The 143,068-nt window shown below is 42.6% G+C and overlaps 1 protein-coding gene and 1 long non-coding RNA gene across 2 annotated transcripts; one reads left to right on the forward strand and one right to left on the reverse strand.

Annotated features, from left to right (window-relative positions):
* Positions 1 to 12,881: 12,881 nt before the first annotated feature.
* LOC143487657 (NLR family CARD domain-containing protein 3-like) lies at positions 12,882 to 80,295 on the reverse strand (the record flags this gene model as incomplete). The annotated part of the gene is made up of 4 exons (XM_076986711.1): positions 78,524 to 80,295; positions 71,874 to 72,050; positions 70,918 to 71,094; positions 12,882 to 12,969 (listed from the first exon to the last, which is right to left on the reverse strand). Coding segments are annotated over exons 1-4 (2,214 nt in total), but the record flags the coding sequence as incomplete, so codon positions are not given.
* On the forward strand, positions 35,356 to 37,515 carry LOC143487648 (uncharacterized). Its single transcript, XR_013124325.1, has 3 exons — positions 35,356 to 36,004; positions 36,853 to 37,040; positions 37,135 to 37,515. It is a non-coding gene; the product is annotated as an uncharacterized LOC143487648 (long non-coding RNA).
* Positions 80,296 to 143,068: the final 62,773 nt, after the last annotated feature.

Raw genomic sequence — 143,068 nt, forward strand, 5'->3', positions numbered from 1 at the left:
GGGGGGGGGATGGACACAAATTAAGTGTTATATCGCGATCGATCGATCATCAGTGGTTGGCGCCAGAGCGAACTAGTAACTCATTGAATCATAAATATGAATCAGCCTACAAGAACTCAACATCAAATTTGAGGAAACACGATGCGATAAGTTTGCTGTATGTATAATTTTGTGTAATGCTATATCTCTGAGGCATAACGTTTGTATGATGTAATTATTAAATGTAACGCAGTGCAATACTAAAAACCAGTGTATAGAGTGTATACACTAGCAATATATGATGATTAAGTCTGCTACAAATTGATTCAGTTGGTGTCAAGTTGTAGCTACACGTATTGGCTGACAGTCTCATCAGTTAGTGCCTTTGTGGAACACATTAAAGTTACACAGGCCTAATAATTAGGAACAAACAAAAATACATATTATTTATAATAAATAATTTATATATATATATATATATATAATATTTATTTATAATACATTATTTTTATCATTAAAAGTCATTGTTTCCCGTAATTCAATTTCCCATGATGTAATTTACTGACACGAGACAGTACTCATGCATTTACTCACTACTTGAGTAGCTTTTAATCAAAGTACTTTTTAACTTTTACTCAAGTAATTTTTTGGGATGCATACTTTTACTTTTACTTGAGTAACATTTGGTTCAAGTAACTGTACTTTTACTTGAGTAAAATTGTTGAATACTCTACCCACCTCTGATTAACATCCACCGCAAACGCAGCGAAGTGGCTTACGTGTAAAACAAGAAGAACATTGTGAAAAAAGAAAACACGAACATTGCGGTGTGACGGTTACTTGCAATTCCCTGCGGTTGGCAGGTCAATATCGCGGTATTACAATATTGTGGTTATTGCGACAGCCCTACTTGTGTGTGTGTGTGTGTGTACTTGTGTGTGTGTGTGTGTGTGTGTACTTGCGTGTACTTGTGTGTGAGTGTGTGTGTGTACGTGTGTGAGTGTACGTGTGTGTGTACGTGTGTGTGTACGTGTGTGTGTGTGTGTACTTGTGTGTGTACATGTATGTGTGTATTTGTGTGTGTGTGTGTGTACTTGTGTGTGTGTACGTGTGTGTACTTGTGTGAGTGTGTGTACTTGTGTGTGTATGTGTGTGTGTGTATAAAGAGTCAGTAAGTCAGTAACTCACTCTAGTTTCTCCAGTGTACAGTGTGGATCCTCCAGTAGAGCAGAGAGCTGCTTCACTCCTGAGTCTCCTTGTTTATTGTAGGTCAGATAGAGCTCTCTCAGGTGTGATGAGGGGTTTGACCTCAGAGCTGAACACAGAGCAGCACAGCCTTCCTCTCTAATACTGCACCTAGACAGACTGTAGAGAGAAGGAGAAAAACTCCTCACACTTACACATCAACACACACATGAACACAAACATCTCTCTCACTCCCACACACACACACCTTGCCTCACACACACAAGCTCACGTGCGCGTGCACACACACACACACACACAGTTACTGGTTCACTTTCATATTGTGATAATAATTCCACTTATTCCACCTCCACAGCTCCATAACATCACAATGAACTTGGAAAACATAAAACAAAACTATAAAAACATTCATTTTATTTTTTCTGAACCATTTCACTGAACTTAACAAGTGTGTGTGTGTGTGTGTGTATAAAGAGTCAGTAAGTCAGTAACTCACTCTAGTTTCTCCAGTGTACAGTGTGGATCCTCCAGTAGAGCAGAGAGCTGCTTCACTCCTGAGTCTCCTGGTTTATTGCGGTACAGATACAGCTCTCTCAGGTGTGATGAGGGGTTTGACCTCAGAGCTGAACACAGAGCAGCACAGCCTTCCTCTCTAATACTGCAGTAAGACAGACTGTAGAGAGAAGGAGAAAAACTCCTCAAACTCACACTTACACATCAACACACATGGGAACACAAACATCTCTCTCACTCCCACACACACACGTTGCCTCACACACACAAGCTCACGTGCGCGCGCACACACACACACACACACACACAGACACACAGAGTTACTGGTTCACTTTCATATTGTGATAATAATTCCACTTATTCCACCTCCACAGCTCCATAACATCACAATGAACTTGGAGAACATAAAATAAAAGTATAAAAACATTCATTTTATTTTTTCTGAAACATTTTACTGAACTTAACAATCATATTGCAGCGGTTACAGGACAAGTGTGTGTGTGTGTGTGTGTGTACTTGTGTGTGTGTGTGTGTGTACTCGTGTGTGTGTGTGTGTGTGTACGTGTGTGTGTGTGTACTTGTGTGTGTGTGTGTGTACGCGCACGTGCGTGTGTGTGTACCAGGGCCGGCGCCAGAACATATACATTGAGGGGGCGTCAGAAAATTTCGGGGGGGGGGCGAACGTAAGTTGTTGAGCGGGGGGGGGGGGGGGGGGGGGGGGGGGGGGGTGTGGCGAACGTAAGTTGTTGAGCGGGAGGGGGGGTGCGTGTAACGATTGTCGAGCGGCCAAGGGGGAACCATGTAGCGATTGTTGTAAAATAAATGGGTCTTATTTTTTACATTGAGGGGGCGGGACACCTCGCCTGAGGGGGCGACGCCCCCATTCGCCCCCCCGTGGCGCCGGCCCTGGTGTGTACGTATGTGTGTGTACGTGCGTGGGTGTGTGTGTACGTGTGTGTGTGTGTGTGTGTGTGTATAAAGAGTCAGTAAGTCAGTAATTCACTCTAGTGTCTCCAGTGTACAGTGTGGATCCTTCAGTAGAGCAGAGAGCTGCTTCACTCCTGAGTCTCCTGGTTTATTGTAGTTCAGTTTCAGCTCTCTCAGGTGTGATGAGGGGTTTGACCTCAGAGCTGAACACAGAGCAGCACAGCCTTCATCTCTAATACTGCACCTAGACAGACTGTAGAGAGAGAGAGAAAAACTCCTCACACTTACACATCAACACATGTGAACACAAACATCTCTCTCACTCCCACACACACACACGTTGCCTCACACGCACAAGCTCACGTGCGCGTGCGCGCACACACACACACACACACACACACACACACACACACACACACACACACACACACACACACACACACAGAGTTACTGGTTCACTTTCATATTGTGATAATAATTCCACTTATTCCACCTCCACAGCTCCATAACATCACAATGAACTTGGAGAACATAAAACAAAAGTATAAAAATATTCATTTTATTTTTTCTGAACCATTTTACTGAACTTAACAATTATATGGTAGCAGTTACAGGACAAGTCTGTGTGTGCGTGTGTGTGTGCGTGTGTGTGCGCGTGCGTGCACGTGTGTGCGCGCATGTGTGTGTACTAGGCTTGGGCCATAATGCATATTTAGACAAACGATTATTATCTCCAGAATTATCTCGATAAACGATTTTATCGCGTCGTAAATTAATTGATGCAGTACCCCACGTGACCATTAGAGGGCCTTTCATGCATCAGTGACATTATCGTATTTCTGCCTGTGTAAGTGATCTTCTGCATATCAGTGGAACAGTTAGGGAGAATGATAACAGCGAATCTTAATTCTGGAATAGTTGTGTTAAAGTAGACGAAATAATATTAGTAACACCTTTTCCTGATACATGTATATTACTCTAAGCCAGTAGTGTTTGCACAGGAATGAATGCAAACGTGAGAAGGAATTGTTAATCATGTGAACGAATTACTAAATTGTGACCGCAAGTTTAATAAAAACACGCGCACGATTAAAACAATACGTGCGCACAAATTGTTAATCGTGTGAATGAATTAATAAATCGTGAGCACGAATTACAGAAAACGTGTGCTCAAATGGTAAAACGTTCCCTTGTTTAATTTTTTTTTTTTACCCATGTCCCCTCCCGGGCTCCGTAGGATTCAAGCTTCCACTGCAGTGAGATCATGGTTGTATCTCAATTCAGGGACTGCATCCTACGTAGACCGCGTAGACTGCAGCCCACGGAGGCCAAACACTTCAAAGGCCGGGTAGGCTGCATCTCACGGCTGTTAAATGAGACAGTCTAGTCTTCGCAAGACGTATGTTTGCGTGACCACGCTCTGCCCCGTTAAATACGTTACATACGTGTTAGCGAGCTGTCCGATAAATATCACATCACCCACAAATGCCTAAAAGAAAATGTGTTGAACATGTATTCACATGTTTGGCGGGAAGTATAACTTCATAACAAAATTCAATGTATTTTTTAAAACATTACACATTAGTAAATACTCAAAGCACAGGTTTACCTGCAATATCATTAATAACTGGCATGTTATTTAGCATCTCATTGCAGGATAAATGTCCATATTTAAAAAAATACCGACATTTAAAAACGAATTCTTCGGCCCATACACTAGTGTAGGGGTTTCACCTACTAATCCTTTAAAGTAGATATAATTTGTTTTACCTTAATTATTAATCAGTCTCATTAATTTTAGAATCAGTCTCATATTCTAATTATACCAGAACCACAAGTTTAGTTATCAACTAAAGGTAATGAATGGTTTGGTATCTGAAGGATTTAACAATGAATTCTTTGGAGGTTTTGGCAACAACCACGTTTGAATGACATCAACACAGACAATTTGGTGAAAATAAATGATACATTTATTTAAAACCAACTATTCTAAAACACAAAGAGCATCAACATGGATCAGTATATTTACAGTGAAGACTCAGCATCTAGTGTGTGTGTGTGTGTGTGTGTGTATAAAAAAAAGGGGAGGAGTAAGTGTGCGCGCTTGTGCGCGTGTGAGGAGGCGGAGTTGTAATCTCAGTTCTCCTATGGAGAACAAAGCAACTAAAATGGCGCCGACTTTAAACAGTAGAGCAGCGCGACTATGTTAATGAGCTCAGCTGGTTTATTCCAACGTGGTCAGAACAAAGAGTAATGGCGCTGGCTTACTAACTAAAAATTAATGTAGTGTGTCTGAGAATGGGAACTACAAGTTGTCAAATATTCAGAAGATAAAACATGGAGATTGCATACCAGGTGGAGAACTTGTGTGTACAAATCTTAACGAAGTTTATGAAAATAAAGTTAAACATTCAGAATGTATTAACAGAAAACTTGGTTAACTCTGCAGTTCAAGTAACTTTGCCCTTCTATAAACTATGCCCAGCGGTAAGAGTCTCACGTGTTGAGTGTTTTGGGTGGTTTCCTCGTCCTCCCTGAATTCTCCTGGAATTAGGAGGGAATTTCCACCGCCAACTCCTCGTTGATTAAAAGCGACGTCGTCCAGGTGTGCTGGGGAATCGTCCAGGAATGAGAGTCTCGTTCACGGTTTAACAACAGGGAATTGATCGCCTTTGTTTCAGTCCGTGTGGCCGCGTTAGCAAGCTTGATTGAAGTAGTTAGGTGAATCTGTTGTCGCGGTACCGTTGATCGGTTACTGGTTAGATTGCACCGTAACTCGGGCTCGTTAATTAAGTAGTACGACTTTCAGCTGTTTGCTGTTAGTCGTTGCAAAGTTCGCGTGTTCTCAAAGAAAACCGGAGAGAGAGAAGTGGCGGAGCCTCTCTTTAATAGGTCTAACCTCGTGTCAGTCAAACCAGAGAGAGAAGGAGATATTACGGAGCCTCTCTTTAATAGGTCTAACGTATGTGTCGGTCAAACCAGAGAGAGAAGGAGATATTACGGAGCCTCTCTTTAATAGGTCTAACCTATGTGTCGGTCAAACCAGAGAGAGAAGGAGATATTACGGAGCCTCTCTTTAATAGGTCTAACCTATGTGTCGGTCAAACCAGAGAGAGAAGGAGATATTACGGAGCCTCTCTTTAATAGGTCTAACCTATGTGTCGGTCAAACCAGAGAGAGAGAGATGAATGGCTGTTCAGGGTATTTAAACACCTGAACTGTAGACACACCCTTACTTCCGTCAAAGCAAGCTTGTTCAATGTGTTGCCAGTGGTACTGCCACCTGCTGGTTTAGCATGGTACCTACATTCCCCCCTTGGTCTTCAGACTGGGGCTGATGTCATAGTCCTGAAGAGCACAAAAGGTTATCCATGCAGTCCATGTTCCCTGTAGCATCCACTGGGAGGTGATCAATTCCATGAGTCAGTTGTCCATCCCGCTCATAGCATGATCCATTAGATGGCTGGGAGATGCTGTAGACACACATCTGGGCAACAAGTTCACTACTGGGCAGTTCTTGAACAGTAACTAAGGTTAACCAAATCAAGAAAAACAATGAAAGGATACTAATGCATGGCTTAGATTTCACTTGGCTTTATACAAAGAAATCAAGGTCACATGCAGGGTTAAATGCCTTTGATGGAGGAGAGGAAGTACATCAGGCATGGAGAAAGGTGTGTTCGCACAAGTTGGTGTTTGTCTGTTGGCTGGAACAAACCTAACAATGTTTTAAAGTGAAGGATCTCGTTGGACCACGACGGACATTTGGGTTAATGTCTAGTTAGAGTGTGGTTCCTTGTGGGATCTAAAGGTAATTGTAAAATGTAAATGGGGGTTTAACTGAGGTGTAATGCCTCATCCTATCTTGTGACAGTGAAGTATTTAAACAACCAAAATACATTTCTAATGCTGCTATTGCCAAGTGTAGACTTGAGCATCAGGAGCTGTCATCATGCAAAAACAACTAACATTTCTACTGGTTCTGAGGAATAGTGTTATGCAACTTATGCCAGACTTATTTGCCAAGTCTGCACCACAGTGGTAGCAGATGTGCTTACCTATATTCTGTACGCATTTGGGAAAACATTAATATGGCAAACGGTTTCACAAGTCTTGTTAAGACAAAGCTGGGCTGCCAAACAGTGTTCCTAAAGTATCTCACACTTGCTATACTGGTAGAGGGGAGAATAAGATCTGTGTGAGGGGTAAAATGTAGAAGTTAGGAGGTAACGCTGGGTACACCCCCTTAGTAAAGAACCTACTGCATTGAAAATGCAGACATGTGAGCGGAGATGATGCCAGGAACATCTCCCTTTAAAGGGTTAGAGATCTAGAAAAATAGCTACATGCTTACAGGCTGAATGTTTACATGTAACTTCGTATAAAGTCAGTTCTACCTCCTCCTGGCTCAGGCTGGAGGTCCACTAACTGATCCTTATCTATGGCTGTCCCCCCTTCCACTGGTTCTGCCTCTCTTTCCACCTCTTGGCTCTGTCCCTGTGACGAGAGTAGTGAGAGGGGCCTGCAGAAAAAACAGTGTCTGAATCTACAGGGAAAGCATAGGGAGGATCTTGGACCTCTTGGGAGTCTCCTTCAAGCATACTGGGCTGCACAACAGTCTCCCAAACTGTCTGCGTGGTCTTTCTGATCTCACGCATCGACAGGTCACCTTGGCGTGCTAAAAGTGAGACATGGGTTCTCACACAAGGGTGGAGATTGTGCAAAAATAGGGATTTGAAGGTTCGGTCTTCTGTGAGACCGGGTCCATTTCTTCCCTGGAAAAATGTTTGTTTCAAGCGATTAAAGTAATCCCTGGGATGCTCTGAACGCTTGTGCTTAATTTTAATGGCTGACATGAATGCTGACGCTTCGTCAAAATAAGGGGAATACTCCTCAGCGAGGGCTTTGCATAGCTGAGTGTAACTGTCCCTAATGGAAAACGGCTGTGATTCTATGAATGTGCGAACTGATCTAGAGGTGGTTTTCCAAATTAGCTTCACTTTCTCTCGTTCTGTTGCATAAGGCAAGTCAGAGAGGCTACACTCAATTTCTTTGAGGTAGTCTTCAACATGGTAGTTTGACCTTGCTGGGTCGAATGGCTCCATGTCCTTGGCTAGTGAATCTAGTAACTTTAACCGAGGGAAATGTTCAAGGACATGTCTATTAGAATAGGAAGGTGGACCTTCACTATCCAAGTGGTGTAACTCTTGGTCAATAGGATGCCTACTGCCTCCTGTCTCTCTGTGCCTAGGTGGCAGTAATGAGCCTTTATGCATCTCAAGTTGAGAAATATCTGTATTTCTCCTTGAGGAAAAAGCTGTAGCATGTACGTCACTGTGCCAGCCTGTGCGTGGGTCAGTGGAATGATGCTCAGCGTTTAAGTAAGGCCTGTTATCTGCTCTACCTGGCGAGACGTCCCTTGTCTGTACGTTCTGCCAGTGGTGTACATCAGCATGCCTTCTGCCGTCCTGCTCTGTGTCTATAGGGGGCAACAGTGAGCCTTTGTGCATCTCAAGTTGGGAAATTTCTGCATTTCCTCTTGAGGAAATAGCTGGAGCATGTACGTCACTGTGCCAGCCTGTGCGTGGGTCAGTGGAATGATGCTCAGCATTCATACAAGGCTTCTTAACTGTGGTACCTAACGAGATGTCCCTGGTCTGGACATCATGCGGAGGATAATGGTCACCAGCATGCTTTCTACCTTCCTGGTCTCTGTCCATAGGGGGCAACAGTGAGCCTTTGCGCATCTCAAGTTGAGAAATACCTGCATTTCTCCTTGAGGAAGAAGCTGTAACATGTACGTCACTGTGCCAGCCTGTGCGTGGGTCAGTGGAATGATGCTCAGCATTTAAGTAAGGCTTCCTAGCTGTTGTACCTGACGGGATGTCCCTGGTCTGGACATCATGCAGAGAATAAGGAGGGCCAAAAGACATAGCAGGATTAGTATTACTCTCTTTGTTACTCAAGAGTAAGGGGGCAGAAGCTAGGGACGAGTAAGAGGGCTCTGCTGACTCGTAGCAAGAGGACGCAGACGGGGCATCTGCTCTAGGAGGGTGATTCTCCACAGAGGCTTCACTTTGAGCTTCAGAAGCTGAACCGTCAGTAGTATCATATGGATACTCTGAGGAAGAACTAGTTGCATCTAATCTAAGACTCATGGGGACTGGAGCCGGGGCCTTAGGATGTATGACAGGTGCATCATCACCTGTGGAGTGCTGACTATATGGGCTTTCTACTGTAACTAATAAAGAAGGTCTAGAGGTGCCAGATCTAGTTGCAAGGAAATCTTGCGCACTCGCACGAGCAAGCTCACTCTCCCTTTGGAGGCGGGCAGTTTCTGTTAAGCCCGTGTGACGTTCACTTACGGTGAGCACGTCATTCAGCGCATGAGTGGTCAGTTGGAGGTTGTGGCGAAGGCTCTCAACCTCAGAACTGAGCTTAGCAGTGTCCTGTTTGAGGAGTCTATTTTCCTTGCGTAGTGCCTCTACTTCTAAGCGAGCCTGCTGCTGACATAGAAGGAACATTTTAAAAACTACATCTGGAACGGTAGGGGTCTCCTCAAAGGAGTCCTTTAGAGGTTTGTCAACATCCTTCCTACCTGGTTCAAGCATCTGAAGGAGCTGAAGCAAAGATTGACAAGTATTCTGTTTTAGAAAAGCCATGGTTAGTCTAAATGTACTTATAGACTAGCTCAAAAAAAAGGGACAAAATCAAGTCAGCTTCAGTACAATCTGGCTTAGCTATTGTGCCAGGACCTTGTGTCTGGGCAGGTAAAAAGGGTAATTACCTAGGTGGACAAGCCAAATTGAAACTGGGGTAAAAAGAATTGTGCCAAAGGTGATTATGGTCTCTGAAACTAAACACTAGCACACTGGACCAAAGACTGCAACAGTGAAGTTATACAAAGACAGTGAAGTCTGATAACTGTGCTAAATAATTATCCTAATACTTCTGCAGTACAGGGGAAATCAGTGGGATGCCACACAAATTAAAGCAACTGAATTACTATTGAAGTAATCAGAAATTAAATGAGTAAAATAAATATACTGATCTTCAGTTGATTGCTCAATGAATGTAAATAGTAACCAAATGGTAATCAAATTAGAACACCATCACCAAACTGTAGTTACCAAGTACTAGCTTTCCTCTATAGGAAGACTTGGGAAGCGCTCTGGCGCCCTCTTCTGGCGAATTTGGAGATGGTCCTATTCTAATGGCTTGAAAGCCTGTGATATGAAAAATATGGTTGATATCAAACAAATATGGTTGAGCCAGAAATCTCCCTCACGCAGGGGCACCAATTAATGTAGGGGTTTCACCTACTAATCCTTTAAAGTAGATATAATTTGTTTTACCTTAATTATTAATCAGTCTCATTAATTTTAGAATCAGTCTCATATTCTAATTATACCAGAACCACAAGTTTAGTTATCAACTAAAGGTAATGAATGGTTTGGTATCTGAAGGATTTAACAATGAATTCTTTGGAGGTTTTGGCAACAACCACGTTTGAATGACATCAACACAGACAATTTGGTGAAAATAAATGATACATTTATTTAAAACCAACTATTCTAAAACACAAAGAGCATCAACATGGATCAGTATATTTACAGTGAAGACTCAGCATCTAGTGTGTGTGTGTGTGTGTGTGTGTATAAAAAAAAGGGGAGGAGTAAGTGTGCGCGCTTGTGCGCGTGTGAGGAGGCGGAGTTGTAATCTCAGTTCTCCTATGGAGAACAAAGCAACTAAAATGGCGCCGACTTTAAACAGTAGAGCAGCGCGACTATGTTAATGAGCTCAGCTGGTTTATTCCAACGTGGTCAGAACAAAGAGTAATGGCGCTGGCTTACTAACTAAAAATTAATGTAGTGTGTCTGAGAATGGGAACTACAAGTTGTCAAATATTCAGAAGATAAAACATGGAGATTGCATACCAGGTGGAGAACTTGTGTGTACAAATCTTAACGAAGTTTATGAAAATAAAGTTAAACATTCAGAATGTATTAACAGAAAACTTGGTTAACTCTGCAGTTCAAGTAACTTTGCCCTTCTATAAACTATGCCCAGCGGTAAGAGTCTCACGTGTTGAGTGTTTTGGGTGGTTTCCTCGTCCTCCCTGAATTCTCCTGGAATTAGGAGGGAATTTCCACCGCCAACTCCTCGTTGATTAAAAGCGACGTCGTCCAGGTGTGCTGGGGAATCGTCCAGGAATGAGAGTCTCGTTCACGGTTTAACAACAGGGAATTGATCGCCTTTGTTTCAGTCCGTGTGGCCGCGTTAGCAAGCTTGATTGAAGTAGTTAGGTGAATCTGTTGTCGCGGTACCGTTGATCGGTTACTGGTTAGATTGCACCGTAACTCGGGCTCGTTAATTAAGTAGTACGACTTTCAGCTGTTTGCTGTTAGTCGTTGCAAAGTTCGCGTGTTCTCAAAGAAAACCGGAGAGAGAGAAGTGGCGGAGCCTCTCTTTAATAGGTCTAACCTCGTGTCAGTCAAACCAGAGAGAGAAGGAGATATTACGGAGCCTCTCTTTAATAGGTCTAACGTATGTGTCGGTCAAACCAGAGAGAGAAGGAGATATTACGGAGCCTCTCTTTAATAGGTCTAACCTATGTGTCGGTCAAACCAGAGAGAGAAGGAGATATTACGGAGCCTCTCTTTAATAGGTCTAACCTATGTGTCGGTCAAACCAGAGAGAGAAGGAGATATTACGGAGCCTCTCTTTAATAGGTCTAACCTATGTGTCGGTCAAACCAGAGAGAGAGAGATGAATGGCTGTTCAGGGTATTTAAACACCTGAACTGTAGACACACCCTTACTTCCGTCAAAGCAAGCTTGTTCAATGTGTTGCCAGTGGTACTGCCACCTGCTGGTTTAGCATGGTACCTACACTAGACTCCGCCTGTTTATTGTTCATAGAGCAATGAATCCTGGGATATGGTGGGACGCAAAGGGTACTCACATGCATCATTTGTTTTCGGGGTTTTGAAGGCTACATTCGTCGGCCACATAAGAAGGAGCCCACGAATTGGGACAGCCTCGGCGCGGCGCAGTGACGTAACCGGCCTACAAATGCGCACTTCGTGGGCTGCAGCCCCTGAGTTGAGATACACCCAATGTGTGCCGTCACTGACATGTACGGAGTCATATTAGTACTTGACTACATGTCAGTTGTCAATGAATAAAACTCCGCTGTCTTCAGCAAACACTCAACGTCAGCTCGAACATTAATGTACATTTCAGGCACCGCTGTCTTGCTAAAGTACTTACGGCTTGGTAGCTCGTACTGTGAATTAAAGGTTTTTAACATTTCTTTGAATGTTGACTTTTCGACTGTGTTGAATGGCAGCATACCCTTCACTAAATAACGAGTGACACTCGTGATGCACTTTCGCCACTTAACGCTGTCACGTTTGTATTTGGTACATTTTGCAAAAGTACTTGTGATTGTTGACTGACTCGATGAACTTTGTTCTCCTCTGTGGGTAGAACCCAGTTTAACATGCTGATCTGGATGATGAATCCTCAGATGTGCTTGCAAATTGGTGGTGTTACCACCTTTTGTGGTGATCCTTTTTCTGCATAGACGACATGTAACATTGTTAATATCTAACGGCTTTCCATGTTCATCGGGTTAGAAACCAAAATATTGCCAAACTGCTGCGGTAGCACCTTTTTTCTGTACAAGCTCATCCATTTCTTTCACCATCTACCGGGAAATAAGTCACGTAGAGGAGTTCGTTTCATTTGAATGTACCCAGAATTCCTTGCAATCTTTTCAAATGCCATTTTAAAAGCGCAGATTTTAGCTGGTCATTTTATGTTGTATATATACATAAACACCACCCTTTCTGTTCTATAGAGCTAAAATTTTCTTAAACCATAGATTGTATAAAGATTGTATAAAGTCATTCGGTAAATAGAGATGCTACAAAATGCGCGTTGCTGGTAAACAACAATGGTACTTGATAAAAACAAATAGAACGATAATTTGCATGATATCGGCAAAGGTTTAAATTATTGCGATATTCGATCAAATTGTTTATAGGCCCAAGGCTAGTGTGTCCGTGTGTACGTGGGTGTGTGTTTATGTGTTTACGTGGGTGTGTACGTGTGTGTGTGTGTGTGTGTGTGTGTATAAAGAGTCAGTAAGTCAGTAACTCACTGTAGTTTCTCCAGTGTACAGTGTGGATCCTCCAGTAGAGCAGAGAGCTGCTTCACTCCTGCATCTCTTGGTTTATTGCGGTACAGATACAGCTCTCTCAGGTGTGATGAGGGGTTTGACCTCAGAGCTGAACACAGAGCAGCACAGCCTTCCTCTGTAATACTGCAGTAAGACAGACTGTAGAGAGAAGGAGAAAAACTCACACTTACACATCAACACACATGTGAACACAAACATCTCTCTCACTCCCACACACACACACGTTGCCTCACACGCACAAGCTCACGTGTGCACACACACACACACACACACACACACACACAAACACACACACACACACACACACACACACGCCTCGCTGTCTCTCCCCTCTCTCCTTCACTCTCCCCCTCTCCCGTGTAGGAGTTACATATTTAATTCATGTATATTTATTACCTTCAGAATACATTTTATGGTAGATTTGAGTAAAATACACAACATTATATTCACACACACACACACACACACACACACACAGTTACTGGTTCACTTTCATATTGTGATAATAATTCCACTTATTCCACCTCCACAGCTCCATAACATCACAATGAACTTGGAGAACATAAAACAAAAGTATAAAAATATTCATTTTATTTTTTCTGAACCATTTTACTGAACTTAATAATAATATGGCAGCAATTACAAGACAAGTGTGTGTGTGTGTGTGTGTACTTGTGTGTGTATGTGTACGTGGGTGTGTGTGTGTATGTGTACTTGTGTGTGTGTGTACGTGGGTGTACGTGTGTGTGTACGTATGTGTGTGCGTGTGGGTGTGTACGTGTGTGTGTGCGTGTGGGTGTGTACGTGTGGGTGTACGTATGTGTGTGTGTGTGTGTGTACGTATGTGTACGTGGGTGTGTGTGTACGTGTGGGTGTGTACGTGTGTGTGTACGTATGTGTGTGTGTGTGGGTGTGTACGCGGGTGTGTGTGTGAGAGAAGGTAGAGGGCGGCACCCATCAAAGTGACAGGTTGACCTCTAGTTGACCTCTAGACTTTAGAGTTATTATGAATGTATTAAATTATTATAGTATTATTATGAAAGCAATAAAACGTTGCTAAACCTTAAATGTAATCATTTTAATATTTAAACATTTATACTATATTTCACAACTGATGTATAATAAGTTAACATCGTTATAAACCGTAAAAAATTGCATATTGAATGAACCGCTTGACTAAATCATTTTGTATATATTTTGGTATATACATATCAATTTGTATAGCGCTTTTCACAACACATGTTGTCACAAAGCACTTTACAGGATTTACAAGGTTAACAATACTATGGGTCCAGAACCCTAATGAGCAAGCCAAAGGCGACAGTGGCAAGGAAAAACTCCCTAGATGGTGGGGAATAGGAAGAAACCTTGGGAGGACCAAGACTCAAAAGGGAACCCATCCTCCATTGGGTGGCCCGTTAACACACAAATTACACAAAAACAAATTATACAGACTAATACACAAGTTACAAATAAATCACACAATCAGGCTAAGTATAAGGTAACTAGAATGAAAGTTCTGGGTGTTGATATTGTCAATGTAAATGTCTTATGATGAACGCCAGGTTACATTTAAAACTGTATTCCATTCATTATAAAAGGTCAAACACTGCATATTGAATGAACGTTACATTTAACGGAGTCTTCTATGCATTATAAGACAGCATATTGAATGAACCGCTTGACTGAATGAATGTTACATTTAAAACTGTATTCCATTCATTATAAAATGAATGGAACAGCCAGCAGCAGGGCGGCTACGTCTGCTCCGTCTGCCAGAAGAGCAGGTTTCTGAGAACCCAGTCTTTGGAGTGGTATTACAACAACGTCAAGAGTCGCTTTAAGAGGTTTGGCAGTGCAAAGGTCCTCAAGACCCTCTACAAGAAACATATAATCGAGAGGGTGGCTCTGTCGGAGTTACCAGACTCTCGCCTTTGCTAAGAACAACCGAAGATTTAAACGGTGAAGCGGTGAGGTGCAGCGATCCCCCGTGGTGGAGTAAGAACGGCCCGCGGTGAGGTGCAGTGATCCCCTGTGGCGGAGTGAGAACGGCCCGCGGTGAGGTGCAGTGATCCCCCGTGGCGGAGTGAGAACGGCCCGCGGTGAGGTGCAGCAATCCTCGTGGCGGAGTGAGAACGGCCCGCGGTGAGGTGCAGCGATCCCCGTGGTGGAGTGAGAACGGCCCGCGGTGAGGTGCAGCGATCCCCGTGGTGGAGTGCGAACGGCCCGCGGTGAGGTGCAGCAATCCTCGTGGCGGAGTGAGAACGGCCCGCGGTGAGGTGCAGCGATCCCCGTGGTGGAGTGAGAACGGCCCGCGGTGAGGTGCAGCGATCCTCGTGGCGGAGTGAGAACGGCCCGCGGTGAGGTGCAGTGATCCCCGTGGTGGAGTGAGAACGGCCCGCGGTGAGGTGCAGCGATCCTCGTGGTGGAGTGAGAACGGCCCGCGGTAGAGGGGAGAGAGCATGGCTATGAAAGTAATACAAAAAGATATAGAGGAACTAAAAAACTCCATGAACATGATGTCCGGTGAGTTGGCCACACTGAATAAACAACAGACAATCATAACTGAACTATTAAATGAAATCAAGCAGCTTAAAATGCTAAACATGGAGCAATCGAAAATAATAGAGTCTTTGGGAAACAGAGTAGCTGATTTGGAGCAGTATTCCTGATTGAATGATGTCATGATAACAGGACTAGTAATAAAACCACGGAACTATTCACAGGCTGTGAGAAGGAGCAGGACTGACAACATCTCAGAACATGAAAGTACAACAGAGGAGCAGGTAGTCACATTCCTGAAGAGTAAAGATATTGACATTGAAATTGAGAATATTGAAGCCTGTCATACTCTATCAATCAAAAGTCAGAGAGGAAAGTCTGCTGTATCACCAATAATCATTCGATTCAATAACAGAAAATATAAGATTGATTTACTGAAGCAGGGAAGAAATCTGAAAGGCACAAATGTATATATTAATGAACATCTCACCAAAAAGAATGCAGACATTGCTAAGAAAGCCAGATTACTAAAGAAACAGAATAAAATCCAGGCAACATGGACAACAAACTGTAAAGTTTTTATAAAAACCAAAAATGCCCCTGAGAATGCTAAGGGTCTATGGATTAGATCCTTAGTGCAACTAAATAGGTTAGAAGATGATAAGTAGTTGGATACACAACCATTCATTTTTTTCCCCTCATTCTTCTTTTTTAAAATTAAATATGGTACTGTGTTATTGGACTTAGATAAATATAGAAATGAAATAAAATATGAATATTCATCGAGAATCAGAGTATAAAATATATGATGCTGATATTATGGGTGAATCAGATTTTTTTCCAGTGATTGAAGATTGTCAATATTATAATGAGGAGCAATTCAATGACAAGGAAATGGTAAATGGAGGTTTCTCAATCATTCATTTTAACAGTAGAAGTATGAATTCAAAATTTTAAAAAAAATAACAGACTATTTAAAACATTTAAATAGACACTTCAGTATAATAGCAATATCACAGACCTGGTTCAATGAAGAAAATATAAATAACTATGAAATAGAAGGATATAAAATAAAAGAGGTGGGGGGGTTGCGTTATATATTGATATTGAATTGAAGTGTAAAATTAGAAAAAAAAATGTCGATAAGTGTTGATGGTATAATGGAAATGATTACAGTTGAAATAATAAATGATAATTCTAAAAATATAATAATTAGTTGTGTGTACAAGTCACCCGGTTCTAATATTGACGTATTTACAGACAAAATCACTGAGCTCCTGGAAAGTAGTTGTAATAAAACACTTTTTCTGTGTGGGGATTTTAACATTGATCTAAGAAGTCAAAACGATTCAAATAATATTAGTATATTTTTCAATACAATGTATAGCCTAGGACTCTATCCTTTAATAACCAAATCAACAAGAATTACAACCCACAGTGATAGTGATTGACAATATCTTTACAAATATAAGAAATGAAGAGGTGCTAAGTGGGATCTTGATAGCTGACATAAGTGATCATTTGCCAGTGTTTACAATTTGTAAAAATAATCAGCACAGCAAAGAGACAGTTTTAATTAAAAAACAAATGATAAATAGATCAAAAAAAGCTATGGATAAACTAAAAGATGATTAAAAAAAACTAAATTGGAAAGATGTGTATGTTAATGATGTAAATAGAGCATATGATGTGTTTATGAATATCTTGGAAACACTATGAAAAAAATTGTATGCAAAAAATTTGTGTTAAGAGAAATGTTGTTGATAAGCCATGGATGACGAATGGATTAAGAAACGCCTGTAGGAAAAAGAATTACTTGTATTCATGTTTCTTGAAATTGAGAACAAAAGAAGCAGAAGAGAGATACAAGAAGTATAAAAACAAGTTGTCATGGATTATAAGAAAACATAAGAAGGAACATTATAGTGCCTTACTAAATAAAAGTAAGGGTAACATGAAAGCAGTATGGGGAGTAATGAATAGTGTTTTGAAAAATCATAAAACAACTTCTGGTGTTTCACAGTATTTTGTAAAAGATGATAAAGAAATATTTGATCAAAGGGAAATTGTGAATGAATTTAATCAATACTATGTGAATGTTGGCCCAAGTCTTGCAGATAAAATATCAAAAGATGATAATAATACAAGCCATACAGTCATGGGTTGTGTCAACAGCATCTTTCTGGGTGAAACTGATAAAGAAGAAATACTAAGCATTGTTAAAAAATTTACAGATAAAATCCAATCCAATCCATTTTATTTATATAGCACTTTAAAACAACAAATGTATACCAAAGTGCTGTACACATACTGAAAGAATAAGAAACATAAAACAGCACAAATATAAAATTTAAATTTTGTGTTTAAATAAAAACACCAAATTTAGGAAGAAAACACACAACACAACCCAAAGCTATAGAAACAAATAAAGCACTAAGAAAATCAAATTAAATCAAAAGCCAATGAAAAAAGATGTGTTTTTAAATGAGATTTAAAAACGGTGAGTGACTCAATCTGCCTAATGTGCAAAGGAAGGTCATTCCACAATTTTGGACCCGCAGCTGAAAAAGAGCGATCACCTCTGCACTTTCGCAGTGTCCTCGGAACAGTAAGGAGGCACTGATCTGTTGACCTAAGCGAGCGTGCTGGGCTATAGTGTTGTAATAGGTCGGACAGATACTGGGGGGCGAGACCATGAAGAGATTTAAAAACAAATAAAAGAATTTTAAACTGAATTCGAAAAAGGACCGGAAGCCAATGCAATGATTTTAAAATTGGGGTGATGTGCTCTCGTTTTTTTGTATTTGTTAACAGCCGTGCAGCAGCATTTTGCACAAGCTGGAGTCTGGCAATGGACTTCTGGTCAAGACCAAAGTAAAGCACATTACAGTAGTCCAAGCGATTAGTAATAAAAGCATGAATTAAAATCTCAAAATGGTGACGAGGGAGGACTGATTTAATTTTGGCCAACTGTCTAATTTGAAAAAAGCTTGCTTTAACAACAGTACTAATCTGCGAGTCAAACCTCAGATTACTGTCGAACTTCACACCAAGGTTTGTCACAGTAGGTTTAACATATTGTGTCAAGGCACCTAGATCACAGTCATTAACTCCAGTGTCATTTGGGCCAAACACTATTACCTCAGTCTTCTTTTCATTAAAATGTAAAAAATTATTAGTCATCCACGCCCTAATTTCCTAAACACATTGTAAAAGTACTTCCAAAGAGTGGGTATCCTGTCGCTTTAGTGGCATATAAATTTGTGAATCATCTGCATAAAAATGAAAAGAGACACCATGCCTTCTTAATATGGAGCCAAGAGGGAGCAGATACAATGAGAAAAGAAGATGCCCAAGAATAGAACCCTGGGCCACTCCACATGTGAGAGGGGCTATGGAAGACTCAGTGGCCCCCAGACGAACACAAAAGCTTCTACGTGTCAGGTAGGACTTAAACCACTCTAGGGCAAGGCCCTGGATACCCACACAGTTATAAAGACGAGATAATAGAATTTTATGGTCCACTGTATCGAAAGCTGCGGTTAAATCCAGCAAAATAACTATGACCCCTTGACCCTTATCAATGGCTAAAAGGACATCATTAAAAACTCTCAGTAGTGCCGTTTCCGTGCTATGCAGAGATTTAAAACCAGACTGGAATTGTTCAAGAATTTTGTGGTCATCTAAGAACACGGTTAGCTGCTGATGAACAACCTTTTCTAAAATCTTAGAAATGAACGGAAGTTTAGAAATAGGCCTGAAATTAGAGAGGACAGAGGTGTCCAGTCCAGACTTCTTGATAAGTGGTTGTACCACAGCATGTTTAAAACTATCAGGTACAACACCATTTGCCAAGCTGCTGTTTATAATATTAAGGACATCAGGGGCTAAAATTGGAAAAAGTTCTTTAAACAAACGAGGTGGAAGTGGGTCATTAGGTGAACCAGAGGGCTTCATGTGACCAATAATTTGTTCCAATAACTTTAAACTGACAGGCTCAAAGTTATCAAGAACAGCAGAGAATGTGGCAGCTACAGGTAGGTCAGACAAAGGTGGACCAATAAGGGCCCTAATGCTCTCGATCTTACCAACAAAGACATGCAGGAACCTCTCACACAATTCAACAGAAGCTTCCGGACAGGCTGCATATGGGGCATTAAGAACCTTATTCAGTGTTTCAAACAATACACGAGGTTTGTTTTTATTTGCCAGAATAATATCAGAGAAATACTTAGATTTTGCAGCTTTCACTGTCTTCTGATAAAGACGCCATTTGCCTTTTAATATCTGAAGGGAAACTACAAGTTTGTCATTTTTCCACTTTCGCTCAGCTTTTCTACACTCCCGTCTAGCAGCACGAGTGCCATCATTCAGCCATGGTTCAGTACTTGGTTTGGAGTGTCTTATTTTAACAGGAGCCACGGTATCCAATACAGACTGACACTTAAAATTAAAGCTAGTCATCAGAGCCTCTACATCAGTAGCACCACAAGGAGTATCTGATGTAAAGGTAGAGAAGACAGCGGAGAAATTTGCAACAGTGGACGAATTTATAACGCGACATTGTTGCACAGTAACACACTGTTTATCCATATGACAAGGCAATAAAACGTCAAAAATAACAGGCATGTGGTCTGAAAACGTAGCAGTACAAATCTCTAGATTGGAAACAGAAAACCCATATGTTAAAACCAAGTCAAGTGTGTGCCCCCGTTCCTGAGTGGGACCAGTTACACACTGCACAAGGTTAAAAGGGTCAATGAGGGTTAAGAAGTCTTTAGACATAGGCTTATCCGGGCAGCAAACATGGATATTAAAATCACCAAGAATTAAAAGGTAATCATACTTCGGCAGTATCTCCGTCAAAAAGTCGCTCAGTTGTCCAATAAAGTCTTTGTTATATTTCGGCGGTCTGTAGATAACAGCGCATAGCATTTGACAAGTGGTGCCAAGCTCAAACATGTTCAGTTCAAAGCTGGAATAAAGCGGCACTGGAGTAAGCTGTTTACAATTAAACTTATTTTTGTAAATCGTTGCTATGCCACCCCCGCGACCAGTTGTACGAGGAGAGTTAAAAAACACACACTCTGGTGGTACCAGTTCACACATGACACTGGACTCACCTACGGACATCCAGGTTTCTGTAATGCAAAGAAAGTCCAGCTCATGCGTCGTGAAGAAATCCTTTAGAATAAACGTCTTGTTAGCTAGCGATCTAGCATTTACCAGGGCTACTCTGCCACTGGTGATCACCGGGGCTTTATCCGTCACTATAGCGCGGCCAAGGGGCTGCAGATTGTGCAGGTTAACTCTTCGCCTAACAAGTCGACAGTATGGGGAACGAGTCTGTAGCACTTCAGCCGAACCAGCCACCGAAATAAGGCTGGAATTCATGGGATCCCAGGTGCGCCACGAGACGGAGCGGCGCTCCAACGGTGAGATCGCCTCAGTCCAGTCCGTCATGCCCATCAAGCCCGCAGAGGAACGGTACAAACCGGCCTTGAGTTTCACCAGCTTTCCGCTACGTCTCCCACGACAGCGTCTCCGGCGTACAGGTAGAACCGGCATGCGGCACAGGTAAGCCGGTATAGCAGAGAGAGGCGGAGGGTCATGTTTCTGATCACGCAGGTTTAGTAAAGTTTGACGATCGTACCTATATAGCGAGTTAGCTATTTGTACAACCATAGACATACAAAACATACAAACAATCACAACACGGAACGATAGATAGCCGGCCACACACACTGGCGCCATCTTGCATCCTCAAAAGATCAAAAGATTGGGCTAACATGGATATGATGTTAGTGAAGGATATAACTGATTGTGTTGTAGAGCCATTTACATATATATGTAATTTATCATTTGCAACTGGAATATTTCCCGATAATATGAAGTTAGCTAAGATAGTTCCTCTCTATAAGAATGATGACAAATCTCTCTTTAAAAACTATAGACCAATATCATTGTTGTCACAGTTTTCAAAAATTTTAGAGAAATTATTTGTGAAAATATTAGATCAATTAATTGATAAACAAAATATTTTAAGTAGCAGTCAGTATGGGTTTAGAACAAATAATTCAACATTAATGGCCCTCATTGAGCTGATGGAACAGTTAACAATGGCTGTTGATCAAAAACAGTACTGTATTAGTATATTTGTTGACTTAAAGAAAGCATTTGACACCATTGACCATAATATTCTTCTTGGAAAACTGAATAAATATGGGATTAGAGGAACAGCACTACAGTGGGTATCTAGCTATCTGGAAAATAGAAAACAATTTGTACAATTAAATGATATACGTTCTGAACTTTGTAATATTACGTGTGGAGTACCTTAGGGTTCTGTACTTGGTCCAAAGCTATTTATTTTATATGTAAATGATTTGGTGAATGTATCAAGACTGTTTACATGTATATTATTTGCAGATGATACCACATTTTTTTGTTCGGGGAATGATATAGAACGCATGCTGGATATGACACAGAAAGAATTTGTAAAAATACAAACTTGGTTTCAACTTAATAAATTATCATTGAATCTGGATAAAACAAATTATATGATTTTCAGTAATAGTGTTGAGGTACGTAGAGCCAGTGAGATAAAGTTTTTGGATGTCATTATTGATGAAAAGCTGACATGGAGACCACACATAAATCATATAAGAACAAAAATTGCCAAATCTATTTCACTGATGTACAAAGTAAGGGATTTATTTAATGATAAAGCTCTGTATATGCTGTATAATGCAATAATTGCTCCACACCTGAACTATTGTATTGAAGTCTGGGGTAAAGCATGCAAAACAATTATCAATCCTATTATAACTTTACAGAAAAGGGCTGTACGAATAATCACCAGAAAACATTACAGTCACCCATCAAATACACTGTTTCATCAATTAAAATTATTGAAGTTAAATGATTTGGTTGATCTGAATATTTTATTGTTAATGTATAAAGCACATAAAACCATATTACCATCAAACATTCAATTAAACTTTGTAAAGAGAAAGAGCTGTTATAACCTAAAAGGGATAGAAATGTTTGAAAAACCTAAATTTGGAGATAGCTTAAAGGAGCGGTGTACTGTAATACAAGGAATAAGATTATGGAATAACTTGAATAGTGATGTTAAAAATGCTAGATCCATATGTATGTTTAAAAGAATGGTAAAAGTGTGTTTGTTTAAAAAATATGAAATACTGTAAAGAGCTGTTGTTAGAGAAGGATTTGATTTTTTGGTTTGTTTTTGTTCAGTTTTGTTAGTTTTGTTTTGTTATGTTTAGTTTTTTCGTTTTTTACAAAATATTATTGGGAAATAAGGGGCAGATATTTCTTCTTTCTGCTGCCTTTCATTTTATTTGTGAATTGTATACTTTCTTCTTTTGTACATAATTTTTAATTTGTTTATAATTAAATGAATAAATCTAAAAAATAAAATAATAAAAGGTCAAACATTGCATATTGAATTAACGTTACATTCCGTCTTCCATTAGTTATCCTACACTGCCATCTAGCGGTTACATTTACATTACATTTAATGTAATGATTTCATTAAAAGATTTCTGAGAACGGTTTTCACAGAAAACTTCCAATAGTTATCCTATACTGCCATCTAGCGGACATTTAATGTAATGGTTCCATAAAAAGATTTCTGAGAATTTTTTTCAGATCATTTCCTCCCGAATTAATATGTCTATTGTTCATAATATATAGATGACGGCAGAACCCGCGAAGGGGTGACGCATGATGATGATGATGATGATGAATTTGAATACCAAGAGATTTCATTATATTCGGATCTTGACGTCAATCATATAGCGGTTGTACGCCCTTTTCGTGCATCTCCAGGTATTTTTTAATTTATTAGGGTTCACACACATAGTGTGGGAACCATACTGTAATTGCTCAAGTTTTTTTTCTTATTATTATTATTTTTCAGGCTGTAAAACGCATACTGCAGCCTAGACCGTAAGGCCCAGAAACACCAAACTTGGCAGACAGGTGCACCAGAGGTGCAATGAGGGAAACCCAGACAATGATCAAGCTGTCCGCGGGGTTGTAGAAAGTATTAAAAGGTAGTAAATTCAGTTGGCCAAAATTAAGGCCATTAACACTAGGACTACCACCATTTTAATTCCAAACTTTTCTACCTGGCCTCCACCAGGGGGCAGTTCTGGGGACATTTGCATCCCATTAGGCCACCCTTTGTTATGCACATGCAGCCATTATAGGTAGACAGGGAGTGGGTGGAGGGGGGGGGGGGTGATGGTGTGAACCATCAGTTCATTGTTCTGCTGGATGTGTTCACTGACTCAGATAGAGAAGAAAAAACTCTGGCCTCCCCTTGGGGAGATTGTCTGTGTGGGTACATATATGAGTAAATTTATGTTGGGATGAAGGTGTGTGGGTGTATGTGTGTAAGGGTGTATGTGTGTGTGGGTGTATGTGTGTTTGGGTGAATATGGATGTCCAATGTAGCAGCAGTTGGTGAACCATTGCAGTGGTCATTTGAGCTGTGTTTTTTCTGCCCTTCCCTTTTTATAATATAAGTAATCTTTATTTCTATAGCACCTTTCATACATACATGCATGTGCTAAAAACTACTGAAAATAAGGTTTGTGGGTGTATGTGTGTGAGGGTGTGTGTGGGTGTATATGTGTTTGGGTGAATATGGATGCCCAATGTAGCAGCAGTTGGTGAACCATTGCAGTGGTCATTTGAGCTGTGTTTTTTTCTGCCCTTCCCTTTTTATAATAAAAAAAATAATAATAATCTTTATTTCTATAGCACCTTTCATACATTCATGCAACTCAAAGTGCTAAAAACTACTGAAAATAAGGTTAAAAAATTACTTTTCTCTCCCCCTCATTTCTATCCTGTCCTGTATAGATAGATGAGCAACTTAGATGAGCAACCATAGATCACCATAGATGAGCAACTTTTCCCATCCAAGACCCGTTGCTGTTTTCTTCAGTATATAGCCACAAAACCAGACAAGTTTGGGATAAAGTTCTGGGTGGCATGTGACCTGAAAACCAAGTACGTATCCAACATCATCCCATACCTTGGTAAAGACTCCAGTCGTCCCACAGGGGAAAGACTGTCAGAAAATGTGGTGATGAAGCTCATGGAACCATTTATGGACAAAGGAAGAACTGTTACCACAGACAATTTTTTCACCTCACTGTCACTAGCAAAACGATTGCTGGGCCGGAAGACCACCCTCCTTGGCACAGAAAACAGGATTCGTCGTGAGCTTCCAGACTCTGCCAAAAAGACTTTGGTCCGTGAGGAATTCAGCACACAGGTGTTTTCAACCTCTGGTGCCACACTGACCGTTTACAGATCAGACTGTTTTCTGATCCTTACATAAAAATAAAGTTGTCCTCCAAAGAAGGTGTGGGGGGGGTGGAGGTAGGCCAAAAAAGAGAGTAGGGAGAGAAAAGTAAATTTTCTATTTTTGTTTGCCAGTTATGGCTGTTGTGTTTTTGAAAGAGACACACTGCAAAAAGTACCATCTTGATAAGTTAAAATTGCTCAAGAATATTATTCTATTTCAAGTAGCTGAGGGTTTTTTGTAAAAATTTATGTAAAAATATCTTTACCTATACCTATTGACAGTTTTAACTACTTAAAATAAGGTTAAAAAATCAGAGCCATTTTGAATAATCAATATGCCACTATAATTCAAATATTATGTTTGTGTCAATTTCACATTATTTCAACCTTCCACAAATCAAATCTCAAACATGGTCCTGAGTTGAGCAGACTCCTGCCAAGAGAGGTTGCAGTCTCATGAGGCAGACAAAGGTGTGTACTGAAAGGTGTGTCAACAGCAACCACCCACAGCTGACACACGCCTCATTTACATAACACTGGAGGTGAGAAGGGCTTATCACACCTGCCAAGAGACCAAGAGTCTAGTGGGGTACTGTCGAAAGCAGGCGGCTTGGTAGTTCTAGTGGGGTACTGTCGAAAGCAGGCGGCTTGGTAGTTCTAGTGTTAAAAAGTATTAAGCTTCATCTGACGAGGTATTAAATTTTCGAACGCTCATACAACTGCCTAAACGTTTTAGAATTTGTGTTAAGTGCAGGCCTTTCTCCTAAAATTCATTAAATTAGATTTATTTACATGTCGCTAGCAGTGATATCACGTGACGTGACCTGATGTTTGTCCGCGCATGCGCCAATCACCTAAATACCGGCTGGTTTGTCGCCAAACCTGTTAGCGAAACTGTGGGGTTTAAACAGGCATGAAAATCTGTCACCTGTTTTGAAGTTGAAAAGGGTGACCTACGCAAATCGTTTAGATCCGAGGAGTTTTTTTTTTGTGGTGCGGGGGTTCGGGAGATTTACATATATATATATATATATATATATATATATATATATATATATATATATATATATATATTGTAGCGTCGGGCTATGGGAGGTACCGAAGAGTTACAGTAATACCCATGAGCCCTAGCGGCCTAGAAGTGTTATGTGTTATGTAAGTTTATGCCTTTGTGTTACGAGTTGCTGTTATCCTTCATATGTGCTGTTGGTGTTAGTTACCCTGGTCCATTTCATGTACTTGTGCCTTACCCGAGACCCCCTTCCACCCAGGTGTAATGTGATTGTCATAATGTTACCCCCCCGTGTGCATGTGTGAGTGGAGAGGTTAGCCCCATGTGATTGCGCATGCGCGCATTGAGTTTTACTTGGTGGCATTAATAAAGCCAACTACAAAATTGAAATGGACCTGCCTACGACCTCTTTTCTCCACACCACGCCACAATATATATATATATATATATACATTATCATATTGACTTAATAAGCAAACAGAGCACTTCCAAAATCGGCTATTTCAATGGCACAGTTGGCCACCCAATATCAGAAACAGGTAGATTTGTCCCACCCAAAAATTAAACCACAGAAAAAGCGGAAACTGTTTAAAAACTTTTTTTTTCTAAAAGCGTGGTTTGGCAGTTTGTTGTTACAACTTGTCAGGCGCTCTGTGGGTCTTTCGCTTTCTTTAGGCTTGTGTTGAGATGCCTGTTCAGAAATATCCCGCACTCATAGCTTCACTGACCCGAGCTCTCGCCTCGCTGCAGCGGCGGGTAGTTTGCGCCAGCGTTAAACGCAAGGTCAGTGATAAGAGCAGTGAATAGCCAACCATATGACCATATATATATATGACAATAAAACAGCTTTATTGTACTATGCTGTTAACAGACTAGGAGGGTTTGGGTTAGCTAACGTTTATATTAACGCTTGTCAGAAAGCTCTCTGAAACAAAGTTACATTACTCTCTGGCCACGTCCCAAACTGCAGACTGCTACTACACTTAATGTGTAAAAAATAAAATATAATAAATAAAACAAACAAATGAATAAATAAAAGGACACCATGGTTTGAAGTGCTTTCTGTAGTGCAGTATGTAATGTTCCAGAGTGTGCTGTTTGGGACACAGCCTTACTGTCTAACATTAATGTTAGTCTTGTCTAGTCAGGAAACCTTAACATATATTTTTTGTCATTTCATTTTAGCATGCCACCAAAGAAAAAAATAAAACCACCGGACACAACACTCCTGAGTTTTTAAAAAAAAGAGTGGAAATAGTTTAAGTATTTAGAAATAATAATAATCATCAAACCTGTTCTTATATTATTTTAAATATTATGTATCACCTTATTAGGGGAGAACTGGTGCAAAGATACAATAACAGTGCAGAAGCTGCAGAGATCATTCGTGCTTTGCCTTCAGAGGTACATGGATTATTTGGGCAAGTGGAAGCTCTGGTTGCTTTTAGTAGTCCATGTTTCATCCTCTGAGGCAGAGAGAAGTTTTTTGGTTATATCTGAATATAATCCATACATTGCATGCATAATTTAATAAAAGTTTGTGGACAACAGTATCATGTTGTATTTTGTTTATTATTTGCAATTTACCGTAATTCCACAAATGTTCTATGTCACTATACATACAGTGATTAACTGCCTTACCTACAGTGGAATCAGTTTATATAAATATTTTAGAGGATAGGGTGGGCTTTGATTTGATAGCAATTGTGTCGTCGTCCCCCCCCCCATGTCAAACCAGCTCCTAAAGCCCTTGCGTAATGGTAATTGCCGTATCCCCATGCCATCACCTGTCATTTCTTCACTACTTAGTCAGTATAAGCCAATCAAATGAGGGGGCGTAAACTCAATTGTAAATTTTGCGCTTATGGAGCTTTAACTGAAGAAAACTTGCATGCAATGAAATGACACTTCACAGACAGCTTCTCCCTGAGGGTCTGGGGCAGCTCGCAGAGGTTGCCATACCTCACCTGCTAGGGGGCGCTATAACATGCAAAAATTTGCCCCATGCACTCAGATTGGCCGATCCACATGAAACTTGACAGACATCATCTATCGGCCTCTGGGAACCAGGTCCTAAAGTAGACATGCCATACTTCCAAAATGGCTGATGTAATCGGCCAATCAGTGATCAGCACGCGTTTGACAGGTTTACCATTGGTCATTCTGCACGAAACCTCTTGGGTGTGGGCAAGTGCACGCCCCCTATGACATACTCCAGCTGGGTGTCGATTGGCCACTGGGGGGCGCTATTGCAAAAAAGCAAGTATATCCCCTACATAATTCCACTTGGGAACATGCAATTGGACTTTTTTGATTCCTTGCAGTAGTGCAAACAACTTTCCCATTACATGTCCTATTAAAAACTGCACAGTTTATTTACAGTTAATAATGGTTTGAAATCATCACTTTTCATACTGCTCCTAGGATTTTCATACTATCATGTCAAGCAAAGTCTTATATTACTCTACAGAGTGTGAAATAAAAAAAAAAATCCAAAGATTTTGGATTTTAGGACACTTATACCTGCTAAATATTTTTTAATGGACAGCATCGATACATATAATATTCATATTCTTGAAGCTCTTTCATATTTTATCCAATTCTGACCAAAATGCAGAAGCCCATTCACAATCCCATCCTGAACAAATTTGCCAAGTTTCATCCAAATCGGTTATCGTATGGCTCTACAGTGCAGTATTATATACAATGCATAAAAATGCATGTTAAAGTGCCTCTGTCACCTTCTCCCTCTCACACGCACGCAGGCTGAAACTTCACACACTCAGTGTCTCTCACACTCTCACCCACATTCCCCCTCCCATCTCTGTGTCCTAAGTAAACATTGCTCTGGCTACCTAGATCTCTCAGTGTCTATTAAACAGGCACAGGCACAAGCAGGCCTTCCTATAGCATTCACAATGACACTTCCCTAGCCATACCCACCCATATCTCAGTGACTAACACATGCTCATACAAACTGATATTTGGCTTCTTTTTTGTGAGACACACACAAACACAGACACACACACATTTATACCTATATGTATGTATAGTTTCTATGTATGCTTATGTATGTATATGTATTAGTATATGTTGTCATAGTTTGAGTACATACACTACCACACACACACACACTTCTACCTAAATGTATGTATAGTTTGTATGCATATCTATAGTATATGTATAGTATATGTCAGTCATGCCAGTGATGTCAGTCATATTAGACATGCCAGTCATGTCAGTTACATCAGTCATGTCAGTCATGCCAGTCATATCAGTCCAGTCATGTCAGTCATATCAGTCATTTTAGTCCTGTCATATCAGTCATATAAGTCATGTCAGTCAAATCATCAAATCATTACAGTCATGCCAGTTATGTCAGATATATCAGTCATGTTACTTTTGTTCGTCATGCCAGTGATGTCATTCCAGTCATATCAATTATGTCAGTCATGTTATGGCAGGCTTTGCAGACTACATTCATACTTTGAATACACGGGCAGTCATGTTACGCGTGCTAGGTGTGTAAAGAGTGAATTAACAAAGCATAGTCTCTGGCTCCCTCAATCTCTCTCTGTTGGTAATATACAGGCCCAATCATGTATAGACACATGCAGGCCTTCCTATATTGTTCACATAGATGCAGCCCTAGCCAGATGTGCTATTTCTGTGTCTCCCTTTCTGACACATGCAGATGTCATCACACACTATCTGTAGAGCACACTGGCCAAACCCAAACAGCTTCTTTTCACTTTTAGGTCTAAAGGACCTTTTTGTGGGCTTCCTTTTGCTTATTGAGGCCAAAATGCCTATTTGTGTGTGAACCCGCCTATCGCCGCTAGCGGCTATATTTTATTATTATTATTATTATTATTATTATTATTTTGAATCATTATTCAAACTTGTGTTTTCAAAGATGATGACATCATTAATCAAGCGATGAACGACTAGGAGCCCACTCCAGTGTTAGAAACTTCGTCAGTAATTACTGAACAGGGCCCAAACGCCTTGGAAACGTTGTCTGAAGCGAGTTTGTTGCGTTTCGACAATGGAGAACATGCGTCACCACTCAGAGGACCTCCTCCGTCATGTAAGTTTTTTGAATGTTTTACCAAACATGTAATGAAATGATGTATTCACATTACTCTTTATGTATTTTTTAGCCGCCAGCGCGACTTCAAATCAGGAAGACGGAGCGGGTCAACTTCAGGAACATGAGCCGAATCGATACATGGAGGAGGAGGAGGACCTCATGACGGCTGATCTCATTCGAAGGGCAAGAGACGCGGTTGTAACCGCAGAACATCTGAAAGTCGCTCGTAATCACGGTACGCCGAGCCAAGTGATTTCGGCCTCGTACGCAGTGTTAAGCTCCACTAATTCGTTTATGAACGAAGCCGTTATTAGTGTCAGAGAGGCCCTTTCATGAACCATAACGACATGATATATAACCAACGTGTCTAATAAAGAATTTATGATTTACACGAGTTCACTCATGAAACATAAACACATGATATATAACCAACGTGCCTAATAAAGCATTTATGATTTACACGAGTTCATTCATTGTCTTACAGAAATAAATGAGAACCTGCATGAAGATACGATGAACCCTCGCGTGTTACAAGCTGTGCATTCTCTGAATGAAAGTTTGGCATTACTTACCGAATACATTGCTCACAGCCCCAAAGTAAACGTATTTACACAACCAGAACAACAACAACAACAACACGACTGTTTCCACAAACTAGAGCAATATCTTAGAGAAATACTTGAGAGGCTACATGATACTGTGAACCCTCAGGTTTTACAAACCGTACAATCTTTGAATGAAAGTTTAGCAATACCTGTCGAATACAATGCTCAGAGCCCCGAAGCCAGACCCGAGATTACACAACCAGAACAACAATACGATTGTTTCCAAGAACTAGAGCAATATCTTAGAGAATTAAATAACCAAACCTCTGATAACCATAATCAAAATAATGCACCGATTGAAATTGATGAGGAGAGACCAGATTATTCTCACCCCGTGATCAATATTGATGCCGAACAAGTAGGGTGTGTAACATCTACGGACCCAAACATTAGAATAAAAAAGAGAGAAAAGTTCAATAACACGGAAATTATAAGGAGAGTAAATTTCTCCTCATTAGAGGACATCAACAGTTTCGCTGATTTTTACAGACACATTTTGGGGAATATAGATGAGATGGTAGAGGTTGCTCGCGACACCGTAGAACCGAATGTTCACGGTTCACGGTTCAAGTTCACGGGCCTAATCTAAACATTTCAGAACCTATTGAAGTGACCCGAGGGAGTGGCGTTAGAGTCGTTTCTATCGCCTCTCGAGAAAGCTATGCAGAGCAACCTTGAAGTCTTGATGAGCGACGCTGTTGATTTGGTGATTAAATTAGTGCACACCCCGAGGGGAGGGGGTGGGACAGGAGAAAATTATCGGGCCTCCTCCATTCCGAAGTTGTAAGGAAAAAACTCAGACATTTATACGATTTTCAAAATGAGGGTAATAATTTGAGTTTTGCTCTGTGTCGCCCAGCTGCTGAATCCCGGGAGGAGTCATTTTGAGATACGCAGGATAGCGGAGCAGTTACAGAGAGATACGAGATTAAGTCCCCATGATGAGGTCGGGTTTGTGGACGTGCATCGATTTGAGAGTAATCTCAAGTGTAAAATTGTAGTCTTGCACCGCACCGCCTCCAAAAAAGGATATTCATTTTTTCAAACCTCTGAAATCCCCCAATGATCGGACATTGTTCATATTTTTGCACGACAATCACTACTTTGCCATAAAGAACATAAAAGGACTTCTAGGAGCGTCTTACTTCTGCAATTACTGCTACACTACTTACAAGGACCCCAGGAGTCATAGTTGTAAATACGCGTGCGACATCTGTAACGATTCCGAATGTCACAAACAGAAGAAGCCTATGCAATGCCCTGACTGTCCAAGACTGTGCAGATCTCAGTACTGTTATGACAAACACAAGGAGCCGAAAAAGAATAACGAAAACATTACGTACACATTATGCGAAAGAGCGTTCTATTGCACACAATGTAACACGATGGTTAAAACATCATTTGCAGAGCAGAATCAGCATAAATGTGCCGTTCAAAGCTGCCGTCTCTGCGGGGAAAAGTTGGATAAACTGTTTAATCACCAGTGTTTTATCGAACCTCTAGAGAAAGAAAAGCGGAGAGACAAACTCATCTTCTACGATCTGGAATGCCATCAAGCGACAGGTGTGCATGTTGCAAATTTTTTATGTTGCATGGGGTTTGAAGGAGAAACGTGGACGTGGTCCGGGGAAGACTGCATCAAAAAATTCTTTGCAAAATTCCGCAACCCCGCGTACAGCAACTATATTTTCATAGCGCACAACGCTAGAGGATACGATTCCTATCTCATGTTTAACTACCTGGTGAAAAAAGGCGTAGCTCCTGACATCGTAGCCCAAGGTAGAAAGATTCTGTGTTTTACCGACCCCGAGTTTAACCAGAGGTTTATCGACAGTCTCTGTTTCATGCCTATGAAACTCTCTGCTATGCCTAAAGCTATGGGGTTTGAGTCAGATGCTAAAGGTTACTTTCCTCACTATTGGAACATCCTGGAACATTAGGACTATGTAGGGCCTTACCCAGCTCCCGAATTCTACGGCGCAGACTGCATGATGCTGAAAGAACGCGAGGAGTTCTTCTGATGGTACGACGAGGTCAAAGGAGAAATCTGACATTCAGGGAAGAGATCCTGGAAAGCACGAAAGTCGACCCCTTCAGCTGCATCACCATAGCCAGCGTGTGCATGAAAATCTTTAGAACAAAGTTTCTTTCTCCACACACGTTGGCCATTGCTCCATTGGATCATTACGTCAGCGGGCAGAAATCTTTTTCGTCTTCTTCTATCCAATGGTTGGAGTATGTGGCGCAAAAGCGGAAGATAAACATTTAGCACGCTCTGAACGGCGGGGAGGTGAAATTCGGCAAATACTCCGTGGACGAATACAGCGAGCACAAAGGCGTGCGGATAGTGTACGAGTTTTTAGGTTGTTTTTATCACGGCTGCGATAAATGCTTCGCTTCGCATGAGCATCACCCTCTGACCCGAGGCGCGACGTATGGGAGTCTACTCGAGAGAACGAAGACGAGATTTCAATACTTGAAGCACACTTACGATCTGCGCGTGACCGTGATATGGGAACACGAGTGGAGCGAGATGAAAAAGACAGACGAGGATGTAAAAAGCTTTCTAAAATCTTTTGACTTTCCAGAAAGGCTAAACCCCCGCGACGCTTTGTTTGGGGGTAGGACCAACGCGTTAAATCTGTACTACATGGCTCAACCCGGGGAGAGGATCGATTACTACGACTTCACATCTCTCTACACGTTCGTCAACAAAACAAAAACCTACCCCCTCGGACACCCCGTCATCGACTTCTTGCCGATAGATTAATATTTCGGTATAGTCAGAGTCAAAGTTCTACCCCCCAGAGGATTGTGGGCACCTGTTCTGCCCTACAGAGTAAACGGCAAGCTCACCTTCCCTCTCTGTAGAACCTGCATGCTACATCAACTGTCGGAGTGTGAGCATAGCGACGATCAAAGAGCCCTGACGGGTACTTGGTGCAGTCAAGAAGTGATCAAAGCTGTTGAAAAAGGCTACGTGGTGCAGAAAATCTTTGAAGTCTGGCATTTCCCCCAACGCTCGGACACCCTGTTTGCGGATTACATTAAAATGTTTTTGAAAACTAAACAGGAGAGCAGCGGGTACCCCTCCTGGGTAAAATGTGCGGCGGACAAGAAGGAATACGTGAGAGGGTACGAGGAACGCGAAGGAATTCGTTTGGACGTGGGGAAAATAACGCATAACCCCGCCAAGAGATCTGTGGCTAAACTAGCTCTAAATTCTCTCTGGGGAAAAATGTGTCAGAGGCCCGACAGACTGAACACGTCTCTGATCACGCAACCTGAAATGTTTTTACATTTTATGTTTTCAGCGAGCATCAAAGTCAGGGACTTGTCGTTCTTGAACGACGATGTAGCGCTTGTGCAGTGGCGACAGGCCGACGTCAGATGCATGGATCCTGGCGTCTCAAACGTTTTCGTAGGCGTTTTCACGACCGCCTACGCCAGACTGGAGCTTTACGAACTCATGGACAAATTGCAAAAAAGGGTTCTTTACACAGACACAGATTCTGTGGTGTTTGTCTCCCGCGACGGAGATTGGATGCCGCCGTTAAGCAATTATTTGGGGGGGCTCACCAGCGAACTTTCGGAAGGAGACGGCATTGTAGAGTTTGTCAGCGGAGGGCCAAAAACGTAAGGTTTCCATACATTAAAGGGCGAGAACGTCATGAAGGTTAAGGGGCTCACGTTAAATTACACCAACGATAAACTAGTCAACCTGAAATCTTTGACAGGACTGGTCGACAAGCATGTTAAAAACAGAGGTGGATAGGAACGCGTTACATTTACTCCGTTACATTTACTCAAGTAGCTTTTTGGACAAAAATGTACTTGTAGGAGTAGTTTTAATATGAAAGACTTCTACTTTTACTTGAGTAAATATGTGGTGAGAAAAACGCGACTTTTACTCCGTTACAATGCGTGAGAGTTTGCAACCTTGGCGCTGCCAATTGTATCTGCAAACGTGTGGACATTTCAGACTACAAGAACTCAACATCAAATATGAGGAAACACGATGCGATAACATTTGTATGATGTAATTATTAAATGTAACGCAGTGCAATACTAAAAACCAGTTCTCACACTGATTGTACACACTAGCAATATAGGATGATTAAGTCTGCTACAAATTGATTCAGTTGGTGTTAAGTTGTAGCTACACGTATTGGCTGACAGTCTCATCAGTTAGTGCCTTTGTGGAACACATTAACACTGGAGCTACTGAGATTTCAAGGTTCTGAGGACATCACCCCTCCTTCTCCTGCCCAATTAGCAGGACCATACATATGTTAATTTCAATAGCGCCACACATTTACATGGCTGAACCAACCATTATCACGGGTTCATATTGTTCCCGTGAAACACATTATCATTAGCGTGGTATTGGCGTTATGTATGAAGCAAGCGTCCCAGATTTTCTTGTGTATGCACTTCAATAGCAGCAACAAAGTAATAAAGGTATAGTAAAGTAATATTTATTTTTACATTTACTTATTTTTACTCATACAGCATAGTAACATAATAATTTTTTGCAGTGTTTATGCTTGTGTTTGACTGATATTTCGTTTGTGTAAATAAGATATTTCGTTCGTGTAAATAACTTAGCGTCATTTATTTATTTTTACTCATACAGCATAGTAACATAATAATTTTTTGCAGTGTTTATGCTTGTGTTTGACTGATATTTCGTTTGTGTAAATAAGATATTTCGTTCGTGTAAATAACTTAGCGTAATTTATTTATTTTTACTCATACAGCATAGTAATATAATATTTTTTGCAGTGTTTATGCTTGTGTTTGACTGATATTTCGTTCGTGTAAATAAGATATTTCGTTTGTGCAAATAACTTAGCGTCATTTATTTATTTTTACTCATACAGCATAGTAATATAATATTTTTTGCAGTGTTTATGCTTGTGTTTGATATTTCGTTTGTGTAAATAAGATATTTCGTTTGTGTAAATAACTTAGCGTCATTTATTTATTTTTACTCATACAGCATAGTAATATAATATTTTTTGCAGTGTTTATGCTTGTGTTTGACTGATATTCACGGATTGCCGTGAACCATTATCACGGGTCCAATCACCTTTTATTGTTCCCGTGTATGCAGGGGATTAGCCCGGTTTCGGTTTCGGCGTTATGTGTGAAGCGCCACCTATTATAATAAAGTATAATTAGTATGCGCTGTTGTGGGTGTGTTCTTCAGAGTCATGATAAAAGCTGAAACCCAAAGGCAGGCGACTTACATTTTCACTACTATCCTGTGTGGAGACGACGCAAAACACCATGGCAAGACAGAGGACGTTCACCGGTCAAGAAGTTGCGGCTTTGCTGACCAACGAGGACTGCTGTGAGTCCGATGCGGGAGAAGGACCCTCCTGTTTTTTGACCAGCGATTCATCCGATGAAGAAAGAAGCAGTACATCGGATGAGGTACAACAGAGCCCTCCAAGGAAGAGACGGACACAGGCTGACACCACACCTGCACCAACTGTACGGGCAAAAGATGGAACTGTTTGGGAGAAGGTTGGCATCGCACGCTCTCGTGTCAGCAGCTGTTCGCCTAATTCAACATTCGTTGAGCCGTCCGGGCCTACAGAGCATGCAAAGGTATAGTAACTTCATATTTCTTTCCAGTGTTTCTGCTTGTGTTTGAATGATATTTAGTACGTGTAATTTACCTAGCGTCATTTGTTTACTTTTACTAATACAGCGTAGGATCACAAGCAGACTGCAGAGTTTTCTGTGTTTGCTCGACATGGAGATGCTGCGAATCATCACAGACTGCACTGTCCATGAAGCCCGCAGAACAGACAGCAGCTGGAGTTTGTCGGTCAGCGAGTTTATGGCATTCGTAGCAATCCTATTTCTACGAGCAGTCCTCTGTCCAGTTGGAGCGATGTCGGACTGTTGGTCGGCAATGTTCGCTGTGCCTTCGATCCAGGAGACAATGGCACGGGACCGCTACCAAGAAATCATGCGGTACTTGCGCTTTGATAATAAGGACACCCGTGCGGAGCGTGCAAAGAGCGACAGATTTGCTGCGATTTCGGACATCTGGCAGCGATTTGTGAACAACTGCATTTTGTGCTATACCCCAGGCAAGGAACTGACAGTCGACGAGCAGCTGTTTCCGACCAAGGTTCGCTGTCCATTCACCCAGTACATTGCCTCAAAGCCGGACAAGTTTGGAATAAAGTTTTGGGTTGCTTCTGAGTTGAACACAAAGTACATGTGCAACGCCATTCCATACCTTAGAAAGGACCCCGATCGTCCCAAGGGGGAAAGAGTGTCCGAGAATGTGGTGATGAAGCTTATGAAGCCATACCTGGGCAAGGGCAGAACTGTAGCCACAGACAATTTTTTCACATCTCTTTCCCTGGCTAAGAAGCTGCTGGAATGCAACACGACTCTGCTTGGGACAATGAACAAGATTCGCCAAGAAGTTCCTTTGGAAGCCAAAAACGCCAAGGGACGTGAGAAGTTGTCAACGGAGGTGTACAGATCCGATGATGCGCTTCTGACGGTGTATGCCTCCAAGCCCAACAAAACAGTTTGCGTTCTGAGCACTATGCACACGCACGTGGAGATTGCAGACGACCGCAAAAAGAAGCCAAACACTGTGACGGACTACAACCGGACGAAGGTATGCATGTGTTGGCATTGATAAATCAATTTATCATACATGAATGAATTTATTCAAAATATAACATGTACTTCTTTGTATTTGTTCTTTGCAGTGCGCCGTTGACATCATGGACCAGAAGGCGCGTGCATACACAGTGCGCGCAGGAACACGCCGGTGGCCCGTTGCAGTGTTTTATAACATACTTGACCTGGCAGCGATGAACGCGCATGTTTTGTACACGGCATGTACGGGGTCCACAGAGAGTAGGAGAGTTTTTATGTGTACTCTTGCTGAGGAACTCCGTCTTCGTTTCCTACAGGAAAAGGAGTTGAAGAGAACGCCACGTCCTTCGCCTGCTCCTGGAAAGAAGACTACGTGTCAGGTGCAGACAAACTGCAACCGGAACCACAGCATAACCCCGTGCGCTGCATGCGGCAAGTACACCTGTCGCAAGTGTAGGGCAGAGTGTCCCTGGCTGTGTGGCAACTGTGTACCTAAAACTACATGAAGGTACGTCGATAAGTATATTTATATATATATGAATGAATGAATGTTTCAATTTATATAGCGCCTTATCTAAATACCCAAGGCACTTTACAATTGTTAACACTAGAAGCGCCGCGCCTCATTTACATACTTATACCTAGAAGCGCGGAGGGCCGGTCATCTGACCGATTTCACCACCTCCTACTAGCGCCGTGTTGTTTTCACCTACTTAAAGCGCGCCTCGGGCGGTCAAAAGACCGCTGAGTCTTTACACAGGGGAGCTGGTACTGACACATAATTAACGCTAGATGGCGTTTTGCACAAAAGGAAGAATGAGCCGCCCAAACAAAATATTCGTAATGGTGACATTTGCACGTAACGTCAATATGTTAACAAATTAATGTGACTAAACCTTTTAGAATCAGTGCCTTGTGACCTTGTTCTCAGTAGCTTTCCCATTGTCAGTTTTGTTTAGTTTCATATTGCATTTCCTGGTTTGTGCGAAAACGTAAATGCAAAATATAGTTTCAGTTTTGTTTCTTGGTTAGTGTAATAGTTTGCTTGGTTAGTGTAATAGTTTGCTTATTTGTCTGTGTGTTATTCTGTTGGCATATATGTCACTATATTATCATGTACGTTCGCCACACCACTAACCCACTGGCCCGCACCCCCACTGTGAAGCGTTCACGTCTTTTGTCTTGCTAATGAAACAGACTGCGCTGCAGCCTTCCACCCCCACATCCACAAAAAGCTTGTTCGATACTCAGAGTAGCAAAGTGAAGCCCGTAGACCGAGCTAAAGCAAGTTTGTTTGTATACTCAATGTTACGCCATTTCAAGTTTTAATGTCTAAAAGTTGTGTATGTTAGTGAATTGTAGGCTATGGTGAACATAACAAATCTACAAATAAATGTCTATAATGTTTTGTGTTAGACAAAGAACAAAAAGCATAAATAGGCAAAATAATTACAAAAATATCATTATAAAAGGTAGGCTATGTACCTTTGCGTAACAAAACGCAAAATTATTAAAATGATACGGATGGCTTCACGAATATAGTTGCCTCTGTCCTCTCTAATGTTCACTTTTTTATCTTGCCGTATTGTGTTGCCGTTTCAAATGAGGTGTTTGATCGGTGAATAGCCGATGTGTGATCCCACGTCCTAACGACCGTGTTATCACCGAGCGTTATCACCATTCGGTGATTTACATGTATCGTATATTGCATAAGTTTCGTTCCCCACCTCAAATTAAGTTCCATTTATGTAGTGAATTGTGAACTTGAGAATAAACCTCCGCCGCTGTGGTTAATGTTCATGCACTGTTTGAACAATATTTATTAATTACAGCCAGGTTTTGGAGGTTGTAGAACACAGCTACAGGCCAACAACGGGTGCATCCCATCTCTCTTTAGCGTATATTGCATAAGTTTCGTTCCCCACCTCAAATTAAGTTCCATTTATGTAGTGAATTGTGAACTTGAGAATAAACCTCCGCCGCTGTGGTTAATGTTCATGCACTGTTTGAACAATATTTATTAATTACAGCCAGGTTTTGGAGGTTGTAGAACACAGCTACAGGCCAACAACGGGTGCATCCCATCTCTCTTTAGCGTATATTGCATAAGTTTCGTTCCCCACCTCAAATTAAGTTACATTTATGTAGTGAATTGTGAACTTGAGAATAAACCTCCACCGCTGTGGTTAATGTTCATGCACTGTTTGAACAATATTTATTAATTACAGCCAGGTTTTGGAGGTTGTAGAACACAGCTACAGGCCAACAACGGGTGCATCCCATCTCTCTTTAGCGTATATTGCATAAGTTTCGTTCCCCACCTCAAATTAAGTTACATTTATGTAGTGAATTGTGAACTTGAGAATAAACCTCCGCCGTTGTGGTTAATGTTCATGCACTGTTTGAACAATATTTATTAATTACAGCCAGGTTTTGGAGGTTGTAGAACACAGCTACAGGCCAACAACGGGTGCATCCCATCTCTCTTTAGCGTATATTGCATAAGTTTCGTTCCCCACCTCAAATTAAGTTACATTTATGTAGTGAATTGTGAACTTGAGAATAAACCTCCACCGCTGTGGTTAATGTTCATGCACTGTTTGAACAATATTTATTAATTACAGCCAGGTTTTGGAGGTTGTAGAACACAGCTACAGGCCAACAGGTGCATCCCATCTCTCTTTAGCGTATATTGCATAAGTTTCGTTCACCACCTCAAATTAAGTTCCCTTTGTTTTGATTTGTGTGTCAGCTTCACACAACTCAACATTCAAAACACAGCTTAGGTGCAGTCTTTGCACATTTGCCACAGACCAGTCGCTTACATGTCTGGCAGATGTCATACGTTTTGTTCCCTGAACATCTGCCGACTTGGCATTGTTTTCTTTTTGAGGGCGGGCAAGGAGCTTCAGGTAAAATTCGCTTTTGTGCCACTGCCCTAGCCGCTTTCGCCATTTTCTGCTGTGCACACAGCTCCTTTACCAACTCGAGAATAAACCTTCGTCTGCTCAGGTTAACGTTCATGCACTGTTTGAACAATATATGTGCATTTATTGCAGCCAGGTCTAGGAGGTTATAGAAAACCGCGACAGGCCAACGACGGGTGCCTCCCTTCACCGAATACAGTCGTGCCATTTGATCCATAACATCAACGCCACATTTAGTCGTGTTGTAATATGAAACAGTTTCAGGCAGTTTCTTTGCGCCATTATCAATTGAAACTGTCTGATGCATTGAGCTCAGGATGCATACATTTTTTTTAGGTTTTGCCTGGTAAATCGTTAGTTATTTTTCCAGCCCGCAACACCTTGGTGGAAAATCTTTCAGACTGTGCCTGTGTACATGGGGGCATCTCACGTCTCATTTTATTCATCGTACCAACAATAGTGGTTTTGTTCGCCAAAAGGGTGTTTGCAAGTGCCAATGAAGTGAAGAAATTGTCAGTCGTTACATTTCTTCCTTTACCCGTGAAAGGCTCCATCAAACGCAACACAATATTTTCAGACAACCGTTGACCAGCCGGCCTGCTTTCATCTTTTCCTAGATAGGGAATGGCGTTCAACATATATTTTGTTTCAACATCAGCGGCCACCCAGAACTTAATCCCAAATTTATCGGGTTTATTGGCCATGTACTGAGTGAAACGACAGCGAGCTTTAGTTGGGAACAGTTGCTCATCAACAGTTATGTTCTCACCGGGCGTGTAAGAAGCAATACTGTTTTTCACAAATTTATCAAATATCTCAGAGATCATAGCAAATTTATCAGTCGCAAGGCGGGCAGCCCTTGTGCTCTTGTCATCAAAGCGCAGATAGCGCATGATATCTCTGAATGTCTGTCTAGACATTGTCTCTTTGAAAATGGGATTTCCTAAGTCAGCAGACCAGTATTCATCAAGTTTCATGCTTTTACCGGCTGTTATACCTCTCAAATAAACGAGACCCACAAATGCTTTCAATTCGTCAGCTGTTAGTTTGAACTGAGCATTATTTCGTTCAGCCTCTGCCTCTGTGTATTTCAGAATTGCGCCCCACATTTCTGTGTCAATCAAACACAGTAAGCTGGTCAGTGGACTTTTAATTTTGTCCTTGGCATAACACGTAGGCCCTGGGGTTTCTCTCACAATATTGCACTCTTGTGCTCTACCCCGAGGTTTGCCAGCAGTTTCAAACCACACCGTACCGTCTTTGGCCTGAAATGAGTCACCACCACACTCAGTTTCAGAGTCCGATTCTGAATCAGATTCAAGATTCAGATCCATTTCACTTTCGCCCTCTCCATCCGACACATCACATTGTTCGCCCTCCGATTCCATCTCATCAATATTGCACAGCATGTCCAGCACTTGCTTTGGGGTGTACATGATTCTCTGTGCCATTTTTATAATGCACTATGCAACCTTTCAAACGCCCAAACCGAGGAGTCACGCAAACTGTGTTGCTGTTCGATCACACAAACCGAGCTTTCAAGCAAACTGTGTTGCTGTTCGATCACCCAAACCGAGCTTTCAAGCAAACTGTGTTGCTGTTCGATCACCCAAACCGAGCTTTCAAGCAAACTGTGTTGCTGTTCAAACGCCCAAACCGAGGAGTCATGCAAACTATGTTGCTGTTCAAACGCCAAAACCGAGCTTTCAAGCAAACTGTTGCTGTTCGATCGCCCAAACCGAGCTTTCAAGCAAACTGTGTTGCTGTTCAAACGCCCAAACCGAGGAGTCACGCAAACTATGTTGCTGTTCAAACGCCAAAACCGAGCTTTCAAGCAAACTGTGTTGCTGTTCGATCGCCCAAGCAGAGTTTTCACTCAAACTGTGTAGCCGCGTCCCGACGAATTTATAGCTCACGTTGCCTCATGAATGCTATTGTGAATAGTGTTCATAACAGCACCGCCCATGCCATCATCTCAGTTTCGCTAGCAAAGGTATGCATTTACATACGTAACTTGCATTCTGCTTAATTCTTTTGTAATGCCAGTGTGTCAAAAGCAGCCATACATAATGTATGTATCTAACAGCTAGCCCTGGCGAAGAGGGATTATACCCGAGAGATCATTTCTTTGAGATATTGACTTGATAAGTAGGCTAATTACCATTCGCAGAATTCCTGCAAACTACTAAAGCATTTATTAGGCAAAGCAAGACGCTCTCACGGTTTGAAAACCATTGATGTAAACTTATATATAGTATATATTAAATAATATTAATAAATAAAGTATATATTTTAAGACTTTGGAAAGTGAAACACTTTCACTTTCGTTCAACGGACGAATTCCGTTTTGTCTTTACACAATAATCAGTTTGAACTTTGAATAATTTAGTTTTGAAAACTATTGATCTTTATTTAGTTATACTAAATATTAAATGACATACGAATCTTTGCGACACCCGCTGGCAGAAAAGAGAATCACAGTCTTGAAGTGTAGGCAACGACGACAATATTACAGAGATACGAGCGAAATCGATTGAAACTAGCATGTGCAGGGTTTCTTTTAACAATGTAAAAATACTAGTTTATTAAAAGGACAATTCTGGGAAAAGTCATGAAAGGAGGGTTCTGAAATTGGATCCAGTGCAAAGATATTATTATTTTTTGTGCTGCTGCGGTCAAGTGACCGGTGCTCGGCGCTTCTAGGTATAATTAGGTCGACCAGAGGTGGCGCTTCTAGTAGACGTCACAGCGGTCAAATGACCGGAGCTTTGGCGCTTCTAGTGTTAACACAGCTACATTACAGACAACCAATCACACACACATATATATACACACACACTATTATTTTAACATAACCAAAAATCTCTTCTCTTTCTGTTCCACAGTCGCACATCATGAAACCCGGTGTCACGGTCTGCCCCGCATCTCCTGCCATTTCATGTCTGTTTCCGTGTTAGTCCTCTGTTTATTTCTCGTCGTGGTTGCTGGTTATTTTTCTCATGGTTGCTGGAATTGGATTCCCGTTCTGTTATGACCCATGCCTGTGATATTTTCACAGAATCAATTTATACATGAATGAATTCGTTCTAAATATAACATGTACTTCTGTGCGTGCATACACAGTGCGCGCAGGAACACGCCGGTGGCCCGTTGACCTTGGCAGCGATGAACGATGAACCTGCCGCAAATGTAAGAAAGAGGGTCCCTGGCTGGTACACATGAATAAATTCGTTCAAAATATAACATGTACTTTGTTCTTTGCAGTGCGCCGTTGACAGACATCATGAAGGTGCGTGCATACACAGTGCGCGCAGGAACACGCCGGTGGCCCGTTGCATGCGGCGAGTACACCCTGGCTGTGTAGCAACTGTTGGCTACAACTACATGAAGGTACGTTGATAAGTAGGCCTACATACGTAACACCACATATGTTACGTATTTTTGTCTTCTGAAAGATTTTATTCAAAATGTAAGGTGTACCTTGAATTGTTCTCCACAGCATCAACACGTGTGTTGCATGCGGCAAGTGCATCTGGCGAGTACACCCTCAACTTCAAGACACCCTCAACTTTCTTGACATTCCACTTCAAGAAACCCGGAATAGACATCCATGTTTGATCAAAATAAAGTTGTTTTACAGCACATGAATTTGTTCTTCCTGTCTTTTCCTCTCCTTTTCCAGTCTGCTGTTTAGATCACAATATTTATCAGCCATATATATAATTGCGCCATATAATTTCTTAGCTTTTCAAACGCGAATTCAAACGCGGAAACAAAGTGTAACAAATATTATATAGTGTAGTAAATATACAAAGAGCTTCAAACAATATACAAAGAGGTTCAAACAATTTTATTTATTTTTATTGTTTGACGGGACTCATTTGAGAAACTGTCGTCTCTACGTGCGCTTGAATTGTACCTTTTGAAACACGAGTCTACAAAATTTCCGCTCTTTGTTGTAGGATCGGTAACATATACAGTCTGCTTGTTTGTAACCAAGTTTTTCGTGAAGTATCACGTTTGGTGCTTTGTATGAGCTTGGAGGTGAGCCGCTTGTGCTTTGGCAGGCGTATGAGCTGGGGGTGAGACGCTTCCACCGCATTACCAAGACAATGGGCGTTAATCTCTTCACAGCAGGGGAGTGGGCTACATGGACCTTACTAAGCCTTGCGAAAATTTTCGCGGCCGTCGGGTTCCTAGTGTTAAAGTTACACAGGCCTAATAATTAGGAACAAACAAAAATACATATTATTTATAATAAATAATTTATATATATAATATTTATTTATAATACATTATTTTTATCATTAAAAGTCATTGTTTCCCATAATTCAATTTCCCATGATGTAATTTACTGACACGAGACAGTACTCATGCATTTACTCACTACTTGAGTAGCTTTTAATCAAAGTACTTTTTTACTTTTACTCAAGTAAATTTTTGGGATGCATACTTTTACTTTTACTTAAGTAACATTTGGTTCAAGTAACTGTACTTTTACTTGAGTAAAATTGTTGAATACTCCACCCACCTCTGGTTAAAAACCCCTCCCATTCTAGAGAGATAATGACGTCCCGCAACATGATTGTCAGGGATAAAATAGGCTTCCTCCAAAAAAACAAAACACAACAGAAAAGGTTCAGGATCGTGTACGATAAGCGCATTTTGCTGCCTGATTTCTGGACTCTGCCCTACGGTTATTAAGCTTTAACATTTTTGTAATTGATTGTAAATAGGAGTGTTTTGTTACTTAAAAAAATTTTTTTGTTACTTTTAAAAAATGTCTGTGGTGCATTTTGATGCTAGGTTTCAGCAACCATTTTCATGTATAGTGTGTGGACCCAGTAACTGTGGAAAATCTTTTTTTATTAAAAAGTTGTTGTAAAAATGTAATGAAACGATGTCTAAAGTCCCCGATAATATCGTGTGGTGTTATACATGTTGGCAACCTCTGTACGATGATTTGATGAACAAAATAAATGTTCGCTTTGTTCAAGGAATACCCGAGTCTCTGTGCGACGACCAACTGTTTCCTATAGATATGACTAACCTTCTCGTTTTGGACAATCTTATGCAGGATGCCAGCAAAAATGACGAGATTGAAAAAGCATTTACAAAATACACGCATCACAGAAACTTGAGCATTTTGTATTTGGTGCAAAATCTTTTCTTTCAAGGTAAGACTAGTAGAACCATCAACCTGAATGCAAACTACACGGTTTTATTTAACACTAGAGTTCCTGAGATCTCAAGGTCCTGAGGACATCACCCCTCCTTCTCCTGCCCAATTAGCAGGACCATACATATGTTAATTTCAGAGCAAGACAGGAGGAGAAAGACAGGCAGGAGCTCTGTGGTGCACCAAGTCTAGTTTGTAGTCTGCTACTACTAATATGCTGTGTAAATATATTACATACTGCTAAATGTTTGTTGTATTCAGAGCAAATCAGATTAAAACAAATAAAGTTGTTTAGTAGCACATGTATTTGTTTGATCCTCTCATTGCTTTTATTGAGTATATTCAGTCTAGAATAGATTCAATCTATTTATCTTAATAAATAGATAGGAAGATGTATCTAAATCTATTTATCTAAATAAATAGATAATGATAAATAGATATGCCGACGCTGCTTCCTGCCGACGCTGTTGCGGAGCGAATTTTGAAATTGTTTTCTAAAGTATAATAATCTATTTACGTGCTAATCTTTACCTTTTGCCTTCCTAGATAAATTTTACAGGTTTTATTCCGGCCGCTGACCAACTTTCTGCCTTCACAAATCAGCTAGCGTAAGTTTATATATCGGCTAGACACGGTAAGTGTTTTGATTTATTCATGACTGGTGTTGGTTTGTTTCCCTGTTCGGAGTGTGGCATGTTTAGCCTAGACCCTTTCGCCACCGACAGTAATAGTGATAGTATCTGTGAGAGGTGCAAACTAATTAATTCTCTTGTGGCGAAAGTGGAAAGTTTAGAGCGCCGCGTCCACTCATTATTGAGGGATAGAGAGACAGAGTCAGTAGTAGGTGTGGACGCGCCAGGGAGAACTAGCGCCTCCGCGACTCCGGCGATAGAGCCCTCACAGCGGGGCGAATGGGTGACGTCTCGGCGGCGTAGTCGGAGAGCGAGGGCTGCAGCTACCGCTAACGCCAGCGCTAGCCCACCAGAGCACCACTCCCCGGTTCACGTGTCCAACAGGTTCGCCCCGCTCAGTGCTACACCCGCTGAGGAGACTCTGGTGATAGGAGACTCTATAGTTCGGCACGTGAAAGTCGCTATTCCTGTAGGGGCACAAGCGGTTACAGTCAGCTGTTTACCGGGAGCCAGAGCGCCGGACATTAGTGGCAACCTTAGACTGTTAGCTCATAGGAGGTTTTCTAGGATAGTGATTCATGTAGGGGCCAACGATATACGTCTGCGGCAGTCAGAGGTGACTAAGGCTAATGTTAAAGAGGTGGTTAAATTAGCCCAGACGATGTCCGATGCCGTAATCTGCTCTGGCCCCATCCCAATGCGGCGCGGTGATGAGCAATACAGCAGGCTCACGCTGCTAAACCGCTGGATGTCCAAGTGGTGCTCCGAAAATCAAGTGGGCTTTATTAATAATTGGAAAGAGTTCAAGGGCAAGCCTGGTCTTTTAGGCAGGGACGGTGTCCACCCCACCCGGGATGGCGCTGCCCTGTTATCCTGCAGCATAGCCCGTAGCCTGTTAGTTAGTGGGCAGTGTAGTACTTGGAGATGCTGACTAAACAGAGTCGTGACCAGGCCGCAGACTAACGGGCTAAACCTGTCTGGGAGCTGCTTAGAGGCGTCACCAAGTTCCCATAGGATTGAGACTGTGTCTGTGCCCCGGGTTAAACTAAATGACAAGAAAATAGTCCGTCCTAAGTTTTTAACTAATATTCAGACTTCACATCAAATTATTACAACCTATATGACCGATCTGAAAATTGGATTAATCAATATTCGATCGCTCAACTCAAAAGCAGTTTTTATGAATGAACTTATAACAGACCAGAAAATTAAAATTCTATGTCTAACTGAAACGTGGATTCAATCTGGTGATTATTTAACTTTAAACGAAGCCACTCCTGTGGGATATAGTTATATACATAGACCTAGATTGTCAGGCAGAGGAGGAGGAATATGTATAATCTATCGTGATTGTTTAGAAATTCATCAGAAATACTTAGATATCTCAAACTCATTTGAGATGCAGTCTATTAATGTAATTAGTCCATCTGAACTAATGTATACAGACCACCAGGGCCTTACTCAGATTTCTTAAACGATTTCACCAATTTTGCAGCAAATTTAGCAGTATGTACAGTTGTGATCAAATTTATTCAACCCCCACTGAAATAAAGTGTTTTGGCCAGTTTGACATTGATTTTGATCATTTCAGTCATCTTATTTACAATTATATCAAAGAGGCACTTATAAATTAGACAAACATAACATAATATTTATGATGGAATAACCACAAATGTCTTTACTGTGCTCACATCATTATCAGTTTTATTCAACCCCCTAGTGACATTATTTTTTAGTACTTAGTACAACATCCTTTTCCAGTTATGACAGCTTTCAAGCGTGAAGCATAGCTTGACACAAGTGTCTTGCAGCGACCTATGGGTATCTTAGCCCATTCTTCATGGGCAAAAGCCTCCAGTTCAGTCACATTCTTAGGCTTGCGCACTGCAACTGCCTTCTTTAGGTCCCACCAGAGGTTCTCAATTGGATTTAAGTCTGGTGATTGCGATGGCCACTCTAGAATGTTCCAGCCTTTCATGTTCAACCATGCTCTAGTGGACTTGGATGTGTGCTTCGGATCATTGTCCTGTTGGAAGGTCCAACGTCTCCCAAGCCGCAGGTTTGTGACTGACTCCATCACATTTTCCTCCAAGATCTCCTGGTACTGAAGGGAATTCATGGTACCCTGCACACGTTGAAGCTTTCCTGTACCATTAGAAGCAAAACAGCCCCAAAGCATAATTGACCCCCCGCCATGCTTCACAGTAGGCAAGGTGTTCTTTTGTTCATAAGCCTGGTTCTTCCTTCTCCAAACATAGCGCTGGTCCATTGTCCCAAACAGTTCTAATTTAGTTTCATCTGACCACAGTACACTGTTCCAAAACCTTTGTGGCTTGTCCACATGACTTTTGGCATACTGCAGTCGACTTTTCTTGTTCTTTGGAGTCAGCAAGGGGGTGCGTCTGGGCGTTCTGGCATGGAGGTCTTCGTTATGCAGTGCGCGCCTTATTGTCTGAGCTGAAACTTCAGTGCCCACATCTGACAGGTCTTTTTTCAGTTCCTTAGCAGTCACGCGGGGATTTTTCTCCACATTACGCTTCAGGTAGCGCACAGCAGTCGCGGTCAGGATCTTCTTTCTGCCACGACCAGGTAACGTTTCCACTGTGCCCTTTAACTTGAACTTGCGAATGATACTTCCGATAGTGTCTCTTGGAATATTTAACAACTTCGCAATCTTTTTATATCCATTGCCATTCTTGTGAAGAGCAATAACCTCTTCTCTTGTCTTCTGGGACCATTCTCTTGCCTTCACCATGCTTGGAAACACACCAGTAGATGTCTAGAAGGAGCTGAGTATCACAGTCCTTTTAAATCTGCCTAATTGGTGCTTATCATGCTTGATTGCTGCTCGTTGACATCCACAGATGTTTTCAATACCTGATGGAAAACACTGGAATGAACCTCTGTTCTTAGGAGTGGTAGTCGTAAAGGGGTTGAATAATTGTGTCAATGAAGAAATCACAAAAAGGCCATTTAATACTTTATGACAAAAAAAATTGATGCTATCTTAGTTGCATTTAGTTCTTTAACAAGTCCTTGTAAGATTTCATTATGAACACAATTACAAATGTGCACTGAATTCCATAAAACCCTTCGCAGCATTGGGGGTTGAATAAATTTGATCACAACTGTAGTGACAAAATAATAATAGTAGGAGACTTTAACATACACTTTGATAATGCGGAGGATCCACTGACAAGGGCTTTTACCTCTATATTGAACTCTGTCGGCATTAAACAAAACGTAGTAGGACCTACACATTATCGAAATCATACCCTAGATCTAATCTTAACGCTGGGTATCGACGTAGATAATATAAATATACTTCCGCAAACCGTAGCAATCTCCGATCACTATTTAGTCCAATTTAAGATTCATCTTAACATAAATACCCGCCCGTCTCCTCGGCAGTGTATAAAGCGCTCGATAATTTCATCAACAGCAACACAGTTTATTGAAACCCTCCCTGATTTAACTGCTTTAGTCCACTTGCCATCCGATCCAGAAGAGTTAGATAGTCTAACCGACTGCTTAGAGAATACCTGCAGATCAGCTCTAGATATAGTAGCTCCACTAAAATATAAAAAAGGTAGATCCAAAACTTACAAAAAATCAAGCAGGCACAGAACCTCAGATTCCAGTAAACCTCACTAGTAATGTATTTATAGATTTCTTTGATAATTAAACAGAGAATATTAGACAAAATATAAAACCCTTTATTAGCAATACAACTGGTATGTCATCTGGTTTGGTTGATATTGATTTAAATTACATACCGGGAGAAAAACTTGATGCTTTTCATCCACTCCCACAATCAGAATTAGAGAAAATAATTTCTTTCTTAACACTAGAAGCGCCGCGCCTCATTTACATACTTATACCTAGAAGCGCGGAGGGCCGGTTATCTGACCGCTTTCACCACCTCCTACTAGCGCCGTGTTGTTTTCACCTACTTAAAGCGCGCCTCGGGCGGTCAAAAGACCGCTGAGTCTTTACACAGGGGAGCTGGTACTGACACATAATTAACGCTAGATGGCGTTTTGCACAAAATGAAGAATGAGCCCAAACAAAATATTCGTAATGGTGACATTTGCACGTAACGTCAATATGTTAACAAATTAATGTGACTAAATAACCTTTTAGAATCAGTGCCTTGTGACCTTGTTCTCAGTAGCTTCCCCATTGCCAGTTTTGTTTAGTTTAATATTGCATTTCCTGGTTTGTGCGAAAACGTAAATGCAAAATATAGTTTCAGTTTTGTTTCTTGGTTAGTGTAATAGTTTGCTTGGTTAGTGTAATAGTTTGCTTATTTGTCTGTGTGTTATTCTGTTGGCATATATGTCACTAGATTATCATGTTCGTTCCCCACACCACTAAACCACTGGCCCGCACCCCCACTGTGAAGCGTTCACGTCTTTTGTCTTGCTAATGCTACAGACTGCGCTGCAGCCTTCCACCCCCACATCCACAGAAAGCTTGTTCGATACTCAAGAGTACCAAAGTGAAGCCCGTAGACCGAGCTAAAGCAAGTTTGTTTGTATACTCAATGTTACGCCATTTCAAGTTTTAATGTCTAAAAGTTGTGTATGTTAGTGAATTGTAGGCTATGGTGAACATAACAAATCTACAAATAAATGTCTATAATGTTTTGTGTTAGACAAAGAACAAAAAGCATAAATAGGCAAAATTAATTACAAAAATATCATTATAAAAGGTAGGCTATGTACCTTTGCGTAACAAAACGCAAAATTATTAAAATGATACGGATGGCTTCACGAATATAGTTGCCTCTCTCCTCTCTAATGTTCACTTTTTCATCTCGCCGTATTGTGTTGCCGTTTCAAATGAGGTGTTTGATCGGTGAATAGCTGATGTCGATGTGTGATCCCACGTCCTAACGACCGTGTTATCACCGAGCATTATCATCATTCGGTGATTTACATGTAGCTTATATTGCATAAGTTTCGTTCCCCACCTCAAATTAAGTTCCATTTATGTAGTGAATTGTGAATTTGAGAATAAACCTCCACCGCTGTAGTTAATGTTCATGCACTGTTTGAACAATATTTATTAATTACAGCCAGGTTTTGGAGGTTGTAGAACACAGCTACAGGCCAACAACGGGTGCATCCCGTCTCTCTTTAGCGTATATTGAATAAGTTTCGTTCCCCACCTCAAATTAAGTTCCATTTATGTAGTGAATTGTGAACTTGAGAATAAACCTCCACCGCTGTGGTTAATGTTCATGCACTGTTTGAACAATATTTATTAATTACAGCCAGGTTTTGGAGGTTGTAGAACACAGCTACAGGCCAACAACGGGTGCATCCCGTTTCTCTTTAGCGTATATTGCATAAGTTTCGTTCCCCACCTCAAATAAAGTTCCATTTATGTAGTGAATTGCACTATGCAACCTTTCAAACGCCCAAACCGAGGAGTCACGCAAACTGAAAATGAAATGAAATGAAAAAATGAAATGTGCCATATTTTGTCAATTGTGATTTTTACACCCCAATCGAAATTTGTCCTCCGCTTTTAACCCATCTGTGCAGTCAGAACACACACACACTAGTGATTACTAGGGGGCTGTGGATCAAACGTACCCAGAGCGGTGGGCAGCCCTAGCCCGGCGCCCGGGGAGCAGTTGGGGTTAGGTGCCTTGCTCAAGGGCACCTCAGTCATGGCCTGTCTGGGAATCGAACCCACGACCCTTCGGTCACAAGACCAGTTCCCTAACCGCCAGGCCATGACTGCCCCCCTGTTGCTGTTCGATCACCCAAACCGAGCTTTCAAGCAAACTGTGTTGCTGTTCGATCACCCAAACCGAGCTTTCAAGCAAACTGTGTAGCCGCGTGCCGACGAATTTATAGCTCGCGTTGCCTCATGAATGCTATTGTGAATAAAGTGTTCATAACAGCACCGCCCATGCCATCATCTCAGTTTCGCTCAGTTGTTTTCACCTACTTAAAGCGCGCCTCGGGCGGTCAAAAGACCGCTGAGTCTTTACACAGGGGAGCTGGTACTGACACATAATTAACGCTAGATGGCGTTTTGCACAAAATGAAGAATGAGCCCAAACAAAATATTCGTAATGGTGACATTTGCACGTAACGTCAATATGTTAACAAATTAATGTGACTAAATAACCTTTTAGAATCAGTGCCTTGTGACCTTGTTCTCAGTAGCTTCCCCATTGCCAGTTTTGTTTAGTTTAATATTGCATTTCCTGGTTTGTGCGAAAACGTAAATGCAAAATATAGTTTCAGTTTTGTTTCTTGGTTAGTGTAATAGTTTGCTTGGTTAGTGTAATAGTTTGCTTATTTGTCTGTGTGTTATTCTGTTGGCATATATGTCACTAGATTATCATGTTCGTTCCCCACACCACTAAACCACTGGCCCGCACCCCCACTGTGAAGCGTTCACGTCTTTTGTCTTGCTAATGCTACAGACTGCGCTGCAGCCTTCCACCCCCACATCCACAGAAAGCTTGTTCGATACTCAAGAGTACCAAAGTGAAGCCCGTAGACCGAGCTAAAGCAAGTTTGTTTGTATACTCAATGTTACACCATTTCAAGTTTTAATGTCTAAAAGTTGTGTATGTTAGTGAATTGTAGGCTATGGTGAACATAACAAATCTACAAATAAATGTCTATAATGTTTTGTGTTAGACAAAGAACAAAAAGCATAAATAGGCAAAATTAATTACAAAAATATCATTATAAAAGGTAGGCTATGTACCTTTGCGTAACAAAACGCAAAATTATTAAAATGATACAGATGGCTTCACGAATATAGTTGCCTCTCTCCTCTCTAATGTTCACTTTTTCATCTCGCCGTATTGTGTTGCCGTTTCAAATGAGGTGTTTGATCGGTGAATAGCTGATGTCGATGTGTGATCCCACGTCCTAACGACCGTGTTATCACCGAGCGTTATCATCATTCGGTGATTTACATGTAGCTTATATTGCATAAGTTTCGTTCCCCACCTCAAATTAAGTTCCATTTATGTAGTGAATTGTGAATTTGAGAATAAACCTCCACCGCTGTAGTTAATGTTCATGCACTGTTTGAACAATATTTATTAATTACAGCCAGGTTTTGGAGGTTGTAGAACACAGCTACAGGCCAACAACGGGTGCATCCCGTCTCTCTTTAGCGTATATTGAATAAGTTTCGTTCCCCACCTCAAATTAAGTTCCATTTATGTAGTGAATTGTGAACTTGAGAATAAACCTCCACCGCTGTGGTTAATGTTCATGCACTGTTTGAACAATATTTATTAATTACAGCCAGGTTTTGGAGGTTGTAGAACACAGCTACAGGCCAACAACGGGTGCATCCCGTTTCTCTTTAGCGTATATTGCATAAGTTTCGTTCCCCACCTCAAATAAAGTTCCATTTATGTAGTGAATTGCACTATGCAACCTTTCAAACGCCCAAACCGAGGAGTCACGCAAACTGAAAATGAAATGAAATGAAAAAATGAAATGTGCCATATTTTGTCAATTGTGATTTTTACACCCCAATCGAAATTTGTCCTCCGCTTTTAACCCATCTGTGCAGTCAGAACACACACACACTAGTGATTACTAGGGGGCTGTGGATCAAACGTACCCAGAGCGGTGGGCAGCCCTAGCCCGGCGCCCGGGGAGCAGTTGGGGTTAGGTGCCTTGCTCAAGGGCACCTCAGTCATGGCCTGTCTGGGAATCGAACCCACGACCCTTCGGTCACAAGACCAGTTCCCTAACCGCCAGGCCATGACTGCCCCCCTGTTGCTGTTCGATCACCCAAACCGAGCTTTCAAGCAAACTGTGTTGCTGTTCGATCACCCAAACCGAGCTTTCAAGCAAACTGTGTAGCCGCGTGCCGACGAATTTATAGCTCGCGTTGCCTCATGAATGCTATTGTGAATAAAGTGTTCATAACAGCACCGCCCATGCCATCATCTCAGTTTCGCTCAGTTGTTTTCACCTACTTAAAGCGCGCCTCGGGCGGTCAAAAGACCGCTGAGTCTTTACACAGGGGAGCTGGTACTGACACATAATTAACGCTAGATGGCGTTTTGCACAAAATGAAGAATGAGCCCAAACAAAATATTCGTAATGGTGACATTTGCACGTAACGTCAATATGTTAACAAATTAATGTGACTAAATAACCTTTTAGAATCAGTGCCTTGTGACCTTGTTCTCAGTAGCTTCCCCATTGCCAGTTTTGTTTAGTTTAATACTGCATTTCCTGGTTTGTGCGAAAACGTAAATGCAAAATATAGTTTCAGTTTTGTTTCTTGGTTAGTGTAATAGTTTGCTTGGTTAGTGTAATAGTTTGCTTATTTGTCTGTGTGTTATTCTGTTGGCATATATGTCACTAGATTATCATGTTCGTTCCCCACACCACTAAACCACTGGCCCGCACCCCCACTGTGAAGCGTTCACGTCTTTTGTCTTGCTAATGCTACAGACTGCGCTGCAGCCTTCCACCCCCACATCCACAGAAAGCTTGTTCGATACTCAAGAGTACCAAAGTGAAGCCCGTAGACCGAGCTAAAGCAAGTTTGTTTGTATACTCAATGTTACACCATTTCAAGTTTTAATGTCTAAAAGTTGTGTATGTTAGTGAATTGTAGGCTATGGTGAACATAACAAATCTACAAATAAATGTCTATAATGTTTTGTGTTAGACAAAGAACAAAAAGCATAAATAGGCAAAATTAATTACAAAAATATCATTATAAAAGGTAGGCTATGTACCTTTGCGTAACAAAACGCAAAATTATTAAAATGATACGGATGGCTACACGAATATAGTTGCCTCTCTCCTCTCTAATGTTCACTTTTTCATCTCGCCGTATTGTGTTGCCGTTTCAAATGAGGTGTTTGATCGGTGAATAGCTGATGTCGATGTGTGATCCCACGTCCTAACGACCGTGTTATCACCGAGCGTTATCATCATTCGGTGATTTACATGTAGCTTATATTGCATAAGTTTCGTTCCCCACCTCAAATTAAGTTCCATTTATGTAGTGAATTGTGAATTTGAGAATAAACCTCCACCGCTGTAGTTAATGTTCATGCACTGTTTGAACAATATTTATTAATTACAGCCAGGTTTTGGAGGTTGTAGAACACAGCTACAGGCCAACAACGGGTGCATCCCGTCTCTCTTTAGCGTATATTGAATAAGTTTCGTTCCCCACCTCAAATTAAGTTCCATTTATGTAGTGAATTTTGAACTTGAGAATAAACCTCCACCGCTGTGGTTAATGTTCATGCACTGTTTGAACAATATTTATTAATTACAGCCAGGTTTTGGAGGTTGTAGAACACAGCTACAGGCCAACAACGGGTGCATCCCGTCTCTCTTTAGCGTATATTGAATAAGTTTCGTTCCCCACCTCAAATTAAGTTCCATTTATGTAGTGAATTGTGAACTTGAGAATAAACCTCCACCGCTGTAGTTAATGTTCATGCACTGTTTGAACAATATTTATTAATTACAGCCAGGTTTTGGAGGTTGTAGAACACAGCTACAGGCCAACAACGGGTGCATCCCGTCTCTCTTTAGCGTATATTGCATAAGTTTCGTTCCCCACCTCAAATAAAGTTCCATTTATGTAGTGAATTGCACTATGCAACCTTTCAAACGCCCAAACCGAGGAGTCACGCAAACTGTTGCTGTTCGATCACCCAAACCGAGCTTTCAAGCAAACTGTGTTGCTGTTCGATCACCCAAACCGAGCTTTCAAGCAAACTGTGTAGCCGCGTGCCGACGAATTTATAGCTCGCGTTGCCTCATGAATGCTATTGTGAATAAAGTGTTCATAACAGCACCGCCCATGCCATCATCTCAGTTTCGCTCGTAAAGGTATGCATTTACATACGTAACTTGCATTCTGCTTAATTCTTTTATAATGCCATACAGCCATACATAATGTATGTGTCTAACAGCTAGCCCTGGCGAAGAGCGATTATACCCGAGAGATCATTTCTTTGAGATATTGACTTGATAAGTAAGCTAATTACCATTCGCAGAATTCCTGCAAACTACTAAAGCATTTATTAGGCAAAGCAAGACTCTCTCACGGTTTGAAAACCATTGATGTAAACTTGTATATAGTATATATTAAATAATATTAATAAATAAAGTATATATTTTAAGACTTTGGAAAGTGAAACACTTTCACTTTCGTTCAACGGATGAATTCCGTTTTGTCTTTACACAATAATCAGTTTGAACTTTGTGAATAATTTAGTTTTGAAAACTATTGATCTTTATTTAGTTATACTAAATATTAAATGACATACGAATCTTTGCGACACCCGCTGACAGAAAAGAGAATCACAGTCTTGAAGTGTAGGCGACGACGACAATATTACAGAGATACGAGCGAAATTGATTGAAACTAGCATGTGCAGGGTTTCTTTTAACAATGTAAAAATACTAGTTTATTAAAAGGACAATTCTGGGGAAAGTCATGAAAGGAGGGTTCTGAAATTGGATCCAGTGCAAAGATATTATTTTTTTTTGTGGTACTGCGGTCAAGTGACTGGTGCTCGGCGCTTCTAGGTATAAGTAGGTCGACCAGAGGCGGCGCTTCTAGTAGACGTCACAGCGGTCAAATGACCGGAGCTTTGGCGCTTCTAGTGTTAAATTGTACTACCTGCACACTAGACTCAGTTTCCTCAAAGTTATTAAAAGAGGTATTACCAGCTGTAACTGAACCTCTTCTAACTATAGTTAACTCATCCATTACAATAGGTCACATGCCCAAATCATGTAAATTAGCAATTATTAAACCTCTGATCATGAAACCAAATCTTGATCCGACTGTGCTATCTAATTATAGACCCATTTCAAACACATCATTTATATCTAAGATCATAGAAAAAGCTGTTGTCCAGCAATTATGCCTATATCTGCATAGGCATCACATATTTGAAAAGTTCCAATCTGGTTTTAGGCCCCATCACAGTACTGAAACAGCATTAGTTAAAGTAACAAATGATCTCCTCCTTGCTTCAGATCAAGGCTATGTATCACTGTTAGTGCTTCTTGATCTTAGTGCAGCATTCGACACAATTGATCATAGGATCTTGCTAGAAAGGTTAGAATGCTGGGTTGGAGTCTCAGCCACAGCCCTTTCATGATTTTATTCTTACTTAACAAATCGCTATCAGTTTGTAGAGCTCAATTATATTCCATCCAAACGTACAATAGTTAAATATGGGGTCCCGCAAGGCTCCATCTTAGGACCACTATTATTTACAAAATTGGTGCATGCCTTTGTTAGCTCTAGATTAGACTACTGCAATTCAATACTGTCAGGATGTTCAAATAGGAATCTAAATAAACTTCAAATAGTTCAAAATGCCGCAGCCAGAGTTCTGACTAGAACTAGAAAATTTCAGCATATTAGACCAGTCCTATCAGCCCTGCATTGGCTCCCAGTTAAATTTCGTATTTATTTTAAAATTCTATTATTAACATATAAAGCACTACACGGGCTTGCTCCTGAATACCTCCAGGAACTTATTTCCTACTATGAACCCCCACGTCAACTAAGATCACAGGGTGCTGGTCTTTTATTAGTTCCACAAATTAATAAGGTAACAGCAGGGGGAAGAGCCTTTTCTTATAAGGCCCCCCAGCTTTGGAACAACCTTCCAAAATGCGTACGGGACTCTGACACAGTCACAATCTTTAAGTCTAGGTTGAAAACCCACCTATTTGGTTTAGCGTTTGATAATTAACATTTCCCCCTTAGATAAAGGTACAGATCCAGGGGTTCATAGACGAAGGGTTTTATGGTTGACTGGGGTGCTGGTGCTGTCGTCCTGTCACTGCTCGTGGTCACTCAAGTTTGTTGACAGTGCAGTGGATGGATGCCATTGTCTCAGAATGCCCCCAAGCCTATGTTACCTTCTGGTTCTGCCTTTTTAGCTAGGCTGTAGTAGTTAAACTTAATGCCGGAGTTGCTGCCACACTCCAGAAATGTGTTTAATTTCATCTGTCCTGTATATGTCCTCATACAGAGCTAATTTTCCCTGTTTTATTTTCTCCACATGGCTGCCCGCCTGCTCGAGGAAAAATGAGATGAGGAGAGACAAGCGATTTATCCAGTGCCAGCCACCTACTGCCTGACCGGATGAGCCTACACCATGATGGGCATTACTACATCTTTTCCTTTTCTTTATTTCTTTCTGTCTAAATTGTTGTTGTTGTCGTTGTTGTCATGGTGACCGGTGTCGGCCAGAGGAGGATGGGTTCCCCCCTGAGTCTTGGTTCCTCTCAAGGTTTCTTCCTCATGCAAAAAACTAGGGAGTTTTTCCTTGCCACTGTCGCCCTTGGCTTGCTCACTGGGGGCTAGGACTCGGCACTTGTAAAGCTGCTTTGTGACAACAACTGTTGTAAAAAGCGCTATATAAATAAAATTTGATTGATTGAGATAGATTTATCTAAATAATTATATAGATAATGATAAATAGATAGGTAGACAGATAGATAGAAAGAATCTTTCTTTTCAGTTCAGGGCATGACACCACTTGTGTATGCATGGCATTACAGCTTACAGTTTTTTTTGTCTTGAAAGATTTTATTCAAAATTTAAGGTGTACTTTGAATTGTTCTTCAGTGTGGCATCGACATCATGGACCAGAAGGTTCAAATACACCGCGAACACAAGAGGAACACATACACACTATTATTTGAACATAACCAAAAATCTCTTCTCTTTCTGTTCCAGAGTCGCACATCATGAAACCAGGTGTCACGGTCTGCCCCGCCTCTCCTGCCATTTCGTGTCTGTTTTGTTTATCTAGCCATGCGCTTCCCAAGCCCACATTCTGTCAGGTGTTTCGTGTTAGTCCTCTGTTTATTTCTCATGGTTGCTGGTTATTTTGTCTGAAGGTTCTGGCGTTTGTCTAAGCTTTGTCTATCCTGGTCTTTGTGCTTCATTGAACTTTGTCATAGCTTATTTGTGCTTTGTCGTGTATTGTCTTGTGCTCAGCCCTGTTTATGTTTCATGCCCTTCTGTGTTTTGTTCAAGTTAGTAGTCTTTGTTTATCATGTCTCTGTATTGGTTATGCGTCTCTGTTGGATTCCCGTTCTGTTATGACCCATGCCTGTGATATTGACTATGATTCATCGCTCTCTTCAGCGCTTGTATCCGCATTCTGCCTCTGCGCCACGCCAGGCGTAACACCCGGAATAGACATTTATAATTCCGAATAACCCCGACGTAGGAAGGTTATATTACACGAAGCTTCGTCGGAACTCATACTTTCTATATGCGAATTGGCTTTTAATCTGCTCCGCGGGAACATTCCTCTGACCGCTAAACAGTACCGTGTTTTGAAAAGACAGAAAAAGTGGATAAAACTTTTTGCAAATAAAAGAGCTTCTGTAGCTACAAAGAGAAAAGTTAATAACCAGCACGGAGGTTTCCTTCTCCCTCTGCTCAGTGTAGCCGTGCCCTTTATAAGCAACCTGCTATCGGGCAAAGGATAATGGAGACTGTGAAAAAGATGTATTTGGTTCCTCAACATCAAATAGATATGTTTAAAAATGTGGCGACGGGTAAAGAAAATATAAGACGGACCGCGGAAAACGATTTAGACGTGGTTATGCGTCACATTTTATCTAGGACGGACATGAATCCCTACGACAAGGCTAAACTTTACTCTGAGGCTTTGCAAAGATTTTTAAACGTTGTTAAAAGAGGCGAAGAAGAAACATCGCGATTAACCCTAACCTTCCCCGAGGAACCAATCAACCAGATACCAGATCAACCGGTAGATCTACGTGCGACCGAGGATGGGGTGGTAAAAGAGGTTATCGAAAACGTTCCGGCGAGAGCCAGAAAAAACGCCTCCTACATTCTGGACAAAATAGCTAAATCGGGTAACACGGCATCATGGAGCGACGAGGGAGAGTTTATTTTCCGAGGAAAAACAATTAAAGGTTTGCACATGTTGGACTTGATTAAAAACCTCACGGATACCCACAAGATATCAGACGACAGACGCCCCCTAGGCTGGAATGAAATACTACACACGGTAGCTAGCAGCACCAAACATCACCCTTTATTAAGTTAATTCACAGAGCAAGACTGAGGTAGCAGTTAGTATGAGCTGCTGTGGGTGTGTTCTTCAGAGGCATGATAGAGGCAGAAACACAAATGCAGGTGATAGATAGATAGATAGATAGATAGATAGATAGATAGATACATTTTTTCTTTTCAGTTAGTATAAGCTGCTGTGGGTGTGTTCTTCAGAGTCATGATAGACACAGAAACACAAATGCTTCTATCAAATGCTTCTAACACAAATCTAGATAGATAGATAGATAGATAGATAGATAGATAGATAGATACATTTTTTATTTTCAGTTAGGGGTATGTTCAGTTAGTATGAGCTGCCGTGGGTGTGTTCTTCAGAGTCATGATAGAAGCAGAAACACAAATGCAGGTGATAGATAGATACATTTTTTCTTTTCAGATAGATAGATAGTATAAGAAACGTACAAAGAGCAAGATTCAAGCCTGCTGTTTAGATCACAAACAAGCAGAAACACAAATGCTTCTATCACAAATATAGATAGATAGATAGATAGATAGATAGATAGATAGATAGGATAGTATACGAAATGTACAAAGAGCAAGATTCAAGCCTGCTGTTTAGCTAGCAAGTCTATGGGATTTCCTATACAACACTAGCATCTAATTGTGCCATATAATTTCTTAGCTAATTACATGGAAACAGAAAGTGTTCGATTACTACAAATATTATATAGCATAGTATAGTAAAGGAAATATACAAAGAGCAAGATTCAAACAATTTAATTTCTTTATTTTTATTGTTTGGCAGGACTCATTAGAGAAACAGTTGTCTCTACGTCTGCTGCTACGTGCGCTTGAATTCTAACTTTTGAAACACGAGTCTATACATGTTCTGCTGTTTGTTGTAGGATCGGTAACATATACAGTCTGCTTGTAACTTTGAGTTTACCGTGAGGTTGTGTCGCATGGGGGTTGAGCCGCTTCCGCTGCATTCCAGATCATTACCAAAACAATGGGCATTAATCCCTTCACTGCAAGGGAGTGGGCTACATGGACCTTAGGAAACCCTACGAAATTTTTTGTAGCTCTCGGAGGATTCGTGTTAATAATAAAATATACAAAAAGACAAAATGGCGTACGTCTAATCTTTTACAGAGCATTTAAACTTTTCACCGGAACACACTCGCTGATTACAAGTAACGGAACATCTCTTATTCAGTGTAGTGTACATTTTTTTGACAAAAGTTACAACCATTTTATCGTTGATTTTTACATCGTCCTTATAATTCGATATAACTTGATTAAACGATCTTCCTTTAGCCCTTTGACATAAAAAGAAAATGCAGTGAGGGCCGCAGCAAACGGAATCAAAGCTCTGAACTTGTATAGAGTTATGTCTTATTTCTTTGCAGTTCTTTTTCATAAATGAATAAATAGATTTAGGAAAGAGTTCGTAGTCTGGAGGGTTACCGTAAGAATCAAAAAATTCTCCGGACCTTTCGTCATTCAGACACAGGGCCAACCAGTGCTCCCCGGGCATATGACTGGGGTGCGTGTTTACAACAAACATAGCGGGAAAGCGTTTCAGCTTAACGCTAGGTAGCCGGTCTCAGGGAACCACTCCAGAAAAGACTTTCTCCAAAGCTCGGCAACTTCTCATCACCTCGGTAAGTTCTGCGGTGTCCATGCGTTTTTATTGGTAGTCGATGAGCACGTTACGGTGGTTATTTCTTTGCAGTATGGTATCAAACGTTGCATAAATAACGAGATTTATGGTCCTCGGCAGAGGATTTTTAAACCGGAGTTCCATTCTCATATTTCCGGCTTTATCAGCGACAGATGCTGCCCTCCACCATCGTCGGGGGATAGATTGAAAGCCAGCAATGTGTAGCCTCCTACGTACTCTTGACGACCGATGGAAAGAGCTTAATCTTTAAGGTGTTTTCCCGAAGCCAGAATTAGCGAATGATATTCGCGAACGGCGTTACCGGCTTAAATTCAGTTGAAAAGACTTAGCGGGATGTTGGGTTCCGTCCACGTAGAGAGCGATAAACTCTGTGTCGTAGTGTTTGAAATGAAAGGGGTTTTTTATTGTAGGCTCCTACGTATGTGCCGTTATCCACCATTCCTATAACGACGGTTTTTGGAAGAGGACCTAGGAACAGATTTTCTTGGGTGCATACGCGGCTCCCCGCGGGTAAACTGAAGGTCTTCATGCACACCCTTTCTACGGGGTACTTGGCCGTGGCATTCAGAAGCGCGTGCGCGTGACCCAACTTCACCGCGGGAGACACGGTGACTTTTTTAACAAACAGAGAAGCCGTGAGGATTTTTATAACGTAGTCCATCTGTCCTTCTTTTATTAGACAGAACTCGTCTTTACTCCTTACGAATTTAATTTTCAGATCCACTCCGTTCAGTAAAAATTTATCCTGAAAAAATATATCGGAGTGAATGTATCCGATCAGGTCAAAGGGTCAAACTTTCGTCGCTAAACGCGGCTCTGCTTCTGGAGACCCATGTTCCGGGCCGCCGGGTCTGTGGCGTCCATATGCCCCGCGGTGTCCTTGTAAAACATACCGCTTGAAAACTGAGTCTCCAGTGTGTCCTTGCTGTAATTCATGAGGCATTCCATGACGGCTCTGTAAGGGTACGTATTACTCGACTGCAGTGTTCTCAAGTTTCACGTATTGAGCGTGTGACACGCATTTGACCGTCTTCACACGCCACACTTCCGATTTCACACGCCGAAATAAATCTAGTTTATTTACATTTGATCCATATCTATATCACCCTCCACTGGCGATCGATAACGATATACAACTTACGTTCGCCACAAACCCCCCCCCCCAACAACTTACACTCGCCAGGTTCAAATCTTACCCTGACAAGATCTCACTCAGAAATGAATTCTAAACTTGAGAGCCCTGCTCGACTGACTGATGAGGCGGTCTCCTAGCATAACGTCCACTTGTGAAAAAAGGGAAGCTATCGGGTAGTTCACGACACCGACCTTACCGGCTTAAATTCGGTTGAAAAGACTTAGCGGGATGTTGGGTTCCGTCCACATAGAGAGCGATAAACTGTGTCGTGTTTGAAATGAAAGGGGTTTTTATTGTAGGCTCCTACGTATGCGCCGTTATCCACCATTCCTATAACGACGGTTTTTGGAAGAGGACCTAGGAACAGATTTTCTTGGGTGCATACGCGGCTCCCCGCGGGTAAACTGAAGGTCTTCATGCACACCCTTTCTACGGGGTACTTGGCCGTGGCATTCAGAAGCGTGTGCGCGTGACCCAACTTCACCGCGGGAGACACGGTGACTTTTTTCACAAACAGAGAAGCCGTGAGGATTTTTATAACGTAGTCCATCTGTCCTTCTTTTATTAGACAGAACTCGTCTTTACTCCTTACGAATTTAATTTTCAGATCCACTCCGTTCAGTAAAAATTTATCCTGAAAAAATATATCGGAGTGAATGTATCCGATCAGGTCAAAGGGTCAAACTTTCGTCGCTAAACGCGGCTCTGCTTCTGGAGACCCATGTTCCGGGCCGCCGGGTCTGTGGCATCCATATGCCCCGCGGTGTCCTTGTAAAACATACCGCTTGAAAACTGAGTCTCCAGTGTGTCCTTGCTGTAATTCATGAGGCATTCCATGACGGCTCTGTAAGGGTACGTATTACTCGACTGCAGTGTTCTCAAGTTTCACGCATTGAGCGTGTGACACGCATTTGACCGTCTTCACACGCCACACTTCCGATTTCACACGCCGAAATAAATCTAGTTTATTTACCTTTGATCCATATCTATATCGCCCTCCACTGGCGATCGATAACGATATACAACTTACGTTCGCCACAAACCCCCCCCCCTTCCCCAACAACTTACACTCGCCAGGTTCAAATCTTACCCTGACAAGATCTCACTCAGAAATGAATTCTAAACTTGAGAGCCCTGCTCGACTGACTGATGAGGCGGTCTCCTAGCATAACGTCCACTTGTGAAAAAAGGGAAGCTATCGGGTAGTTCACGACACCGACCTTTGCGTCGGCGGCTATGTCAGTTCCGTCAGGGTTTGTGATTTTACATCTTAGGTATAAAAAAGTGTTGTTGAGATCCAGGTAATCGTCGCTATTACCCGCTACGTAAAAATCTATCTGCGCCCCTCCGTCGGCAGCAGACGATATTCTAACTTTAGTTCGGGATCCAACGTTTTCAGCTTCTTATTCATTTCCTTTACGATGAGGTATATATCGTCATAATATCCTTGCGGTATAAAAAACTTTGTGCTCACACTGTCTACACTTCTAACTACAAAGGTAGGTTCCTCGCCATTCTTCTCGTGCAGATTGAACCACGTTTTAGGATATTGCTCTTCTGTGAGAGCTACCTCCCACTCACCAGACAACTCTATAGGTTTTAACACTAGAAGTCCCTGAAATTTCAACCAACCCCCTGAAGTCCCTAAAGAGGGTCCAAAGAACCTTAGTCCAAACTGACACCTCTGGTGGCTCCAATTAACATCCATTCATTTGCAAAAGTGCCCATTGCCTGAGGAATCAGCAGGGGGGAGAAGAGCTGAACTTGCCTCCAGTGTTATGTAAATGAGGCGTGTGTCAGGTATGGGTGGTTGCTGCTGAAAGCTTGCACCTCCTTGGCTGCCATATGAGACTGTGCAAGATCTCTTGCAAGAAGTCTCCTCATCTACAGAACCATATGTTTGAGATTTGATTTGTGAAAGGTTGAAATAATGTGAAATTGACACAAACATAATATTTGAATTATAATGGCATATAGGTGGCATATTGATTAGTCAAAATGGCTCTGATATTTTTAACCTTATTTTAAGTAGTTTTGTCTTTTGAAAAACTGCTAATAGGTAAAAATGTTTTTACATAAATGTATACAAAAAACCCTCAGCTACTTGAAATAGAATAATATTATTGAGCAATTTTAACTTATCAAGATCAAGATTTTGCAGTGTGTCTCTTCCAAATACAGCCATAACCAGCAAACAAAAATAGGAAATTTAGGAAATCTTACCAAAAGAGATATCACTACTACAGATTTTCACTACTCTCTGAAAACTAACAATGTGTTGTGTGTGACGTTTGTGACCCTAGGCTTGAAAATTGCTTCATATGGGCTTTTCAAACTTTTTTTTTTGGCCCACCTCCACCCTTTCACCTTGGGAGGACAACTTTGTTTTCATGTAAGGATCAAAAGAAAACAATTCTGTATAATACAGTACAATAGTGATAAAAACAATTGGGGTTAGGTGAACCATACAGGACACAAGAGAAAAGAGTGGGAGAGAAAGTAAAAAGGGAAAAGACAGAAGAGCAGAAAAAACAGCTCAAATGTTTCACCAACTGCTGCTACTAAATGAAGAGCAGAAAGTAAGACATACAGCACAAATGACTGATGTATGTGTGTGTGAGTGTGTGTGTTTATGTAAGTGCAACATAGGATAAATGTACAGAATGTACTTATTAGCAAGGCCCCAGAGGCCAGAGGCAGGCAGAGAAAGACCAGGGAACCCCACCCGCCCACGGCCCCTCCAGGATCATGTCCAAAGCCTGCTGTGTACTGGAAACCTTTGCTATCCTTGCTTCTCAGTCAACAGAGTAAGTGAAATGTGTGGTGACATGAATTTTCATCCACATGTAGGTGGCTACAGTCATCTTTCTCTTTATTATAAAACTGACACAGACATTATTTGAACTATAATTCTAAAACATCTCAAGTCTGCCTCCTTTGTACTAATTTTGGATTTTTTTCTCACTGCAAAAGGTGACATGATTATTGGTCAAAATAGCTAAAGTTCAGATTTCTCTGAAAGGGTCTTTTCTTCTCCATCTGAGTCAATGGATCAACATAGCTCACACTATCACCCATCCCCCCGTCTACCTAGAAGTGGCTGCATGACAAAGGATGGCCTCATGATCCAAAATACCTTAGCACTGGCTTTTGGCAGGCTCAGGTAGAAATGTAGTAATGTTAGTAATGTTTTTCTTCTAAAAAAGATAAGTGGGTTCAAAATAACAATTTTTGAAAAAAATTACCAAATTAATTGTGTTGATCCACCTCAAAAAAGGTCATGCAAAAGTCTGTAAGCTGGTCCTGAGTGTGTTTGCCCATCCCCCAGCTGCATTGTTGTGCAGGGGACATGCATAAGGTGAGAGAGGCAGTCAGAGGGCCTGAGAGCAGCAGCTACAGAGGACATGATGTAAGTTTAGAAAAATACAATAAAGTTGAAATGTTCTCAACAGAGCACTCACATACAATTATACATTCAGTCTGCCACTCCCTCATTTGGGGAGAAAGCTACACTATTGTGGCTATTCCCCACTTTAGACAATTTGGACAATTTTTTATCATGGAGGGTCTGAAATTTTCGTCTTGGGTGCATGTCCTCACTGTATTGGAATATTTTATTGTCTGAGTGAAAGAGAAACAAAATGGGGTCACTAAAGTGGGAATAGCCACAATACTGTAGCTTTCTCCCCAAATGAGGGACTGGCAGACTGGGTAGATAGTTGTATGTGAATGCTCTGATGAGAACACTCATGAACAATTGTGCAAATGTGAGATGTGTCGACTGCTACAGATACACGTGTGGCAAATGTACCAGGGAGATACCCTGGCAGTGCCAGGCATGTTCTGACAGACTGCTGAAGTGCTAATCACACAAGAAGGACATGCCACTCACACACACACACACACACACACACAAACACACACACAGCCCTGCACTGCAGCCTATTGTAAATATGTGTGGAATTGTTTTATTCCTTGTATTTTTTGTATAATTTTATGGCAATAATAAAAAGCATGGAACATAAAAAAGCATGGAAACATAACAGTTGTTCTTTTGTATGTTTCTCATGCTGAAATTTCAGTCCTCCTGACTTAGACACAAATGCTTCTGGTCATTACTCACATGTACCTGGCTATAAAATTTCTAATTTTCTATTTAAAATATAAAAAAATAATGTATTGTTTGTGCTTTGTTGCTCAGATAAAACTAAACTAAATACAATATATATAACCTTTATATTATAAAATACAATAAACTGAATAGAACTAACTAGAAACTAAATGGCCAAACTCAATGGAAAACAACAATTAGTTGTGAGCTGAAGCATGCCCCCTCCTGTGGTGCGCCAGTAATGGCCTTATTTACAGAACAAAAGTGCCTGCTCGCAGCTGATAATAGGGTGTTAGCTAAAATCTTTCAGTTCTCTCGACCCTTCTCTGGGTTCCGATGGTAGAAGTGTTGAAAGACCCTTCTCTGGGACTTCTAGTGTTAAGAAATGCGTCCTGTAGCACGAAATTCTGTTATCGGGATATATGTCTTTCGAAGCGTTGCTTGGGAGAGTAACGAAGAATCCGCTTTCCTCTATGATTACGGAGTTATAATTTTGTGCAAAAGTACAATGCCTCCTTTTATCGTTTCACAATGTCGTGGACTTCCTCGGCAGGAATCCACGAGTTAACACTAGGACTACAACCATTTTCATATCCTCCTACGAGCTCCCAAGAGCTCGTCAAAAGACGAGCTGGGCTCACCTGCATCCCATTAGGCCATCCTTTGTTATGTACATGCAGCCATCAGGAGGGGAGGGGTGATGATAGTGTGAAGAATGTAGCAGCAGTTGGTGAACCATTGCAGTGGTCACTTGAGCTGTGTTTTTTCTGCCTCTCCCTTTTTATAATAAATTTTATTCACCTTTCATTCATACATGCAACTCAAAGTGCTTTACAGAAAATAAATAGAAACATTAAAAGGAAGCAAAGATAAGACAAAATTAGTGTAAAAATAAAAATAGTGTGAACAATGTAGCTGTCAGGAACAGCACATGATCACCGTGTGATGCGATACACCTGCCGCTCATCGCCCCTCCCCTTTCGCAACTATTTAAGCTTCCTCCTCTCTCTTCCGGGTTGCGAAGTATTGTTGCCATGCCACATACCAAGCGTTTTCTCAGTGTTACTGCTTTCCCGTGTACCGACCTCTGTACAGCGAACTCTTAGAACCTCAAGCTTGGCTCGACTTGAAACTCCATGCTTAAAGTCTCATGGAAGACAAAGCTCCAGACTATTCTCCGTCCTGGCGTCAATGTGTTTCACGACTACTGTGTTTCTTTTAAATTTCCCAGAGACCGGTTTGTGTAGCGTGTACGCATCCTGCGCCGCTAATCAGGTTTAGATTTTTTTGACATCTACCTTTTTACCGGTCTTCTCAGCGATGCTCCTTTGCAGACCCACTACCCCTCCGTAAGACCCGGGGTTTGAGGGGGTATAGTAAATCTTTTTCAGCAAACGTTCTATCATGTTGACTCGATTACAATGATGCAACAAATACATTGTTTCATGGTTTTATTATCAAACTTGGCATGAGATTACATTGCTTAATAGTTTTTATAAAACAAACTTGACACATGAGATTACATTGCCTAATAGTTTTTATAAAACAAACTTGACACATGGGATTACATTGCTTAATAGTTTTTATAAAACAAACTTGGCATATGAGATTACATTTGAGCATACAATGCTTTATGGTTTTATTAACAAATGTTTGGCAAAGGAGATTACATTTATATTATGTTCATTTAATAATGAAATAGTATGTTCAAAGGCATCAACCTTTTCATCTTTTCTTAGTTTCAAAACACACACGTCGGTTACATAGGTGAAAATGCATAAGAGGTGAGCGTCTCTACATACAAAGGGTTTTTCAAACATGCAAGAAAGAATGCGTGATATATACGTGTGTGCCGGATAACTAGTATTATCGGCTTCGGTGATCAGAGAACTCCATAGGCCGCTAGATTCCCGTACTACACACATCAGTTTTTTTAAAGCAGATAAACTCTCGCTCTCATCGGCGAGATCGTAAGCTGTGACGTCGACGGTGTTGCTGAACAAAGAGATCATGTCCCTGATTAATTGATTGTTCTCGGATGTAGAACCGTCAGACCTGCTGACAAGGTTTCCCATCGTTTAGAAATTTCCTCTCAATTTTCAGAATATTGAGGCTTCTTTTCAGGTGCCTCGTGAAGGGTCAGGGTTTCTTGCAGCGTCCAGATGTCCTTAAGGCGCTCCTGCAGGTCCTCGTCCTCGTACAGATCCTGACTTTGCTCTTCAATCTCTCTCAGAGCATCTTTGATTTTACTTTCATGTTTTAGCTCCATCATCATCGCCTCAGCAACGGCAGAGATCTTGCTGTGAGGAGGGGGATTTGAGATACCGCACATATTCACTGCTACGGTCACCGTTTGCGGGAACCACGGCTTGAACACTTTCTTAAGCAGCTTGGGTAGGTTGAGACAGAAATAGCTCGGGTCAGGGTCGCTCAGGCATTGGTGTTGAAGTTGACTCGGGTGATCTATAGTGCATCCGTTGCAGTTTTCCTTGATATCCTTATCGATAATTCCATCCAGCAGGGTTCCGATCACGTTTCAAATTATCTTTAGCACCTTCGTGCTGAGAACGCCGTCTATCTCATCGGCCGTTTTTTCGACTGAAGGTGTTTCAGGAGGCACGTTCTCTTTATCTTTAGGATCTGAAGGAGGCGGTTCTTCGTCATCATTAGAGCTTGACGAGGAAGAGGTCGTGAGATCCTCCTTTAGGATAGTCATGTTGATGATGACCGGTTTGTCTTGCTCGGCTATCGTTAGCTCATTTATACTGGAAGATGAGGAGTGGGAGGAGTCTTCTTCGTAGGGTTCCTCGATGATTTTCGGCAGAGGCACGATGCTTTCTCCGCACTCCTCAAACACGCCGTACAGATTCATCTTAATAGTTTCAATGCCCATGTTTTTCACCATATTCTTGAACAGATTATCGACCATGGCGAAATACTTTAGCATGTGGTACCAGTTGAGACGCCCGAACTTCACCTCACCATTTTTCCCAACGTCCTCGCCGGGAGCCCCGCGTTTACGTGAGTGAGTCACCAACAAACAGAGGTCTACTACTCCCTCGGTGAGCATACACGCTCAGATGTTGAAAATGTGGTATGGGCTTCTGTGACCTTTCCATTCGTGCTCAATAAAAGTATGAAGCGGCACTTCTCTCTCCACAAGGTACTCAAACCTCATGCGCCATCTTCGGAACTCCTTCCAGTCGTACAGATTGTATTCCACTTTCTCGGCAGCGTTCTCAGGTACAAAGTAAACCGGTCTTGGGATTGTAAAGAAGGAAACCGTGCAGGTGTTCTCGTCAAAAAAGTACCCTCCGCTACCCTTCTCGTCCTTCAGAGGCCAGTATCGTTGAGTGTCCCCCCGCGCCATCGCGTCGATTCTTCTTTGCCACGCAAAAGGTTTTTTAGGAGCGTACGGACAATCGCATACCACCTTAGACTGCATCTTGACTCTTCAACAAAACATTTCCCTTCTCTCTCTATTTAAATGCTCACGCGCTAGACTCGCCCCGGATTGGTCTGTTGAGAATGCCTCCTCATTGGTTCATCAGTGTTTATTAATTGTTTGAAGTACGTGCTACTTTGAAGTTATTCCAAGTAAGCATATTAGTGTGCGCATGCGCTGTGGGACTAGGGGGGTGTGTGCTGTTCTGCATGAACAGAGGTGTGTGTGACTAGGGGTGTGTGTGTGCAGATAGCGGTTTCCCTACAGAGCCAGTCAAGGTCATGAGCGAGCGCATCAGTATGTGTGTATGTGTCTGAGACCCTACTGTCTTTAGCGCTGTTGGACTAGGGGTTTGTGTGTGTATGTATGTGCGCGTGTTTGTTTGTGTGTGTGTGTGTGTGTGTCGCAGGTAGCTAGGGTTATACAGCTCCGGAGAGTCAACATCAGAGAAGATCAAAATAAAGTTTTAATTAACCTTATCAAAAAACAAAATATCAAAGCAATGTTTTACACTTTGATCGTCCTGACATTGATTGATGTGATGATGTCACATGGTGGGGTGAGGTTGGGGGGGGGGGGGGTGAGGGGGGCAGGGTCAACTAGAGGTCAACCTGTCACTTTGATGGGTGCCGCCCTCTACCTTCTCTCGTGTGTGTGTGTGTGTGTGTGTACGTGTGTGTGTGTGTGTATGTGTATAAAGAGTCAGTAAGTCAGTAACTCACTCTAGTATCTCCAGTGTACAGTGTGGATCCTTCAGTAGAGCAGAGAGCTCCTTCACTCCTGAGTCTCCTGGTTTATTGTAGTAAAGTTTCAGCTCTCTCAGGTGTGATGAGGGGTTTGACCTCAGAGCTGAACACAGAGCAGCACAGCCTTCCTCTGTAATACTGCAGTTAGACAGACTGTAGAGAGAAGGAGAAAAACTCACACTTACACAAACATCTCTCTCACTCCCACACACACACGTTGCCTCACACGCACAAGCTCACGTGCGCCCCGCGCGCGCGCACACAGTGTTACTGGTTCACTTTCCAGGGTACCCGCGGGTCCTTAAAAAGTCTTAAAATGTCTTAAATTTAGTTTTCCATATTCAAGGCCTAAAAATGTCTTAAAATGTCTGGAATTTTATGAGGGGAGGCATTAAATTATTATAAGTATGTGTTGTTCAGTTGTTCTGGCGCGATGTGAACTTTGCCGAATCTAGCGCTAATGCAGAAAATAACCGCTCCAGGGTCCTAGTGCTAGATTTCTAGCGTTGAAGTATACGGCCTCAACAACGTCAACAATTTTCGTTCGCCAACCCCCCCCCCCCGGTCAACAATTCTCGTTCGCCAACCCCCCCCCCCCCCCCCCCCCCGTCAACGATGTGGAACACACCTGCATCCCCGGTAATAGTATTATTTTTTCTTGTGAGAGGTATTAAAAAGGTCTTAAAAGTCATTGAATTTGAGATTTTAAAATGTGCAGATACCCTGCTTTCATATTGTGATAATAATTCCACTTATTCCACCTCCACAGCTCCATAACATCACAATGAACTTGGAGAACATAAAACAAAAGTATAAAAACATTCATTTTATTTTTTCTGAACCATTTTACTGAACTTAATCATATGGCAGCAATTACAGGACAAGTGTGTGTGTGTGTGTGTGTGTGTGTGTATAAAGAGTCAGTAACTCACTGTAGTTTCTCCAGTGTACAGTGTGGATCCTCCAGTAGAGCAGAGAGCTGCTTCACTCCTAAGTCTCCTGGTTCACTGTTGTTCAGATTCAGCTCTCTCAGGTGTGATGAGGGGTTTGACCTCAGAGCTGAACACAGAGCAGCACAGCCTTCCTCTTTAATACTGCAGTCAGACAGACTGTAGAGAGGAGAAAAACTCACACTTACACATCAACACACACGTGAACACAAACATCTCTCTCACTCACACACACACACATTGCCTCACACGCACAAGCTCACGTGCACACACACACACACGTTGCCTCACACGCACAAGCTCACGTGCGCACACACACACACGCCTCGCTGTCCCCCCCCCCCCCCTCTCTCCCCCTCCACCCAGAATCCAACAGGAAGCACATGAAACCAGACAGACCCAAAACATGGAAATACAAACACACATAGAGGAGAACAAAGACAGACAAGTTGTGAGTTGTGATTGGTCAGCATGTGGTGAGTTGTGATTGGTCAGCATGTGGCGAGTTGTGATTGGTCAGCATGTGGCGAGTTGTGATTGATCAGTGGTGTCAAACACTGGTCTGTCTGTATCTCTCTTTGTATCTCTCTAGTTCAACAATGCTTTATTGGCATAAATGTAATAAAATACACTGTTGCCAAAGCAACTAATATGAAACACCTAAAAATAAATATAACATAGATAAGAGATTATAGACAGTATTATAGACAGTGTCATAGACACAATTATAGACAGTGTCATAGTCAAAATTTTAGACAGTATTATAGACACATTTATAGACAGTGTTATAGACAGTATTATAGACACATTTATAGACAGTATTATAGACACATTTATAGACAGTGTTATAGACAGTAATATAAACACATTTATAGACTGTTTACAGTGTTATAGACACAATTATAGTGTTATAGACAGTGTTATAGACACAATTATAGATAATGTTAAAGACAGTATTATAGACAGTGTTATAGACACAATTATAGTGTTATAGACAGTATTATAGATAGTGTTATAGACAGTGTTATAGACAGTATTATAGATAATGTTATAGACATAATTATAGACACTGTTATAGACAGTATTATAGACACAATTTACAGACAGTGTTATAGACAGTATTATAGACACAATTATAGACAATGTTAGAGACAGTATTATAGACACAATTATAGACAATGTTAGAGACAGTATTATAGACAGTGTTATAGACAGAGTTATAGACAGTGTTATAGACACTGCAGGAGCCAAAACGGTTATTCATGTGTATGTTTTTGTTTTTTCATGTGTTCTTTTTTGTTTGAGTGTGCTCCACCTATTGGTTGCATAGTGGTTATCAAAGATATCATAGTGGTTATCAACAGGACAGGAAATAACCACTACAACAAGTCAAAGACCCCTTCTATAGCATCCATCCAGCATGTAAAGAACTTCACCAAGAAATGATGAAGATTGTGAGAAAAGGACGAGCTGGATGGAAACTGAGGGGCACTTGGCCTGGACTGGTTGTTTGAGAGCATGGTACATACTTCCCTCTCTGCCTTTGGAAAGCACTGTTTGATTTGAGAACTGAGGATGTCTATTGGAGTGGATTAAGTGATGTCATTCAAATTTTAAAGGATCTGCTATAGGAGTGGATTATGGATTGTTGGATGAATTCACGATAAGCAGTTAACAAACAAGCATGACTGATCCTATGAATACGTGGAAGGAAGAAGTCAGGCCTAGTCCCTTAAACACTGACCTAGGAAGAGAAGACACAGAACAGGCAACCAAGTTAAAGCATGCTAGAAAAGGAAAACTTGCACATTTAACTAGAAGAAAAAACATATTGGTTGAACTTATGGAAGATGTGACGTGTACAGGAAGTAAAAGAAAATCATCTGAAGTATGTACAATTGTTGGGTGACATTAAAGCCATACACAGGGCTTATCATGAGCTGTTGACTGAGGATGAGGCAAAGCAAGATGAATGTGACTGGTTTGAACCTAAAATGGCAGAAATTAATGTTTTTCTTTTGTCTGTGTCTGAGTGCCTATCTGGGGTTTCAAGAATTGTCGAACCCCAAGAGGTGGACCCCAAGAGGTGGAATCAAAAAAAGTAAAGTGCAAGTTATGTCATCAACGTCTTTCATTTCGCACGACAACAACCAACATGGCATACCATTTAAAACGGGTAAGGCAGTTACAACCAAAGAACACGCGACCAGGCCCACCAGCTGAAAGACAGTTACAACCAAAGAACCCGCGACCAGGCCCACCAGCTGAAAGACAGTTACAACCAAAGAACACGCGACCAGGCCCACCAGCTGAAAGACAGTTACAACCAAAGAACACGCGACCAGGACCACCAGCTGAAAGACAGTTACAACCAAAGAACACGCGACCAGGCCCACCAGCTGAAAGACAGTTACAACCAAAGAACACGCGACCAGGCCCACCAGCTGAAAGACAGTTACAACCAAAGAACACGCGACCAGGCCCACCAGCTGAAAGACAGTTACAACCAAAGAACACGCGACCAGGACCACCAGCTGAAAGACAGTTACAACCAAAGAACACGCGACCAGGCCCACCAGCTGAAAGACAGTTACAACCAAAGAACACGCGACCAGGCCCACCAGCTGAAAGACAGTTACAACCAAAGAACACGCGACCAGGACCACCAGCTGAAAGACAGTTACAACCAAAGAACACGCGACCAGGACCACCAGCTGAAAGACAGTTACAACCAAAGAACACGCGACCAGGACCACCAGCTGAAAGACAGTTACAACCAAAGAACACGCGACCAGGCCCACCAGCTGAAAGACAGTTACAACCAAAGAACACGCGACCAGGCCCACCAGCTGAAAGACAGTTACAACCAAAGAACACGCGACCAGGACCACCAGCTGAAAGACAGTTACAACCAAAGAACACGCGACCAGGACCACCAGCTGAAAGACAGTTACAACCAAAGAACACGCGACCAGGACCACCAGCTGAAAGGCAATGTGTGGTACAGATGCTATGAATGCATATTATGCTGAGATGTTAACAAAACAGGAGAAGAGTGAATTCCTGTCATTAAGCAAGGTTTTTAATGCCCTTTCTGTGGCACAAACCCCAAGTGTTCGTCCTAGGGGTGGTGTCCACTTGCTGTAAACAAGAAAACAAGTTCAGTTCAGACCTCTAGTCCTCTCAATAAAATCGAAGGAGAGACATTTGCAACTTCAAACATGTCTGAAAAGGCATTTGTTCAACCTTTAACGGCCTCTCTGAGTAGTCATGAAAGATTGAGTAACATCCTTCAATGTCAAAATGAGATAACATCCCTTCTTGTTAAGCAGCAACAATGTTCTACTCTCCTGCATAGAGACATCCCAATCTTCAATGGTGATGTTTTATTGTACCGCCCATTCCTCAGAGCGTTTGAAAATGTGATTGAGCCAAAGACTGATAATAGCGCATATAGGCTGTATTTTCTTGATCAGTACACAAGTGGGCATCCCAAAGCTCTTGTCAGGAGTTGTCTTCACATGAGCCCAGACAGAGGATATCAAAGGGCAAAATCCTTGCTACTGGAACATTATGGTGATGAATTCAAAATATGTTCTGCTTACATAAAGAAAGTATTAGAATGGCCTGATGTTAAAACAGAGGACTTTAAAGCATTACAAGGCTTTGTGATTTTCTTAAGGAGTTGCTGTAATGCGATGGAAGAAATGAGATATTCTTATGAAATTAATTTGTCCTCAAGTATGAAGCTCTTGATCATGAAGCTGCCATATAAACTCAGAGAAAGATGGCGTTCCTTTGTGTGTGAGTTTCAGGAGAATCACAATAGCAGACCTCAGTTTATAGATCTTGTTGCATTCTTGGAAAGGCAAGTGAGGGTGCTTTCTGACCCCGTATATGGGGACATCCAGGACAGGACGAAGCTCTGCTTAATCCTAGAAGGATCCTAGAAAATAAAGTGCGTCTTTTTTCTCTCATTCATTGGCTCCTTTCGTATTATATCATTTAAATGTTTTGTTGTAAACTAAACATTTAGGGGCCGGATGTGTAGGAGCCAAAACGGTTATTCATGTGTATGTTTTTGTTTTTTCATGTGTTCTTCTTTTTTGTTTGAGTGGCTCCACCTGTTGGTTGCAGTGGATGGGCCACGTGGATAAGAACAGGTGTTGCTACCTGGAGGGCGTGGCCAACAGGACAGGAAATAACCACTACAGACACAATTATAGACAGTGTTACAGACAGTATTATAGACATAATTATAGACAGTATTATAGACACAATTATAGACAGTTTTATAGACAATATTATAGACACAATTATAGACAGTATTATAGACACAATTTTAGACAGTGTTATAGACAGTGTTATAGACAGAGTTATAGACAGTATTATAGACACAATTATAGACAGTGTTAAAGACAATATTATAGACAGCCTTTTCTTATAAGGCCCCCCAGCTTTGGAATAATCTTCCTAAATGTGTCCGGGACTCTGACACAGTCACAATCTTTAAATCTAGGTTGAAAACCCACTTATTTAGTCTAGCGTTTGATAATTAATATCCCCCTTAGATAAAGGTACAGATCCAGGGGTTCATAGACGAAGGGTTTTATGGTAGACTGGGGTGCTGGTGCTGTCATCCTGTCACTGCTCGTGGTCACTCAAGTTTGTTGACAGTGCAGTGGACGGATGCCATTGTCTCAGAATGCCCCCAAGCCTATGTTACCTTCTGGTTCTGCCTTTTTTTAGCTAGGCTGTAATAATTTAACTTAGTGCCGGAGTTGCTGCCACACTCCAGAAATGTTTATAATTTTACCTGTCCCGTATATGTCCTCATACAGAGCTAATTTTCCCTGTTTCATTTCTCCACATGGCTGCCCGCCTGCTTGAGGAATAATGAGATGAGGAGAGACAAGCGATCCATCCTGGCCGGCCACCTCCTGCCTAACCGGATGCCTACACCATGATGGACATTATTACATATTTTTCGGTCTAAATGGACATTATTGCATCTTTTACATTCTGTCTACATTCTGTCTATATTGTTGTTGTTGTCATGGTGACCGGTGTCGGCCAGAGGAGGATGGGTTCCCCCCCTGAGTCTTGGTTCCTCTCAAGGTTTCTTCCTCATGCAAAAAACTAGGGAGTTTTTCCTTGCCACTGTCGCCTTTGGCTTGCTCACTGGGGGCTAGGACTCGGCACTTGTAAAGCTGCTTTGTGACAACAACTGTTGTAAAAAGCGCTATATAAATAAAATTTGATTGATTGATTGATTGATAGACACTGTTCTGTCTCCACCATTAATTTAACTTGTAGCCTGGCCCTTTAAGTTGAAACCAGGAAGTAATTGTTCAGACCACTGAGAGATCACAGTGGGAACACAGTCTGGTCTCTCTGGGTAACCAGCTCTGTCTCCACCACTGAGAGATCACAGTGGGAACACAGTCTGGTCTCTCTGTGTAACCAGCTCTGTCTCCACCACTGAGAGCTCACAGTGGGAACAGAGTCTGGTCTCTCTGTGTAACCAGCTCTGTCTCCACCACTAAGAGATCACAGTGGGAACACAGTCTGGTCTCTCTGTGTAACCAGCTCTGTCTGCACCACTGAGAGATCACAGTGGGAACATAGTCTGGTCTCTCTGTGTAACCAGCTCTGTCTCCACCACTGAGAGCTCACAGTGGGAACACAGTCTGGTCTCTCTGTGTAACCAGCTCTGTCTTCACCACTGAGAGATCACAGTGGGAACACAGTCTGGTCTCTCTGTGTAACCAGCTCTGTCTCCACCACTGAGACCTCACAGTGGGAACACAGTCTGGTCTCTCTGTGTAACCAGCCCTGTCTCTACCACTGAGAGCTCACAGTGGGAACACAGTTTGGTCTCTCTGTGTAACCAGCTCTGTCTCCACCACTGAGAGCTCACAGTAGGAACACAGTCTGGTCTCTCTGTGTAACCAGCCCTGTCTCTACCACTGAGAGCTCACAGTGGGAACACAGTCTGGTCTCTCTGTGTAACCAGCTCTGACTGTGTTGGCCAATTTCAATTTCATCATCCTCGGTTTCTTCTCATTTATTGTTGTCATGTAGGTCACTAATGTGTAGTCTCAATTTAGGGTCAATTAGCATTGGAGTTTGTGTTGTGTAGTTTGTCTCTCTCCCTCCCTCTCAATCCCCCACCTCTCTCCCCCTCTCTCTTTCTCTTTTCCCCTCTCTCTCACTTTTACTTTCCCCTTCTGTCCATCTGTTAGGTAACATTCAGGTTGTATTCTGTATGCTGCATTTCTGTCATTTTTAACATGTATTGTCTCATATAACCAGTTGTAATGTGCAGTTGTGTTATGCTAATCAGTCTTGTGTTATATGAAATGTGTGTGAATCTCTGTTGTTCAGATAACATCATGTAATGTAGATGCTAAAGTCAGTAATTGTATTAAATTGGTTATGCATATTCATGACCTTACACCAACACATTATTATTTCTAATTTATCTGTTTCAATTGTTGGTGGGAGGGATCAATAACCCCAGAACAGAAACTCCCTACAGTGTTACAAGTCTTATTATGATTTTGTACTGATTCTATGATGCTTTTGGGAAACTCCCCCCAGTGCTGTAATGTGTTTATAAAAATACTCACTCAGCTTTTCTGGATGCTGTGACCACTGGCATCAGTCTCAGTAGACATTCCTCTGATCTGTCATATTTACTCAGGACAAACTCATCTAGCTCCTCTTCTGATTTCAGCAACACAAACGCCAGAGCTGACCACTGAGCAGGAGAGAGTTTTGCTCTATGGAGACGAGGGTCACTTCCTCTGTTCAGGTATGTTTGAACTTCCTGCACTAGAGAATGATCATTCAGTTCATTCAGACAGTGGAACAGATTGATGGATTTCTCTGGGGGGAGCTTCTTCCTGATTTTCTCCTTGATGTACTTGACTGTTTCCTCTGTGCTGTGAGAGCTGCTTCCTGTCTGTGTCAGTAGACCTCGTAAGAGAGTCTGATTGGACTCCAGTGAGAGACCCAGAAGGAAGCGGAGGAAAAGGTCCAGGTGTCCATTCTCACTCTGTAAGGCCTTGTCCACTGCGTTTTTAAGGAAGTCAGACATTGTTGATATTCTTGATCTTTTAAAGAGTGTTTTCTTTTTATGTTCCAACACATTTGTTTTGTTGGAGATGAAGGAGAGAAATGCATATAAAGCAGCCAGAAACTCTTGAACACTCAGATGTACAAAGCTGAACACCTTCTCCAGGTGCAGTTCAAACTCCTTTCTGAAGATCTGGGTGCACACTCCTGAGTACACTGACACTTCTTTGACATCAATGCCACACTCTCTCAGGTCTTCCTCATAGAAGATCAGGTTGCCCTTTTCCAGCTGTTGGAAAGCCAGTTTTCCCAGTGCCAGAACAATATTTCTAGTCTGGTGAGGATCAGTGTCAGTTTTTCCATGGTACTTTCTGTCCTTGTGTTTGATGTTAAAGATCAGGAAGCGTGTGAACATCTGAGTCAGAGTCTTGGGGATCTCTCCACTCTCTGCTTCATCCAACATCCTCTCTAGAACAGAGGCTGCAATCCAACAGAAGACTGGAATGTGGCACATGATGTAGAGACTTCTTGATGACTTCATGTGTGAGATGACTTTATTGGCCAGGATCTGATCACTGATTCTCTTTCTGAAGTACTCCTCTTTCTGAGAGTCACTAAACCCTCGTACCTCTGTTACCAGGTCAACACACTCAGGAGGGATCTGATTGGCTGCTGCTGGTCGAGAGGTTATCCAGAGGAGAGCAGAGAGAAGCAGATCCCCCTTGATGAGGTTTGTCAGCAGCACGTCCACTGAGGTCGGTCCTGTTATGTCCGATAAGCTCTCATTGTTCTGGAAATTTAGAGGAAGTCGACACTCATCCAGACCATCAAAGATGAAAATGACTTTATAAGCATCACAGTCTATTAACTGTAATGTTTTTGTTTCTGGGAAAAAGTGATGAAGCAGATCCATCAGACTGAACTTTTTCTCCTTCATCAAATTCAGCTCCCTAAAAGGAAGTGGAAATATGAAGTGGACGTCCTGATTGGCTCTTCCTTCAGCCCAGTCCAGAATGAACTTCTGCACAGAGACTGTTTTCCCAATTCCAGCAACTCCTTTAGTTAGCACTGTTCTGATGGGTTTGTCTTTAAAGAGGTCATTACATTTGATGGGTTTCTCCTGTGTTGCTGGTCTCCTGGATGCTGTCTCAATCTGTCTCACCTCATGTTCATTATTGACGTCTCCACTCCCTCCCTCTGTGATGTAGAGCTCTGTGAAGATCTCATTCAGAAGAATTGAGCTTCCATGATCTGAAATTCCTGTAATTTTTTTATATTTCTCCAGTAGTTTGCATTTGAGCTTTTGCTGATATCCAGAGATCATCTCTAAAACAACAGAAACACATGATGATAGTAATTTTATTTGTTTGCACTAAACCCACATGAACTATGCCACCTTCAGATATGCTGATAGTAAATAGTAAAAATGTATTTATTTGACATCAAGATCAATAATCTATATGGTCATGGTCTGGTCGTTAGGGAATTGTGGGTTGTGACCGGAGGGTCGTGGGTTTGGTTCCCAGGCCTGACACCATGACTTGAGCAAGACACCTAACCCAAACTGCTCCCTGGGTGTTGGGGTAGGGCTGCCCACCGCTCTGGACATGTGTGCACCACAGCCCCCTAGTAATCACTAGTGTGTGTTTGTGTGTGTGTGTGTGTGTGTGTGTTCTGACTGCACAGATGTGTAAATGGAGAGGACAAATTTCGATTGCAGTGCAAATCACAATTGACATGAAATGTGGCAACTATAATGTTCTCACAAATAATTCTTTTACGAGCATTTAAATGCTGAAGGCTCTTCTAAATTCTTTTTATTGATATTAAACAGTATGCGCTAATGGCTGTAAAATACTTCAACAAATGTGTTTTATTATGAAGATAAAGTATGAACAGTGTGTTGTTTGTCTATTGTTTCTCAGTCAGATAATGCAAACCAGTCAGATTTATTGAAGTGTTTCTATGCTAATCAAAGATTAGCCCGGGCTAAGCCATTTTTGGCCACCAGAGGGAGACACAGATCAGTCACACCTGTCACCCAGCCCACTGAAGAGCAGCTCACAGGCCCCCTGGTGGTCCGTGTTAGTTAAAGAGATCTTAAGGGCTGTCTGCTGAGTCTCCTCTATTCCTCCTCTCTACAGTCTTGAGTTCTGTCTTCACACTCTTGAGTTCTCATCATTCCTCCTTGGTTGGAAGAGACGTTTTTAGCAGTTTTAATCATGTCAGCCCTTTCCCGTGACATCTTTATTTGTTGAGGTTCTCTGTGCTGGTATCACACTGGTTTGGTCACCCTGAGGGTGATGGTTTGATCCCTCAATAGGAGTTTTGGGGTTGAGGTTATGGGCGTGTCTGTAATCATTCCCCACGCCCAGCTGGGATCAAACATCTACAGTTCCAGAACCTTTTTATTGGTGGAAATACAACAAATGGTTCCAAATTAGATTTGCAAACTAGAGCAGTTCTGGTTCCTCATTGGTGGAAAAGGGTCGACCTAGTGATTAGTGCTTGATCTTGTGTTGTCATGACACCCCGTCTGCTTCCATTGTGACCACGCCTCCATCTGACTGAGTGCTTCAGTCATATATAGTGTGTGCATATAGTATATCGTACAGTGCATCTATATAGACTATGATTATGAAAGATTGATTGCAGTTTCCTCTGTGATTGTGTCACTGTCCTGTATGATTGTGTCCAAAGTGGGTCACGTTCACATTTTCTGGTCCACAGCCTCTGTTGACCGTAGCATTTTATAATTCACCAGAAGATGGCAGTGTATACTATACTATACTATACTATATTATACTATACTATACTATACTATACACTGTGTGCCCCTCCCCAGAATGCCAGGCTGAATGGGTTTGGCCACCACATATGTCCTCCTCACCAAATCTGGACAAAAAGTTTGGACACCCCTGGTGTAGTGTCCTGTGTGTTTGCATCTTCTTCAATATATCAGAGATGTGGATAGTCAGATGTGATCTTCACTACATAATCAGTGATGTGTAGGGGTGTGACGAGACACTCAGCTCACGAGACGAGACACGAGACTGGATTCACGAGATTCGAGACGAGACGAGATTTTAAGAACACTAAAATTACAAATTATGTGACTGGACAACAGACTTTTATTAAAATTTTATTTAACTTTAAACATGCATTTTGAAATGTTTTATTATAACTCTTAACATGCATTATGTAAAAGACTGAAAAGTCCGTCGTAAAGCAGTTTTTGTCGTTAAGCGTGACCCTATATTTAGATACGCTTTGATCGTAAATACAGTATAGAAAAAACGAACAATGTTCTCGTGCGTACAGCGTGAGAAAGAGCGATCGCGTTACCGAGATGGGCTTATCGTACACAACACTCCACTACACAACACTCCACAGTTCCTCCGCGCACCGCGCAAAATTAAATTAAAAGTCGGTGGTAACTCCGGTCCGTTGTTATCCAGACCCGTCGTTAAGCGGGGACTCACTGTATTATGTACAAAACAAAAAGTTCTTCTCTGTCAATACAGAGTGCAAATAGTGCAAACTGAGCCTGACCAAGTATGTCACTGAATTTGCTGCAACTACACTGCCATGTTCATTTTTAGGAATATTAGCATCCCCACACTGCTCCCGATATCCTTTACTGTCTCAACTTGCCAAAGCGCCGTTCTGTCCCTGCTACCTCTGTTCAAGTGAGATGTGTTGATTTGAGTACTGAGCAGTGGTGCAGCTGTAAATGTCTCTGCATCCTGCTCGTATTAGTCGCGGTGTACGGCATTATTTTCATACAATGTTTGCATATGTAGTGTCTTATCAGTCACTCTCTTGCCATTTATCATTTCCGCCGGGTTCCCAAAATGATGCCAAACAAACGATTTGAAAGTGGCGGGGCATCTTCAATAGTAATACCTGTATTTTCCCACGTCATTGTGACGTCATCAAATCTCGCGTGACAGATTTTTAACACAACGAGAAATCTCACGGAGTTGAGTCTCGCAAGATCACGAGACACGGAGATCTCGTCACACCCCTACTGATGTGTATATTCAGATGTGATCTTCAGTACATAATCAGTGATGTGTATATTCAGATGTGGTCTTCAGTACATAATCAGTGATGTGTATATTCAGATGTGGTCTTCAGTACATAATCAGTGATGTGTATATTCAGATGTGATCTTCAGTACATAATCAGTGATGTGTATATTCAGATGTGATCTTCAGTACATAATCAGTGATGTGTATATTCAGATGTGATCTTCAGTACATATTCAGTGACGTGTATTGTTATGGTCCCCACAGCAACCCCTCTTCTTTATGTGCTTTTATTTTATAATCCCTTATTGTGTCTGACTTCATGCCCCACCTTGTACCCCGCCCCCTCCTCATTGTTTTTAGGTGTGTCTCGTTTGGTTCTGTGTTTTATTCAGTGTATTTGTCCTGTGTTTAGTCTTTTGTTATGTGAGTTATTTAAGTTCCACTAGTTTTGATGCTGTGTGTAATCTTGCTGGTCCATGTCTTTAACACTAGGACTCCCAGCATTTTAATTCCAAACTTTTTCTACCTGTCTCCACCAGGGGGCAGTTCTGGGGACATTTGCATCCCATTAGGCCACCCTTTGTTATGTACATGCAACCACTTATAAGTAGACGGGTGGGGGGGTGATGGTGTGAACCATCAGTTCATTGTTCTGCTGGATGTGTTCACTGACTCAGATAGAGAAGAAAAATCCCTGGCCTCCCCTTGGGGAGATTGTCTGTGTGGGTACATATATGAGTAAATTTATGTTGGGATGAAGGTGTGTGGGTGTATGTGTGTAAGGGTGTGTGTGTGTGTGTGGGTGTATATGTGTTTGGGTGAATATAGATGTCCAATGTAGCAGCAGTTGGTGAACCTTTGCAGTGGTCATTTGAGCTGTGTTTTTTTCTGCCTTTCCCTTTTTATAATAAATATTAATAATAATAATCTTTATTTGTATAGCACCTTTCATACATACATGCAACTCAAAGTGCTAAAAACTGGAGAGCCAACTGCTTTTGCCAGAAGTAAAGTGTCTAGTTGCTTACAGAGTTTCCTCTGTTTCATCTCTCTGGAAATGCTTCGGACAATACAGGAGTGGACTGTTCAGCATGCACACCAGACGACACAGCATGAAAACTGGTTCATGGCCCTCCCTGAACTAATGGCTTTCATTGCCATCCTCATCCTGAGAGGGGTTATCCGCCTTCCAGCGGTGCAGGACGCACGGTCTGCAGCAATGCAGCAGCCCTTCATCATCAAGATTATGTCGCTAAACCGCTTCCAGGACATAATGCGACACCTACGCTTCGACCACCAGGACACACAAAATGAACGAGCTACAACTGACCCGTTTGCTGCAGTCTCTGATGTTTGGGGGTCTTTCGTTGCCAACTGCATCAAAGCTTACAACCCAGGAAGGCATATCACCATAGATGAACAACTTTTCCCATCAAAGACCTGTTGCTGTTTTCTTCAGTACATTGCAACAAAACCTGACAAGTTTGGGATAAAGTTCTGGGTGGCATGTCACCTGAAATCTAAGTATGTGTCCAACATAATCCCATACCTTGGAAAAGACTCCAGTCGTCCCACGGGGGAAAGACTATCGGAAAATGGGGTGATGAAGCTGATGGAACCATTTTTGGACAAAGGAAGAACCGTTACCACCTTCTTGATGAAGCTTGCAGGAGAACTGGCACAGGCTCATTTGGCAGCCAAGGAGGTGGCCAAAGAACAGAAACTGATTCAGCAGCAGCAACCACCCACACCTGACACAGGGAAAAGGGCATTTTGCCAAGTCAAATGTGGGTGCAAGAACAACCATGCCACTAAGCGTTGTATTTCTTGTAGTAAGTTCACATGTGGCAAATGCAGAAATTAGATGATATGGCAGTGCCAGGTGTGTGCAGAGAAATTATAAATGTGCTGTCTGCTGATGCTGAGTCTATAGTTTGTTTCTGTTATATTGTTATGTTTCTTGTTATATTGTTGCATGCTTATTTTACATTTTATTACTTTTTAACTTTATTATTACTTTATCATCTTTATTATTTTATTACAGTTACATTTCTTTACTGTGCATATATCAATAAATCTAACTTGAGTCTAAATTTCTGGCAATGTTGACTTTTTTGGGGGGGGGGGGTGGTGGTTGGCTGAACAGGCTACTCTCTGCAGTGGGGGTGGTGGGACACCACATTTTAGGCTGTTATAGTCGGTGATTGTGTAAGGCACCTCCTCCTGTACTCTTTACTGTATTTTAGACATTGAGGGCTTTTGAGGGGACGGTGTGGATGAACACTGACCAGTGGCTGACCATGAACACTGAACACTGACCCTCTTGTCTCTCCTCCTCTTTTCTCTGTATGGCCCACCTAACCCCAATTATTTTTATTACTATTGTACTGTATTTTACAGAATTGTTTTCTTTTGATTCTTACATAAAAATAAAGTTGTCCTCCAAAGATGGGGGGGCAAAAAAAAAGAATAGTGACTCTGAAATCTCTTCTGGTAAGATTGTTGTTGTGTTTTTGGAAGAGACACACTAAAAAGTACCATCTTGATAAGTTAAAATTGCTCAAGATTATTATTCTATTTCAAGTAGCTGAGGGTTTTTTGTATAAATTTGTGTAAAAATATCTTTACCTATTGGCAGTTGTTCAAACGACTAAAACTACTGAAAATAAGGTTAAAAAAAATCTGTGCCATTTTGAATAATCAATATGCCACTTATATGTCACTATAATTCAAATATTATGTTTGTGACTTCTTGCAAGAGAGCCTTTTGGCTAAGGCACGGCCACCCCAGTGTTAATGTCTTTATGTCTCCCCTGTTCTGTGTATTAATGTTCTCCTTTAGTGTTAGTTGGTGTATTTGGTGACTGTTTGGTTTGTCTTTGTTTTATGTCAGTATATTCTGTGTAGTGTTGGTTGTTTTGTTATTAACACTAGAAGCGCCGCGCCTCATTTACATACTTATACCTAGAAGCGCGGAGGGCCGGTTATCTGACCGCTTTCACCACCTCCTACTAGCGCCGTGTTGTTTTCACCTACTTAAAGCGCGCCTCGGGCGGTCAAAAGACCGCTGAGTCTTTACACAGGGGAGCTGGTACTGACACATAATTAACGCTAGATGGCGTTTTGCACAAAATGAAGAATGAGCCCAAACAAAATATTCGTAATGGTGACATTTGCACGTAACGTCAATATGTTAACAAATTAATGTGACTAAATAACCTTTTAGAATCAGTGCCTTGTGACCTTGTTCTCAGTAGCTTCCCCATTGCCAGTTTTGTTTAGTTTAATATTGCATTTCCTGGTTTGTGCGAAAACGTAAATGCAAAATATAGTTTCAGTTTTGTTTCTTGGTTAGTGTAATAGTTTGCTTGGTTAGTGTAATAGTTTGCTTATTTGTCTGTGTGTTATTCTGTTGGCATATATGTCACTAGATTATCATGTTCGTTCCCCACACCACTAACCCACTGGCCCGCACCCCCACTGTGAAGCGTTCACGTCTTTTGTCTTGCTAATGCTACAGACTGCGCTGCAGCCTTCCACCCCCACATCCACAGAAAGCTTGTTCGATACTCAGAGTACCAAAGTGAAGCCCGTAGACCGAGCTAAAGCAAGTTTGTTTGTATACTCAATGTTACGCCATTTCAAGTTTTAATGTCTAAAAGTTGTGTATGTTAGTGAATTGTAGGCTATGGTGAACATAACAAATCTACAAATAAATGTCTATAATGTTTTGTGTTAGACAAAGAACAAAAAGCATAAATAGGCAAAATTAATTACAAAAATATCATTATAAAAGGTAGGCTATGTACCTTTGCGTAACAAAACGCAAAATTATTAAAATGATACGGATGGCTTCACGAATATAGTTGCCTCTCTCCTCTCTAATGTTCACTTTTTCATCTCGCCGTATTGTGTTGCCATTTCAAATGAGGTGTTTCATCGGTGAATAGCCGATGTCAATGTGTGATCCCACGTCCTAACGACCGTGTTATCACCATTCCGTGATTTACATGTAGCTTATATTGCATAAGTTTCGTTCCCCACCTCAAATTAAGTTCCATTTATGTAGTGAATTGTGAATTTGAGAATAAACCTCCACCGCTGTAGTTAATGTTCATGCACTGTTTGAACAATATTTATTAATTACAGCCAGGTTTTGGAGGTTGTAGAACACAGCTACAGGCCAACAAAGGGTGCATCCCGTCTCTCTTTAGCGTATATTGAATAAGTTTCGTTCCCCACCTCAAATTAAGTTCCATTTATGTAGTGAATTTTGAACTTGAGAATAAACCTCCACCGCTGTGGTTAATGTTCATGCACTGTTTGAACAATATTTATTAATTACAGCCAGGTTTTGGAGGTTGTAGAACACAGCTACAGGCCAACAACGGGTGCATCCCGTCTCTCTTTAGCGTATATTGAATAAGTTTCGTTCCCCACCTCAAATTAAGTTCCATTTATGTAGTGAATTGTGAACTTGAGAATAAACCTCCACCGCTGTAGTTAATGTTCATGCACTGTTTGAACAATATTTATTAATTACAGCCAGGTTTTGGAGGTTGTAGAACACAGCTACAGGCCAACAACGGGTGCATCCCGTCTCTCTTTAGCGTATATTGCATAAGTTTCGTTCCCCACCTCAAATAAAGTTCCATTTATGTAGTGAATTGCACTATGCAACCTTTCAAACGCCCAAACCGAGGAGTCACGCAAACTGTTGCTGTTCGATCACCCAAACCGAGCTTTCAAGCAAACTGTGTTGCTGTTCGATCACCCAAACCGAGCTTTCAAGCAAACTGTGTAGCCGCGTGCCGACGAATTTATAGCTCGCGTTGCCTCATGAATGCTATTGTGAATAAAGTGTTCATAACAGCACCGCCCATGCCATCATCTCAGTTTCGCTCGTAAAGGTATGCATTTACATACGTAACTTGCATTCTGCTTAATTCTTTTGTAATGCCATACAGCCATACATAATGTATGTGTCTAACAGCTAGCCCTGGCGAAGAGCGATTATACCCGAGAGATCATTTCTTTGAGATATTGACTTGATAAGTAAGCTAATTACCATTCGCAGAATTCCTGCAAACTACTAAAGCATTTATTAGGCAAAGCAAGACTCTCTCACGGTTTGAAAACCATTGATGTAAACTTGTATATAGTATATATTAAATAATATTAATAAATAAAGTATATATTTTAAGACTTTGGAAAGTGAAACACTTTCACTTTCGTTCAACGGACGAATTCCGTTTTGTCTTTACACAATAATCAGTTTGAACTTTGTGAATAATTTAGTTTTGAAAACTATTGATCTTTATTTAGTTATACTAAATATTAAATGACATACGAATCTTTGCGACACCCGCTGGCAGAAAAGAGAATCACAGTCTTGAAGTGTAGGCGACGACGACAATATTACAGAGATACGAGCGAAATCGATTGAAACTAGCATGTGCAGGGTTTCTTTTAACAATGTAAAAATACTAGTTTATTAAAAGGACAATTCTGGGGAAAGTCATGAAAGGAGGGTTCTGAAATTGGATCCAGTGCAAAGATATTATTTTTTTTTGTGGTGCTGCGGTCAAGTGACTGGTGCTCGGCGCTTCTAGGTATAAGTAGGTCGACCAGAGGCGGCGCTTCTAGTAGACGTCACAGCGGTCAAATGACCGGAGCTTTGGCGCTTCTAGTGTTAAACTACTTCAGAGTCCACACTTGTGTCCAGCCTACCTTGCCCAAACGTTACATGTATAAACAGACCTTCACTGAGTGCAGGACTCCCTGAAGATCCTCCAGTCTGAATTGGGATGGTGCTGGAACTGGACTTTTCCTGAACTGGAGGAGAGAACAGTGGAAAATACCAACGTTATTAACATAACTTTGTATAAAAGAGGATTTGCAGCTATGAGAACTGTATTCATTTGTTTTTATATACTATACTCTCTCTCTATATACTCTATATACTATATATAATGTGTTTATATAAGGTTTGAGGGAGGTGTGGGGGGTAATGCAAAGTAAGAATGATTTAAAAATAGATGTGAATAGTTTATTTGTTAATTAACAAAATAAATAAAAAGAATCAGTCATGTCTGGTCCCGCCCTCTACCCGTGTGGTGCTTTCGTGTGTCACGTCTGGCCCCGCCCTCTACCCCTGTGTGGTGTTTTCATGTGTCACGTCTGGCCCCGCCCTCTACTCCTGTGTGGTGTTTTCATGTGTCACGTCTGGCCCCACCCTCTACCCCTGTGTGGAGTTTTCATGTGTCACGTCTGGCCCAGCCCTCTACCCCTGTGTGGTGCTTTCATGTGTCACGTCTGGCCCAGCCCTCTACCCCTGTGTGGTGCTTTCATGTGTCACGTCTGGCCCAGCCCTCTACCCCTGTGTGGTGTTTTCATGTGTCACGTCTGGCCCCGCCCTCTACCCCTGTGTTGTGCGTTCATGTGTCACGTCTGGCCGCGCCCTCTACCCCTGTGTGGTGCTTTCATGTGTCACGTCTGGCCCCGCCCTCTACCCCTGTGTTGTGCGTTCATGTGTCACGTCTGGCCCCGCCCTCTACCCCTGTGTTGTGATTCATGTGTCATGTCTGGCCCCGCCCTCTACCCCTGTGTGGTGCTTTCATGTGTCACGTCTGGCCCCGCCCTCTACCCCTGTGTTGTGATTCATGTGTCATGTCTGGCCCCGCCCTCTACCCCTGTGTGGTGTTTTCATGTGTCACGTCTGGCCCCGCCCTCTACCCCTGTGTGGTGTGTGTTCTCTTAGTTCTGCTGTTGTTTTGGTTGCCTTCGTTTTCCTTCTGTTTGTCACATCTTCTGTTTTCCCGCCATATGTTGAGTTTTGTCAGCTGTTCCTGGTTTATCCTTGTGAGTAGTTGGGTTTATATTCCCTGCATGTTTGAGTCTTTCCTTGTAGGTCTATGTGTTTATTGTCATGTATCATTTGGTGTAAGTTCACTTGCTCTCAAATTCATGTAAATCTGAGACTCTTGTGCTCACTCACAGCCTGGTTAGTGCTAGTGCATGTGTCCATGTCGTTCTATGTTCTGGTTAGTGCTAGTGCACGTGTCCATGTTGTTCTATGTTCTGGTTAGTGCTAGTACATGTGTCCATGTTGTTCTATGTTCTGGTTAGTGCTGGTGCATGTGTCCATGTTGTTCTATGTTCTGGTTAGCACTAGTGCATGTGTCCATGTTGTTCTATGGTTGAACTTCCCTAGTCCATGTTTTGTTGAGTATGTGTATCATTGCTAGTTTTTCTGTTGGCTTTAGTGTTCGTAGTATCAAGTGTTTTATTCTTTATGTCTATCCTGTCTTAGTGGTTGTTGGTTTCTCGTCTTGTGGTTGTTTTGTATTCTTATGTTCTTCGAGTTCCCGTTTAGCATACAACTGTTACCGGTTGTTCTCCTGTTAAATTTTAATCTCGTCTCCATCATGGGTTTAGTTATTTTGTTCATAATCCCTCCCCACCCCTCTCCTCTCCCTGTCAGCACAGCTGGGCTTCCAGATGTTACTCGAGTCACTGTAAATAAAACGTGTTCTTCTCCGCTATTGTGTTCGTCTCCCAGCTCCCCAACATTACAGTCAACTATAAATCAGATCAAATTTGTGTGACCACCCTGTGTCTTCAATTCTTCCAGATCCACTTGCACAAAGTCAGATATTTTGTAGAATTACAGTCAGGAGTCTGATTAATCAATGACACCAAACAGCTGATAATGATCTTACAAAGAAGATTTACAACTGTGAGAATTGTATTCATGACCTTCGTATGTATATAAACCCAGTAATTATAAATAAATATTAACTGTGGTCTCTGATCATCTCAACATTCAGATTGATCTCTTACCTCCATATATAATGTTCACTGGTCCATTAATCTGATTCCCATGGAGCTGAGGAGCACAGACATTCCCTCCTGTCTGAGCTGTGATGTTGGTCTGATCTGTGATGTTGGTCTGGATTGGAGTAGATCCCTCCATCTTCTAATCAGATGTTACTTCACCAACACCACTAAATATCAACATATGAGGATGGCATTAAACATTTTAGTGTTTCACATGTGTGAAATAGCACCACCCAGAGTATGACACAGGTCAGTGTGTCTCACAGTTTGTTTATTCACTGAGATTTGCAGTCAGCATTATTAAACAACTATTAGCGGGATTGAGCGGTTCGGATAATGAATGAATGAATGAATAAATAGTAAACGAACAGCAAATTATATTTTATTATTTGAATAATATCATAATTTTTGAATAAAATAATAAAAACAAACAGGATAAGTTGGCTGTGAGCAGGTTCATATTATTAGTACACAGTTCAATCCCGTAATAAAGGTTCTTTCACATACGAATACATTAATTCAGAACCCATCAAATGATGTTTCCAGTAATCTTTTAAATTTAAGAATATTGAAAAGAAAACTGAACTGGTAAATAAATTTACTGATGACAGTCTACCACTCCATTAGCTCCTCCCCTAATGATGATGGTACAACTTTCCTCATTAGCTCCTCCCCTAATGATGATGGTATAACTCTCCTCATTAGCTCCTCCCCTACTGATGATGGTAAAGTTGGTTTCACGTTCGCATATTCGCATAATCGGAATTCTTTCTTCAATAATTTTAAGACAGTATCAGCAAAAGTGCCAAATTGTGCAAATTCTTATTTCTGGCAAACAAAACAAATACCTACAACTTTGTTTACGCCAGGAATAGACATATTTTAAGTTGTAGACAACATTTTATTTAAAGGAGTCGCACTCTCCTGGTTTAGATCATATTTGACCGACCGCTTCCAATGTGTTAGTGTTAATAATAAAACATCTAAAATAAAACATCTAAATCTGTTCAGGTTAAATATGGTGTCCCACAAGGGACAGTCCTAGGACAACTTCTATTCACACTGTACATGTTACCCTTAGGCGAGATTATGCATAAGCACGACATCAGTTTCCACTCCTACGCAGACGACACTCAGCTATATTTATCGGTAAAACCTGATGATTTAGGCGTAAACAGTAAAATCGAGAAATGTGTAGAAGAGATAAAACATTGGATGGCGTGTAACTTTCTAGCACTAAATCCCGATAAAACAGAATTAATAATAGTTGGGTCTAGGGCTGCGAGAGACAAGATACATAATGTAGCATTGAATCTACATTCTTTTACTATAACCCCCAGCGCAGAGGTAAAGAACTTGGGCGTCACAATAGACCCAGATCTCTCGTTCGATACACATATTAATAATATAACTAGGGTAGCGTTCTTTCACTTGCGCAACATTGCCAAAATTAGAAACATATTAAATATTAGTGATGCAGAAAAACTAATCTATGCATTCATATCCTCTCGTTTAGATTATTGCAACAGTCTCCTAGCTGGATGTTCTGGTAAATCGATAAACAAACTCCAGCTGGTTCAGAACGCAGCAGCACGAGTTTTAACAAAAACTAAAAAGTCTGATCACATTAGTCCCGTACTATCGTCATTACACTGGCTGCCAATTAGCTTCCGTATTGACTATAAAATACTTTTATTAACATATAAAACGCTGCATGGCTTAGCTCCAGACTATCTTAGTGAACTTATTGAACAATATAACCCAGCGCGTTCACTTCGCTCGCAGGACGCAGGGTTATTAACTGTTCCTAGGATCAAAAAGATCACAGCAGGTGGAAGAGCCTTTTCTTTTAAAGCTCCACAATTGTGGAATAATCTTCCTGCCTCTATTCGGGACTCAGACACGGTCTCAATGTTTAAATCTCGACTAAAAACCTATCTGTTTACTTTGGCCTTTGAATAATCTGTTACATATTTACCACATCACATATCTTTTCTCCAAGGTTCACCTGGGGAGTAACACTGCAGTCGGAGCCTACAATACCAGCATCACTGCTCCGACACGGAATGAAAGCCTGGCGTTCATCAACAGACATTTACAGTGACAATATCAAAACCCAGAACTTTCATTTTTACCTTAGTCTGATTGTGTGATTTGTGTGTTTGACTTGTGTATTTGTCTGTATTTTGTGTAATTTGTGTGTTAACTGGCCACCCAATGGAGGATGGGTTCCCTTCTTCCTATTCCCCACCATCATAGGGAGTTTTTCCTCGCCACTGTCACCTTTGGCTTGCTCATTAGGGTTCTGGACCCATAGTATTGTTAACCTTGTAAATCCTGTAAAGCGCTTTGTGACAACATGTGTTGTGAAAAGCGCTATACAAATAAACTTTGATTTGATTTGATTTGACTTTGAAATGTTTCTCAAATAAAGTAGCTGCCACGGCCCAAATGTGACTTGTTCACAACCTAAGAATAAGAAAATTATACTTCCTCATCAACAAAACTTCAAGGTAAACATTCACAGCAAATTACAGTGTTATAAACACGGACACAAACCACCAAAGCACAATATAACAGATTAACATTAGGATTTTTATTACTACTGTCTGTCTCCACTAACATTAGGAGTTCTATTACTACTGTCTGTCTACACTAACACTAGGAGTTCTATTACTACTGTCTGACTACACCAACACTAGGAGTTCTATTACTACTGTCTGACTGCACCAACACTAGGAGTTCTATTACTACTGTCTGACTGCACTAACACTAGGAGTTCTATTACTACTGTCTGACTACACTAACACTAGTTCTATTACTACTGTCTGACTACACTAACACTAGGAGTTCTATTACTACTGTCTGACTACACTAACACTAGGAGTTCTATTACTACTGTCTGACTACACTAACACTAGGAGTTTTATTACTACTGTCTGACTACACTAACACTAGGAGTTCTATTACTACTGTCTGTATTATCTATCACAGACTCACATACTCACCGTGTTCCTCTGAAATAGATTCATGTGTCTCATAAAATGATGATCCTGCTCAGTCTCTCTCACTCTGATCTGAATCTGTTTGTTCTGTTCAGTTTCTCATATGACTCTGTAGGAGGTGGAGACTCCAGATTCAGGTTTATCTCCCACTGCTGAATAACAGCACCAGAGTGGCTCACAGGTAAGTGGGTCACAGGTAAGTGGTTCACAGGTGAGGAATGCAGCCAGACTGCTACAAGTACACACACATTGTATCATACACAACATACAGAACTACTGTAAATAAATGACACCTCTCTGATCTGAGAACAGTGTAGCTGCATGTAACGCCCGTGGTGTCTGGGAGCAATGAGGGGGATTCATGTGCTGAGCAGAGCAAGGTGTCGTGAAGGACAATCCAAAATCAGGGTCATATAAATAGACCAAGGTCAAATCTGACAGTGAGTTATTCATATTTAATATTTTACAAAGACTACACCAAACAGCTGTAGAAGACAAGAAGCTGTAAACAGACTACACTGGACAAACCAAGGAAAACTAAGTACAAACACCTGGTAATGCTAATGAGGGGCGGGGTTACACACTAGAAGGAGGGATCAGAAAAACACTGAAACCAGACTAAGAGGACAGAGGCGGAGCCAAACATGACAATGCAGCTCCCAGATCAGAGGTCCCTCCTGTTCAAAATTACAGTGGAGGAACAGACCTGCCCAGCTAAGAGTGTTTTACAGTATGTTCATTGATGAACTGATCAGAGATCAGTCCAAACAGAGGGGGATGTTCAGACTGCAGGTTGAGACCTGTGTAAGTGCTGTTTAACTGTGTACTGATGAACTGTATCTGTACCAGCAGGATAAGAGTAAACACCTGTACAGCAGGATAGGAGTAAACATCTGTACCAGCAGGATAGGAGTAAACATCTGTACCAGCAGGATAGGGGTAAACATCTGTACCAGCAGGATAAGAGTAAACATCTGTACCAGCAGGATAGGAGTAAACATCTGTACCAGCAGGATAAGAGTAAACATCTGTACCAGCAGGATAGGAGTAAACATCTGTACCAGCAGGATAGGAGTAAACATCTGTACCAGCAGGATAGGAGTAAACATCTGTATCAGCAGGATAGGAGTAAACATCTGTATCAGCAGGATGGGGTAAACATCTGTATCAGCAGGATGGGATAAACATCTGTACCAGCAGGATAGGGGTAAACATCTGTACCAGCAGGATAGGGGTAAACATCTGTACCAGCAGGATAGGGGTAAACATCTGTACCAGCAGGATAGGAGTAAACATCTGTACCAGCAGGATAGGAGTAAACATCTGTACCAGCAGGATAGGAGTAAACATCTGTATCAGCAGGATAGGAGTAAACATCTGTATCAGCAGGATAGGAGTAAACATCTGTACCAGCAGGATAGGGGTAAACATCTGTACCAGCAGGGTAGGGGTAAACATCTGTACCAGCAGGATAGGGGTAAACATCTGTACCAGCAGGATAGGAGTAAACATCTGTACCAGCAGGATAGGGGTAAACATCTGTACCAGCAGGATAGGAGTAAACATCTGTACCAGCAGGATAGGGGTAAAAATCTGTACCAGCAAGATAGGAGTAAACATCTGAAGAGTCTTTGAGAATGCTGGTGGTCACGTGAATCCAGTGCTTGTTGTAGGAGGTGTTGATGGTGTGTGGAGAGACCCTGATGATCTTCTCTGTTGGTCTCACGAGCCTCTGTAGATGCTGGTGGTTTGAGATACCAGTGCACATATCAGACAGCTGTTAGACACGTTAGACAGCTAGTCAGGATACTGTTGCCCTGTAGAAGGGGCTCTATGTGGCAGTGCTCATGTTGGTCTTCACTGATGACTTTCAACAGACCTACCTCCATTCACTTTGGTCGGAATGGATTACTTTGGACCTATTGAGGTTAACACTAGAAGCGCCAAAGCTCCGGTCATTTGACCGCTGTGACGTCTACTAGAAGCGCCGCCTCTGGTCGACCTAATTATACCTAGAAGCGCCGAGCACCGGTCACTTGACCGCAGCACCACAAAAAAAAATAATATCTTTGCACTGGATCCAATTTCAGAACCCTCCTTTCATGACTTTTCCCAGAATTGTCCTTTTAATAAACTAGTATTTTTACATTGTTAAAAGAAACCTTGCACATGCTAGTTTCAATCGATTTCGCTCGTATCTCTGTAATATTGTCGTCGTCGCCTACACTTCAAGACTGTGATTCTCTTTTCTGTCAGCGGGTGTCGCAAAGATTCGTATGTCATTTAATATTTAGTATAACTAAATAAAGATCAATAGTTTTCAAAACTAAATTATTCACAAAGTTCAAACTGATTATTGTGTAAAGACAAAACGGAATTCGTCCGTTGAACGAAAGTGAAAGTGTTTCACTTTCCAAAGTCTTAAAATATATACTTTATTTATTAATATTATTTAATATATACTATATATAAGTTTACATCAATGGTTTTCAAACCGTGAGAGCGTCTTGCTTTGCCTAATAAATGCTTTGGTAGTTTGCAGGAATTCTGCGAATGGTAATTAGCCTACTTATCAAGTCAATATCTCAAAGAAATGATCTCTCGGGTATAATCCCTCTTCGCCAGGGCTAGCTGTTAGATACATACATTATGTATGGCTGCTTTTGACACACTGGCATTACAAAAGAATTAAGCAGAATGCAAGTTACGTATGTAAATGCATACCTTTGCGAGCGAAACTGAGATGATGGCATGGGCGGTGCTGTTATGAACACTTTATTCACAATAGGCCCTTTTCACACTTCCGCATTTTTTCTTCCGGAAGCTCTCGTTGCAGGGTAAAGTTACTTCCGTTACACATTAAACAATGGCAGAGTCCAATAACAAGAGCTTTTGCAGTGCACCAGGGTGCTCGATCTCGAAGCAAAAACAGTCGTATCTCAGTTTCTACGGTTTTCCGGCTGACGACGAGCAGAAAAGAAAATGGGTTTGTGCAATTAGGAGGGATGAAGGGGAAAACTTTGTGATACGGAGCATCTTTGTGTGTAGCCAGCATTTCACTGCTGCAGACTACATAGCAGGAAGCTCGCGGCTAAAAGTTGGTGCTGTTCCCTGTTACTGTTCCCAGTACTGTTACTGTCCCCAGTACTGTTACTGTTCCCAGCCGGTTTCAGTGGAACAGTTGCTGTCTGCGTTTGAAAGATCAAGCTCTCGGCTGGGAGTACACGTACGTCCGCTAGCATCTAGCTGTTACCCGCTAGCATCTAGCCCCGGTTCGCTAGCTTCTAGCTCCGGTTCGCTAGCATCTAGCCCCGGTCCGATAGCATCTAGCCCCGGTCCGCTAGCTTTTAGCTCCGGTCCGCTAGCTTTTAGCTCCGGTTCGCTAGCTTTTAGCTCCGGTTCGCTAGCTTTTAGCTCCGGTTCGCTAGCTTCTAGCCCCGGTTCGCTAGCTTCTAGCCCCGGTTCGCTAGCTTCTAGCCGTGATCCGATAGCTTCTAGCCGTGATCCGATAGCATCTAGCCCCGGTTCGCTAGCATCTAGCCCCGGTTCGCTAGCATCTAGCCCCGGTTCGCTAGCTTCTAGCCCCGGTTCGCTAGCTTCTAGCCCCGATCCGATAGCTTCTAGCCCCGATCCGATAGCTTCTAGCCCCGATCCGATAGCTTCTAGCCCCGATCCGATAGCTTATAGCCGTGATCCGATAGCTTATAGCCCCGATCCGATAGCTTCTAGCCGTGATCCGATAGCTTCTAGCCCCGATCCGATAGCTTCTAGCCCCGATCCGATAGCTTCTAGCCCCGATCCGATAGCTTCTAGCCCCGATCCGATAGCTTCTAGCCGTGATCCGATAGCTTCTAGCCGTGATCCGATAGCTTCTAGCCGTGATCCGATAGCTTCTAGCCGTGATCCGATAGCTTCTAGCCCCGATCCGATAGCTTCTAGCCCCGATCCGATAGCTTCTAGCCCCGATCCGATAGCTTCTAGCCCCGATCCGATAGCTTATAGCCGTGATCCGATAGCTTATAGCCCCGATCCGATAGCTTCTAGCCCCGATCCGATAGCTTCTAGCCCCGGTTCGCTAGCTTCTAGCCGTGATCCGATAGCATCTAGCTAGAAAAGAGCAAGCTCTCGGCTGGCAGTACACCACGAACATCTACTAGTCGAGAGTTTGCTCTTTCAAATGCGGACAGCAACTGTTCCACTGAAACGGCTCTGAAACTAGTTGTGATCTGCTAGCATCCAGCTCTGCTCGGTAGCATCCAGCTCTGACCATCACTGTCGACTATATTGGACACTGAATAAACAATAACACGTAATAACTTGGTGTGTGTCATGAACTTTATTGATACTGATGTAAACCAAACAATCAATAGCTGACGTCCCTTGGCTTGCTAAAGCTGGGCGTACACTGTACGATATTTTAAATCATGTGCTTAGCTCCAGCTCAAACTACGACTAAATCGCAGGGAGAGTCGGCTCGTGGAGCTGCTTCAACAGTGCGATACTCTCACGAGGAGCGATTTGAATTTCAAACATGTTTGATATTCTTGCGACGCTGCGATTTCTGATCGGGAATTGGTCGTGAGGTGTGAATCGCTCCTTGTTTACCCGTGTAAACTATACGATGCACGACACGCGATTGAGCCGAAACTCAGCCCGATCGCAAAAATAGTCGCACGAGTGAAAAATCGGCTGAAAATGGGCCAAAAATCGCACAGTGTACGCCCAGCTTAACCTAGCTAGATATTGTTAACTAAAGCTGTCAGTATCATTTGTAATATTATAATATATATCATAATAATATAGACTGTTTTACCACTCCGTAGGATGACTAATGGAACCAGCTATACCTTAAATAATAGTTACCTAGCTAGTGCTAGCTGGTGTTAGCTTACCCTGGTATAAGTGAATAAATTATTCTACAAACAATTTGTAGCCTCTATTTAACTTGGAACCGTTCGTTGTTGAATGTTCTCCAACGATACTGGAAACGTATTTAAAATTCAGTCTCGGCAGCGACGACAGGGATGAAGTAAACACACGCTCCATGCTGAGGTGAATTGACAACAACTATCTTCTGCGAGTACCGTACTTGTTTTACCCGGCGGTGACGTATTTCCGTTTTGTTGTGAAAAGGGCCTATAGCATTCATGAGGCAACGTGAGCTATAAATTCGTCGGGACGCGGCTACACAGTTTGAGTGAAAACTCTGCTTGGGCGATCGAACAGCAACACAGTTTGCTTGAAAGCTCGGTTTTGGCGTTTGAACAGCAACATAGTTTGCGTGACTCCTCGGTTTGGGCGTTTGAACAGCAACACAGTTTGCTTGAAAGCTCGGTTTGGGCGATCGAACAGCAACACAGTTTGCTTGAGAGAGACGGGATGCACCCGTTGTTGGCCTGTAGCTGTGTTCTACAACCTCCAAAACCTGGCTGTAATTAATAAATATTGTTCAAACAGTGCATGAACATTAACCACAGCGGTGGAGGTTTATTCTCAAGTTCACAATTCACTACATAAATGTAACTTAATTTGAGGTGGGGAACGAAACTTATGCAATATACGCTAAAGAGAGACGGGATGCACCCGTTGTTGGCCTGTAGCTGTTCTACAACCTCCAAAACCTGGCTGTAATTAATAAATATTGTTCAAACAGTGCATGAACATTAACCACAGCGGCGGAGGTTTATTCTCAAGTTCACAATTCACTACATAAATGTAACTTAATTTGAGGTGGGGAACGAAACTTATGCAATATACGCTAAAGAGAGACGGGATGCACCCGTTGTTGGCCTGTAGCTGTTCTACAACCTCCAAAACCTGGCTGTAATTAATAAATATTGTTCAAACAGTGCATGAACATTAACCACAGCGGTGGAGGTTTATTCTCAAGTTCACAATTCACTACATAAATGTAACTTAATTTGAGGTGGGGAACGAAACTTATGCAATATACGCTAAAGAGAGACGGGATGCACCCGTTGTTGGCCTGTATCTGTTCTACAACCTCCAAAACCTGGCTGTAATTAATAAATATTGTTCAAACAGTGCATGAACATTAACCACAGCGGCGGAGGTTTATTCTCAAGTTCACAATTCACTACATAAATGGAACTTAATTTGAGGTGGGGAACGAAACTTATGCAATATACGCTACATGTAAATCATCGAATGGTGATAACGCTCGGTGATAACACGGTCGTTAGGACGTGGGATCACACATCGGCTATTCACCGATCAAACACCTCATTTGAAACGGCAACACAATACGGCGAGATAAAAAAGTGAACATTAGAGAGGACAAAGGCAACTATATTCGTGAAGCCATCCGTATCATTTTAATAATTTTGCGTTTTGTTACGCAAAGGTACATAGCCTACCTTTTATAATGATATTTTTGTAATTATTTTGCCTATTTATGCTTTTTGTTCTTTGTCTAACACAAAACATTATAGACATATATTTGTAGATTTGTTATGTTCACCATAGCCTACAATTCACTAACATACACAACTTTTAGACATTAAAACTTGAAATGGCGTAACATTGAGTATATAAACAAACTTGCTTTAGGTCGGTCTACGGGCTTCACTTTGCTACTCTGAGTATCGAACAAGCTTTCTGTGGATGTGGGGGTGGAAGGCTGCAGCGCAGTCTGTTGCATTAGCAAGACAAAAGACGTGAACGCTTCACAGTGGGGGTGCGGGCCAGTGGGTTAGTGGTGTGGCGAACGTACATGATAATATAGTGACATATATGCCACAGGGTTCGTACGGTCATGAAAAACCTGGAAAAGTTATGGAATTTGAAAATAGCAATTTCCAGGCCTGGATAAGTTTTGGAAAAAATAAAAATACTCAAATGTTTTGGAAAAGTCATGGAAATTTGCTTGACACAATAAATGTTTGTCGTTCTGATAACCGGAAGATATATATATATATATATATAATATAGCCTGTTTTTTCATTGTGCGGACTGTTGGGAATTTTCTTCTCCGACCCAGACGGGCCCCAACACCGCCCCGATGAACCGACTGGTTTTTGACTGAGTGGTCCAAGCAAAGTCTTGACAACAAAAGTTCTTTTAAAATGATTTATATAGAATATAATTGAATGCAATATAATAGAAGTTTACGTGGTACAAACTCTTCAGTGCACTGGTGCTAGTTGCCTAGGAATCTACCTAACCCAAGTGGATCTCAGCAGTGTCCAAGCGAAAAGCCTCTCGTGCTGGGCGATGTCCTTTCTTTCATACTCTCTGTCCATAAGTTTCGATTTGTTAAGTTTCGATAACTCCCCAATCCTGGCTGCTCTCCATGGAAAATCACCTGCTCCTCTTCTCCCAGCCTGTGTGCCTGGTTATCTAAAAACTGCTTGCTACACATCCTGCACTGAATAGGCCCCTTCTGTTCTCCTCAAGGCCACTGAGGCCTCCTTACTCCTGCTTTCCCACAGTCTTCCTGAAAAACACTAAATTGACACATCAAGTTATTAGCCTTTAATTTTCTTTTTTCCAACATTCCCCCTTTTAGACCAAAACATTGGTCTAACTCTAGTCTAATACTAAAATCTATCTAGCCCAGTGCACTTATTAAAAGAAAGACAATCATAAAAATCCCTAAATGTGTATACATTCATAGTGTGACTATGTCAGTACAACGTCTATGTGTTCTTTTATGTGATTGGTGGGTTCTGGATCACTCCCCAGTCGTGGGCCGAGACCTTTCAGACTATTCGGAGATGCCCCCCTTCATCTCCCACGGTCTCGTGACTTGACGTTGTCCCCGAGACCCAGGTCCCGCCTGTTGGGAGATCACCTCGACCCGTTCTATTAATGTGCCCATGTGTCATGCATATTACTTTTAAACTAGTGAATCAGCTTTCATGTGCTGTTGGTTGTGCTCTAATGTGTGGTGCGTCTTCATTCTTCATCAGTCGCAGACGCTGCCAATACCTACAAAGCAAGCATAATTAATCAAAAACAACATGTTTTTCACACAGAATCGTCTTCTTCAGATGATATGTCATCATCATCCTCCGCCATCAGTGGCATAGTGTATGGTGGTGGGTTCTTTGCGTCCCCCTTCTCAATCGCAGCTGTGATCAACCTTTGGGTGAGAGATCTGATACATGGTATACAACAACATCCACAAATAACAACAATTGCAATAAACACTGCTACTGACATAAACAAGGACATAATTAGTGCCTTCCATTTCCCAAACACCTTCGTGAACCACTCCTCCATGGGGTTACTGATACCTGAGGCCTCCTGCATCTCCTTAGATAAAGCCTTCAGTCCGTCCAGAGCTCTGGTCACCGACCCGTCCGGTGCGGTGTTATTGGGAATGAAGGTACAACAGTTGTCGCCAAACATGAAACATACACCCCCTTTTTCCGCCAGGAGCATATCTAGAGCCATTCTGTTTTGTACGGCCATCAGTGAGGTAGCTCTCAGTTGTTCGCTCAGCCCCTCTATTGCGTCTCTCGTTAGGTTGGTTAATCTCAGTACATTGTAATGGACAAAGTTGATCCTATCTACATTCTTGTTCGGTGTTACTGGAAACAAGGCTGATATAATTGGAATGTTCTCAAAGCCCGTAGCTATTTGATCAACTAGCTTGTATTCATTGGGAACCCCCCGAGGCACTCCTATGGAGTCAATGTATGTTGGTGACCCTATGGACAAATCAAAGGCGTCACGCTTCTTTCTCCCTTGGGCTATAGCAGGCTGCGGTGTGATTTCCCTCAGCCCTATCATTGTTATTGGTGTGATTAGTCTAACCATAGCACAGATTCCTTTAGCTTTTCCTGGTATTAATGCCAACAGAGTGTGTCCTGCGCAGTACCACCAGATCCCTGCCCGGGCTACTCTCCCTATCCCCGGGACCTTCGTTGTGGCGTAACACCAATCTGGTTCAATTTCTCCCACACTCATGATTGCGTCTTTCTCGGTCAAGTTAAAACATTGGTACTGTCCTTTAAGTTTTACTGGCACGAAAGGAGCGTTACCTCCTTCCAAATTTTTGACATACGGAAAAATACTGTCCAGGCTGGAACAATTTGAGGTCGTAATACTTTTCACCTTAGTTAAATTCAACATACACTGATATCCTACTGGATCTGTTTCAGGATTCAGTGGGGCTGGTGAGGTCATTAACGCGGGTCGGGCCGCTGCACAGGCCACACAACCTTCTAACCCATTTTCTCTACTGTTTTGTTCTAGCCATGACAACCACAAATTCGAGCCGCTGTAACCGGTTGCTAATTCTATTAACTGCTGGGACGATAATTTAGTGAAATCTGTGGTTAGAGTGAACTTGTCCGCTGAATCCTCCATCTTCTGTATTTCTGCCTCAGGTTTTGCTGGGCTGAGTGGCTTGGGTTTGGCTAAATAGCTGAGTTTAATTATTCCCCATATGTCACGTCCTGATTGCTCCACCCCCAGGGTGAAGTACAACGGTCTGTTATTACCCCATATCTGCCCATTCCATTTGACAGAAAAAGTCACTGGATTTTGGGACACGTGATAATCTCGCTGAAACGACACATCGACCCACCATTTGCTCAAGGAGGTCGTGGAAGGGTTACCCTTCTTATCTCCTAATGTCGGTTTCCATCTCCCCGAGTACTTTATCACTGACCCCCAACCAGGACACCAGTCTGCACTATAGAAACTCCCCCTTCCTTGACAGCCCGCATTAACTTGATTGGTCCAACATATGTACAAATCACATCCCCTGTATGAGGCATTGGCTCCCCCGCAGTCCACTACCTCACATAAGTCAAAAGTCCAGCTCGAGGCTGTACCATCTCTATAACTCAATTCCACACCTCCGTATGTCCGTACACACCGGTCCTTGGATTGTCCTACTGGCCTGGTTCCAGCTTCTCTTGGTTTTCTTACTTTAAAGTCTATTTTCTCTGGTTTGGTCGCGTTTACTAGCGGGTTAGGGCTGTGGATCTCATCGGGCCTCACCTCTTTGCAGACAGTGTGATTGTTATCCCACCGACACGAAGTTACGTTCACGTTATTGGGTTGTTTCTGATTTCCTACACTAAATATTACCACCGCTCCTATTATCACTGCGGCTAGAAATGTTCCCCCCCATAGCCAAGTCCATGTTCTCAAAGTTAATCTCCCTACTCTAACATATTGTTGGTACTGAGCCTCATCTGGACGTCCGACACGTCCCGACAACATGTCTCTTATTTCCCACAGTTCCATCCTAGGATGGAAGATGGTGCACCACCACCTTGGTACCGGTTGGTTTAAGTAAAGTTTTAATGATCGGTTTCACAGTCCTCCAGTCTAATCCGTCTAGTCCACAACCCAGCTTCGGTATGGCTAGAGTGTTAATGTTCAATGATATTAACAATGTGGCCAGGTGTTGTATGCTTGAAATCAGATCTCCTAATTCTGGCTTCTCCCTGTAGTATCTTTTGGTCACTAAATGGAATATAATGTGTGTCTGTGTGGTTTGTGTGGCACACTTGCCTATGGGCACCTTGGCTATACCTGTAGTGCCAAACGCTTGTCTGATCTGCAGAGCCACTCCAGCTCCCAGATTCAGGTCCGCGCTCACACAGTGTGCTATAGCCTCACAGTCAGTCTCCAACAGGTCTCCTTCACCTTCCTCCCACCAGTCCTCGGCTGTGATGTATTCTCTGTAAAAAGCTACACTGGGGTCGGTACTTACCACTAACTCCTTCCCTGGGGCTTCTCCTGTCTCCTCCAGGTGTGTCTTGATCTCTCCTGTGGTTCTTGTTGGTTCTTTTGCTGCAACACAGTGTGAAATGTGGTACCAGGTCTTACCTTTGTCTTTCCTCACTTTCACTGAGTGCTCGTTGGCACCTTCGACCTCCCACGGGCCTGTCCACCGTGGCTCGTTCCACTTCCTCTTGTGCACCTTGATCCTTACCCAATCCCCTGGCTTCACCTTCACCTTGGGTGATTCCAGGTCTTCTTCTCCTTTTTCCTGTTGAACAGACTTATTGATTTCACAAAGCAACTTGGTTAATTCTCTCATGTACTCTGACATCTCCTGTTCCTGGATTTCCAAAGCTGGTCCCTCAATCCTTGGTCGAGGGCACCCTGGCATGGGTCGTCCTGTCATGAGCTGGTGTGGTGAGAGATTGTATTCTCCCGTGGGGGTTGCTCTCATGGACATCAACACTAGTGGCAGCGCCTGAACCCAGTCCATGTCTCCTGCTGCGCACACCTTGGCCAGTTTAGTCTTAATGGTCTGGTTGGCTCTTTCCACCAACCCCTGTGACTGTGGGTGGTAGACAGTGCCAAACTTGTAGGTTAGGCCCAGCTTTTGTTCTACTTCTGCCAAGTGTTTGTTATCAAAGTGGGACCCATTGTCACTCCTAATCACTTTTGGTAGGCCGTACCTGGGAATCAACTCATTTTGCAACCATTTTATGACTGATTTTGAATCTTCCTTTTTGGTGGGTATAGCTTCTACCCACTTGGTGAATCTGTCTACCATGACCAGCAGGTACCTGTACCCCCTTACCCTGTTGTCTGGCCCCATGTCTGTGTAATCGATCACAATCTCCTCAAATGGCCCCGCAGGCACTGGGTATCCTCCAATTCTCACCCGGTATGGTTTCTTCACATTGTATGACTGACAGATATCACATTCGCTCACGTATTGCTTCACATGGTCTCTGAGGTATGGATGCCACCATAAACATTCTAATTTGGTCACCATGGCCGACACTCCGGAGTGAGTAGGCCCATGTGCTTCGCATAGTATCAATTTCATCTTCTCTAAGGGCAAAACTACTCTCCCTTCTGGACTCCTCCAGAGTCCTTTAGTGACTGTGGCTCCCCGGTCTATCCACAATTGCTTCTCATAGACCGTGGCTTGTTCTTGGATCTGTGCCAGGTGGCTCTCCGTCAACTCAGGCATGTTATGAGTTTCCAGCAACAACAAGCTCTGTGGGTTGTACCCTCCAGCAGCTTTGGCTGCTCTGTCAGCAGCTTCATTACCTCTAGAAACAAAACTGTCATTACCCTGATGTCCTCTTACCTTTATCACTGCCACTTCTTTGGGTAACATGATAGCTTCACTCAACTCATGTACTGCTCTCAAATGTTTGATTGGCTGTCCTGTGGCGTTAGTGTACCCATTATCCATCCACCTGACTAGTTCATGGTGGATGACCCCGTGCACGTATGCTGAATCTGTGTAAATGTTCACAATCTGACCTGACGCGTGTTCCAGTGCTCTAGTGAGTGCGACCATTTCTGCCAGCTGAGCTGAAGCTGGTTGTGGAACCACTCCTGATTCCACCTCCTCCCACTCTTCCCCACATGCTTGTACCACAGCGTAAGAGGCCTTCAGTTCGTTACCTTGTCTCCAACAACTCCCATCTGAACAGAGTTCCCATGCTCCTGGTTTAGTAATTCTGACCTTGTGCAGTTCTGGTCTGAGCTGAATGTATCTTTCTGTGGCGTCAGCGCAGTCATGTGGTGTCGCATCTTCTGCTACTTCAATGTTATCAGTCAGATTCACAAGTTTTGACGCAGTGTTGTACGTGATGTGTGGCTGTGTGAGTATGGCTTTTATCTTGTTCTGTCGTGCTCTTGACAAAGAAAAAGCTTGTGAGTTTATGAACGCCATTACTCCGTGATTGGTGCTGACTATTAGTGGGTGACACATTACCAAGTGTGCTGTCTTCTCTATCGCTGTGGTGAGTCCTGCCATGTATGTTGTGCATGGTCCTGTTCCTATCACTGGTTGATCTAATTTGGAACTGTGAAAAAATAAAATGTTCCTTCCTTCACTCTCCCCCTTCTGAAAGAGACAAGCATGAACATGATTGTCTCTTACAGAAACATTTAAATGAAAAGGTTGTGTGTAGTCTGGTGCTGCTAATTCAGTAGCGCTAGCAAGTGCTTGTTTCAGAGTTATAAAATCCCTCTCTGCCTCAACCGTCCAGTCAAGCTCCACCTTCCCGTTACTCAGACCTTTTGACACTGCGAGTTTTCTGAGGCTGTGAGCTAAATCACTGTAGTTAGGTATGTAGTTGCGGCAGTAGCCTGTCAGGCCTAAAAATGACATAATTTGGGACACTGTAGTGGGCTTTGGAAATGACAGTATTGACTGTCTCTGATTTGGAGTCAGGGTGTGACCTTTGTGTGAGATGTTTCTCCCCAGAAAGGTGACCATCGGCCTGGCCACCTGGAGTTTTGACTTGTTCACTTTGTAACCTAATTCAGCTAACAAGGTTAGAATGGTTATGGTGTCTCTAAGGCACTTATCAGGTGAAGTACTAGCTATTAACAAATCGTCCACGAACTGTATTAGTACGGTGTTAGAGTCAATCAAATCATTGTCAGTTAATCTAGACAGATCTTTCAACAGACATTGATTGAAGATGCCTGGTGAGTCTTTGTAGCCTTGAGGTAGCCTGTTGTATGTGTACTGTTGACCTTTAAAGGTAAACGCAAAAATGTCTTTCACATTCTCATCAATTGGTATAGAAAAGAAAGCATTAGCTAAATCTATGCATGAAAAGCTGCAGTGTTCAGTCGTTAGGTTCTGCAAAGATCGATAGGGGTCAGGTACTGGTATGTTCTCAGTTACAGTGACATCATTAATGCGCCTCAAATCATGCACCATACGATACTCATCTTTTCCAGGTTTTTTAACAGGTAGTATGGGCGTGTTCCACGGTGACGTCGTGGGTTTCAGAACTCCAACTTTGATTAAATCTGCAATGGTGTCTGTAATACCTGCCATGGCTTCTGGCTTGATTCGGTACTGTGGCTGATGAACAACTGTTTCTCCTGGCTTTAACCTAATAGGAGCCATGTGGTGTGATGCACATCCTACATCTACCTTTGTCGTGGTCCACAAGTTGGCTGGGACCGTCTCTAGTTGTTCTTTGGCCTGGGGGTGATCCAACAGTGCTCTGCCGTGTGTGGCTGTCAGGGGCTGGTTACAGAAGTACGCCAAGTCACTGGTGTCACATGCGACTCTCCAGTACTTACCATCCGACGTACCCTCTACCCCTGGCAGACAGGTTGGGCGAAACTGTTCCTTCATGGCAGTGGCCAGCATGGGGCCCAGCTCACGAGGTTCGTGTCCAGCCGAGACCAACAGCGAGACATGTGGTAGTGAATCCTGCTGGTCCGGGTTTCTCCAGTACGTCATCTGTTCTCCTGTTAACACAACTAGTGCAGCCACACCTTCAGGTCCAAAAATCATTGATTCACAATTTATATTTTGTAATTGACCTTCAATGTTATTCCACAGCTGTCCATAAACCCCATCCTCCCCTCTGATGTAATTAAAAGTGCAGTGTGTGCTGTCTATTGGTGGGGTCATACTCTGAAGTGACAGGAACCATGGTTTCCATAAATTAAACGTGTAAAGCAAATTTTTAGCAGTTGCTTGTTCCTCAGGATGTTGTAATGTGGCCCAGTAAATGTGAGCTGGGCCGTCTGCTGCTTGTTGATTAAGTATTCTGAGGCGCTCATCGTGGTTGGTGACAGAGACAGCTAATTTACCTTCACTCGGTGTGCATTCAATAATGGCTGAAAATTGACACAACAAATCTCTTCCTAACAAATTAATTGGGCACTGTTCTGAAAATAAAAATGTGTGCTCGACCTGTGGGCCTGAGCCCACTGACACCTTTAAGGGCACAGTCAGTGGCTGCAGTGTAGTTTTTCCCAGAAATCCAGTAGTGGATAGTGACATCTTCGACAAGTAGCCTTTCCACTTCCTGTCTGTTAAGACTGACGTGGTGGCTCCCGTGTCGACTAAGAACTCCACTGGCTCCCCCTCCACCAATAGACATACAACTGGTTCACTGCATGTGGGGGAACTGGACATCGGGCAGCTTCATTGGCCACCAGGTGGCGCTGGCATGTATTGCATGCCAGGAGGCACAACCTGTTGTCCTTGTGTGAGTGCGGGTTTCTGCTGGTAATTTACATTTTGGGGTTGCTGGTACTGTATTGGCTGTTGATACTGTACTGGTTGTTGCTGCTGTATTGGCTGTTGCTGCTGATACTGCATTGGCTGCTGGTACTGCATTGGCTGCTGCTGCTGCGTCATCGGACAATCTCTTGCCCAGTGGTCCATCTGGCCACAACTAAAACAGCCGTTGCTTTGTGTGGTTTGGAAGTTCCCTACTCTGCCTCCCCTGAACCTACCTTTGGCTCTGCCTCTGCCTCGGTATGGGCCTGCCTGGGCGTAGTACCCGGGCTGTTGTGGCACCGCCCAGCTGTTGACCTGTTGTGGCATAACATAAGGTTGCATCATGGGTTGTATGGGTTGCATCACTGGTTGCGCGGGTGGCTGTACGGCCGCTACCTGTACTGGAGTGTCTTCCTTTGACACTAATTGCTTTTTAGGCTTTGAATTGTCCTTCTCCCTCAACAATTTGAGTAATGCATCCTTCATTAACTTATCAGTGTTTTCGCCCTTCTCTGCCTCACGCTTCATATGGTGTGTAATTACAGCTTCCCATTCACCTTCTTCCTTTTGATCCAGCGCGACCACATCTTTCAGTTTCGTTTGCACTCCCTCAGATAAACTGGCCACGACCGCTGCTCTGTACATAGCCCGCACTGGGATTGATTTATCATGCCTAACGCCAGTTTTAGCTTGCCAGATTTCTTTGCACCTATCTAAGTACGACATCGGGTCTTCATCTTCTTTAGGTTTAACCCCTGATAAGGCTGCCGTGTCAAACGTGTCCTGATTTTGCAATCTCAGCTGTCCCCACAAAGCACTTCTTATTCTACCGAACGGGGCCTCATCAGCCAGATGCTCTGTTCCAGCCGCCTTCTCGGCTGTAGACAACATACTCAAAACTCCCATAGCTTTAAACAATGTCCTTATATCTCCCAAACACAACATGTCCCCAGCCGTGTACTGTTCAAATTTAGACAAGAAATACTGAACGCCCTTTTTAGGATTGGGTAATTTATCTATCATAGTGTGCAAATCTCTGTGTGTCCACGGTGCGTATGTGTGTGCGTAACTGCTCCCTGGCACTGCCATTAGCGGATAATGGCCACCAGGGGTCGACGTGTTCTTGGCTTTTGATCGCGTGACCACACCGTGCCTGTCATAGTAGGCGGGCACTCTCACCCATTGCTCGGATTCAGTCAGGTTTATACATTCATCTCCCACCTCGCTCTACTCTGAAGAGGGAGTTTTCACTCGTCTGCTCGCCACACCCTCGTCATTCTCCACTTCCCATTCTAAATTTTCACCAGTCACAATCAATGTATCTCTTCTGTCAGGTGCACCTCTATCTCTCCTCCTATCATCCGCAGCGCATTCTTCTAGCTGTCTCGCATGCTCTTTTTCCAACTTAGCTTCTTCTTGCCTGATGGCTTTCTCCACATCACAGACCACTTTCTCTGCTCTGTTCAACGTCTGTTCGAACCGTGTGGGGGCACTCAGACTCAAACTCTCAGCCATTCGCTGTTCAATTCTTTGCAATGCATCACTTATCTCTGTTTCTCCAGTTTTCTCACGCGCACAGTCTTCGAGCCTCGCTAGTCTACTCTCTATTTTGTCCATAGCCACATCACTGACAACCTCCATTACCACTTGTCTCCCCTCATCACATTCACGCTCTCTCACTGATTTTGGACGTGCAGAAGCCCCGTCCACACCAACGTCACTCATTTCACTCACAGACACAGGCGCCATCAGCGGACATTGCGGACATTGAGGAGCACTGGGTTCACACGCTTTTTCTGCATAGGGAGGGGGCACAGGGAGTTCTGTCTTTTTGGTTTCAACTCGTTCTTTATCATTAATCTTCTGACAAATTTTCCGAAATGTTCTCACATACGACAAATAAGTTTCAGCTTCTTCCAGCTGGATTTTACGCTTTTGCTTAGTTAGGGCTCCGCTAGCCTCTAATCTTTTTTTCTCTTTATTAACCTGTGTGACCCAATGCTTCTCGATGTGCTCCCAATCAACCTGATACACACCACGGTCGTCCGGGTCTGGCCACAACCCTTCGAATCGCATCTTTTCAAAACATTTTTTCACATACATCACCGTGTCAGACCTCATTCTCGGCACAGCACGTTTCTCCATAGTATCAACCAAATAATCCTCCAAACCCTTAATATTATCCATGATATAACTCCGATTTTTAAACTACTTCCAAATTACTTTTGCTTCGATTCAGAAAATTTTAAAATTTTTTCGTTGTACTCACTAGCACTTTAATACCCCAGAATCAATTCAGTAAACTTTATCACTTTATCGTCGTGTTCGCAAGCGCTTTGATTCGCCAGCGCGCACCCCAAGGGCAGACAGACACAAGTTAATATCTCCACACTCCAAACAACTCCAGCTCAACACAGCTCGCGCGAGTTTCACTTCCAGCACTTAAATCGTACGTTTACGGAGCGTCATAAACCAAATTATAATTTCATGCATGAAAATATATAATAATTTTTGTTTTACACTTTAACCTCTTATGAAATGTTTCTCTTGTGCTTGTGTACACAATGATGAACGTCTTTCTTGGGGGCTCATGCAACTTACTCAGGGGTTCAAATGTCCTCACAGAGGCTCATGGATTTATGGGCGTGGGTTTTTAAGTCCCCCAATGAAAGGCTCTCAAGTTTTATTGTAGCACGTATGCTCAAACAACTTATACAGGTCTTTATTCAACATAAAACCACACGATACATGAAAACCAACCCAACCCTGCAAATTTGCAAACACACACACACGGCCGTAATCTCACCAACCACACACGGAATTTTACCAAAATACACGGGGCCCCCAATAATCAAAATGGCGCGTCCTCCGGAATCCACAGGATTCCAGGCTACCTGCCTTAATTAAAATAATAAACTGGCGCGTCCTCCGGAATTCACAGAATTCCAGGCTACCTACCTTAATTAAAACAACAAACTGGCGCGTCCTCCGGAATTCACAGAATTCCAGGCTACCTGCCTTAATTAAAACAACAAACGGGCGCGACCTCCGATTGTTCCAAGAATAATCGGGCTACCTGCCAATTTTACTGCAGTTTACAGGGCGTCCTCCTACGACTTTATGAGTCGTAGGGCAATCCTCCTGTCTATATATCGAATTTGTAACACGTATACAATTTCAATACTAAATTTACAGAGAGTATTTCGCCTCGACCATTTAGTGACTGAACTTTAATTTAGCCTATGACGTAGTAACATCAGCCAATAGGAGAGAATGGCTCCTTACCTTTTTTCAGACCGCGCGGTTTAGTTCAGTCACCTCACGGACGGATTGACCTCCTCTCTTGTCCTAATTGCAGAATTCGACTCCAGCCAAAAACCATCCTCTGCTACCAATTTGTTGGGAATTTTCTTCTCCGACCCAGACGGGCCCCAACACCGCCCCGATGAACCGACTGGTTTTTGACTGAGTGGTCCAAGCAAAGTCTTGACAACAAAAGTTCTTTTAAAATGATTTATATAGAATATAATTGAATGCAATATAATAGAAGTATACGTGGTACAAACTCTTCAGTGCACTGGTGCTAGTTGCCTAGGAATCTACCTAACCCAAGTGGATCTCAGCAGTGTCCAAGCGAAAAGCCTCTCGTGCTGGGCGATGTCATTTCTTTCATACTCTCTGTCCATAAGTTTCGATTTGTTAAGTTTCGATAACTCCCCAATCCTGGCTGCTCTCCATGGAAAATCACCTGCTCCTCTTCTCCCAGCCTGTGTGCCTGGTTATCTAAAAACTGCTTGCTACACATCCTGCACTGAATAGGCCCCTTCTGTTCTCCTCAAGGCCACTGAGGCCTCCTTACTCCTGCTTTCCCACAGTCTTCCTGAAAAACACTAAATTGACACATCAAGTTATTAGCCTTTAATTTTCTTTTTTCCAACAGGACCGCTAACGTAACTTCACACGTTAGTTCGCTGCGTTAGCGGCAGACTCCAAGCGCAGCTGTAGATTGTGCTTTGACACGTAAATCAGCGTAATGCTGGTAAATGCCGGTTCAACAATGGCTGCTTCAGTTGGACAAATACAAGCTGTGGCTTGAGAAAGACAAGGACGCGTGCACTGTGTGGTTAACCAATTGGTTAAGGATGGGGTTAGAGACTGAAAAGTCCGTCGTAAAGCAGTTTTCGTCGTTAAGCGTGACCCTAGATTTAGATACGCTTTAATCATAAATACAGTATAGAAAAATACTAACAATGTTCTCGTGCGTACAACGCAAGAAAGAGCGATCGCGTTTTCGAGATGAGCTACGGTGAAGGCTGCGCTGCTTCGGCTTATCATACACACCACTCCACTACAGTCCACTGTGCTGCCACTGCACCTCCGCGCACCACGCAAAATTACGAAAAGTCGGTCGTAACTCCAGTCCGTCGTTAACCAGACCCGTCGGTAAGCGGGGGACTCACTTTTAGCCCGGATGCGGCTTATAGCTACAACATTTTCCATTAAAAAAACTTTGTAGGTGCGACGTATATTGATATTGAAAATACGGTAAATGTTTATTTTTTCAATTAAACCACGTGGCTTTTCATTAATTTATGATATACTGTGGAATTTTGGCCTGGATTTTTTCATGTCTACACATATGTTTAGAGAATGTATAGTCATTGAAATTTGCCTGAAAGTCATGGAAAAGTCATGGAAAAGTCATGGAAATTAATTGTCAAAAAAGTGTATGAACCCTGATGCCAACAGAATAACACACAGACAAATAAGCAAACTATTACACTAACCAAGAAACAAAACCGAAACTATATTTTGCATTTACGTTTTCGCACAAACCAGGAAATGCAATATGAAACTAAACAAAACTGACAATGGGAAAGCTACTGAGAACAAGGTCACAAGGCACTGATTCTAAAAGGTTTAGTCACATTAATTTGTTAACATATTGACGTTACGTGCAAATGTCACCATTACGAATATTTTGTTTGGGCGGCTCATTCTTCCTTTTGTGCAAAACGCCATCTAGCGTTAATTATGTGTCAGTACCAGCTTCCCTGTGTAAAGACTCAGCGGTCTTTTGACCGCCCGAGGCGCGCTTTAAGTAGGTGAAAACAACACGGCGCTAGTAGGAGGTGGTGAAATCGGTCAGATGACCGGCCCTCCGCGCTTCTAGGTATAAGTATGTAAATGAGGCGCGGTGCTTCTAGTGTTAAAGGATATACAAACAAAGGACAGAGGTGTTTGGCATGCAAAGGTGGGCAACCATCAACACTTTTGATGGTTGTCACATCAGGGGTTGATTGCATATTGTCAGACAGCAGACGAAGAATCTCTATAGAGACAAAGGGGTGAGATCTGAAAGAAGCATCTTTTCTCTCAGCCCTCATTATCCCTCCCTCCTCTCTGGACCTGTGTGTGTGTGTGTGTGTGTGTGTGTGTGTGTGTGTGTTTGTGTGTTTCACCCAATCATGGGGACATGATGCTATAAATGCTAAAAATGCTATAAAAAATGGCAAAGCTATTCTCAGTTCAGACTGCCTTACAGCTGATATTGGAAGAGACAGAGGATTTTGATGGTGATTCAGAAGAAGAAATTTCAGGATCACATTTCTGAAATATCAGAGTCTGATAGTGATAATGAAAAGGAGGATGAGCAGCAGCCAGCTCCGTTAGCACCAGCTCCGTTAGCACCAGCCCGTTAGCAGCTAGCCATAGGACCAGCCTGTCAGCCAGCATGATTTATGATTCATTTCCTTATTGTGTTACATTTTAATAAAAAATTAACTAATAAATAAATGAGAGCAAACTAATTTAACATATGTATTGTTTATTTTACTTGCAATTGGACTGAATCTGCTGATTATTTTAACAAAAATTGCAATGGGTCCACCACACCCAGCCAGACCCCAAGGGTGACGAAAAGGCCTGGATCGTACCAGGGTTAAATACCCTGAACAGCCATTCATCTCTCTCTCTCTGGTTTGACTGACACCGAGGTTAGACCTATTAAAGAGAGGCTCCGTCATTTCTCTCTCTCCGGTTTTCTTTGAGAACACGCGAACTTTTTAACGACTAACGGCAAACAGCTGAAAGTCATACTACTTCATTAACGAGCCCGAGTTACGGTGCAATCTAACCAGCAACCGATCAACGTTACCGCGACAACAGATTCACCGAACTACTTCAGTTAAGCTTGATGACGCGGCCACACGGACTGAAACAAAGGCGATCAATTCCCTGTCATTAAACCGTGAACGAGACTCTCATTCCCAGAAGGACGATTGGACCAGGCATGAAAATCTGTCACCTTTCGGCGAAATTCGCCGTTTTGAAGTTGAAAAGGGTGACCTACGTGAATCGTGTAGATCCGATGAGTTTTTTGTTTGGGGGGGGGGGGGGGGGTCGGGAGATTATATTTTAATTATCATATTGACTTAATTAGCAAACAGAGCACTTCCGAAATTGGCTATTTCAATGACAGTGGCCAGCAGTTTCCGCCCAGAACCTTCATAGAGGCCAAATAGCGTTTCAATCATACGAACGTTCTTCATTCATGTTATTCATTTACTGCTAAGCGGGACGAGAAGCAGGACCTAGTGCTACACCGCGGACAAGTCAGAAGAGCGTACATTTACCACTACATTTACCACATCGTACATTTACCACTACATTTACCACATCGTACATTTACCACTACATTTACCAGATCGTACATTTTTAATTGGGTGGATTTAATTGGGTTATTAATGGTTTCAATCGTTTTCATATTTTGCGGTAAAACAAAGTTACTGCCGTTCGCTACAGCGTTGAACACTGTCAGATCTAACCACAAGCTCTTGTGATAATAGGCCCATCTATCTACCTATTCAAGTTCGCGTCAACCCCGTGTCTGTAGTTGTAACTGGTGAATCCAGGGACGTGTGAGGATCACATTCGCACCAGGGCTGAAAAGGTTGAAGATGAAGTTGTAAACTCTTATCGTTTGAGTCTACCCTGTGCTTTAGCTCATGTTAGAAAATAAAAACACGTAAACCTGGTATTTTTACAATAATTTTCGCCGCTGATGTATGTATTGGTTCATTAAGACGTAATGGTTTTGACTGAGCCATCCGGAATGGCGAAAGCGGCTTCTTGCGTTTACGGATTGCGTTTACATTGAATCCATTGACATGACAGTCAAAAAAAAAATTTTTTATGGATTTTACTATATTTTACGGAGCCCGTAAGGTGACATCATGTAAAAAATAAATAAATAACGCGTGGCCACGACTTATTAACGCGTGGGAACGAGATACTAACGTCGCCTTTCACACGCGGCAACAAAGTTTATTTTTTCACAGCAAAGCAAGCAGATCCCAGGGATGTTCGCGAACTGACTGCCCAAGGAAGGTAAACCTGGCTTTATATAAAGTAATACTTAATTATCTTGTTCGCACGCGTTAGTAAGTCTTTTTTTACATGACGACACCTTACGAGCTCCGTAATATTTGGCATCACCTGTCGCTGTATCCCCCCCCCCCCGTCGAAGTATATCCATGACGTCACATGTCAACGCCCCGTCGCCGTATCCCCATGACGTCACATGCCCCGCCCCCCGGTCTTCTCACCTTTTTAACCCCTGACCCATTTTCATGCCTGTTGGACGAACACACCTGGACGTCGGTTTTTATCAACGAGGAAACCACCCAAAACCCTCAGCACGTGAGACTCTTACCGCTGGGCATAGTTTATCAAAGGGCAAAGTTACTTGAACTGTGGAGTTAACTACGTTTTCTGTTAATACATTCCGAATGTGTTTAACTTTATTTTCATAGTCTTCATCAAGAATTGTATATACAAAGTTCTCTTTGCTGTGCATGCCACCATCTTTTATTTATCTGATTAATGGACAACTTGTAGTCTTCCCCATTCTCAGACACAACACATTAATTTTTAGTTATTAAGCCAGCGCCATTACTCTTTGTTCTGACCACGTTGGAATAAACCAGCTGAGCTCATTAACATAGTCGTGCTGCTCTACTGTTTAAAGTCGGCGCCATTTTAGTTGATTTGTTCTCCATAGGAGAACTGAAACTACAATCCCCGCCTCCTCACACGCGCACAAGCGCGTGCACACATTACACTCCTCCCCTTTTTACACACACACACACACAATAGATGCTGAGTCTTCACTGTAAATATACTGATCCTTGTTGATGCCGTTTGTTTTAGAATAGTTGGTTAAATGTATCATTTATTTTCACCAAATTGTCTGTGTTGATGTCATTCAAAAGTGGTTGTTGCCAAAACCTCCCAAGAATTCATAGTTAAATCCTTCAGATACCAAACCATTAATTACCCATAGTTGATAACTAAATGTTATGGTTCTGGTATAATTAGAATATGAGACTGATTCTAAATTAATGAGACTGATTAATAATTAAGGTAAAACAATCTATATCTACTTTAAAGGATTAGTAGGTGAAACCCCTACATCAGTAATTGAACCTGTCCTGTGCACATCTATCACATTCTGGATCAGAGCCACTAACCAGGAACAAGAACAGACTGTACTGAACACTAAAGACACCAGAGAAGATTATAATTGTCCCGGTAGGCAGGTTGCAATACAGAGGAACGTTGTTTCGTTTCACTGTGTACTCCGTATGTAGTTGAAATGACAATAAAACCTCTTGACTTGACTTCCCGTTGTCACAAGAGGAGGATCAGGTAATGGAGCAGGACATCATGGAGTTTCTAGCTCAGGGTTACATCTCCCTTTCACCTCCAGATCAGCTAGTGTCTTCTTTGTTAAGAATTCCCTCAACCCCCTCATAGACGTGGATGAGATTTTAGGCACCGCGTAGATCAAGTTTGGTGAAGCCTTCCTCAGCTGCTCTAGTGCGGCTGACATTAATGACAGTGGGTAGGGGTGTTTCACCAAGAGGGAACTGAGCCCTTGGTAATCTACGCAAGGCCTTTAAGCAAGCTCAACATGACAGTAACAAAATTAACAGAACAAAATTCCTTGTGTGTGTCAGCATATTTGCCCAATGAACCCTAATATGATTCTGATGTCAATATCTTCTATTTTCTTCTGTTTCTCTTGGTAAAATGGCTCCTGTCAGGGGTCATTCACAACAGTATCTACTGTGTTTGTAGAAAATGTAATGTAAAAACTTACCTGTCAGTAACAGCAGGACTGTAATATTTCCTGATGTTCTGGGAGACATTGTGACCCCCCCCACACACACACACAGCTGATACCTGAACAGCCTCAATACTCACTTAGTTTCATGTAAAATATCAAAGAATGAGCCACAGCTATAACAAGACTAACACACACATACAACCTATAACAAGACTAACACACACATACAACCTATAACAGACTAACACACACGTACATCCTATAACAGACTAACACACACGTACAGCCTATAACAGACTGTCACACACGTACAACCTATAACAGACTAACACACATGTACAGCCTATAACAGACTAACACACATGTTGTACATCCTTTAAGAGTCAGGAGCTGTTCAGCTAACTGCTACTAACAGAGGAACCTAGAGGAGTTTTTGAAACCATCAATGAGTCGTGTGATTTCAGATATTTTCAGCATGTCCATCACACATCAGTCAAACAAACAGACGTTTAACTCACCAATTAGCCTGACGCTGTAGAACTCTCCATTAATGTTTAATTTACACAACAGACCAATATTTAACATGCAGATGTCACATACTGACACGACTAAATGACATTTATGATTTTTTAAGGTGTCAATTCCAGGTTCATAGATTAAAAGTCCTCACCAGGATTTTGCTCAAGCTTGCTAGATTTTCTAATTAGCAATACACGTAAAATTAGTGGAATCAACACAATCTAGGAAGCCTGAGCAAAATCCTGGTGAGGACTTTTAATCTATGAACCTGGAATTGACACCTCTAGATTTTTTATGATTGTCCTGCTGGACAAGTTTTATTTCTCTCAGTAATATTCTGGAGTTCATTGTTGTCTCAATAGCCGGGTTTCCATCCAAACCTTTCGAAAAAATAATGCGCAATTTCCGAGTTTCGGCAGAAAAAATGCGAATTAAGCCTTGTTTCCATTCATTAAAGTTATGCGAATAAACTTTAGATCACGTGAGAGGACGCCAAACAATAGTGGTTTTACGTCCATCTGGCAGTTACGCATTTTTGCACGTTGAGGTTTTGAAACATTTTTTTTCTTTTTCTTTTCTATACATGGAGAAGTTAAATTCAATTTTTGCTCTCTCCAGAACTGTTTTTGCATGCATTTGCCATCTTTACATCGCGATCATGTACAGAACCACATGACTTGAGGCATGATACGTCATCGTTTATGCGAAAAACCCTTTTCCATCCAGTTTTTTCGAATTTTGGCGATGCAATAGTCTAACTTTTCCACCTCCTCCTAGCATAAAAATCTTTTTGCGATATTTGGGGCTTTTTTCGAATTTTGGTCTTTTTCCATCCAGCTTTTTTCATGCGCATTTTCAAAATGCGCAAAAACTCGGTGGATGGAAAACCCTCTAATGACTGCAAGTTTCAAATATCCTGTGACTGCAAAACAAGCCCAACTCATCAGGCCATCACCCCCACACCTCCACCCTCACACCTCCACTCCTACACCTCCACCCACTCACACACCTTCACTCACACACCATCACCCCCACACCTCCACCCACTCACACACCTCCACATACACACCTCCACTCCATACACCTCCACTCACACACCATCATCCCCACACCACCACCCACATACCTCCACTCACACACCATCATCCCCTCACCACCACCCACATACCTCCACTCACACCACAACCCTACCACCTCCACTCACACACCATCATCCCCACACCACCACTCACACACCTCCACCCACACAACACCACTCACACACCTCCACTCACACACCACCACCCACACACCTCCACTCTAGTCCAAATGATTTAGTCCAACTGAAGAAATCCCAGTAAACAATACTCCCACTGAAGACATCCCAGTAAATGTGAGTACAGTGTGAGTGAGAACAGGAGGATCTCTGTATGTAGGTTCTAGGTAGCAGCAGGTGTGAACTCTTCATACTCAGGTGATAGTGTTCTTGGTACACATGGTCGGTGATTCAGAGAAGTCAGAATAACAAACAGACAACAAAGTGTTCAGTACACAGTGAACAGTAGAAACACATCTCAGTGACAATAAGGCAGGTTTAAACAGATAGAGGGAATGAGCAACAGATGTCACCAATAATCCAGAGATGAGAAACGTGTCAGTGTGCAGTAACTGGGTGACAGTAACTTTGGTCTGTGTTTGGCGTTCTGGGAGTTTTATTTATTTATCGTGAAATTAAATCATAATGTTAAATATTGTTTGCATGTTAAATATTGGCCTGATGTCCAAAGTAATCACTAATAAAGAGTTTTGCAACGTCAAGTTAAATGGCACGACTGTAACAAGACAAGATGTGTGATAGACATGTTGAAAACATTTGAAACCACACGACTCACTGGTGTGAGATAAACTAGTCTGAGTTCCTCTTTTAGGAGCAGTTACAGTTAGATGAACAGACACACACAGTCTATAACAGACTAACACACACGTATATCTTATAACAGACTAACACACACATACAGTCTATAACAGACTAACACACACATACGGCCTATAACAAGACTAACACGCTGGTGTGAGATTCTCATCGCTGTGACATCTGCATGTTAAATATTGTCCTGTTGTGTAAATGAAACATTAATGGACAGTTCTGCAGGCTATTTGGTGAGTTACATGTCTGTGTGTTTGACTGATGTGTGATGGACATGCTGAAAATATCTGAAACCACACGACTCACTGATGGTGTGAGAAACTCCACTGGGTTCCTCTATTAGTAGCAGTTAGCTGAACAGCTTCTGTTTGACTCGTATTGGATGTACAACATGTGTGTTAGTCTGTTATAGGATGTACGTGTGTGTTAGTCTGTTATAGGATGTACGTGTGTGTTAGTCTGTTATAGACTGTATGTGTCTGATAGTTATAGGCTGTGGTATTAGGTCAGGAGATTAATATTTTAGAGTGGCACACCCTAAAAATTGTATAAAGAATTTTCATTTTCACCTGTAGATTCACAGAGAACTGTCACGTTGAGGACCCGAAGATTTCGCATTTAGAGGAGCGCATCCAGGCTTTAGAAAGTCCTAGAGAGTTTGTAGCAGCTAGCGTGGCGGCTAGCGCAGCTAGCGTAGCGGCTAGCGCAGCTAGCGTAGATAGCGTAGCAGGCCCGGGTTGCACAGCTGTAGCTAGCGAGCCCTCAGCTCCGGCATTAGAGCCCTCGCAGCGGGGCGAATGGGTGACGTCTCGGCGGCATAACCGTAGGGCTGAGCACCATCCTTCTCAGGTTCCCGTGTCAAACAGGTTTGCCCCTCTCAGTAATACACCGACTGAGCGACCTGTTAAAAGAGCTCTGGTGATAGGAGATTCACAGCTCAGACACGTGAACGTAGCAACTAGTTTAGAGACACCAGCGGCCATAGTCAAGTGTATCCCGGGAGCTAGAGCGCCTGACATCAGGGCTAATTTAAAGGTGCTGGCTAAACGTAAATATTCTAAGATAGTTATACACGTATAACTATGTGCTATCTCGGAGCCTGTCAACATGCCAATGCACCTTGACAGCTGTCTGGTCAGCTCTGATGCCCTGTTAGAGTCCTTCTCCCCAATTGGTCGTGAGGAGCTTATTTCACTGGTGAAATCTGCTAAACCCTCCACATGCATACTAGATGCTGTACCAACCCATCTACTTAAAGAATTACTGCACAGCAATATAGAACTGTTGCTTACTATAATAAATTATTCTCTGAGCCTGGGCTACATTCCCAGTTCATTTAAACTTGCAGTCATCAAGCCGCTAATTAAAAAACCTGGTCTTAACCCCCAAGAACTGCCCAACTATAGGCCAATTTCTAATCTGTCATTCATATCCAAAATTTTTGAGAAAGTAGTTTCTTCACAACTCTCTTCCTTCTTACAGACAGAACATGTCTTAGAGTTATTTCAGTCTGGATTTAGAGCTCATCACAGCACTGAAACAGCACTAACTAAAGTACTGAATGATCTCTTAATATCCTCTGATAAAGGACACATTTCGTTTCTCATACTGCTAGACCTCAGTGCTGCTTTTGACACCATTGATCATAATATTCTACTTAATAGACTGGAGACACTCATTGGCATAAGAGGTCAAGCACTCTCCTGGTTCAGGTCCTACCTGACAGATCGTTACCAATTTGTGCTAGTAAATAACGAATGCTCTGAACATTCTAAAGTAAAGTATGGTGTCCCACAAGGATCTGTACTGGGCCCCATATTATTCTCATTATATATGCTACCACTGGGCACTATCATTCGTAGGCATGGTATTAGCTTCCATTGCTACGCAGATGATGCTCAGTTGTATATATCTTCTAATCCAGATGATACCACCACAACTCTCAAGATTGAGAACTGCGTCCAGGATATTAAAAACTGGATGGCGTCTAATTTTCTTAAACTAAATTCTGACAAGACTGAGGTACTGATTCTTGGGCCTAAAGCTGTTAAAAGCAATTGGGCTGATATTCCCCTTACCCTAGATGGTTTTTCAGTAACACCAAAATCTACTGCAAAAAGTTTAGGTGTCACTATTGATTCTGATCTTTCATTTGACGGACATGTATGCAATGTCACTAAGGCTGCCTTTTTCTATTTACGTAATATCGCCAAGCTGAGACACTTACTTTCATTAGCTGATGCAGAGAAGCTAGTTCATGCTTTTGTCTCGTCGAGATTGGACTACTGTAATAGTCTTCTAATTGGATGCTCTAAACAGTCCATAAAGAAGCTACAACTTGTACAAAATGCCGCAGCTAGAGTCCTAACTAGGGCTGCCACAAACGATTATTTTAATAGTCGACTAATCACCGATTAATTTTTACGATTAGTCGACTAGTCGAATTGTACGTTAATTGAATATAAAACATACACTAGAATGCAACTGCTATTATATAACCATCATTAGATTTCAGCTATAACTAAAAATAAAAACAATTAAGATCATAGTTCATTAAACCTTTAATGAAATATGCAGCTTGTTGCAACAAACAATTATTAAAATAAGGATAAGGCACTGCCTTAAAAAATACAAAAATAAATAGGCCTACATTAATAAAGAATTTTTTTTTAGGTTTTTCTTTCTTTCATTAGTCTCTGGCATCAAACTTCGCTACATTTAAATCAAATTAGGTAGGGACCTGAAACTAAGGAGTTATTCACAAAAATAAAGTTGGTCTCACTGACCATGCTAAGCAGGGCTCTCAAGTTTTGGATTCATGTCAGAGTGTGAGAGTTGTTGACGGGGGGGGTGGCGAACGTTAATTGTTGAGCGGGCGGGGGGGGGGGTGGCGAACGCTTATTGTTGTTGAGCGGGGGGGGGGGGGGGTTTGTATGTGTGTATGGGGGGGTTTTGACTGTGTGTGTCACGATCGATCGCCAGTGGAGGGCGACATAGATATGAATCGGAGGTAAATAAACTAGATTTTTTTTTCTCGCCGTGTGAAATCGGAAGTGTGGCGTGTGAGCGTGTGAAGACGGTCAAATGCGTGTATCACACGCTCAATGCATGAGACTTGAGAGCCCTGGTGCTAAGGCTAATGAAACAAATTGCCATCACTAATGTTAACTACAGCTACAGCGATAAGCAGGGTTGCCAACTCTCACGCATTGAGAGTGAGACACACGCATTTGACCGTCTTCACACGCTCACACACCCGATTTCTCACGCCGAAAAAAAATCTAGTTTATTTACCTCTGATCCACATCTATGATTCAATGAGTTACTAGTTCGCTCTGGCGCCAACCACTGGCAATCGATCGCGATATAATACTTAATTTGTGTCCATTTTACCCCCCCCCCCCCCCCCCCCCCCCCCCCAAAGATCAAATCTCACTCCAAGTGATCTTGAAAAGTTGGCAACCCTGCGATAAGTAAGTACTAAGTTAACGCTCTGTTTATGGTAACTTTAGCAGCTAACTAGCAATTTAGATTACAGAGATGACGGTCCCTATTCATCATTGTTGTCACAATTAGCCACAACATGCTTCAGGTACATGCTCGTACATCGCGGTTGTGCTGCCGTGGAAGGCAAGTTCTGCCTTGCAGATATTGCACGCGTTTCGGAACCCGACTACGGAAAATGATCCCGCACTTTTGAGTTCCGTAGCCGGGTAGCCACGATACCAGAACCTGTCTGTATAACGTCCTGGGATGTCGTCAACTGTCTACCCCGGTTTCCACTACTGCGCATGTGCGTCAAGGACAGAAACGCAGACGCAGCAGGCGAAACTGTCGCAGCAGTTTGGAGAGGAAAAAAAAACGACGCATCGACTAATAAATTAGTCGTCGACTATTTTAGTAGTCGACATAGTCGTGACTAGTCGACTAATCATGGCAGCCCTAGTCCTAACCAAGGCTAGGAAATTCGATCATATTAGTCCCACTCTCGCCGCACTACACTGGCTGCCGATTAAATATCGCATTGAATTTAAAGTTCTCCTGTTAACCTATAAGGCGTTAAATGGTCTTGCCCCACAATATCTGAGTGAACTCATTGATTACTACAACCCATCTCGCCCTTTGCGCTCCCAAAATGCTGGATTTCTCCTAGTTCCAAAAATTAGTAAAACTACAGCCGGAGGCAGAGCTTTCTCTTTTAAAGCCCCTCAATTGTGGAATAGCCTTCCAGCTCCAATCCGAGATTCTGACACAGTTCCAATCTTTAAATCTAGACTTAAGACTCACCTGTTTAGTCAAGCCTTCAGCTAAAATTCCCCTTGTAAGGTGTAGGGGCTTGGGGGCTCCCAGACGTTGAGATTTCTGGTGATCTGAGATGTTGATGCTGTCATCCAGCTGTGTCTTGGCATCACTCTATTTGTGACTATGACTTGACTGGAAAGCAATGTCTCAGTGAGCCCTCATGCCTGTGGTCACCTCTGAACCCCTCCCTTTAGTTATGCTGCTATAGATTAGTCTGCCGGAGCCACATGCTGATCACTGGCACGTGAGCTACGTACATTTAAATCAATGGTGGTTTAAATTCATGTCCACTCAGTCTGTATTGTCTATCTTCTTGCATGGCTCTACCCAAGACGATTGGATACAGGCACCTGCAGGCACCTGGGGGATGGTCTGGCTGCCGGTGGATGTGCTGATGCCGGGGTTCACCTGGGGAGTAACACTGCAGTCGGAGCCTACAATACCAGCATCACTGCTCCGACACGGAATGAAAGCCTGGCATTCATCAACAGACATTTACAGTGACAATATCAAAACCCAGAACTTTCAATTCTACCTTTTACCTAGTCTGATTGTGTGAATTGTTTGTGACTTGTGTATTTGTGTGTTAACGGGCCGCCCAATGGAGGATGGGTTCCCTTTTGAGTCTTGGTTCTCCCGAGGTTTCTTCCTATTCCCCCCATCATAGGGAGTTTTTCCTCGCCACTGTCGCCTTTGGCTTGCTCATTAGGGTTCTGGACCCATAGTATTGTTAACCTTGTAAATCCTGTAAAGCTGCTTTGCGACAACTTGAGCAACAACAACTGGTTCGTCTCACCAGAGAGACGAACACAACACAACAACACGGAGGCGACCAGTAGGGGGCCCGCTGTACCGTGACACCTACGGGTAAATTCACTGGTGTACCTGGAGTCATTCTGTCTGTCACAGGTAATTATAACATAAAACACTTTAGTTCATCATCAAAATGTTTTATGAAATAATACTAAACATTGTTAATAAAATCACTCACAGGTCTAACAGTTACAGTGTCAGACGGACGTGGTGTAATAAACCTGATGTGTAGCTCCACCTGTCCCCTGTCCAACAACCCCACCTACATCTGGTTCAGGAACAAACAGCAAATGTCTGACTGCACATCCGTCTCCTGCTCTGTACCTGCAGACAGATGTGCAGACAGATACAGCTGTGGTGTTGAAGGACATGAGAACATCACCTCTCCTGCAGTGTGTGAGTGCAGTTTACAACACACACAACCCACACACAACACACATGCAACCCACATGTAACCCACTCATAATTATCAACCACTAGAATCAGAATCAGAAATTTTTATTCGCCAAGTAGCAGGAGTACGAGGAATTTTTTTGGTGCAGGTGTCAACATAAACAGCAGCAACAAAAGAGAACTAAATAAGAACACAAATATATTAAAGACCAATATTTTAAAAAATAATAAATAATAAGGTGCATATGCTATCGTATAGGATTGATGTGTTGTGGTATTGGAGAAATGTGTGATGGGTCCTTGTTTAGGAGGGTGATGGCCTGAAGAAAGAAGCTGTGGAGGTGTGGGTTGGTCCGGGTCATTAAGACCCTCACCTTCGGTCTCCGCAGAGATGGAAACCGCTGGAATAGAAGGTGGCTGGGGTGTGAGGGGTCAGCCATGATCTTCCCTGCCCTCTTCTTGGTCCTAGCTGAGTAAAGATCCACGAGGGAAGGGAGCTGACAGCCGATGACTTTCTCTGCACAACACACTAATCGCTGTAGCTTACGTTTTACGTGCAGAGACGCAGAGCCGAACCAGACGGAGATGCAGGGTTGCCAACTCTCACGTATTGAGCGTGAGACACACGCATTTGACCGTTTTCACACACTCTCACGCCACACATCCGATTTCTCACGCCGAAAAAAAAAATTTATTTACCTCTGATCCACATATATGATTCAATGAGTTACTAGTTCGCTCTGGCGGCAACCACTGGCGATCGACAGATCGCGATATAACACTTAATTTGTGTCCATTTTACGTTCGCCACCCCCCCCCCCCCCCCACCACTAGGTTAAAATCTCACTCCAAGCGAACGTCAAAAGTTGGCAACCCTGGAGATGGAGCATGTGATGATGGACTCTGTTATAGCCGTGTAGAATAGAACCAGTAGAGATTGTGGCAGCCCAAATTTCTTGAGCTGTCTCAGGAAATACAGGCGTTGTTGGGCCTTCTTTGCGACTGTAATGCTGTGTCTGTCCCATCTGAGGTCCTGCTGGATGGTGGTGCCCAGGAATTTGTGGTACTCGACTCGCTTAACAGTGCAGCCATGAATTTACATTGGATGTAGGGTGGTGGGTTTTTTCCTAAAGTCGAAGATCATCTCCACTGTTTTTTGTCTCTGAACATGGACTCATCGTTGTTAGAGACTAGGCCAATCAGGGTAGTGTCGTCTGCAAACTTGACCAGTTTAACAGAATCACTGTTGGAGACACAGTCGTTGGTGTAGAGCAGTGGTTCTCAAACTTTTTCTATCATTCCCCACCTCAGAAAAAGGTGAAATTCCACGCCCCACTAACGGATGGCGAACGTAATTTGTTGACGGGGGGGGGGTGTGGCGAACGTAATTTGTTTATACTTGACGTGTCGCAAGCGAAAATTACGTAATCGCTGTGGATCCGCCCGTGCGCTGTCGATTCGCGAGGTCGTGCACCTGTTGAATTTTGTAACTTCGCGTGCGCCGCGCCTCAGCGCAATAAACAAAGTCATGTTTGCAGGGTTCATACACCTTTATAAGGTGGAATTAAAGCACGTGTACGTCATTTTCAAGGTCCATTTCAATATTTCCCAGCACGTTAAACTTAAATTAGTTAAATATTTATACATATACTCGAAATGATTCGAAATAACGCGCTTTTTCGTCACATTATTTAATGGTTGTTTATTTTCAAAACGCCCAATCTTAACGTCTTCACGTTCTCTCATGTTTCATCCTGGAATTACAAGAGGCTCGTATTTGTTAACGTAATACAAGAGAACTGTTCAGTCAGACAGATATTTGTTGTGAAACGAAGTAGTTACAATTTCAAGCATTTTCAAGTACTTAAGCCTAAATTTCAGCACTTTCAAACCTGAAACACAAAGCAACATTAAAATTCATCAGGTAAATGTTCCTTCCCCTGTTTTTGAGGGGTGTTTCTTTATACTACCACATATCGTTTCGGAGAACACTGCACGCGGAAAGTATAAACGCTTCCACCGTTCGCGCAGGGTCGCGCAGCGGAGTCACACGCTACGGTCACTTGCGAAAGTTTAAACCAGGCTTTAGAAAGGTTCATTTCTTCCAATTGATTGCACCCCACCTGCAATACTCATGCGCCCCACTAGTGGGGCGCGCCCCACACTTTGAGAAACGCTGGTGTAGAGAGAGTAGAGTAGGGGGAAAGCACACAGCCTTGAGGAGTGCCTGTGCTGAGGTAGAGAGGGTCAGACGTGTGGTCACCCATCTTGATATACTGTTTCCTGTTGGACAGGAAGTTATGAATCCAGTAGCCTATATATGGGGGGATACTCAGCTGCCATAGTTTGTCCAGTAAGAGGTCCGGGATGATCGTGTTGAAAACAGAGCTTAAGTCTACAAACAGCACACAGGGCGTAAGTGTTTTGACCATCGAGGTGTTTTAGGATATAAGAGAGAGACAAGTTGATGGCATCATCTACAGACCTGTTGGCTCTATATGCAAACTGCAAGGGGTCCTGGAGGGTGTGAGTCATGGCCTTGAGGTGCAGACAGAGTGTTATTTGTGTTATAGTGTTATTTGTGTGCTGTAACTAAAGTACCTCATTAACAACAATAACATGGAAAACTATATTAATCTCCCAAACAGATTCCCCTAGAGACACCAGAGCAGTGGTGGTTCCCTCTGGAGAGAGAGTGGAGGGAGGTTCAGTGACTCTGACCTGCAGCAGTGATGCAAACCCTCCTGTTCTCAACTACTCCTGGTTTAAGCAGAGAGCAGCTGCAGACACACTGCTGGGAACAGGCCAGGGCCCGTATTTATCAAACTTCTTAGAATTAATCCTAAGAATGCTGCTAAGAATTGACTTATGTCTAAAATAATTCTTAGTTAAAAGCTGAGACTAAAAGTTAGTTATCAAGCCTCTCAGTCTCACTTTAAGCGAAGTGTAGGAGCAATTCTTAAGTGTCAGTCTCAGAGCTGATTTACGACACCTGGCTGTGCCGCAAAGCTGATCCTGGACGACATCGTTTCAAAACCCCCTGCAAGAACCAATCACTGGATCGGATTTCATGTTCAATAATATTTCCTGAGAAATGTCAAGATAAAATTCAGAAAATGTTGCAGTACCTTCACATTTAACTTAATAATGTTGCAGTCATAATTTTGTGAAATAACACAGCATATTTATGTAGTTAATAAATAATCCTAATAAAAAGAGATTTCATATCTACCTTTAAGTCCTATGTGACACGCACTGGTATGTATAATTTTCCCTTCTTTCTTTTGTTATTTATGTTTTCTCTGATTTATTTTGGATAGTGCAACTGAATCACATTCAGGCGGAGGACCACCGGGCAAGCCTCTTCGCGCATTTTGTGAGGTGGTGCAGCGTATCATGGGGGAGACAATGTGGTGATCTGTGGAGTGGAGGGGGGTCAGGATCCTGCATTCATGAAATTCTAAAACATATCTCAAAGACAAGGTTTTTTTTATAATTTATTTAGATTTGCACACAAACACTGTGATGCTAATTGTCACTTCAAAATTATTGCATCCGTCAGTAATAAAGAAGCTGCTCGTGCTCCCGACCCTGCTGGCTTGAGCGCAGATTCTCCATCTGCCCCTCCCTCTCTGACAGCGCTTCCAAACACCTCCAGTCATGAATGGCTGGAGGAAAAGTGAGCGTCTGATGGACGTCTGGGAGTGGATTCACTCCCAAATGACATACAATAACTGACAAGGCAGACGTCAAAGCTTAAAATTAAAGTATTAAAGCATCGCAGCATGAATATTACACTCTTGCACGAAAAAATGAAACGAAGAAAAAAAAATTAAACCCATGCTTATTTTAATGCCTAATTATTGTGCATATTTGTGCATTGTGCATATTTATGTGCATATTTATATATCTATAAAATTGAAATGTGTACCTAAAATGATGGTTCGCACGCATCTCAGTCTTCTCAGTGCCATCTCAGCCCCCTGGTGGCAACTCTTAACGACTTATGAGTCCTCTGGAGCAGTCTTAACTTTTCGGGAGAGTAAGAGTGATTCTTATACTTGAGAGTTTTGATAACTGGCACTTACACTTAACTCTGTGAATAGGAGCAAATCTAAGAATTTTTCAGCACTTAAGTCCAAAATTCCACTCTAAGAAGTTTGATAAATACGGGCCCAGAACTATAGCATCACCAACATCAGCTCCCAGCACAGTGGACTCTACTACTGCACCGCTCACAACCAGCTAGGACAGCACAACTCCACCGCCGCCCTGCTGGACGTGTTATGTAGGTGCAGTTTGCTGTGTGAGATCCTCTTGTGCTGGGAGTCAAGTCGTTTTTATTGTCAATTCTGCATATGTACAGGACATAGAGAGAATCTAAATTACGTATTCTCCTTCCCAAGTTTCAGCACAAAAACAACACGATTCTCTAGGATAGTTATACATGTAGGGGCCAACGATATACGTCTGCGGCAGTCAGAGGTGACTAAGGCTAATGTTAAAGAGGTGGTTAAATTAGCCCAGACGATGTCCGATGCCGTAATCTGCTCTGGCCCCATCCCAATGCGGCGCGGTGATGAGCAGTACAGCAGGCTCACGTCGCTAAACCGCTGGATGTCCAAGTGGTGCTCCGAAAATCAAGTGGGCTTTATTGATAATTGGAAAGAGTTCGAGGGCAAGCCTGGTCTTTTAGGCAGGGACGGTGTCCACCCCACCCGGGATGGCGCTGCCCTGTTATCTTGCAGCATAGCCCGTAGTCTTTTAGTTAGTGGGCAGTGTAGTACTAGGAGCTGCTGACTAACCAGAGTCGCGACCAGGCCGCAGACTAACGGGCTAAATCGTCTGTCTGCGAGCTGCTTAGAGGCGTCACCAAGATCCCATAGGATTGAGACTGTGTCTGTGCCCCAGGTTAAATTAAATCATAAGAAAATAGTCCGTCCTAAGTTTTTAACTAATATTCAAACTTCACATCCAATTATTACCTATATGACCGATCTGAAAATTGGATTAATTAATATTCGATCACTCAACTCTAAAGCAGTCTTTATGAATGAACTTATAACTGACCAGAAAATTGATATTTTATGTCTAACTGAAACGTGGATTCAATCTGGTGACTATTTATCTCTAAACGAAGCCACTCCTGTGGGATATAGTTATATACATAAACCTAGATTGTCAGGCAGAGGAGGAGGAATATGTATAATATATCGTGATTGTTTAGAAATTCATCAGAAATACTTGGATATCTTTAATTCATTTGAGATGCTGTCTATTAATGTAACTAGTCCATCTGAAAATAAAAGTTCATTTTCCCTAACAAATGTATATAGACCACCAGGGCCTTACTCAGATTTCTTAAAAGATTTCACAGATTTTACAGCAAATTTAGCAGTTAGTAGTGACAAAATAATAATGGTAGGAGACTTTAACATACATTTTGATAATGCGGAGGATCCACTGACAAGGGCTTTTACTTCTATATTGAACTCTGTTGGCATTACACAAAACGTTGTAGGACCCACACACTATCAAAATCATACCCTAGATTTAATCTTAACGTTGGGTATTGACGTAGATAATATAAATATACTCCCGCAAACCGTAGCTATCTCTGATCACTATTTAGTCAAATTTGAGATTCATCTTAACATAAATACCCGCCCGTCTCCTCGGCAGTGTATAAAGCGCTCGATAAATTCATTAACATCAACACAGTTTATTGAAGCCCTCCCTGATTTAACTGCTCTAGCCCACTCGCCATCCTATCCAGGAGAGTTAGACAGTCTAACCAACTGCATAGAGAATACCTGCAGATCAGCTCTAGATATAGTAGCTCCACTCAAATATAAAAAGACTAGATCTAAAAAACTCGCTCCGTGGTACACTGACCAAACTAGAAACTTAAAACAAATAGCACGTAAATTAGAGCGTAAATGGCGATCTACTAAGTTGGAAGTATTCTACTGTGCCTGGAAGGATAGCATCATTGACTACAAACGGGCACTCGCTAAAGCACGCTCAGCATACCTAGCCTCACTGATAGAGAAAAATAAAAACAATCCTAGATTTCTTTTTAATACTATTTCCAAACTTACAAATAATCAAGCAGGCGCAGAACCTCAGATTCCAGTAAACCTCACTAGTAATGTATTTATAGATTTTTTTGATAATAAAATAGAGAATATTAGACAAAATATAAAACCTTTTATTAGCAATACAACTGGTATGTCATCTGGTTTGGTTGACATCGATTTAAATCGCATACTGGGAGAAAAACTTGATGCTTTTCATCCACTCCCACAATCAGAATTAGAGAAAATAATTTCTTCCTTAAATTGTGCTACCTGCACACTAGACTCTGTTCCATCAAAGTTATTAAAAGAGGTATTACCAGCGGTAACTGAACCTCTTCTAACTATAGTTAACTCATCCATTACAATAGGTCACATGCCCAAATCATGTAAATTAGCAGTTATTAAACCTCTGATTAAGAAACCAAATCTTGATCCTACTGTACTATCTAATTATAGACCCATTTCAAACACATCATTTATATCTAAGATCATAGAAAAAGCTGTTGCCCAGCAATTATGCCTATATCTGCATAGGCATCACATATTTGAAAAGTTCCAATCTGGTTTTAGGCCCCATCACAGTACTGAAACAGCATTAGTTAAAGTAACAAATGACCTCCTCCTTGCTTCAGATCAAGGTTATGTATCGCTGTTAGTGCTTCTTGATCTTAGTGCAGCTTTCGACACAATTGATCATAGGATCTTGCTAGAAAGGTTAGAACGCTGGGTTGGAGTCTCTGGCACAGCCCTTTCATGGTTTCATTCTTACTTAACAAATCGCTATCAGTTTGTAGAGCTCAATAATATTCCATCCAAACGTACAAAAGTTAAATATGGGATCCCGCAAGGCTCCATTCTAGGACCACTATTATTTACATTATATATGCTACCATTGGGCACAGTTATAAACAAACATGGTGTCAATTTTCACTGCTATGCAGATGACACTCAACTTTACATATCAGCCAAACCTGATGACAAACTCAGTTTAAGAAAAATTGAGGCCTGTGTAAAAGATATTAAATGCTGGATGTCTCTAAACTTCCTCCAACTTAATGAGGACAAAACAGAAGTTCTTCTTCTGGGCCCTAAGGCCTCAAAACAGAAAATTCCAGATCTAATGCTTAATCTCGCAGGCTACCCCATTACACCTGGCACAGTAGCCAAAAACCTAGGCGTCATACTCGACTCTGACCTATCATTTGATAAATACATAGATAATACTACTAGGATAGCTTTTCTACATCTCCGTAACATTGCTAAATTAAAAAATGCATTATCACAGGATGATGCGGAAAAATTGGTGCATGCCTTTGTTAGCTCTAGATTAGACTACTGCAATGCACTACTGTCAGGATGTTCAAATAGGAATCTAAATAAACTTCAAATAGTTCAAAATGCCGCAGCCAGGGTTCTGACCAGAACTAGAAAATTTCAGCATATCAGTCCAGTCCTATCAGCCCTGCATTGGCTCCCAGTTAAATTCCGTATTGACTTTAAAATTCTTTTATTAACTTATAAAGCATTGCACGGGCTTGCTCCTGAGTACCTTCAGGAACTTATTTCCTATTACGAACCCCCACGCCCACTAAGATCACAGGGTGCTGGTCTTTTATTAGTTCCAAAAATTAATAAGGTAACAGCAGGGGGAAGAGCCTTTTCTTGTAAGGCCCCCCAGCTTTGGAATAATCTTCCTAAATGCGTCCGGGACTCCGACACAGTCACAATCTTTAAGTCTAGGTTGAAAACCCACTTATTTAGCTTAGCGTTTGATAATTAATATCCCCCTTAGATAAAAGTACAGATCCAGGGGTTCATAGACAAAGGGTTTTATGGTAGACTGGGGCGCTGGTGCTGTCGTCCTGTCACTGCTCGTGGTCACTCAAGTTTGTTGACAGTGCAGTGGACGGATGCCATTGTCTCAGAATACCCCCAAGCCTATGTTACCTTCTGGTTCTGCCTTTTTAGCTAGGCTGTAATAATTTAACTAAATGCCGGAGTTGCTGCCACACTCCGGAAATGTTTATAATTTTACCTGTCCTGTATATGTCCTCATACAGAGCTAATTTTCCCTGTTTCATTTCTCCACATGGCTGCCCGCCTGTTTGAGGAATAATGAGATGAGGAGACCAGCGATCCATCCTGAGCCAGCCACCTCCTGCTTAACCGGATGCATACATCATGATGGACATTATTACATATTTTTCATTTTCTTTCTCTTCTTTCTGTCTAAATTGTTGTTGTTGTTGTTGTCATGGTGACCGGTGTCGGCCAGAGGAGGATGGGTTCCCCCCCTGAGTCTTGGTTCCTCTCAAGGTTTCTTCCTCATGCAAAAAACTAGGGAGTTTTTCCTTGCCACTGTCGCCCCTGGCTTGCTCACTGGGGGCTAGGACTCGGCACTTGTAAAGCTGCTTTGTGACAACAACTGTTGTAAAAAGCGCTATATAAATAAAATTTGATTGATTGATTGATTGAATGTACACTGAAGTAAAAATAAAATTATAAATAATAGGAGAGTGATACAATAACTGCAACAATAACTGTACAGGGTAAACATATGTGTGACAAAAGACATGAAATGGGACAATAGTGCACTACAAGGGTGGTGATGGGAGATTGAGAGGGAATAACAGTGTAAAGTATGAACAATAGTGCAATATAATAGTTTATGGCTGGTAATTGAAAAGTTTAGTGCAGTTCACAGTGGTAGGGGTTATTAAGAGGGTAAGAAAGTGCAATGTGAGCAGTAGTGCATGTATGAGATGTGTGAGTGCATATTAAGTTTCAGTACTGTGTTGATCCGGATGCTGTATGAGTGTGTGCTGGGGTTAGGAGGGGGAGGGGGGGTAGAGCTGGGAGAGAGTTCAGCATCCTCACAGCCTGGTGTATGTAGCTGTCTCACAGCCTGGTGTATGTAGCTGTCTCACAGCCTGGTGTATGTAGCTGTCTCTCAGCCTGGTTTATGTATCTGTCTCTCAGCCTGGTGTATGTATCTGTCTCACAGCCTGGTGTATGTAGCTGTCCTTCAGTCTGGTGTATGTAGCTGTCCTTCAGTCTGGTGTATGTAGCTGTCTCACAGCCTGGTGTATGTAGCTGTCTCACAGCCTGGTGTATGTAGCTGTCCTTCAGTCTGGTGTATGTAGCTGTCTCACAGCCTGGTGTATGTATCTGTCTCTCAGCCTGGTGTATGTATCTGTCTCTCAGCCTGGTGTATGTAGCTGTCCTTCAGTCTGGTGTATGTAGCTGTCTCACAGCCTGGTGTATGTAGCTGTCTCACAGCCTGGTGTATGTAGCTGTCTCACAGCCTGGTGTATGTAGCTGTCCTTCAGTCTGGTGGTCCTGGCCCTGAGACTCTACAGCAGAGGTCCTCAACTGGCGGACCGCAGTCCTGTCCGGACCCAATCTCACTCCTGATTAACTGGATACGGACCCAAAAAAATGTTTTATTAATTTTGACGGGAGAATTAATTTTAAACTGGAGCATTTATTTCAGGGCTATTGAAAAAACACTCCGTGTTATGAAGAAACTGTAGTGGGTGGGTTGGGTCTCCTGCCAGGCGGAGGGCTTTCCGTGTGAGGCGGGAGCTGAATAAGTCCAGAAGGGAGGGGAGAGAGGTACCAACGATCTTCTCAGCTGCACTCACGATGCGCTGGAGGGTCCTGTGGCAGGATGCTGTGCAGGCCCCATACCACACGGTGAGACAGCTGGTCAGGATGCTCTCGATGGCCCCACTGTAGAAGGTGCTCATGATGGGGGTTGGGGCACCGGCTCTTCTTAGTTTGCGGAGAAAGTAGAGCCGCTGATTTGCCTTCCTGGTTAATGATGCTGAGTTGGTGGTCCAGGAGAGGTCCTCTGTGACATACACACCCAGGAACTTGATGCTGCTCACCCTCTCCACCGCAGTATTGTTGATGAACACGGGAGTGTGCTGGGTGCGAGTTCTCCTGAAGTCCACAACATTCTCCTTGGTCTTGTCAGTGTTCAGAGAGAGATTGTTGTGTTTGCACCAGGAGGCCAGGCGGCTCACCTCGCTCCTGTAGTGTGTCTCATCATTGTCACTGATGAGACCCACCACCGTCGTGCCATTCGCAAACTTGATGAAGAGATTGGAGGGGTGCTCTGGTGTGCAGTCGTGGGTCAGCAGCGTCAACAGAAGGGGGCTCAGCACACATCCTTGGGGAGCCCCTGTAAATGTAAAATGTAAATGTAAAAAATGTGACATTTTTGTCAATTGTGATTTTTCACCGCAATCGAAATTTGTCCTCCGCTTTTAACCCATCTGTGCAGTTATAACACACACACACAATAGTGATTACTAGGGGGCTGTGGATCACACGTGCCCAGAGTGGTGGGCAGCCCTAGCCCGGCGCCCGGGGAGCAGTTGGGGTTAGGTGCCTTGCTCAAGGGCACCTCAGTCATGGCCTCAGGTCTGGGAATCGAACCCACGACCCTCCGGTTACAAGACCAATTCTCTACCACCAGGCCATGACTGCACACTGTGTTCACTGTGATACTGTTGGACGTGTTACTGCCAACCCGCCTGTGTGGTCTTCCGGTCAGGAAGTCTAGCAGCCAGTTGCACAGTGATTTGCTCAGCCCCAGACTGTCAAGTTTGTGAATGAGCTGTTGGGGGATGATTGTATTGAATGCCAAACTGAAGTCAAGGAACAGCATTCTGACGTAGGTGTCCTTCCTGTCCAGGTCTGTAAGGGCTGAGTGTAAAGCAGTGGAGATGGCATCATCGGTCGAGCGATTAGACTGATATGCAAACTGGTAGGGGTCCAGGAAGGGGGGCAGGGAAGACCTGATGTGGTGCATGACTAGCCGTTCAAAGCACTTCATGGGGATGGAGGTTAGTGCAACCTGACGGTAGTCATTGAAGCAGGATGGTGATGCCTTCTTAGCAGCATGCACTCTAGAAAGCCACCACAGTTAACCAAAAGGCTCTGAAGGCGTCATTCATAATATCACACTGGATTGCAAAGACTGGGAAGCCACACACACTAGGTGAGAGATTTTTCTTACCGTGTGGCAAAGAAACGGTTTCAATAATGTGTGGGAAAAGTGCTGCGGACCAGCTGGCATTAATACCAATCTCAAATGATACGGTGGCTAACTGCATTAGCCGTTTGGCCAAAGACATCGAGGAGCTTATCAACAAGATAAAATCAAGCGTATACTTTGCTTTGCAACTTGATGAAACTACAGATGTGTCTGGAGAGGCACAATTGCTTGTTTATGCAAGATTTGTCGAAGAAAAAGAAATTGGTGAGGATTTTCTGTTTTGTAGTCCCCTCCCTGGACGAGTTACTGGCGAACATATTTTTGTTTTGCTGGATACTTATGTACGTGACCATGGCATTGACTGGAACAAGTGTGTGGGGATATGCTCAGATGGCGCACGAGCGATGACTGGCAAACACAGTGGGTTAGTTGCAAAAGTCCAGGCTGTTGCCCCGCTGGCTTTGTGGACTCACTGTATGATACATAGACAAGCACTCGCAGCTAAAAGAATGCCCACTGATCTCAAACTCGTAATGGATGAAGCTGTTCGTGCTGTCAATACCATCAAGGTGAGGGCTACAAGTGGACGACTTTTCAAAATTCTCTGTCAAGAAATGGGAGCAGAGCACCACCAGTTGTTGTACCATTGTGAAGTGCGATGGCTGTCCAGGGGTAACGTGCTGAGTCGCCTTTACGAGCTCCGTGATGAGGTGAGGGCATTTTTAATGGAGAAAAGCTCGCCGCTAGCTGTTAGGTTTTCTCAAGAAAAATGACTTGCACAGCTAGCTTACCCTGGGTTGCCAACTCTCACTCACTGAGTGTGAGACACACGCATTTGACCATCTTCACACGCTCTCACGCCACACTTCCGATTTCTCACACCGGAAAAAAAATCTAGTTTATTTACCTCTGATCCATATCCATGATTCAATGAGTTACTAGTTCGCTCTGGCGCCAACCACTGGTCGATCGATAGATCGCGATATAATACTTTGTGTCCATTTTACACCCTGCCCGGTAACAATTTACCAGTTCGCCACCTCCCCATCAAAAACTTCGCCAACACACCACCCCCCCCCCCTGTTGACAATTTACGTTCGCCACAGACCCCCCCCCCCCCATCGACAACTTACACTCGCCACCCCCTCCAGGTTCAAATCTCACTCCAAGTGATCTTGAAAAGTTGGCGAAAAGTTTTCAAAAGTTAAATGCAGGACTACAGGGGAAAAATACATCCATTTTCTCTCTTTCTGACAAGCTTGAGGCTTGGATCAGGAAACTGTGCTTGTGGAAATCTCGTCTGAAAAACGAAAACTTTGAGGCATTTCCTACTCTGGAGGAGTTTTTGAACAGCAGGGACGTTTGTAAGGCTGAGATGTGTGAGCTCATTCAGGCTCATCTTGATGTAATGATGACTCAGTTTCGGGAGTATTTTCCTGAAAACAGTACAGTGTCCGCAAGAGAGGAATGGATACGCAATCCTTTCTCTGCAAAGCAAACTGGATTGTCTCTTGAAATGGAAGAGTCGCTGATTGATCTGGCCACTGACCCGGTGCTGAAACAGAGGTTCACAGAACGCGGTCTGCCTGAATTCTGGATTTCACTGTTCACGGAATTCCCAGCACGGAGTTCAATGCCGTTGAAAAAGCTCATCCCTTTTGGATCAACATTTCTCTGTGAATCTGGGTTTTCTGCGCTTACATGTCTAAAAAGCAAATACAGAGCCCGCCTCAACGTTGAAGATGATTTGCAACTGTTCCTGAGCCCTCCTAAGCCGTGCATGGAACATCTTTGTACTTCAAATCAGGCCCAACCATCACACTAAGTAAGTCAATTATAATTATTATTTTCATATTTTTGCAAATATGAGGGGGGGGGGGGGGGTCACGAAATTTACTGGAGCCTAAAAGGGGGTCGCACAGTGAAAAAGGTTAAGAACCCCTGCCCTAGAGACACCAGAGCAGTTGTGGTTCACTCTGGAGAGAGAGCGGAGGGAGGTTCTGAGTCAGAAGGCCGGCTGCAAGCACATAGTGTAGGGCTACAAACAACTCAGACACTACATCTGTATTCCTTAAATAGGGAGACAGACAGGTGCAGGTCATCACCGCTGATGAGAGCTGGTTCGTGAGCTCCCCCGGTGGTGGAAGATGGCACAACCCTGGAGCCAGCCCTGACACATTTGTGATGGTATTTCATCTGAGTTCAGTTCCACTTAGCAGCACATATCCATTGTAACAAATATTTCAACCAACACTACAATGTCAACAAAACTGAAAATTCTTTCATTATCAACCAGAGTTCTAAACTGGCCAAATAGATGTTATAAATATTATGGAGATAATTAAACGTTATGATTTAGTACATGTCCATTCTGACTAAGCAGAAGGACTACGATAATGAAGTGGGTTCGATCCCCAGACCTGAGGCTATGACTGAGGTGCCCCTGAGCAAGGCCCTTAACCCTCAACTGCTCACTTGTATAAAAAAAAAAACGAGATAAAAAATGTAAGTCGCTCTGGATAAGGGCGTCTGCCAAATGCCATAAATGTAAATGTAAGTAGTGGGATTCAGTGTAACCATATTTAGTTCATATTATGCATGTGTGCTATACTGTGACCCAGGTCAGGGAGAGTGCTGAGGGTAAGATCACTCTGTTAACTGGTAGTCACTAGGCTACTATACTTGGGTTATTTAGCTTTCTCTGCGTTCAACTGGTACATCAATTGCTTCCGCTAACTCTAGGGAAGTCCATATTAGGAGATACACAAAGTAGCCTGCTGGGCGCCTATGTTTTGGAACCTGCTGTTAGAACTGCTGAATTGTGTTTAAGATTGTATATAAGCAGGGGGACTGCCCCCCTGCCTTCAGAGTTGTCATGCTTGAATGAGACTCTCATGTCTGTGTCTGTCTTGTATCTGTATTTGTCCTATTTATATATATTTACATTTTTGTAATAAATTAATCATTTAACCATGTCTGAGTCTTCATCCATTTCCAGAAAATTTCCACGACAATTTGGCGTCACAAACAGGATTGGCGAGAGGCACCCCGGAAAGGCGGTGACTGATCTTCGAGGACGCTCCCCGGGGGATGAGATCCCTGGCTGGGCTGGGCAAAGTGGGAACCCCGCGAGAAAAGGGAAAGTACCTATCCAGGCAGTGACGTCATCGCCAGTCTCCGGTGGTGTTCTCCGCCCGATCAAACAAAAATTTTAGGAATTTTTTTCTGTGTTAAATATCCGCCAGTGTCTGCCCGCCAGATGTTCTCTGTAATAAGACGGGGATTATAGAGAGATATCGCCTACAGGGATACAGAGAGTTATCGCCTGAGAGAATAAGAAAGTCTATAAGATGGGGGTATAACGGTATCGCCCACGCGAGATAGGACTTAGCCTAGCGCCCATTAGTCTGGCCAGAGATCCAGCTGGGCAGAAGCGCACTGATTAGACGTAATATAGTGTTGGCGAGCCCCGGGGCGGCAGAGAAATCTGATAGGGGCGGGGGAACTGTTTGCTTTGTTGGTACGAGGAGCGGATCTAAATTTTGAGGACTTTTTCTGACGTGTTTAATTGATTTGGGATTTATTTTGGACCCCTCACACACAAAAAAAGTGTGAAGGGTCATCTCTGGGGTCATCTAGGATTATGGGTAAACATCATTTGGGTAAAATTGGTAAAATACACAGTAAGAGTAAAGCATCGGAGGCTCATAGTATATTAATAATTATTATTACTATAAGTGTAATTTACCAAATGACCAGAGATTATTTAGAAGATGTAACTCGACATGTGGGTTTTTGGGCTAAGCATTATGGGTTTGGTTCAAAGGGAACATTGAGTGTAGGCTATCTGCGCCGACTAGTTGAGAGAGTAAAAACAGAGCCCAAGGACGCAGATAGAAAAAAGAAAAACGCGTAAGTATTTAGCTAAACATAAGGCAGATATGGAAGAAAAAGCAAAATGTTGGCTTGAAGAAGCCGAGAAAAGGCAAGCACGACAGGTAGGGCTTTAAAAGTGTACTAACAAAGTCTCTCAGTGTGTTGTTGTAGCCGATCCAGACCTCGATGCTGCCCCGCCAAGATCTGCGCCAGCCATCCCGGCTCAGCAGCCGCACGCTCAGGTGCACCCACAGCCGCTACCCCTGCCTCCCCCACCTCCACCTCCAGTTCACCCACAGCCGCTACCCCTGCCTCCCCCACCTCCACCTCCAGTTCACCCACAGCCGCTACCCCTGCCTCCCCCACCTCCACCTCCAGTTCACCCACAGCCGCTACCCCTGCCTCCCCCACCTCCACCTCCAGTTCACCCACAGCCGCTACCCCTGCCTCCCCCACCTCCACCTCCAGTTCACCCACAGCCGCTACCCCTGCCTCCCCCACCTCCACCTACAGTTCACCCACAGCCGCTACCCCTGCCTCCCCCACCTCCACCTCCAGTTCACCCACAGCCGCTACCCCTGCCTCCCCCACCTCCACCACCAGTTCACCCACAGCCACTACCCCTGCCTCCCCCACCTCCACCACCAGTTCACCCACAGCCGCTACCCCTGCCTCCCGCACCTCCACCACCAGTTCACCCACAGCCGCTACCCCTGCCTCCCCCACCTCCACCACCAGTTCACCCACAGCCACTACCCCTGCCTCCCCCACCTCCACCTCCAGTTCACCCACAGCCGCTACCCCTGCCTCCCGCACCTCCACCACCAGTTCACCCACAGCCACTACCCCTGCCTCCCCCACCTCCACCACCAGTTCACCCACAGCCGCTACCCCTGCCTCCCACACCTCCACCACCAGTTCACCCACAGCCGCTACCCCTGCCTCCCCCACCTCCACCACCAGTTCACCCACAGCCGCTACCCCTGCCTCCCCCACCTCCACCTCCAGTTCCAGCGCCACCAGCTCTGGTGCCACCACGACAGCAAACTCTGTCTGCCGCACCTGCACTGTGAGCTCCAGCACCATCAGTTCCGGGGCCACAACCACAACCTCTGCCTCCCTCACTCACACCAGCCCAACAGCTGCCGCTGCCGTATGATGATGTCCAGCAGGCGATGGAAAACCTACAGTGGCAGGTTTTATAGTGGTAGGTTTTACGCTGGTAGGCTTTACATCAATACACAGAGAACATCTGAAATCTCATGTTCCATTCTGTCCTGAGTATTTCTGTCTCTGCATGACACATATCTGACATCTCAGATCTGACCATGACCTCTGACCTCATGTAGGTGGCTTTCCTAGATGACCAGGATGACGTTTACACCATCGTTTATTTCACCTGCACCCCCACACAGGAAGTGTCTCTGTCCTCCAGACATCTTGGCACTTCAGTATGTGGTTAGATGAACTTTGGCAGTCACAATGCTGCCATCCAGTGAGCATATCATGTCATTACACCTACTATAGTTTAAAATGTTTACAATGCTGCAGCTGATTACATTTCCCAAAGAAATGACACCCAAATCTGTTCAACTCTGCTAGTGACACCAATCCTCTCTGTGTGTTCCACAGGTCTGAAGGAGCTGATGACCCATCTCAGATCTACAGCCAGGTCCATAAACCCAAACCCCACACATAAGCAGTGTAACACCCTCACCGTGAGCTCAGAGTTCTGGGGCCTCATGTAGAAAGACTTCTTACTGAAAATTGGCATACGGACAAATCCAGAAAATGGCATTAGCAAAAAAAAATCTGGATGTATCAAACTGTGCGTACGCCGGAATCAACTCACATTTCTTTTGTACATCCCAATCAAGAGAGTGGCTGACTCCTCCTGTAACACGCCCCCATATAAATATGCAAATTCATTAAAATTTGCCCTGCACCGGAGAAGTTTCCTCTCTGATCTATCACAAACCATGTCTAAACGGGGAAAGAAGAGGAACTTCACCGAATGTGAAAGTGGCTCTGGGTCCGCTGGTGGCTCCACCACCTCTATGGCACGGCCTACCTGTGTGCAACATTGTGCAGGACCTCACATGCCCTCACAATACGAAACACCTTCTCTGGCCGATACACGAGCATCCCCCAGTCCTGTCCAGCCAGCACCACCGGCTTTCCAGCTGCCCAATCGCCCTCTCCACAACTGACCGGGTGGAGAATGGAGAGAATTGTATCTCCGCTCCCGGTAAGTCTG

Source organism: Brachyhypopomus gauderio, unplaced genomic scaffold, assembly GCF_052324685.1.
Source record: "Brachyhypopomus gauderio isolate BG-103 unplaced genomic scaffold, BGAUD_0.2 sc49, whole genome shotgun sequence".
In the NCBI taxonomy this organism is placed as follows: Eukaryota; Metazoa; Chordata; class Actinopteri; order Gymnotiformes; family Hypopomidae; genus Brachyhypopomus; species Brachyhypopomus gauderio.